The 144,179-nt window shown below is 39.1% G+C and overlaps 1 protein-coding gene across 3 annotated transcripts; it reads right to left on the bottom strand.

The window, feature by feature from the left end:
- Positions 1–75,551: 75,551 nt before the first annotated feature.
- Positions 75,552–138,554, bottom strand: GPCPD1 (glycerophosphocholine phosphodiesterase 1). 3 transcript variants are annotated; one of them, XM_067707539.1, is made up of 20 exons: positions 138,394–138,554; positions 132,728–132,804; positions 129,424–129,520; positions 124,826–124,910; positions 119,009–119,084; positions 117,092–117,133; positions 114,972–115,095; positions 111,187–111,418; positions 108,889–109,051; positions 108,451–108,583; positions 107,630–107,684; positions 103,214–103,306; positions 99,296–99,373; positions 98,557–98,596; positions 96,839–96,900; positions 94,134–94,199; positions 92,620–92,756; positions 92,018–92,153; positions 91,433–91,593; positions 75,552–78,939 (listed from the first exon to the last, which is right to left on the bottom strand). In XM_067707539.1, exons 2-20 carry the CDS (start codon positions 132,774–132,776, stop codon positions 78,750–78,752), a joined length of 2,019 nt encoding a protein of 672 aa, XP_067563640.1. In that variant the 5' UTR covers positions 132,777–132,804; positions 138,394–138,554; the 3' UTR covers positions 75,552–78,749. The 3 variants fall into 3 exon arrangements, with proteins under 3 accessions (XP_067563640.1, XP_067563641.1, XP_067563642.1); XM_067707540.1 differs by lacking the exon at positions 138,394–138,554 and adding an exon at positions 138,206–138,225; XM_067707541.1 differs by lacking the exons at positions 119,009–119,084; positions 124,826–124,910; positions 138,394–138,554 and having other exon boundaries at positions 132,728–132,769.
- Positions 138,555–144,179: the final 5,625 nt, after the last annotated feature.

Here is a 144,179-nt window from a genome sequence, read left to right as displayed (position 1 = left end):
CTGTTCCATTAATCTATATTTCTGTTTTTGTGCCAGTACCATACTGTTTTGTTGACTGTACCTTTGTAGTATAGTCTGAAGCCAGGGATTCTGACTCCTCCAGCTCTGTTTTTTCTTTCTCAAAATTGCCTTGGCTTGGAATTTAATTTTATAATTTAGTTTTCAGGTAACAGAATATTCAGTGGAGCCATGATGAATTCTGAAGAATAATTAATATAGTCAGCAATGTATATAATGACTGTTGGAACTGTGCATTTCCTTATTATGGAGAGAGGGTGAAAATGTCTTCAGATATACAGAAGAAAGCTGTATTTTGTTTGGTGGAAATACACAGTTACATTGTTTTATATAAGTTCTAACATGTGTTGAAGGGTGCATAAGGACACTCAGCAAACAAAAGGGTGGGCAGTTGTCCCTTTCCTTTCTCCTTGTAGGTGAATTTACATTCTAAGGGGCAGAGTCTGCTTTAGACTTAATCTCTCATAGCAAATTTTGAGAAATATGTTCACCATGTTGACTCAGAAAATATTCAAATCATACACAAGCAAAAGTGGGATTCAGGAGTGTAATTTTCTACCAGCTGTCTTGGGAGTGTGGAGGTTGGGTAGGTGGGAAGAACACAAGAGACAGGAAAGAGCAGAGAAGGGAGGTCGAGTCAGAAGAAGCAGAGTCACCAACCGTGATGTTCTTTGTAGAAGCGGGAGTTTTGAGCATTGTGATTGGAAGAGTCACTGTGGCTGTGCTGAGCAAGGAGAGAGTTGAGAAGGGAATGGCTGCAGATATGAAGGGGATCAAGGAAGAAGGGCACTGGCCACACAATACCTCTCCCTGGAACACTCTTCCCACCCCACTTAAAAATCTCATTCTTCCTCCAAAGCTCACATCTCTCCCAGGAAGTCTGCACTGATTTCAGTGGTCTGTGCCAGCCCTCTTCTCTGGACTTCCTACCTGTGTGCTCACTCCTCTCCCCCACTGTGGCCACACTCTGTCTCTGATTAGAGTCAATTATTGTTTCCTTCTCTGGCTCATCCAATGAACCACGAGCTCCTAAAGGAAAGGAACAGAGTCTTACTTTTGCCTTTTATCTTCAATATCTGCCACATAGGAAGCCACACACAGAAGACAGGTCAATTTATACATGTTTTGTTCGTGAATGATTTCAGAGGTGCAGAGTGGGCATTTGATTGTACCTTTGCAGAGTGGTTCTTGGGGATTCCCCAGGTGGGCCCCAGTGATGGAAGTGAAGCTCTTCATGTAGAAGAAGCCCATAAACCTGCCATCCTGCCAACTGAGGAGCTATGGTGCAATATTGGAACCTGTTATGGGGGCCAGGAGATGTGGTCATGCTTTTGAGGCCTCTCTCCCAAACTGCGGCAAGCTGTCTGCTAGAATTTGCAAAGAGTATGATCTTTGTGGGGCTCTCATAGACTGAATTTAAGGAACATGTGTACTCTGAGCCCCATCTTCAAAATCACGCTGTTATGAGACCATTCCTTTTTGCTCTGATAGGGTGTATTTCTCACCTGCACTGTGGTCCAGGACATTCAAGGAACCATCTCCACCAGGTTTCTCTCATTTTGAAGCAGGTCTGATGACCCCAGGTTGGCACGGATATGCAGGGACAGATCACCAGGAAAGTCAAAGGGGAGCCTTTTTTTTTAAGGAAACCTAAGAGCAGGACCCAAACAAGGAGAGAAGCTGGAGGTGGGTGGGCCACAAGTGGAAATGGGGAGAGGATGTGGGATGGCTGGGGCATCCTCAATGCAGCCCCATGCATCGGGCTTCTCTCGGCAGGTCTCATTAGCATGGTTACAGCCAGCCCCACCTGCCACTGACCCACAGTAAGAGAAGCCTGTGATCTGCTTCTGCTGGGCTCAGAAGTATCAGCAGGCACCTGCCCTGAGCCCTACTGAGGAGAGAGAGGGGAGGAAGTTGGAGTTCTTGTTAGAGGAGGTGTGAATGGGTCAAAGAGGTTGGGAGCACCATCTCTCTGAGCCCATCTCCCTGTTGGGCTCAGGTCCTGGCAACCAACCTCTGATTTATCCTCCCCATTCTGTTTTCTTAGCCAATCCCCACTCCACTGGGCAAGGAGTGTGTCACAATGAGACCCTCATGACATCCCTACAGCCCAGCCCCCCATTCCTAACTGTGAAATGCTTCTAGTCACTGCCCCAGAGGGACCCAACCAGTCACAATCCTTTCTTCTAGCTCTTGCCTTGCTCTCACTCCATTCCACCTCCATCTGTCCAGTGTCCGGATATATCAAGTGAGCCAAAGAAAAACGATTGGGGCTCAAAAATGGTGACATTCTCACTTCAAACCATCATGTTGAAGCCCACAAGCCCTTGAACCTGGAGCTCTCAGAGAGTCAGGACACCACCTGGACCAGCTGCTTCCAGGATGATGGACAGCTGAAGAACCCAGCACTAGGGCTGCCCAGAAACACTGGGGGTGGGGTGGAAAATTTACCCTGCCCCCTCTCTTCTGATCCTGCCCCTTGAGTGTCTAGCTGGCAGTTTTCCTTTTCTTTTCTTTTTTTTTCTTTCTCTTTCTTTCTTTCTTTCTTTCTTTCTTCCTTCCTTTCTTTCTTTCTTTCTTCCTTTCTTTCTTTCTTTCTTTCTTTCTTTCTTTCTTTCTTTCTTTCTTTCTTTCTTTCTTTCTTTCTTTCTTTCTTTCTTTCTTTCTTTCTTTCTTTCTTTCTCTTTCTCTCCTTCTCTCTTTCTTTCTTATTTGTTGAAGTATAGTTATTTCACAATGTTATAGAAGTCTCAGGTGTACAACATAGTGACTTACAATTTTTAAAGATTATACTCCATTTACAGTTATTGTAAAATATTGGTTATATTCCCTGTGTTGTACAATATATCCTTGTAGCTTTTTTTTTTTTTGCGGTACGTGGGCCTCTCACTGCTGTGGCCTCTCCTGTTGCAGAGCACAGGCTCCGGACACACAAGCTCAGCAGCCATGGCTCATGGACCCAGCCGCTCCATGGCACAAGGGATCCTCCCGGACCAGGAACGAACCCACGTCCCCTGCATCGGCAGGCAGACTCCCAACCACTGTGCCACCAGGGAAGCCCCTTGTAGCTTATTTTATGTGTAATAGTTTATACCTCTTAATCCCCTATTCTTATGTTGCCCCTCCTCCCATTTTTCTCTCCACTGGTAACCACTAGTTTGTTCTCTATATCTCTGAGTCTGTTTCTTTTTTGTTATATTCCCTAGTTTGTTTTATTTTTTAGATTCCACATATAAATGATATCATACAATATTTGTCTTTGTCTGTCTTTGAAATAAGCATAATGCTCTCTAAGTCCATTCTTGTTGCTGCAAATGGCAATATTTCATTCGTTTTTAGGACTAAGTAGTATTCTTTTGTGTGTGTGTGTGTGTGTATATATATATATATATATATATATATATATATATCTCCCATCTTCTTTATCCATTGATCTGTTGATGGATACTTAGGTTGCTTTTATACCTTGGCAATTGTAAATACTGCTATTATGAACATTGGGGTGTATGTATCTTTTCAAATTAGTGTTTTCAGTTTTTTAAGGATATATATACCCAGGAGTGCAATTGCCAGATCTGTGGTAGTTCTACTTTTAGTTTTTTGAGAAACCTCCATACTGTTTTCCATAGTGGCTGCACCAATTTACATTCCCACCAAAAGTGTACAAGGGTTCCCTTTTCTCCACATCCTCCCCAACATTTGTAATTTGTATTCTTTTTGATCATAGCCCTTCTGACAGGTGTGAGGTGATATTCCACTGTGGTTTTAATTTGCATTTATCTGATGATTAGTGATGTTGAACATCTTTTCATGTACCTGTTGGCCATATGTATGTCTTCTTTGGAAAAATGTCTATTCACGTCTTCTGACCATTTTTAATTGGGTGTTTGCTTTTTTGATGTTGAATTGTATGAAATGTTTATACATTTTGGATATTAACCCCTTAACAGTCATATCATTTGTAAATATTTTTTCCCATTCAGTAGGTTGTCTTTTTGTTTTGTCAATGGTTCCCTTTGCTGTGTAAAAGATTTTGTTTAATTATGTCCCATTTGTTTATTTTTGCTTTTGTTTCCCTTGCCTTAGGAGGCAGATCCAAGAAAATATTGCTATGATTTATTGCAAACAGTGTTCTGCCTATGTTTTCCTCTAGGGGTTTTATTGTCCCATCTTACATTTAGATCTTTAATCCATTTTGAGTTTATATTTGTATATGGTGTTAGAGAATGTTCTAATTTCATTCTTTTACATTTAGCTGTCCAGTTTTTCCAGTGCCACTTGAAGAAACTATCTTTTCTCCATTATATATTTTTGCCTCCTTTGTCATAGATTAATTGACAATAAATTGGGCTTATCAGAGTTCTCTATTCTGTTCCATTGAGATATGTGTCTGTTTTTGTGCCAGTACCATACTATTTTGATTATTGTAGTTTTCTAGTAGAGTCTGAAGTCAGGGAGTGTGATACCTCCAGCTCTGTTCTTCTTAAGACTGTTTTGGAAATTCAAGGTCTTTTGTGTTTCCATACAAATTTTAAAATTATTTGTTCTAGTTCTGTGAAAAATGCTATCAGTATTTTGATAGGAAATTTCATGAAATCTGTAGATTGCTTTTGGTACTATTGTCCTGCCATTTTTTTTTTACATCTTTATTGGAGTATAGTTGCTTTACAATGGTGTGTTAGTTTCTGCTATGTTCTCATAGCTCTACCCTCTTGCATCTGCCTCCCTCCCACCCTCCCTATCTCACCCCTCTAGGCGGTCACAAAGCACCGAGCTGATCTCCCTGTGCTATGCGGCTGCTTCCCACTAGCTATCTATTTTACGTTTGGTAGTGTATATATGTCCATGCCACTCTCTCACTTTGTAACAGCTTACCCTTCCCCCTCCCCATATCCTCAAGTCCATTCTCTAGTAGGTCTGTGTCTTTATTCTGTCTTACCCGTAGGTTCTTCATGATATTTTTTTTCTTAAATTCCATATATATGTGTTAGCATACGGTATTTGTCTTTCTCTTTCTGACTTACTTCACTCCGTATGACAGACTCTAGGTCCATCCATCTCATTACAAATAGCTCAAATTCGTTTCTTTTTATGGCTGAGTAATATTCCATTGTATATATGTGCCACATCTTCTTTATCCATTCATACGATGATGGGCATTTAGGTTGTTCCCATCTCCTGGCTATTGTAAATACAGCTGCAGTGAACATTTTGGTACATGACTCTTTTTGAATTATGGTTTTCTCAGGGTATATGTCCAGTAGTGAGATTACAGGGTCATATGGTAGTTCTATTTGTAGTTTTAAAGGGACCTCCATACTGTTCTCCATAGTGGCTGTACCAATTCACATTCCCACAAGCAATGCAAGAGTGATCCCTTTTCTCCACACTCTCTCCAGCATTTATTGTTTCTACATTTTTTGATGATGGCCATTCTGACTGGTGTGAGATGGTATCTCACTGAAGTTTTGATTTGCTTTTCTCTAATGAATAATGATGTTGAGCATTCTTTCATGTGTTTGTTGGCAGTCTGTATATCTTCTTTGGAGAAATGTCTATTTAGGTCTTCTGCCCAATTTTGGATTGGGTTGTTTGGGTTTTTTTTTATTGAGCTGCATGAGCTGCTTGTAAATTTTGGAGATTAATCCTTTGTCAGTTGCTTCATTTTCAAATATTTTCTCCCATTCTGAGGGCTGTCTTTTGGTCTTGTTTATGGTTTCCTTTGCTGTGCAAAAGCTTTGAAGTTTCATTAGGTCCCATTTGTTTATTTTTGTTTTTATTTCCATTTTTCTATGAGGTGGGTCAAAAAGGATCTTGCTGTGATTTATGTCATAGAGTGTTCTGTATATATGTTTTCCTCTAAGAGTTTGATAGTTGCTGGCCTTACATTTAGGTCTTTAATCCATTTTGAGCTTCTTTTTCTGTATGGTGTTAGACAGTGATCTAATCTCATACTTTTATATGTACCTGTCCAGTTTTCCCAGCACCACTTATTGAAGAGGCTGTCCTTTCTCCACTGTACATTCCTGCCTCCTTTATCAAAGATAAGGTGACCATATGTGCGTGGGTTTATCTCTGGGCTTTCTATCCTCTTCCATTGATCTATCTTTCTGTTTTTGTACCACTACCATACTGTCTTGATTACTGTAGCTTTGTAGTGTAGTCTGAAGTCAGGGAGCCTGATTCCTCCAGCTCTGGTGTTCTTTCTCAAGATTGCTTTGGCTATTCGGGGTCTTTTGTGTTTCCATACAAATTGTGAAATTTTTTGTTCTAGTTCTGTGAAAAATGCCAGGGGTAGTTTGATAGGGATTGCACTGAATCTGTAGATTGCTTTGGGTAGTAGAGTCATTTTCACAATGTTGATTCATCCAATCCAGGAACATGGTATATCTCTCCATCTATTTGTATCATCTTTAATTTCTTTAATCAGTGTCTTATCATTTTTTTCATACAGGACTTTTGTCTCCTTAGGTAGGTTTATTCCTAGATATTTTACTCTTTTTGTTGCAATGGTAAATGGGAGTGTTTTCTTGATTTCACTTTCAGATTTTTCATCCTTAGTGTATAGGAATGCCAGAGATCTCTGTGGATTAATTTTGTATCCTGCCACTTTACCAAATTCATTGATTAGCTCTAATAGTTTTCTGGTAGCATCTTTAGGATTCTCTATGTATACTATCATGTCATCTGCAAAGAGTGACAGCTTTACTCTTCTTTTCTGATTTGGATTCCTTTTATTTCCTTTTCTTCTCTGATTGCTGTGGCTAAAACTTCCAAAACTATGTTGAATAAGAGTGGTGAGAGTGGGCAACCTTGTCTTGTTCCTGATCTTAGTGGAAATGCTTTCAGTTTTTCACCATTGAGGACGATGTTGGCTGTGGGTTTGTTATATATGGCCTTTATTATGTTGAGGAAAGTTCCCTCTATGCCTACTTTCTGGAGGGTTTTTATCATAAATAGGTGTTGAATTTTGTCGAAAGATTTCTCTGCATCTATTGAGATGACCATATGGTTTTTCTCCTTCAATTTGTTAATATGGTGTATCACGTTGATTGATTTGCATATATTGAAGAATCCTTGCTTTCCTGGAATAAACCCCACTTGATCATGGTGTATGATCCTTTTAAATGTGCTGTTGGATTCTGTTTGCTAGTATTATGTTGAGGATTTTTGCATCTATGTTCATCAGTGATATTGGCCTGTAGTTTTCTTTCTTTGTGACATCCTTGTCTGGTTTTGGTATCAAACTCATAGAATGAGTTTGGGAATGTTCCTCTCTCTGCTATATTTTGGAAGAGTGTGAGAAGGATAGGTGTAAGCTCTTCTCTAAATTTTTGATAGAATTCGCCTGTGATGCTGTCTGGTCCTGGACTTTTGTTTGTTGGAAGATTTTAAATCACAGTTTCAATTTCAGTGCTTGTGGTTGGTCTGTTCATATTTTCTATTTCTTTCTGATTCAGTCTTGGTGGGTGGTGCATTTCTAAGAATTTCTCCATTTCTTCCAGGTTGTAAGTTTTATTGGCATAGAGTTGCTTGTAGTAATCTCTCATGATCTTTTGTTCTGCAGTGTTAGTTGTTACTTCTCCATTTTCATTTCTAATTCTATTGATTTGAGTCTTCTCCCTTTTTTTCTTGATGAGTCTGGCTAACAGTTTATCATTTTATTTATCTTCTCAAAGAACCAGCTTTTAGTTTTATTGATATTTGCTATCATTTCCTTCATTTCTTTTTCAATTATTTCTGATCTGATCTTTATGATTTCTTTCCTTCTGCTAACTTTGGGGTCTTTTTGTTCTTCTTTCTCTAATTGCTTTAGGTGCAAGTTTAGGTTGTTTATTCGAGATGTTTCCTGTTTCTTAAGGTAGGATTGTATTGCTATAAAGTTCCCATTTAGAATTGTTTTTGCTGCTTCCCATAGGTTTTGGGTCGTTGTGTCTCCATTGTCATTTATTTCTAGGTATTTTTTAATTTCCTTTTTGATTTCTTCAGTGATCACTTCGTTATTAAGTAGTGTATTGTTTAGCCTCCATGTGTTTGTATTTTTTACAGATCTTTTCCTGTAATTGATATCTAGTCTCATAGTGTTGTGGTTGGAAAAGATAATTGATACAATTTCAATTTTCTTAATTTACCAAGCCTTGATTTATGACCCAAGATATGATCTATCCTGGAGAATGTTCCATGAGCACTTGAGAAAAATGTGTATTCTGTTGTTTTTGGATGGAATGTCCTATAAATATCAATTAAGTCCATCTTGTTTAATGTATCATTTAAAGCTTATGTTTCCTTATTTATTTTCATTTTGGATGATCTGTCCATTGGTGAAAGTGGGGTGTTAAAGTCCCCTACTATGAATGTGTTACTGTTGATTTCCCCTTTTATGGCTGTCAGTATTTGCCTTATGTATTGAGGTGCTCCTATGTTGGGTGCATAAATATTTACAATTCTTATATCTTCTTGGATCGATCCCTTGATCATTATGTAGTGTCCTTCTTTGTCTCTTCTAATAGCCTTTATTTTAAAGTCTATTTTGTCTGATACGAGAATTGCTACTCCAGGTTTCTCTTGGTTTCCATTTGCATGGATTATCTTTTTCAATCCCCTCACTTTCAGTCTGTATGTGTCTCTAGGTCTGAAGTGAGTCTCTTGTCGACAGCATATATATGGGTCTTGTTTTTGTATCCATTCAGCTAATCTGTGTCTTTTGGTGGGAGCATTTAATCCATTTACATTTAAGGTAATTATCGATATGTATGTTCCTATTCCCTTCTTCTTAATTGTTTTGGGTTTGCTATTACAGGTTTTTTTTCTTCTCTTGTGTTTCTTGCCTAGAGAAGATCCTTTAGCATTTGTTGTAAAGCTGGTTTGGTTGTGCTGAACTCTTTCAGCTTTTGCTTGTTTGTAAAGGTTTTAATTTCTCCATCAAATCTGAATGAGATCCTTGCTGGGTAGAGTAATCTTGGTTGTAGGTTTTTCTCCTTCATCACTTTAAATATGTCCTGCCACTCCCTTTTGGCTTACAGAGTTTCTGCTGAAAGATCAGCTGTTAACATTATGGGGATCCCCTTGTGTGTTATTTGTTGTTTTTCCCTTGCTGCTTTTAATATGTTTTCTTTGTATTTAATTTTTGATAGTTTGATAAATATATGTCTTGGAGTGTTTCTCCTTGGATTTATCCTGTATGGGACTCTCTGTGCTTCCTGGACTTGATTAACTATTTCCTTTCCCATATTAGGGATGTTTTCAACTATAATCTCCTCAAATATTTTCTCAGTCCCTTTCTTTTTCTCTTCTTCTTCTGGGACCTCTATAATTCGAATATTGGCGCATTTAATGTTGTCCCAGAGGTCTCTGAGACTGTCCTCAGTTCTTTTCATTCTTTTTTCTTTCGTCTGCTCTGCAGTAGTTATTTCTACTATTTTATATTCCAGGTCACTTATCTGTTCTTCTGCCTCAGTTATTCTGATATTGATCCCTTCTAGAGTATTTTTAATTTCATTTATTATGTTGTTCATCATTGCTTGTTTTATCTTTAGTTCTTTTAGGTCCTTGTTAAATGTTTCTTGCATTTTCTCTATTCTATTTCCAAGATTTTGGATCAACTTTACTATCATTATTCTGAATTCTTTTTCAGGTAGACTGCCTATTTCCTCTTCATTTGTTAGGTCTGGTGGGTTTTTATCTTGTTCCTTCATCTGCTGTGTGTATTTCTGTCTTCTCATTTTGCTTATCTTATTGGATTTGGGTTCTCCTTTTTGCAGGCTGAAGGTTCGTAGTTCCCATTGTTTTGGTGCCTGTCCCCAGTGGCTAAAGTTGATTCAGTGGGTTGTGTAGACTTCCTGGTGGAGGGGACTAGTGCCTGTGTTCTGGTGGATGAGGCTCTACCTTGTCTTTCTGATGGGCAGGTCCATGTCTGGTGGTGTGTTTTGGGGTGTCTGTGGACTTATTATGATTTTAGGCAGTCTCTCTGCTAATGGGTGGGGTTGTGTTGCTGTCTTGCTAGTTGTTTGGTATAGGGTGTCCAGCACTGTAGCCTGCTGGTCGTTGAGTGAAGCTGGGTGCTGTTGTTGAGATGGAGATCTCTGGGAGATTTTTGCCATTTGATATTATGTGGAGCTGGGAGGTCTCTTGTGGACCAGTGTCCTGAAGTTGGCTCTCCCACCTCAGAGGCACAGCACTGACTCCTGGCTGCGGCACCAAGAGCCTTTCATCCACACGGCTCAGAATAAAAGGGAGAAAAAGTAGAAAGAAGGAAAGAAAGAAAGAAAGAAAGAAAGAAAGAAAGAAAGAAAGAAAGAAAGAAAGAAAGAAAGAAAGAAAGAAAGAAAGAAAGAAAGAGAAAGAAAGAAAGAAAGAAAGGGAAAGAAAGAAAGAAAGAAAGAGAAAGAAAGAAAGAAAGAAAGAAAGAAAGGATAAAATAAAATAAAGTAAGGTAAAATAAAATACAGTTATTAAATTAAAAAAATAATTATTAAGAAAAGATTTTTTTAAAAAAGTAAGAAAACAAATACAAAAAAAATTGACGGATAGAACCCTAGTACAAATGGTTAAAGGAAAACTATACAGACAAAAATCTCACACAGAAGCATACATATACACACTCACAAAAAAAGGAAAAGGGGAATAAATAATAAATCTTGCTCTCTAAGTCCACCTCCTTAATTTGGGATGATTCGTTGTCTATTCAGGTATTCCACAGATGCAGGGTACATCAAGTTGATTGTGGAGATTTAATCTGCTGCTTCTGAGGCTGCTGGGAGAGATTTCCCTTTCTCTTTTTTTTTTTTTTTTTTTTTTTTGCGGTTAGCTGGCCTCTCACTGTTGTGGCCTCTCCCATTGCGGAGCACAGGCTCCGGACGCGCAGGATCTGCGGCCATGGCTCACAGGCTCAGCCACTCCGTGGCATGTGGGATCTTCCCGGACCGGGGCACGAACCCATGTCTCCTGCATCGGCAGGTGGACTTTCAACCACTGCACCACCAGGGAAGCCCCCTTTCTCTTCTTTGTTCGCACAGCTCCCGGGGCTCAGCTTTGGATTTGTCCCCGCCTCTGCGTGTAGGTCGCCAGAGGGCGTCTGTTCTTCACTCAGAGAAGACGGAGTTAAAGGAGCCGCTGATTCAGGGGCTCTGGCTCACTCAGGCCGGGGGGAGGGAGGGGTACGGAGGGCGGGGCGAGCCTGCGGCGGCAGAGGCCCGCGTGCGTTGCACCAGCCTGAGGCGCGCCGTGTGTTCTCCTGGGGAAGTTGTCCCTGGATACGGGATGCTGGCAGTGGCGGGCTGCACAGTCTCCCCGGAAGGGAGGTGTGGAGAGTGACCTGTGCTCGCACACAGGCTTCTTGCTGTAGGCTGCAGCAGCCTTAGCGTCTCATGCACGTCTCTGGGGTCCGCGCTGTTAGCCGCGGCTCACGCCCGTCTCTGGAGCTCCTTTAAGAAGCGCTCTTAATCCCCTCTCCTCGCACACCAGGAAACAAAGAGGGAAGAAAAAGTCTCTTGCCTCTTCGGCAGGTCCAGACTTTTTTCCTGTCCTGTCATTTTAAAACACCTTCCAAAGCTGAATGCCTGGGGTTTCCATAGTGATGGAAAACAAGCCTCCATTGCCTGGTCCACCCCTGCCAAGACGCTGGTCACCCTAAATCTTGTCATCAAGAGTGCTAGTCCAGACGTGTAGCTGTTATGTGCAGGGAGGTGGAGAAGTGCAGCCCTAATGTGGGGGCCTGGCCTTGGGAAGGGGAGAGATGTGGCTCTGTGGTTGGTGACTCTCAACCAGGACACTGGGCAGCACTGATTGAGAGAACAGGGTGTTGGGGGGTCTCTTTTCTCCAGCTCCTCTGAGAAGCAGATGCCAAGAACAGACTAAACTTGCAAGGATTTTGATTAGAGGACACAACTGTATGAAAAGAAAATGATATTGGAGCTTCAAAAGTCTAGGAGAGCTGTCAAACCACGATGAGAGTCTCATCACCAACAGGCACAGAAGGGAAGACAGTGGGAGTGCCCCAGCCCCCGGGTCAGTCAAAGGAAAGTTCAGCAGAGCTTTTGGGAGTCTTTGAAACAAAGCCAGTCAACAAAGAATTCTCCTGGCAGGGAGTCGGATTTGGGATCTCCCCACACTCTGGAAGAGAGCTGGCCTGGTGGCGTGGCTTGGTGCAAATCCCAAAAAATGGATTCAGAGCACAGTCAATTCTACTCCAGCAGTGGGAGTTGGGCCACAGGGTCTCAGGTATGGAAACTGGAAACTGCAGAAGAAAGTGAGGCTGAGAGAGCCCAGAGGTTCCTAGGCGTCCAGAGTCCAAAGCTAAGACCAGCCAAGAGAACACCCACTGCAGTTCTGGGAAGTTCCAGTTCTAGGAAGAACTAGAAGACCTTGCTGGTGAGATAGTCTTAAAAGGGAGCAGGCAGGTGGGGCCTGAGCTGAGTGGTAGTCAAGAAAGAGGTTCTTTTCTATTTAATTTTTAAAAAATCAGTTATACATTCACTTGGAACCAACGAATGATGTGTCAAATATCTAAGGGGCTTTGTTTCAGAAAATAGCAACTCTGTACATCTTTCCTTGTATCCAGTCCCCTCAGAAGCCATTTTCTCCACTGTGAGCTGAGCCACGGAAGTCTTCTCCTACGTTGTCTACCTGGAGGGTGGGGGGAAAGCACTGGCTACCCCTTATTCTGTGAACCCTTAGGTCCATGAAGGATTGCTGCATTGGTCATTTGTTGCAACAATTTATTGACAACAGTCTTGACACTTAACACCGTTTTCTGTGTGTATACCTTTTCATAGCAGATTAAGTGAGACTAATTTTCACTTATATTGCTGATTTTCTTTTTTTTTAATTAATTAATTAATTTATGGCTGCATTGGATCTTCGTTGCTGCAAGTAGGCTCCCTCTAGTTGCGGCGAATGGGGTCTACTCTTCATCGTGGTGCACAGGCTTCACATTGCAGTGGCTTCTCTTGTTGCAGAGCACAGACTCTAGGCGTGGGCTTCAGTAGTTGTGGCTTGCAGGCTCTAGAGCACAGGCTCAGCACTTGTGGCGCACAACTACTTAGTTGTGGGCTTAGTTGCTCCGCGGCATGTGGGGTCTTCCTGGACCAGGGCTCGAACCCATGTCCCCTGCATTGGCAGGCAGATTCTTAACCACTGCGTCACCAGAAAATCCTGCTGATTTTCTTAGGAATTGATATTCTTTATGGTAAAACACTGATAAGATACATATCAACTTTGGAAAGTTGGAATGGTTGACTTCCTTTATTTTATTGAAAAGTATGAAATTCTTCTTCCTTTAGAATAAGGAGAAAAAAGGAGGAGGGTCAGATTGTGGTTCTCATTTTTCCACTCTCTGCACGGTCTGACTGTAATTTACATTCTTTCACTCTCTTTGAGTTTTGCCCTGTAGCCATATCACTGTTCTAAGCCGCTGTCTGTTTAGGCTGATACTAGAAGACTTAGAACAGTTTTTCTCACTCTCCAGTATGGGAAAGACCCATATTATTTCTGAATAAGTTTTATTTCATGGTACCTCATTTGTTTCAAATTGAGAAAATAGACTTCTGATACCCAAAAAATCCAATTTAGTAGAAGCACAGATATGTGGGGTTTGCTCTAACTATACTTTTTAATACTATGAAATTTAATAAAAGGGATGGTTTTATACTGAAGCCACTATATTTCAGCTCAAGACATGAAAGAAGCTTGTTATAAGGTCCTGTCACTTGTGAATAATTCTGGAACTTTAATTTTAAGGACAAGAGGTAAAGAAGTGCTAAGAGGCATGGTGAGAGTCTTTCTCTCTGGTTTCCCTCTCTACAGCGCCTGGCTCAGATCAGCTTCTCCTCTCTCCTCAGTACGGTGTAGAGAACATCCCAGACACCCAGCATGTAATTGTGGAATTATTTCAGATGTAAATTAGGGTTGTAGTCATGCTTTGGAAAAACTTATATTTCATTCTTTTGTGACCTTATCTTTTCTAGTCTCAGATTAAAAAAATTATATGTGACTACTGAGAACATTTCCTTTTTTCTGCCTATGCATTATGTCTCTCTTCTTACCTTCTCAGGATGGTTGTGAATCCTTAAGGACAAGAACAAAACATTATCTCTATGTCTCTTCCAGCAGCACGGAGTGTTACACACTGAGTATTTGATGATGGGTCAATGATGATTTATTCTTTATATGTGCATGTATTAAGGTGAAAGAAGCCAATTCTTTATAAGAAGGGAAAATCTCTGTTGCCTACCGGGCAAGTCTGTTGTCTATCTTAATTTATTGTTATACCCATAGCTCAAGGGATGGTATCTTATGGGTGGGAGGTAATAAAATATTTTCTAAATGAATCATAAATGAATGAAAGTTGATATTTCAAATAAACACCAGTAAAAAAAATTGATAATTGCATAAATAAGTCCTAAATGGCCTGTCATCAGAGCTAATAAAATATTTTGAATGTCATTTGCTCTACAAAATAATGAGGATGCTCTGGGCCAGATGAAAGGCCTGTCCATCCACCTAAGGCCCCATAAGAGTAGGAGTAGGTGGTGGCTTGACCACAACTGGAACATTCCGGAAGCTCTGGTGTTGTGAATCCCTTCTTGCCTTGCAACCTTAAAGTTTCATGCCTTTGCCTACTCAGTTATGTCTGAGGGGGTTTCTGACTGTCGCATTGTTGTCATCAGCTGTATGGATTTGAGCTCTATCCTTGTTGATGCTCAACTGGCAGACACTTAAGTACCTGGAAGCTTTGAGCCAGTACTCAGTTGTGGGCCAGGAGTGGCAATATGAAGGCAGCTATCATTCATTGGCAGAGATACAGAATAAGATATTGTCCTTCCCCTTAAAATTAAAATCCCACATCAGAAAGTGAATATTTATTGAGCCTTTTGCCAGTTATCAATATATTGCCTCTCAGTTCCCAATTCACACTTCCATTCCTGCTGTGTGATAGTGGTTGGGATTCATTTCAGCAATTCTCATACAGGAAGCACAACGTTAGGTTTATTAATAGACGGTGCTGGATGAGCATTGCAGGAGGAAGGGACTTCTCATGCTGGTTCTTGCAGTAACTGGTCACTGGTGTGGGTGTGTCCTTCCTTGGGTACAGTCCCTCAGCTCTACCCTATAGAGTTTTCTTTCGTCTTATCATTTATCATAGCTTAATTATTCTCTCTTACCTTATTAAATAAGGGAAGTTTCTATATTAAACTTCCCTTATTTAAATCACTCTGTGGTTTCTGTATGATTGGACCCAGACTGCCATAAACATTTATTATGTGCTTAGCCCCTTTGTAAGTATGTTACAGGCATTTCCTTATTTGTCCCTATAACCCTATGATGTAGGTGGTTCTGTGGGTCTCATTTTTGAATGAGAAAACTGATGTCCATTGACATCTAGTAACTTGATGAAGGATAAAGTGAAAAATGTGAGATGCATATTTGACAGTCAAGTGGACATCTCAAGTAGGCAGTTGGCTCAAGTAGGATCAGGAGGGTAGTCAGGGCTGGAGGTAGAAATCTGGGAGCCATTAGTGTGTAGCTAAGGATCTTAGTCTATGATTCTAAATCTATACATTAACCCAAAGTCTCTTTTATGCCACCATTGAGCAGCCAAGATGGAGGAAGACCCCACTTTATATTTTTAATACTTTTTAAAATATATATCTTCTTAATATTTTAGTGAACTTGATATTATTATGCCAACTTGAACACCATACCAACTGTAAGAGGAATGGTACCTGGATGTTTCCTGGGTGATCAAAATCCAAGCTGGGATGTCCTACATTTTCAACCAGGACAAGAATGAGAACTACTAAAGAATCCTCTTTCTTACTATCACCTCTAATTCCATTTTCTGCACAGATTCTTGGATATAAGTTAGCATAATATTCAGTGCTCAGAGAGCCAGTACGGCCATGTAGGTGGAAGGGACTAAGGGCAGAAGGATTAGTGACCAGATGGAGATTAGGAATCATGATCTTATTGATCAAACTTCTGGCTTCAAGCATCCTTTGCCAACAGCAAGACTTTTAGAGCTGGTTTATACTCTGACTAAAGGCAAGGGAGCCATAGATGGTGTTTGAGCTGGTGAGGGCGCAGTGGAGCTGAGCTGGATATGGGTTGGGTTGGAGGCATGAAACAGGAAGGGAAGGCCACATCACCTCCAGGGAGTGGGAGGTTGCTGAGGGCAGGACTCAGAGCTCACTCACATCTGGAGTTTGGATAATGCCCTCTAAATATTTGCTGATGTGTCTTGGATAGAATAGAATGGGGAAAGAAAAGGATAAGACAAGATGGAATAGAAGTGAACTAAAAATCTAAGGAAGAGGACAACACAGGGCACTTGGGGCACGGGAGTGGAGAGGAATGCAGCAGCCTGTGACAAGTGGTCTGGGGAATGTCAGAGGCAGAAAGCACACAAGTGAATCAGAAACCTCTTCCATTCGCCCCACCCCACCCCAAACAACAGCCAGCCCACAGGTGTGACTCTGTGCCTTGTCACTGAAGATACCAGCCAAGGGCTCTGATCCACCTACTTGTCCATTTTCAAACGGAAATGCTGAACCACAGAATAAGTGGAAGAGGAGCCAAAACTGTAGAACTGAGCACTGAAGATGTTCAAGGATGCAGGAGCTTGCAAGGTATATCCCTCCAAGACGAGGGAGGCATCCTGAGCTGTAAAACAAAACTGCTTCCTTGTAAGATGGGGCATGGGGTACACAGGTCCTGTAGGTACTTCCCTCCACTTGGCACCCAGCAGCAGAGGAGAGAGAGCCCCATGAGGCTCCAGAGACAAGTGATATTTGCGGGAATTAGTTTGTTTGATGGAGAAAAGGGAGTCAGCTTATTCTTGTGAACAGGCCTACAGCTGCCTGTCACTATTAGCAAGGTCTGTTACTCTGGGGTTGGGGGTGTAAAATTAAATGTGGATCTTTCCTGTGAACCAGCAATTCTGTACCTAGATATATAAAGGGTCATTCTCAAATTGCTAAAAGCAATTCTCATATAAATAAATGGTAAGTATATGTCATAATGTTATTTAACCCATTAATGAAGAAAGCAGCATAATTCAAAATTAATTCAACAAGGACACGAGAACTAGTATTTATATAATCTATTGAAAAAGAACTGCTGAAATAAAATTGCTAAATTCTATACCAAATTGATTACTGGCCTACAAGGCAATAATATTTTAATGCTTTGTGTTATTATCTCCTTTATTAAATATTAAAAAAATCAATACACCTAACCAGTTTTCTACAAAGTTCACCTTTAACATTAGAACCCTAATCAACTGCAAAAGTAAGTCAACAAAGTTTCATTCCATGAGAGTCAGATGACCTACGAAGAGGCTTAATTAAATGTCACACAATCATCTTCTTATTTTACTTCAAACTTTTGGATAGTTATGCTAAATAGTCACATAATTCATAGCAATTCTTGCACACCTGCCTTATTTGGACACATTTGGATACATTTGCAAGATTGTTCAAAACAGCATTATCTTCATTAGCAAAATCTAGAAACTACTGAAATGTTAAGAGAGCAATACATCAATGAAAAGGAATAAGTACATCTACATATTCCAATATGGCATAATTCCTCAATGTAATTTTGGCATTATTTGACTTTTTATTATGCAACATGTCTTGCTTTGGCCAATGTGATTAGTGGACATGACACAAACATAAGCTAAAATGACCTTGCATGTTTGGTCTTGTTCTCTTGTGCCACCCAAACAGCTTGCCTTGAGAAGCCATAGATTCAAATAGATCAGAGACATGTGGACCAGCTCTGGACAGAGCCTGGACCCTGAACCCCAGCCCAGCTGAGCCCCCTGACCTCTCAGTTACACAGCCATGAAATAAATTTACTTTGTTCATTGTGGCATCCCATTGGGATTTGAGATGGTTTGTTATGCAGCATTATTGAACAATAACTACCTAAGACAGACATACAGACTAAAATCATTGATATGTAATGTTCTAGGACATGCAAACACAGTTAATGAATTCTGTAAATATACCAAAAAATGTAGCAAAACAACAAAGCAAAGCAAATTATTAATAAACATAAAATTCTAGATAGTGGTTACCCTACATGTGAGGGAGCTATGATGTGTGGGGGCACAGAGGGTCTCAAGGATAATGGTGGTTTCTTTCTTAATCTGAGAGGTGGGCACACAGTTTGACTTATTAGTCACTGTAGCTTACTATATATATTATAAGACCTCTCATATATACTATATATTTCATTTTCCTTCACATGGAAACCACACACAAAACCTTGAAGTACAATGAAGTATATTAGAACCTGAGACACAGCCCACATGAAAGTTTTAAAAAGTTTAGTACAGGTAAACTCAATTCATTCAAATATGAGTTATCACAAAAGGTTGAGCACAAAATTTAATGAGACCTGAAAAAGGAGGACAGGAAAATCATTTTAAAAAAAAATGTTGCCACAATGCAAGAAAATATGACCAAATACTTTCAAATTACAGAGTTTATGAAGCAATTAATACTAAAAGAGGCAAATGTAGAGATACTTGAGACTAGGGAAGAAATATTAGGGGTAAAGGATGAGATGAAAAGAGAGCTGAAGGAGTTTTTTTTTAAATAGGAAAAAATCAAATTACTAACAATATTTTAGTCTAAGAGCAGACAGTTGGGGGAAAAGAGGAAGTTCTTTGTGTGCCATGTAGAGCTATTTGTGTCTTAAAAGCATGGGAATTTGTCACTTGGGTTTTGGAAAATGCTAAAATGCACCTTTCCTACCCCCACCCCATGTCTGAGTCCCCTTGGCACTATCCCTGCAGCAGTGTTTGGGCCCCAATGCCTGGGAGACCCCACACTGATCCAGGTGTCTGCCTTGTTCTCAGACAACCTTCTAGCTCACTGTCTTTCCTCCAGCCAGTCCTAGCTCTGCATGCCCAGGCCACAGGAACATCAGGATTCTCCAAACCATGCCTATATTCTTCTTTCCCAGTATAAACTTGGTTCCCCTGGGCACTGCTGCTCTGCTCCCAAGGTTTGAAGCCCCAGAACTCAGAGCCCCCAGCTCCTGTTCTGACTCCAGTGCCACCACCCTGGGTCTGCCCTGTAACCTCAAGGCTCCATTCTCCCTTGATTCTGTTGCTCATATCTGGACATTCCACATGGACCAGGATGAGAGGGGACATGGCAGTAATGGAAGAGGCAGTAGGTGAGGTTTGTTTACCATCACCATGGAAGCTTCAGTCCATGGGCACTGGGTGGGGCTTAGGTGGCAGGTTAGACAGCCCTCCTCAAGCCCCCTGCTCATCCCAGCTCGCTGGGAGTACTCTTGGACATTAGGAATCCCTGGGGAAAAGCCCCCTGTGTTATTGAGCCCTGGTTTCAAGGGCTTACCGCACTAACTCCATGTGATCTTGAGAAGGCCATCCTCTCTCAGCCCAATTTTTTTTTACCTCTAAAGCATGGGACATTTCCTGACTCCATAGGAAACAGTGGGCAGGTGGGATGGAGTGAGAGACAGGCCCAGGTGGAAGAAACAAGGAACATTGTCGGGATGTTTCACTAGGCGGCACAGAATTAGAGAGCAAGCAGATCCAGGGAGATGTCTGTGGATGAGTCACAGAGGGAGGAATGGGTGCAAAGGTCTCAGTGAGACCCAATCAGAGCAGGAGCTGGCTGTGGCCAGGCAGTCATCAAGAGGAGATAGAAGGCTCATGCCAGACCCTGGGACAAGGCAGAGAGAAGTCTGGGCACAGAGACTCTCTCCAGCCTTTACACTTCTTCTGACACATTTTTTCCCAACACCCTGCAAATATGACTCTGCTGTTGAGTCCACCTGGGGTGACCAGGGTGCTGGGAGGCCTGGGTAGCCAGGGTGAGAACGGCTGATTCAAGAAGATGAGAAGCCATGGGGATGAGTAGGGCAGCAGGCAGCACCTCAGTGTGAAGCTCAACACAGCAGGTCCATGCCCTCTTCAGGGTGTCCTGTTCCCCTGGCCACACCTTGGACCTTGGATGACAACTACTTAGTGACATTCCCTAATCAACAAGACATGGAGAAGAAAGGATGGAAACATCAGTAAGTGAACTAAATGAGGTCTCTCACTCATGGAGAAATATGAGAGGACACGAGAAAATGAGTCTTCAGGGGGAAGTGCCTATAGCTCAGATGTATTTGATCACATTAGAGCCAAAAACACCAAAGCTTCACCTTAAACCTGGAAGACCTCTCATTGGAAAGCTGCAGATGGAGAGGATAAGATTGGGTGGCTTTTGCTCACAGACCTGGGCCAACTTTGGTTGAAGTCTCAGGAGAGCCTACAATGACCATTTTTTTTTCTTTTGGTAAATTCCATAAATGGACAATAATAGCAGGGGATCAACAATGGATTTAGTAGAAGCTCAAAAAAGTCACCACAAAAATACAGAAAGGGGTTAAAATCTTATCAGATTATGAAAAAAAGACAAACCAGTAAGGAACCTTTTGAAAATATCACCATGGCTCATGCAAAAAAGCAAATTCCAGAAAAGAATGGTAGGAGGTGAGCATAAGCTCTCCAGGGAGGTGAGCCACTGGAAAGTAATTACTCTGTAAGACCCTGTGAACAACCAGCAAATGAGCTCCAAAGACAATGGGAATGGAAGAGGACAGAGAATGAAAGTCATGGTCCAGCAAGAGAAATATTTCAAAGACCAAAACCTGTGATAACATCTCCAGGACGATCTGGTCATGAAACCCTTCCAGAGAGGTCCTCAAGCTCAAACTCACCGTTTGGGCCAAAGACAGACACTAGCAAGTTTCCCTGCCCCATCCTGTGCCACCTGCAATGACCTTCTCCCCTTTTAATGAGAGAGATGGGCTTAGAATGTAACTTGGGTTTGAAGGTGGGCGTCACTTCATGTCCAGGTGATTATAACTTGATTACAACTTAAGTGTACGTGAAATACATTCACATATTTTGTTTCGTGTAATTAAAACAAACCTGAACAAGCACACCAATAACATCACCTGGTGATTCTCACTTAGGAAATGGACCCACTGGTTACATCAAAAGTACTCTGACTTGGAGAGTCTGGAGGAATGACACTTGCCCGGCTGGGTGGCTGTTGAAGAAGGTACTTGACCTTTACCTCATTTGACCTCACAAGCTGTACAACTGTGGCCAAGCTCTGAGAAGTCATCCTGCCCCAAGTCCCTCCTGGTAGCAAGGTGCAATGAGGAGTAAAGCTCACCCAAAGCCCCCAGTGCTGCCCAGGGTCTTTGCATGGAGATCAGTAGAGACCCCCCAGCACATCAGTGGAGTCAGTTCTTTTATTATCATCCTTCTGGGGAGGAGAATAAAGGCACAACGAGGTTAGTTAAACTTGCCCAAGGGCACACAGCCAGCGGGTGGCCCAGCCAGCCTTTGAAGTCAGCATCTGATGAGCAGCATCTGGAAAATGCTGGTTCTTCAGACTCCTTGCCCTGCCAGCTCTCTGCCCCACTCTCAGACTGTCCCTGGGCTCACGGCTCAGAGAAGGAGGAGGAGGAGAAGGCTGAGGTCTGAGAGCTCAGAAATGAACCCAGCAGGCCCAGCAGGGGCTGCACCCAAAATCCAGGTTTCTCTGGGTCCAGGCCCTTTCCTGGCGGACATGAAGGCTAAGGCCAGGGTGGCAGCAGAGGGGAGTCCTGCTGGGCAGAAGTTTCCAGGGGAAGCCAGAAGGTGCAGAATTTCCCCAGGGTCAGCCAAACCCAGGTGGGAGGCAGCATCTGGGGTCCCATGGCCTCCCTCAGCGTGGGAGCCTGAACCTGAGGCCCCAGGAGGGGCATGGATCCCCCTTCTGGGAGGAGGGAGCCAGCCATGCAGCCACCTTCAGCTGCCTCAGCATCCAAACTGGTTCAACACCTGTGAATTGGCAAAAGGAGAGTGTGAAAGGCCCGAGGGCTTCCGTGATCCCTACCGAGTCTCTGCTGGTTCCATCCATGGGTCTTTCCCTGCCTTCCTCATTTTCTGTCAAAATGAGAGGCTAAGATGGACAGGGCAGGTAGTGGAGAGAGCAGATCTCAGGACCAGCCCTGTGTTCCCTCCTCTCCCAGGCAGAGTGGCCAGAGTCACTTGCTCAGGCAGGAGTCACCTGGGTCCAGTGTCTGGGACACCCCTCTCTGACGGTCCCTCTTGGAGTCTGACCACTTGATGCGTGCAACACCATTGAGCACCAGCCAGAGCAGAATCAGCAAGAACAAGGTCAGTCTGAGGCCTGCCTGCTGACTGTTACCTTTGCAAATCCTTCCCTGTTTCCTGAGCATTAGGTTTTTCAGACATATGAGGATTCTAAAAAATAATATCACAACCAGCAGGTGAACAAAAGTTTCATTTTGTTTCCATGACTCTGGTCCCCTAAGGGTCAGGAAAGCAGTGACCATATTCCCGTTTTCTAAACTACAGGGCCCAGGCCTAGGTGGGTGGTGGGGAGGCTTGCATCCTATGGCCACCTGGGATGGCAGAAATCAGGTATTTCATGTGGGAAAATGGGTCCCTAGATGGCAGGAGTGGCCTTTCAGCAGATGTGGAGTTGCACCTCTGTCCCAGTCTATGCAGATCTGAGAGGTGCTGGGGGAGGGCACTGGTCCCCTGTCCTCATCCCAGGGGAACACTTCAGCCACTCCAGTGGCCTTCTTCTGCTCTTGGGCTGCAGGGAGGAGAGCAGAGGTGTGCCTGATTGTGGCCACGTCTCGGTGTGTCTGCTATCGGCATGCACGTGTGCACGTTTCTGTGGTTTGTGGGCACAGGCTCAGCAAACCACCTCTTAGCTGAGTGCCCAGCTGACTCTTCTCATCAGCTCAGGAAACCATCCTTGTGGGCCCTTTAAGTTCTGTGGCCCTGGACTGTGCCTACCGTGCCCACTGTCCCAGGGCCCCGCCGGCCTGCCTGTGGCTGTGCTGCCTCCACTCACCTTCTGCCCCAAGACATTCCACACAGCATCTTTCCGCACAGAGGACAGAGGACAGTATCTCCATGTCCAGGGATGGCTCCCACATCACCGCTGAGCGACATGCGTCTGCCCTGCTCACAAGATGCTCTGTGCCTGCTTCCTTCCTTTACATCATCTGCTGACATGTGTGGGGTGCTTCCCAGGGCCTGGTAGTGCTCTAAGCCCATTCCATTGACTAACTCCAGATCCTCGACTCACTCCCACGCAGAAACACTGTCATCGCTCCCACTTTACAGATGAGGAAATGGAAGCACAGAGAGGTGATATGAATTCCCCAGGCCGGGGGTCTCTAATGGGGGAGCTGGTGTTGGAACCCAGCAGTCTAACCTAGAGCTGGTTCCCTTCCCCTCTGTGTGGACCATGGAAGTCATTCCAAGAGCCGGGCCAGCTCATTCAGGCCCTGTTTACCTCAGATAAGTTGGGTGGCTGGGATGAGGGGACAAAGGCATCTAGGCTGCAGATCTTGGCCCCAATGTCACCTTCATCTCCTTCCTGCATTTTCAGACCTAATTCTTAACCTAGAGATTCTGCAACCTGGCCTCTCTGGTCACTGGAGTTCCTGGAGTTGGAAAAACCAACTGGGTCTGTTTTTCTTTCAGTTGAAAGAAACGACCAAAGTGACAGTGTTTTCTATATTATGTGTCTTTCTCTGGCAAAATCAGACCAGAATCGGGTGTCTTGCTGACAGCCAAGAGAGGAGCAGGAAGCAGCCCTGGGTGACCTGCCTGAGGGTCCACCCATCCTCTTACCAGACTCCCGCGGGCTGCCGTGACGCAGTGTCTCCGGTTCTTAGGGAAGAGGCGATGTCCTCCTGGGCACCACACACCAGCCCTGGGGCCCTGAGGGTGTCCCTGCCCTGGGGCAGCCCCTACAGGAGGATGAGGCTTGGCTGCTCAGAACGGGACTGTCCTGAATGCATGTGATCCCCCGAGGGAGGGGCTGTTCCTGGCATTTAAATATGAGGAAACAGAAGAACAAAGAGGTGACATCACTTGCACAGGTTGACCTTGTGGTCATGACAGAACTCAGATGCGGTCCAGGTGTACTCAGGTCCCTGCAGCCCACTCTCCAAGGAGGAAAACAGGATGGACATTTAAGGCTGAATTTGCACTCAGCACCAGTGGTCCCGCCTCATTCAGGCCACGGCTCCTGTGGCACCTTTACCTGTGCCCACCAGGAGGAATCTGGTAAAACCAAAATCAAGGTTCAGACCGTGATCCCCAACAGCAACCACGGTGGGTGCTCTTCTCATTCCCCAGGGGCCAGGCAACCCCCTCTCGACCCCAACAGCTCAGATCCCAGGATCCTGTCCTAATCCCCGTACCCAGAACTCTTCCTCCCACTTCTTCCCAGGTCCCAGGCTGTCCCCAGCCTGCTCTGAAGGAGGCCTGTTCTCCTTCAGGTTACAGGAGGGAGTCCGGCCCTGGGAGACAGCCTGCTCTGGGAGGGGCACTCATCCTGTCCCATCCCTGCTGTGTGCTGTCACCTCTTACCAGGCAGATGGGGACTCTCCTTTCTGGAAGCTCCTCTGCCTGCCCACACACAGCCGGGTGTCTGCCCTTCTCTGGGCCCAGGGCATGCTCCCACTCTGTCCCTGCACTGCCTCACCTTCCACTGCCTCTCTGGCCACAGGAATTCCTCAACTACTCTCCTGACTGAGCCTAGACAAACAAATAGTCCTGACTCACTGAGGAGTCTGATGGAGGCCTTGTCACTTTAACTGATTCTGTCTCTAAGGAACCAAATGCTGGATGATCCTGATTGGCTGAGCCGTGCGGCCCACATGACCAACTGAATTGCCAACTGCTGCCTGTCAGTGTTACCAAGCTGCCTGTCAGATGGATGGACTCTGGGATCCTGGAGGGGCTGACAGACAGACGGACATCAGGCAGGAGAGGGGGCCTGGATGGGGAATGCCTAGGGGTCATCCATAGCCTCTTTGGTCACTTTTCTTTCTTCTTCTCTTTTTTGTATTTTTACAGATTTATTGAGATATAATTCACATACCATATAATCATCCATTTAAAATGTACACTGGTTTTTAGTACATTCACAGAGTTGTGCATCCATCACAATATAATTTTCAAACTTCTTTACCACCCCAAAGAAAAACTGTACCCCTTAGCAGTCATTTCTATTCACCAAGATGCCCCCAGTCCTAAACAACTACTGTCTAGGTAATCTACTGTCTCTATAGATTTGCCAACTTGAACATTTCTTATAAATGAAATCATACATGTGGTCTCTTCTAGATTATCTTCTTTCATTTAGTATGTTTTCAAAGTTTGTTCTTATTGAATCGTGTATCAGAACTTCATTCCTTTATTGCTGAAAAACAGTCCATCTTATGTATAAACCACATTTTATTTATCCATAAATAAATGGATGGGCATTTGACTGTTTCCACCCTTTGTCTATTATGAACAAAGCTGCTATGAGCATTCATGTAAAGTTTATGCCTGGATGTAGGTTTTCATTTCTCTTGAGTATACGCTTAGAAGTGGAATTTCTCGGTCAAAGTGTAACTCTATGTTCAACATTTTGAGGAAACACCCAACAGTTTTATAAAGTGCCTGCACCATTTTAGATTCTCACCAGCAATCTACAAGCATTCCTTTTCCCCCTATCCTGACACTTTCTGTCTGTCTTTTTAGCTATAGCCATCTTAGTAGCGGTATCATTCATCTTAGTGGAGTGGAATCTTATTGTGCTCTCAATTTGCATTTCCCTAGTGACTAACGGTGTTGAGCATCTTTTCATGTGCTTATTGGCTATTGGAGAAATGTCTATCCAAATTTTTTACTCATATTTTAGTTGGGGTTTGGGGTTTTAAAGTCGAGTTGTAAGAGTCATTTATGTATTCTAGATAAATTCTCTTATCAGACATATAATTTGCAAATATTTACTCCCATTTTGTGAGCTGTCTTTTTCACTTTTCACTTTCTCGGTGGTGTCCCTTGAAGCACAAAATTTTTAATTTTGATGAAGTCCATTATTTTTTCTTTAGTCACTTGTGCTTTTAGCATCATAGCTAAGAAATCATAGCCTGATCCAAGGTCACAAAATTTTATTCCTATTTCTTCTTCTAAAAGTTTTATAGTTAAGTCTTTGATTCATTTTGAATTAATTCTTGTATATGGTATGAAAGAGGGGTACAAATTTATATTTTGCTGGTGGCTATCCGGTGGTCCCGGCACCATTTGTTGAAAAGACTATTGTAATAGCAGCCTCCCTATCCTGAACCTGAAGCATGATGGGCCCTTCTCTCCTCCCTCCCTGTCGCCGACCCGCGCACGGTTAAGGCAGGGGCCGCTCGCCTGTCCTCTCCCCACTTGGCCGCACCTGGCCCACCAGACTGGCCCGGCGCCTGCCACCCACCCACTGAAACTCTGCTCTGGGATACCAGCTCCCAGGCCACTTCATGGGTCATGAACTGACCAGTGAAGCCAGGGGCAGGCTGATCCCAGGGAGCCCCCGTGTCAAGATGGTGATCCCAGTAACGCGCGCATCAACTGCCTCCACGTGGCCACCGCGGTTTCCACCGCTTGCGGGCCTTGCTCTACCGCAAGCTGGAGGACTATGTTGCTGGCAGCCTGGTACTTCTTCAGACCTGGCTGCTTTCTGGTGTCGCACCTTTCTACTCAGGGTGTAATAGCAGCGAGGCAGGTGCGAGCTATAGCAGCCCTGCTCAGCCATTGGTCGGTGCCACAGTGGTCCCTCCCCCTCTTGTATATAAAAGGAGCCCAAATTCAGACTGAGGTAAGATGGTTCTTTGAGAGGCTAGTCGGCCATCTTCTTAGTCTGCTAAGCTTCCTGATTAAAAGCATTATTCCTGTTCCAACAGCTCATCTCCTGATTTATTGGCCTGTCCTGTGGCGAACAGAACAAGTTTGGGTGCAGTAACACTATCTGTTCCCTATTGAATTGTTTTGGCATCTTTCTCAAAAACAAATTCACCATAAATATAAAGGTTTACTTCTGGACTCTCAGTTCTGTTCCATTGATCTGTATGTCCAAATAGTAGTGCCACACTGTTTTGATTACTGTAGCTTTACAATAAGTTTTGAAAGCAGGAAGTATGAGTCTTCCAACTTTGTTTTTCTTTCCCGAGGTTGTTTTAGCTATTCTGGATCCCTTGAATTTTCACATGAATTTTAGGATCAGCTTGTCAACTTCTCTGAAGAATCCAGCTGGAGTTTTGATAGGTATTGTGTTGAACCTGTAGATCAATTTGGAGAGTTATATTAATCAGGGTTCACCAGAGAAACAGAATACTATATATATATATATATATATATATATATATATATATATATATATATATATATCAGCAAGAGAGAGAGATTTATTATAACGAATTGGATCACATGATTAGGAGGATGGTGAGTCCAAAATCTGCAGTCTGGGCCAGCAGACTTAAGACCAGGAGAGCCAATCTTCCGGTTCAGTTTGAAGGCCAAGAGCTGATGGTGTATTTCCAGTCTGAAGTCCAGCAGGCAGACTCAGGAAAGCTTTTGTGTCAGTTCCAGTTCAAAGTTTGGCAGGCTGGAGACCCAGGAGGACCAATGATGCAGGTGAAGTCTGAAGGCCATCTGCTCGGCAATCTCTCCAGATTGGTCCCTGTGCCTGGGGGGCACTGCTGTGAAGAGGGAAGTCTCTCTTTACTGTGGGTCTGTGGCACCCAGTAGAGTGGAGAACTCCCACCTCCGTTCAGGGCCAAGACCCCATATTCTGAACTGAGAGACCTGGCCCTGCTGTCTGGGGTGGGCAGGGCCCTGCACCTGTGTGCACACAGGGAGAGAGCACAATGTGTCCATGCCCATGTGTCTCTGGAGGTACACACACATACACATGACACAGCTGATACCGCTGTCTGTTCATGTCCCTAGGGGCCATAGACCCCCACCACCCTCCTTTCTGAAAGCTCCATGGGGCTCTGTCTGACACACTGCCCATGATCATTAATGTGCCAGGAGGGGCAGGTGCTGGGTGTTCTGCTAACAAGCAGGTCCTCTGAAATCACAAACCCCAGAGATTCTCACAAGGCTTCAGGGTGGAGACCCCACAGAAGAGTCCCTCCCATGCTGACTGGCAGTACTGATGAGAAGCTCACTTCCTTGGGTCTCTGGACTGGAATTTAAGGTTAGAACCCTGCTGTAACCACATGGTTGTCATCCTGTCTGCACATGAGGCTCACCTGGGATTTCTCCCAAAGTCACTGCCACCAGGACCTCACTTCCCCAGCTCCAGTGATAATTGTTTTGTGGTGCTGAGTGAATATCAGGAGTTCTAAAGCCCCCCAGATTATTGCAATGAGCAGACATGGTTGAAACCTTCTGCTCCACTTGGCACCTCCCCCATCAGAACACCTGTTGCCACTATGGTCACCAAGTGTCCTGGTTTGCCTGGGGCTGTGGGACATTCCGATGATGTGGGCCTTCCAGGGCTAACACCAGCTCAGGCCTGGGCAAATCAGGATGGCTCATCACTCTAGTTGCGACACACAAATCCCAAGTCTCAGCCTCACCTTCCCCCGAACCAAGGCCTCGCGCTTCCTCCTCCAGTCCAGCAATTTATCCTCATGGGCTCCTAATTGTAATCACAACACTCAAGCCCCCTTTTTTCTTGTAACTCACTTATAGCAATTCCATCAGCTTTCGTATAGACACAGGTCTCTAGGAAGCAGCTATACTCGAGGGCCACAGCTCCAGCCCTTTCCCCAAAGATCTCATCCCACAACCCACTCGCCTGCTACCACCTCCCCACTTGATGTCTCTCAAGAAGCCCAGCCTGGTTCCTTGCACCAAAGTCTAAGGATTCTTCCACCAATCCCCCCATGTATCCTTCTCAATCCCTTACTTCCTTATCAACCACATCCCAATTCCAAATCCCAAGCTCCATTTTTTCCCTAAATCCCCTATAGATGTCCCATCTCTAATCCCAGAGACCCCACTCAAATTGAAGGGATTTTTTCAGTTCATTTACCACATTTCCTGTAGTGACTTCCTTGATTCCCCCTGAAGGCCCACACACTGCTCTCTCACAGGTGCTTGTTTTTCCCTTCACTAGAGCCTGGTTTTCCCTCTCCATCCTTTCAGCTCTTTCACTCATCCCCACCACCCCCTGTACACATACGTGCTCAATGCCTACCATGCACTTAACCACTGCACTCAACCATGAGATACAGCCACAAACGGGGCCCACTGTGCCCTTTCACAGACCTTAAAAAGGCCTATATAGGGACTTCCCTGGAAGTCCAGTGGTTGAGACATTGCCTTACAATGCAGGGGTTGTGGGTTCGATCCCTGGTGGGGGAGCTAAGATCCCACATGCCTCTCGGCCAAAAAACCAAAACATAAAACAGAAGCAATATTGTAACAGATTCAATAAAGACTTAAAAAATGGTCCACATAAAAAAATTGAGGGCTTCCCTGGTGGCGTAGTGGTTGAGAGTCCGCCTGCCGATGCAGGGGACACGGATTCGTGCCCCAGTCCGAGAAGATCCCACGTGCCGCGGAGCGGCTGGGCCCGTGAGCCATGGCCGCTGAGCCTGCGCGTCCGGAGCCTGTGCTCCGCAACGGGAGAGGCCACAATAGTGAGAGGCCCGCATACCGCAAAAAAAAAAAAAAAAAGAAAAAATAATTGAAAAAAAAAGCATATATATATATATATATATATATATATATGTAATATGTACACACACACACACACACACACACTTTACACAACAGATATTTGAGAAGTTGAGTTTGAGATGCTCAATAAACGAAACGGAGATGGTCAGGAGCAGGCCACTGTTCAGGTCGTAGACTAGGGGAATATGCTGGGGAGTGGCCAGTGTAGAGATGGCAACTGAAGCCATGGCAGGGACATGCTTGTTGGGTGGGAGAATAGAAATGGAGGAGAGGAGAAAAACCAGGGCTGATCCTGGAGATATTCCCATATAAATTCATGTAAAAGAGAATTAGTTGTGCCCTCCCAGAACCCCTGATGTCCTGTTTATTAGTCTTGGTCAGTGTGTCTCCTGCCAGGGACTAAGGGGGCTTAGCTTAATGGATCACTCCTCCTCCATCCTCTGAAGGATCATTCTTGAATCCTCCTTTCTGCCAGACCAGGGAGTTGTGCCAGCCACCTCCCGCAATGTCTAAGGCAAAGGTCTGTGGCAAAGGCCTGCCTGGGGTGATGGGGAAAAATGTCTGGAGACAGGACAGACTATGCAATTCACAATCCACAGCACCCCAGGGTCATGTGGAAGCTAGATTTCACCACACCCACAAGCAGGGAACCCCACCTGCTCACTCCTTTACAGTTTCTCCTGGGAGCCCCCAGTGAGGCACATGCTCATAAGTCCTGCACCCAGGCTCTGCTTCCAGGATCCTAAACAAAGACATTGAGGGAATAGAATCCAGTGGTGGAAAAGCCATGTGTTAAGCTGGAGCTTTGGGAATGTGGTGCTGCTGAGGTCTAGGGCAAAGAGGGATCAAGAAGGACAGAGTAGCAGACCCAGGGGTCCTGTCCACAGGTGAAGGGTCAAACGAGGATGGGAGACCTGGTAACGATGGGGATACCAGGTTTGGGATGGAGTGGTGGGTTGTGAGATCAGATAGGATTGGGCTAAAACTGTTCAAAATGTGTCATTGTCATCTCAAGAAATTTGCCTGTGAATGGAAGAGGGAATGAAAAGTGGGTAGAGAGGGATGAAAAAAATCAGATGACCAAAAACTATCAATCCATGGCCAGAAAAGATTTCTAAACAGAGAACGCAGCCCATATGAGACAGAGGGAAATAGAACACTTTCCAGGTTATTATGCAGACTCCTTTTTGATGTTGGGTCTCTTCACAAGCATCCATGTTAATTTTAAGGTTGTACATATTTTAGTGTTTTTATCTTAATAATTCTGATTTATTTTTTATGTATTTATTCAATCACTTAACAAGTATTTACTGAGCACCGACTATGTGTGCCTTACACTCTTCTAGACCCAAAGAACAACTTTGTAAAGGCAGAGGAAACCTCTGTCTCCTGGAACTTACATTTTAAGAGGGAGGGGAAAACAACAATAAGTATATGTAGAGAGTGATATTGGGTGGTGAAAATTGCTGTGACTAAAAACATTTTTTTTAAATAAATAAATTTATTTATTTAGGCTGCATTGGGTCTTTGTTGCTGTATGTGGGCTTTCTCTGGTTGCGGTAAGCGGGAGCTACTCTTTGTTGCGGTGCACAGGCTTCTCATTGCGGTAGCTTCTCTTGTTGCGGAGCATGGGCTCTAGACACGCAGGCTTCAGTAGCTGTGGCACGCTGGCTCAGTAGTTGTGCCCTGCAGGCTCTAGAGTGCAAGCTCAGTAGTTGTGGTGCATGGGCTTATTTGCTCCACAGCATGTGGGATCTTCCTGGACCAGGTCTCAAACCCGTGTCTCCTGCATTGGCAAGCAGATTCTTAAACACTGGCCACCAGGGAAGCCCTGACTAAAAACATTTTGATGGAGGAGGAAGGGGAGACTTATTCTTGTGAACAGCCTTACAGTTACCTGTCACTATCAGCTGGATGAAAGTGAAGGATTAATAGTAACGCAAAAATTAATGTATTTGCTGGGAAGTAGAATAGAGGGAACTCATTCTCTGGAAAAGAGTTTGGAAAAGAGTTTATCCATTGGCTTTATCCAATGAAGCTGAATGTGAACTTTGGCCCTGCAATTCCACTACTAGATAAAACTTTGCGTGTGTGTCCCAGAAGACAGGTAAATCTTGTTCAAAGAAGCAAAACTGAAAACAGTCCAAGTGTACATTAACAGAAGAATGGAGAAATAAATTGTGGTGAAGACATTGCACTGGAATACTTCACAGATGCAAAAATATACAAGGCAATCAGTTGAGAACCATAAAATTCCAGATAGTGGTTTCCAAGATTGTGACTCATGGAGGGTGCATGGGGCCTGCAGAATTAACACAGGGTCTGTTTCCAGAGCTGAGGGATAGCTACATTGGGAAAGCTTCGGTAATTAGTTCCCTTTCTGTTTGTTTTTTCATGTTAGCTACTGCATCTTATGTCTTCAAATAGAGAAAAACAACCACACACAAAAACCTTGGCTTCTAGTAATTTATGAGAACCTAGGCCACAGCACTCAATCCTCCTTTGGATGAACTTCCTGCTAAAAACCAATCTGGGAAAAAAACCTCATTCAAAAATAAGTAAAAAGAAGCTGGGGAGAAATATCAAGAAACTACAAAAAGAAGTGGAAAGAAAAGGCAAAGCAAGGCTTACTGAAACACTCACCAGAAAAACACTGCTTTAGAGCAAAGATACTATGACCCAAAATGTTGGAACAAATGGCAGTATAGCAATTGTGAGATCTAAGTGCTCACACACAGCAGACTGGAGACAGCAGGAGTCCTTGAGCTAGAGCTGACCATGCTGGGGTGTGAGGAGAGGGAGGGAATATAAGAGAGTATCTTTGTGGCTCAGCTCAAACAGGAGAAAATGGCTTTCTAAGGGGGCAGGCAATGGGGACAGTCCAGGGGAGGAAGTGGCTATTTCCTTAAATAAAACCTTTTAGAGGTTATTTGTTCAATCTATGCTGAATGAATAAGTTTGATGTAAAAAATAGAAAATAATAGAAAGGAACCTCTGGGAATTCCCTGAGGTTCAATTTCACTCTGGACAGATGGGGGTGGGATGGGGTAAGATGGAAACAAGAGCTAGAAAAAGGGAAGCTCTGTTGCTGGATTGGTACCTCTGAGAATGGGAGTTGGGCTGGGGCAGGTTGGAAGGCAATTCCCAGAATAAAGTAACTGGGGTAGGGGCAGTGATGTCATGAAGGTCCCATTGTGACACCTACCCACACACCAGGAGGGGAGCTAGGATTGGCCAGGAGGGCATAGAAGGGAATGAAAGACATTTGCCCAACTATCAAACTAGAAATTCATAACAAATAACAAGAAAATCTCCAAAGTACTTGGAAACTAAACCATACATTCTAAATAATCCATGGATCAAAAAGGAAGTCTCAAGGAAAAAAATTTTAAATAGAGTGAAATAATAAAAATGGTAACACAACATATCAAAATTTATGGAGCACAGTTAAAGTTGTGCTAAGAGGGGAATTTATAGCACTAAATGCTTACATTAGAGAAAAGAAAATATCTCAAATCATTTACCTAATCACTCCCTCAAGAACCTGGGAAAAAGCTAGCACAAGGAAGGAAATAATAAAAAACAGAAATCAATGAAATTGCAAACATAAAAATAGAGAAGATCAATGGAGCAAAAAGTTTGCTCTTTGACAAGGTTGGTAAAATTGACAGACCTCTAGCAAGAGTGACAAAGGGAAACAAAGACTACTAATATCTCTCTGATAATAGTTCTTAGAGATTATAATACATAAAAATCTAATACTGCAGTAAAACAGAGGATATCACTGTTACCAAGCTTGTTCTGCTCACCGCATGACAGGCCAATAAATTGGGAGACGAGTTGTTGTGGCAAGGAATAACAACTTTAATCAGAAAGCTAGCAGACCAAGAAGATGGCAGACTAGTGTCTCAAAAAAACCATCTTCCCTCAGTCCAAATTTGGGCTCCTTTTGTATAGAGGAAGGGGAGGAGGAGGGGCCCACTGTGATTCCAACCAATGGCTGAGCAGGACTGTTAATAGTTACTCACTAACAGCTGCTCCCTAATGGTAGCTCACTAATGGTCACTCACTTGGGGGAGGGGTCCACTGCAACCCCAACCACTGGCTGAGGGGAACTGCTACTGGCTGCTTACTAACAGCCATGCAACTGTCCCGCCCCTATTACAATTCCCCACTGTCAATGTCCATTTCACAATCTTGTGGGGAAAGGGGTGATGATCTTTCTGGCTACTTCCTGCTGAGCAGGGGTGAGGAGGGGGTGATTGTGAAATGGAATTGACCAACTTTGTGTTGGGAATATTCCTTAAAATTTTTAGTAAGTAATATAATTCTTTCTTTATCTACAACTATTTGAACCTGATGAAGTTCCTTCTACAATGAAATTTTTATCTCAATACTTATCCTTTTTGAAGAGCAACCTTAACCCTTCTAAGAGTTCACAAACCCATTGCTGTCTAGGCCTCTCAGTGTAATAGAGCAGGGTAGTGAGCAGCCCTTAGCACGTGGCCATCACTGGGTGCCATTACTGGGCAACCCATTACAATGTCTGCCCAAGAGGGACATTGAGTGACAAAGATAGAAGTGAAAAGTTCAGTCATGCAGAGGGGGTCCTCTTGGTAAGTAGGTTTATGATTTTTACAATTAAACCAATCTGAAATTGAGAATGGCTTGTACACCCATAGAAACCCAGCTGGTTGGCCATCTGCATTAAGACCTCTTACAGGATATTGGCACAAGGGAAATTGCCCTGCTCTGGAAGTGGGTCCCAGTCCAAATTGGGTGCCCTGTCAGGTCTTAGATGGTGACACCAAACCAGGCCCCTGTGCCCTGGAGGTTAACACAGAAACTTCTAATTGAGCCCCATAAGTAGGGGAAACAGGAGATGGTGAAAGGAGTGAGTATATTGGTGGCATGAGGGCAGTTGGAACAACTGCCAATGCAGCGTGCTCAGCCAGTGGGAGAGCTGGGTTTGCTGGAGGGGGGTTTAAGTTTTGAAATAACATGTCCTCAGTCTCATTTTCTCCCTCTCCCTCTTGCAGAACAGGTTTTCCCTTTAGACTGCTGTACCATAAGACAACAGCCATCTGACTTCTTTTCCTCCTGATGCAATAGTATAAATGCTTCTACATATTGGAATCTCATTTTAACCTGCTCTTTCACAAAACAATTCTAATTTCAAGATCGTATAATAATTAGGTGAGCCATTCAAGGTCCATCGCTCTCCTGATCCTAACATATATTTGGACCACACACTATTACAATAGAATATCATCTCTTTCTTAGTCACAGGCCCACAGCAATATTTTGTCCACTTGTTTAAGATATGTCCCAAAGGCCTTTCCTTAGGGACATATGGAGTATTTCCCAAATTTATAAGTTCAAAAACAGCAAAACACAAAAAGCACAAGCAAATTCTAGTACAAAAAGCACAGATCCCATCATGAATGAATACAAAACAAAAGCAAATAAACCAGTTCACAAATCAGGTAGAGTCCAACAACGATTCCCCTCTCCAACAGTGTACCCCAATCAAATGCAAAACGAATTGGCTTTTCTCCTAAAGAAAAAGCGAATACCCTAATATATGGAGCCCATTGGCTCCCAAATGTTGATTCCTTGCTCCAACTGCCAAGCGCTGGGGCAGCAGGTGCCACTTCAGGGAATTTTGAAGGGAAAAGCCTCAGGACAAGTGGTCCAGGCAGCTGCTAGGGCCTCACCCCAAAATTCTCCAACCAGGGCAATTGGCCCCAAGAAGCAAGGCTCCTGGCTGTCTTTGCCAAAATTGTTACCAAGCCCAGCCTCACTCTTCTCGCTGCATGACAGCCCAGTAAATTGGCAGACAAGTTGTTGGGGCAAGGAATAATGACTTTAACCAGAAACTTAGCAGATGGAGAAGATGGCAGACTAGTGTCTCAAAAAAACCATCTGTGATAAGGGCAGATCAGGCACAACTTGTAACATCCCCACTCAGCCATTGGTCAGTGTCACAGTGGACCCCTCCCCCAAGTGAGCAACTGTCAACAAGCAATGATTAGTGGTCCTACTAAGCCATTGGTTAGCACTGCAGTGGGTCCCTTCCACTCCCCCTCCTCTGTATAAAAGAAGCCTGAATTCAGACTCGGACAAGATGGTTTGGGGGACAAGAGTGAGCTTGGGCTCAGTAACACATCTTCCCTTCGTCCAAATTCAGCCTCCTTTTATACAGAGGAAGGGGAGGGGAAGGGGCCCACTGTCATTCCAACCAATGGCTGAGAAGGACTGCTAACGTTTGCTCACTAACAGTTGCTCCCTAACGGTTGCTAGCTTGGGGGAGGGGTCCACTGTGACGCTGACAATGGCTTAGCAGTACCACTACTGGTCACTCACTAACAGCCATGCACCTACCCTGCCCCTATTACATCACTACAGACCATGCAGACATCAAAAGATAATAATGGAATACTATAAGCAACTCTACACACATAAATTTAACAACTATTACTACAAAAGCACAAACTACCACAACTCACCCAATTGAAACAGATAATTTGAATAGCCACATAACTATTAAATGCATTGAATTTATAATTAACCTCCTGAAAAAGAAATCTCCAACCCAGATGGTTTCACTGGAGAATTCTAGCAAACATTTAAAGAAGAATTAAATTTAACTCTACAAAGTCTCTTCCAAAATAGAATAAGAGGGGTGAACATTTCCTAACTCATTATAGGAAGCCAGTATCACCCTCATACCAAAGCCAGATAAAGACTGTACAAAAAAAAAAAAGAAAGAAAGAAAGAAAAAAGAAAAAAAGAAAAGGAAAGGAAAACTATGGGCCAATAGTCCTCCTGAATATAGATGCAAAAATTCTTAACAAAATATTGACTAATAGAATTCAGCAAAATATAGGGAGAATTATATATCATGAACAAGTAGGGCTGGTTCCAGGAATGCAAGACTGATTCAATATTTGAAAATCAATTATACAATGTAATCCAACATATCAGCAGGCCAAAAAAAAAAAAATCACATAACTATATCAGAAATTTCCTAGCAAAATAAATGGGTCCTCTTTGTGGATGACATGATGTTATACCTAGAAATTTCCAAATAATCTAAAAAAACAAAAATAAAAAAAATCCTAGAACTAATAAGTGAGTTCAGCATACAAGATCAACCTATGCTATCAACAAATATGTGAGCACTAAATTTGAAAATACAATACCATTTACAATTACTTAAAAAGATATACTTACATGCAAATGTAACATAACTTGTACAAAACTTACATGCTGAAAACTACAAAACACAGATGAAAGAAATCTAAAGAGGTCTAAATAAATGGAGGAACATACTATGTTCATGGATTGAAGACCCAATATGGAAAAGAGATTGATTATCCCAAAATTGGTATACAGGTTTAGCAAATCATATAAAAATCTCAGCAGGACTTTTTTGTAGATTTAGAAAATATTATTGAAAAATTTATAAGGAAAGGCAAAGGAACTATGATAGTTAAAACAATTTGAAAAATAAGAATAAAGGGGAGAAATCAGTCTGATTTCAAGGCTTATTATACAGCTATAATTAAGACTGTGTTGTATTGGCAGAGGAATAAAGATATAGATCAAAGGAACAGAATAGAAAACCCAGAAATAGCCCCACACAAGTATAGTGAATGAATTTTTGACAAAGGTGCAAAAGCAATTCAATAGAGGAAAGACAGCCTTTTTCAAGAAAGGGTGGTAGAACAATTGGGCATCCATAGGCAAAGAATAAACCTTGACCCAATGCTCACACCTTATACAAAAATTAACTTGAAATGGATCATGAACTTTAATGTAAAATGCAAAACTATAAACCTTTCAGGAAGAAAAACAACACAAGAGAAAATGTTTATGATCTAGGGCTAGAAAAGAGTTGTTAAATTTTATACCGAAATCCTGATAAATAAAGGGCAAAATAATAAATTTAACTTCATCATAACTAAAAACTTTTCCTGTGCAAGAAATTCTTTAAAGAGGATGAGCATCTCTAGATAGGGAGAAAATATTTGCAAACTACATATCTGAAAAAAATGACATATCTAGATTATATAAAGAACACTTAAAACTCAATAGTTTGGGACTTCCCTGGTGGTGCAGTGGTTAATAATCCACCTGCCAGTGCAGGGGACACAGGTTTGAGCCCTAGTCTGGGATGATCCCACATGCCGTAGAGCAACTAAGCCCGTGTGCCATAACTACTGAAGCCCATGCACCTAGAGTCTGTGCTCCGCAACAAGAGAAGCCACCTCAATGACAAGCCCATGCACTGCAATGAAGAGTAGACGCCGCTCACTGCAACTAGAGAAAGCCCACATGCAGCATCGAAGACCCAACGCAGCCCCCCCCCCAGAAAAAAAAACTCAATAGCTTGAAAAAAACCCAAACCAATTACAAAATGGGCAGAAGACACACTCACTGAAGGGGCTATACAGATGGCAAATTGACACATAAGAAGATGTTCAACATTATGAAACATTAGGGAAATTCAAGTTAGGACCACAGTGAGATATCACTATATAGTTATCAGAATAGCTAAAATAAAAAATAGTGACAGGAAGAGATCAAGATGGTGCAGTAGGAGGAGGCTGAGCTCACCTATCCATGAACACATCAAGAATACCTCTACATGTGGAACAATTCTCACTGAAAACAAACTGGAGACTGGCAGAAAGACTTCTATAACCAAGGCTCCCACACAGAGTTGGGTAGGAAGGGAGAAGTGATCAGCCAGGACCTGAGTCCCTAGCAGCAGACACAGAAGAGGAGGGGGACTACACAGGCTTGATAATCCTCCCTGGGGAGTCAGTATTTAGAACCACATACTGGGAACCCCAGTCCTGGGGTCCAACACACAGAAGACAAGTCCTCTTCACTGGTTTGAAAACCAGTGGGACTTAGAGGAGGGCTGTAAGAAACCTAGACTTTTCTCATGAAGTTCATGCACGTACTTGCTTACTCCCAAGAAACAGATGAAACTGCCCAGGGCTCTAGCTGGTTTCCTGCCACCACCCCAGTGTGTCCCCAGCCCATGATGAGCATCCTCTCAAGGCACTCTGGCTCCAGCACAGCTCCCTGCTAGGGTGGCTGCCATTGCTGAGGAGAGTACACAGTTCAAGGGGACAAAGCAGGGACTGCATCTGAATGGAGCAAGGGACCATTGCTGGTGCTCACAGAGGTGGTGGAAAGGGAGCTGTCCCAAGTTCTGACTAGAATTCTGGGACCATCCCAATGCACAGTGGGCACACACTCTTGCCCCTTTTGATCCAGCACTGCTCCCCCCTTGGGCAAAGGTGCTATTGCTGGAAGGGGGGGAAAGTGTACACTTAGAGGGAATGGAACTAGCTCAAACATGACCCTCAGGGCTTCTGCTCCAATACCTTGGAAACCACCCCTGCCCCCAATAGGGTGGTGATGCTGCTGAGCAAAGGAGAAGCCCTGGCTCCCACCTGGCTCTGGCTCTAGCTCCTCCTTCTCTAGCCCCACCTCTCACCAAGGTGATAGCTGCCAACACACCCTAGGAGAAGATGCAACCCATGCTCACTTCACATCAAGCTCTCCCACCAAAGCCACTGGGCCCTTGTAGACTACATAGAGACACTCCCACACAAAGACACCCCTTCAAGACCAAAACAGGTAACTGTTTCACCTAATTTTCTAGAGACAGAGAAAGTTAAACAAAATGAGAAGACAGGGGTATTTGTTTCAAATGAAAGAACAAGGAAAAAAACTTGAAAAAACAACTGATGATACAGAGAGAAATAATTTACCAGATAAAGAGTTCAAAGTATTAGTAATAAGAATGCTAACTTAACTTGGGAAAAGAACAGATGAGCACAGTGGAAATTTTAACAAGGAACTAGAAAATATAAAAAGAACCAGTCAGAGCTGAAGAATACAATAACTTAGATGAAAAATACAGTAGAAAGAATTAACAGCAGACTAGATGATACAGAATTCATAAGTGATCTGGAATATAGAATAGTGGAAATAATCTAATCAGAACAGCAAGAAGAAAAACAAATTTAAGAAATGAGAATAGTTTAAGGGACTTCTAGGACAAAATCAAGTGTACTAACATTCACATTATAGGGGGTCCCAGGAAATGAGAGAAAGGGGTCAAAAATCTATTTGATGAAATTATGACTGAAAATTTCCTGAACCTGAAGAAACAGATACCCAGGTACAGTAAGAACAGAGAGTCCAAAACAAGATGAAACTAAGAGACCCACACCAAGACATAACATAATTAAAATAGCAAAAGTTAAAGATAAAGAATTCTAAAGGCAACAAAAGAAAAACAAAGAGTCACATACAATGGAATTCCCATAAGGCTATCAGCTGATTTTTCTATAGAAAATCTGTAGCCAGAAAAGAGTGGCATGATATATTTAAGTGCTGAAAGGGAAAATCATAAATCTAGGATACTCTATCCAGAAAGAATATAATTCAGAATTGAAAGGGAGATATCGAATTCCTCAGGCAAGCTAAAATAGTTTGTCAATATTAAACTGACCCTAAAAGAAGTGTTATAGGGGCTTCTCTAAGTGGAAAAGGCTACAAGAAGTAAGAATTTATAGGAAATGAAAAATCCCACTAGTAAAGGCAACTATATAGTAAAGGCTGTGGATCGACCACTTGAATAAGCTAGTACAAAGACTAAAAGATAAAAATTGTAAAATCAACTATAATTACAATAAACAGTTAAGGGATAAACATGAAGAAGTAAAATATGACATTAAAAACACAAAACATGAAGAAGGGGATTAAAAATGTAGATCTTTTAGAATGTGTTTGAACTTAAATGATTATCAGTTTAAAACAAGTAGGTATAGTCAACATATATGCACCCCATGGTAACTACAAATCAAAAACCTACAATAGATACATAAAAACTAGAGGCAGAGGAACACAAGCATACCACTAAAGAAAGTCATCAAACTACATGGAAAAAATGAAAAGGAGAAGAACTACAAAAACAACCAGAAAACAAGTAGCAAAATGGCAATAAGTACATACCTATCAATAATCCCTTTAAATTTCAATGAACTAAATGCTCCAATCCAAAGACTTAGGGTGGCTGATCAAATTTAAAAGCACAAGACTGAGTACTGGCACAAAAAAAGACACATAGATCAATGGAACAGAATAGAGAGTCCAGAAATAAACCCACACACTTACGGCCAATTAATCTATGACAATGGAAGCAAGAATATACAATGGAGAAAAGACAATCTCTTCAATAAGTGGTGCTGGAAAAACTGGGCAGCAACACGTAAAAGAATGAAATTAGAACATTCTCTAACACCATATACAAAAATAAACTCAAATAGATTAAACACCTAAATGTAAGATCAGAAACCATAAAATTCCTAGAAGAAAACATAGGCAGAACATTCTTTGACATAAATAATAGCAATATATTTTTGGATCTGCCTCCTAAAGCAAGGGAAACAAAAGCAAAAATAAACAAATTGGACCTAATTAGAGTTAAAAGTTTTGCACAGCAAAGGAAATCATTGACAAAACAAAAAGACAACCTACAAAATGGAAGAAAATATTTGCTAATGATATGACCAATAAAGGGTTAATATCGAAAATATACAAACAGCTCATATAATTCAACAACAAAAAACAAACAACCCAATTTTAAAATGATCAGAAGACCTGAATAGACATTTTTCCAAGGAAGATACACATATGGCCAACAGACACATGAAATGATGCTCAACATCACTAATCATTAGAGAAATGAAAATCAAAACCACAAGCTATCACCTCACACCTGTCAGAATTGCTACCATCAAAAAGAACACAAATAACAAATGTTGTCAAGAATGTGTTAAAAAGGGAACCCTTGTACACTGTTGGTGGGAATGTTCATTGGTGCAGTCACTGTGGAAACAGTATGGAGTTTCCTCAAAACACTAAAAGTAGAAGTACAATATGACCCAGAAATTCCACTCCTGGGAACATATTAGAAAAAAACAAAAATGCTAATTTGAAAAGATATATGCACACCAGTGTTCATAACAGCATTATTTACAATTGTCAAGATATAAAAACAATCCAAGTGTCCATCAACAAATTATATGGATAAAGATATACATACACACACACACACACACACACACACACACACTAAATGGAATACTACTCAGTCATAAAAAATAATGAAAATTTGCCATTTGTAACATGGATGGACTTAGAGGGTATTATGCTAAATGAAATAAATTGGAGAAAGACAAATACTATATGATATCACTTATATGTGGAATCTAAAAAATAAAGCAAACTAGTGAATACAAAAATGAAGTAGACTCACAAATGCAGAGAAAAAACTAGAGGTTACCAGTGGGAGAGGGAAGAGGGTAGGGGAAGACAGAGGTAGGGAATTAAGAGGTACAAAATATTATGTAAAAAATAAGCTACAGGGATATACTGTACAACGTAGGAAATACAGCCAATATTTTATAATAACTATAAATGGAGTATAACCTTTAAAAATTGTGAATTACTATGCTGTATACTTGTAACTTATATAATATTGTACATCAATTATATCTCAATAAAAAAAAGACACATCTATATGCTGCTTACAAGAGACTCAGAGGTAAAGACACACACAGATTGAAAGTGAGGGGGATGGGAAAAAAATTTCATGCAAATAAAAATGACAAGAAAGCTAAGGTAGCAATACTCATATCAGACAAAATAGACTTTAAAATACAACAAAAGACAAAGAAGGACATTGTGTAATGATTTAAAGATCAATACAAGAAGAAGATATAACATTCATTAACATATTTGCACCTAATATAGGGACACCTAAATATACAAAGCAAATATTAATAGACATAAAGGGAGAAATTGACAATAATACAATAAAAATAGGGGACTTTAAAACCTCACTAACATCAATGGACAAACCATCCAGATAGAAATGAATAAGGAAAGAGTGGTCTTAAATAACACATCAGACCAGCTGAACTTAATAGATATCTATAGAACATTCCATCAAAAAGTGCAGAATACACATTCTTTTCAAATTCACATGGAATGTTCTCCAGGATAGATCACATGCTAGGCCACAAAACAAGTCTCAATAAATTTAAAGGGATAGAAATTATATCAAGCAGTTTTTCCAACCACAAGGGTATGAAACTGGAAATCAATTACAAGAAGAAAAACGGGGAAAACACAAACAAGTGGAGACTAAGCAACATGCTACTAAAACAGCAACAACAATGGGTCAATGAAGAAATCAGAAAATACCTCGAGACAAGTGAAAATAACAACACAACTTTCCAAAATCTATGGGATGCAGCAAAAGTAATTCTAAGAGGGAAGTTTATAGTGATACAGGCCTACCTCAAGAAACAAGTAAAATCTCAAATAAACAACCTAACCAACTATCTAAAGGAATTAGAAAAAGAAGAACAAAGTCCAAAATCAGCAAAAGGGAGAAAATTAGTAATATAGAGACCAAAAAAAAAAAAAAAAAAGAGAAAATATCAATGAAACAAAGAGCTGTTCTTTTGAAAAGATAGTTTTAGCAAGGTTCATTAAGAAAAAAAAAAGAGAGTACTTGCTTTGGCAACACATATACTAAAATTGGAATGATTTTCCATGTGCATTTGAAAAGAATGTGTATTCTGCTGTTTTGGATGGAATGTTCTGTACATATCTATTAAGTTCAACTGGTCTGATGTGTTATTTAAGACCATTTTGGCCCCTGCACAAGGATGACATGCAAATTCATGAAGCATTCCATATTTTAAAAAAGAAAGAAAAGAAAAAAAAGAGAGAGAGAACACAAATAAACAAAATAAGAAATGAAAGAGGAGAAATTACAACCAACATCACAGGGAAAGAAAAAATCATGGAAGAATACTACTACAATTATATACCAACAAATTGGACAACCTAGAAGAAATGGATAAACTTCTAGAAACATACACTCTTCCAAGACTGAATTGGAAGAAATAGACAATCTGAAGAGACCAATCACTAGTAGTGAAATTGAATTAGTAATAATTAAAAAAAAAAAAAAGCCTGCCAGCAAACAAAAGTCCAGGACTGAAAAGCTTCACAGGGAAAGTTTACCAAACATGTCGAGAAGAGCTAATGTCTATTCTTCTCAAACTATTCCAGAAAATACTGAAGAGGAGGGAACACTCCCAAATACATTCTATGAGGCCACCATTACCCTGATATGAAAATCAAAGACACTACAAAAAAAAAAAAAAGGAAGCTATAGACCAATACCTCTGATAAATATAGATGCAAAAATCCTCAACAAAACATTAGGAAACCAAATTTGGCAATATATTAAAAGGATCATGCACCACAATCAAGTGGGATTTATTCCAGGGATGCAAGAATGGTTTGATATCTGCAGATCAATCAACGTGATCCATCACATTAATAAAAGGAAGGATAAACTCACATGATCGTCTCAACAGATGCATAAAAAGAATTTAAAAAATTCAACATCCATTCATGATAAAAGAAACTCTCATCAAAGTGGTTATAGAGAGAACATATCTCAACATAATGAAGATTATATATGACAAACCCAAGCTGACATCATACTCAATGTGAAAAGGTGAAAGCTTTTCCTTCAAAGTTAGAAACAAGACAAAGATACCCACTTTCACTACTTCTATTTAACATAGAGTTGGAATTCCTAGCCAACAGTTAGACAAGAAGAAATAAAATGCACTCAAACTGGAAGGGAAGAAGTAAAACTGTCACTATTTGCAGATAACACAATAGAAAACCCTAAAGTCTGTAAACTAAAAACTATTAGAACTAATAAATGAATTCAGTAAAGCCATGGGATAAAAGATTAATATACAGAAATCTTTTGCTTTGTTATGCACTAGTAATGAGCTATCAGAAACAGAAAGCAAGAAAACAATTTCATTTAAAATCACAACAAAAAGAATAAAATACCTAGGAACAAACTTAACAAGAGAGGTGAAAAACCTATACTCTGAAAACTATAAAACATTGATGAAGGAAATTGAAGATGATACAAAAAAATGGAAAGATATCCCGTGTTCATGGACTGGAACAATTAATAGTGTTAAAATGACCATACTTCCCAAAGAAATCTACAGATTTAATGTAATCCTTATCAAAATACCCATGACATTTTTCACAGAACTAAAATAAATAATCCTAAAATTTATATGGAACAACAAGAGACCCCAAATAGCCAAAGCAAACTTGAGAAAAAAGAACAAAGCTGGAGGTTCATACTCCCTGACTTCAGACTTTACTACAAAGCTACGGTACCCAAAAGAAATGAGAACTTATGTTCACAGATGTTGATAGCAACTTCATTCATAATAGCCCCAACCTAATAGCACAATCCAGATGTCCTTCAGTGGGTGAATGTCCAGAGAAGTTTGAGGGCAGATACTGCAGAAGTTTAGACTTGGATTGTTTGTGACTTTCCAGAGAACGAGTACATGACTGGGGCAGAGTTAGGGTGTGTGCTGGGAGGCTGGGAAAGAACAATGATGACACACTAGCAGAACTGAATACTTCAGTCTATAATTGGTAAATATTGAACTACATCTCTAAGGCCTTAGGTTTCCCAGATCTGCTTCAGTCCAAAGCACTTAGGAAACAGAGACTCAATAGGGCAGCCTCCTAGGCCTACGGAGGGACATGTGGTTTTCCTTCTTTGGAAGAGATGTGTCTTGTCATCTGTTCTCCTAAATTTAGAACAACCTGTGAATAACTTCATGGGCAAAGTGGCCCACTTTTTGGAACACAATTTTTGTGTGGGGATTTATGGGTGTTAATGTAAGAGGTATGTGTATGTAGTATGCAGTATGCAATGCTCAGAAAGATTAGACCTCACCAAGTGAGCTAACAGCGCCAGAACACATCAGAGAAATGTTCCTCAAAAGACCACTAGATGGCAGCACATGCACACAGCAGTTAATGCTCCTTCACCCAGAGAACTTTGCAATTAAACTGTCCTCTTGTAATACTCCTGCCACCCTGGAAAATCCTGCCCTTGAATAGACATTTCTCCAAAGAAGATATACAGATTGCCAACAAACACATGAAAGTATGCTCAACATCACTAATCATTAGAGAAATGCAAATCAAAATTACAATGAATTATCACCTCACATCAGTTAAAATGGGCAACATCAGAAAATCTACAAACAAATGCTGGAGAGGGTGTGGAGAAAAGAGAACCCTCTTGCACTGTTGGTGGGAATGTAAATTGATACAGTCACTATGGAGATTCCTTAAAAAACTAAAAATAGAATTAACATACGACACAGCAATCCCACAACTGGGCATATACCCTGAGAAAACCATAATTCAAAAAGAGTCATGTACCAAAATGTTCATTGCAGCTCTATTTACAATAGCCAGGAGATGGAAACAACCTAAGTGCCCATCATCAGATGAATGGATAAAGAAGATGTGGCACATATATACAATGGAATATTACTCAGCCATAAAAAGAAACGAAATTGAGTTATTTGTAGTGAGGTGGATGGACTTAGAGTCTGTCATGCAGAGTGAAGTAAGTCAGAAAGAGAAAATCAAATACTGTATGCTAACATGTACATATGGAATCTAAAAAAAAAAAAAAGGTTCTGAAGAACCTAGGGGCAGGACAGGAATAAAGATGCAGATGCAGAGAATGGACTTGAGGACAAGGGGAGTGGGAAGGGTAAGCAGGAATGAAGTGAGAGAGTAGTATTGACATATATATACTACCAAATGTAAAATAGCTAGTGGGAAGCAGCTCCATAACACAGGGAGATCAGCTCGGTGCTTTGTGACCACCTAGAGGGGTGGGATAGGGAGGGTGGGAGGGAGATGCAAGAAGGAGGGGATATAGGGATATATGTATACATTATAGCTGATTCACTTTGTTATACAGCAGAAACTAATACAACATTGTAAAGCACTTATATTCCAATAAAGATGTTAAAAAAAAGGTTTATGATGAAGTATATTTTTATGATAATGTGTTGCAAACATGAAGAATTTCACAGGCTCTGTACGCGCAGGCCCAGCGGCCATGGCCCACGGGCCCAGCCGCTCCGCGGCACGCGGGATCCTCCCGGGCTGGGGCACGAACCCGCATCCCCTGCATCAGCAGGTAGACTCCCAACCACTGCGCCACCAGGGAAGCCCACAAACATGAAGAATTTTGAGGTAGGAACATAGATTCAAAGGATGACAAGAGATCGTGTAGTTAGAATTCTTCACCTTTTGGCGAAAAGTATCTTTCTTGCACCTGAAGCCAGAAAGTAATTATACCAGATAAAAGGTTTTTTTTTTTTTTTTGAAGTATAGTTGATTACAGTTTTGTGTTACTTTCAGGTGTACAGCACAGTGATTCAGTTATACACACATATATATGTATCTATTATTTTTCAGATTATTTTCCCTTATAGGTTATTATAAAATATTGAGCATAGTTCCCTGTGCTATACAGTAGGTCCTTGTTGGTTATCTACTTTATATATAGGAGTGTATATATGTTAATCCCAAATTCCTAGTTTATCCCTTCCTCTCCCCTTTCCCTCTTGGTAATCATAAGTTTGTCTTCTATGTCTCTGGGTCTATTTCTGTTTTGTAAATAAGTTCATTTGTATCTTTTTTTTTTGATTCCACATATAAGTGATATCATATGATGTTTGCCTTTCTCTGACTTACTTCACTTAGTATAATAATCTCTAGGTCCATCCATGTTGCTGCAAATGGAATTATTTCATTGTTTTTTATGGCTGAGTAATATTCCATTATATATATATATATATATATATATATATATATATATATATATATATATATATATATATATATATATATATGCCACATCTTCTTTATCCATTCATCTGAGATGGACATTTAGGTCACTTCCACATCTTGGCTATTGTAAATAGTGCTGCAATGAACACAGGGGTGCATATATCTTTTTGAATTAGAGTTTTGTCAGGATATATGCCCAGGAGTGGTAATGTTGGATCATATGTTAGTTCTATTTTTAGTATTTTTTAAGAAACTAAAAACTGTTCTCCATAGTGGCTATACCAATTTACATCCCACCAACAGTGTAGGAGGGTTCCCTTTGCTCCACACCATGTCCAGCATTTATTGTTTGTAGACACTTGGATGATGGCTATTCTGACCTATGTGAGGTGATACCTCATTGTAGTTTTGATTTACATTTCTCTAATAATTAGTGATGTTGAGCATTTTTTCATGTGCCTGTTGGCCATCTGTATGTCTTCTTTGGAAAAATGTTTATTAGATCTTCGGACCATTTAAGAGGATTTGTTCGATACAGGTATCCCTCTTGGGTTCATGGTTCGAGGCTGGCTGTGCCATACACTATCCCTGCATCTCATAATTGCTACTGTTCATTTATTGAGAATTTAGCTTGATGCTGGGCATGTGCATTATGCATTAAACTTTACTGCAGCTGTCTGGTGTAGCAATTGTTATCCTCATTTTACAGATGGGAAAACTAACTATTAGAGCCACTAAGAATCTTGGTAATGGAACAGAGCTAGTAAAGACTGAGGTGCACCCTTAATCCTATGAACTTCCCAACATTCCCCCAGTACTCCTCCAGGTGGTGCTCATGTCTAAGCTTTTACTGCTTCATGATGGCTGAAGTCTAGGACAAATACTCTAACTGAAGGTGTCTTCTTTCTCTTCCACCAAAAATATCTTGGCAATCCCTATCAAGATACCAATGGCATTTTTTGCAGAACTAGAACAAATAATTCTAAAATTTGCATGGAAATATGAAAGACCCCAAATAGCCAAAATAATCTTGAGAAAGAAGAACAAAGTTGGAGATATCACACTCTTGGATTTCAAACTATACCACAAAGCTACAGTAATCAAAACAGTATGATACTGGCACAAAAACAGACACATAGACCAATGGAACAGAATAAAGAGCCTATAAGTGAATCTGCACTTACATGGTAAATTGATTTATGACAGAAAAGTCAAAAATATACAGTGGGGAAAAGACAGCCTCTTCAATAAATGGTATTGGGAAAACTGGACAGCTACTTGTAAAAGAATCAAACTGGACTACTTTCTCACATCATATACAAAAATAAACTCAAAATGGATTAAGGAATTAAATGTAAGACCTGAAACCATAAAACTCCTTGAAGAAAACATAAGTAGTAATGCTTTCACAATGGTCTTAGCAAATTCTTTTTTTTGATATGTCTCCTCAGGCAAGGGAAACTAAAGCAAAAATAAACAAATGGGACTACATAAGACTGAAAAGCTTTTACATAGCAAAGGAAACTATCAACAAAACAAAAAGGCCACCTACTGAATGGGAGAGGATACTTGCAAATGATATATCTTATAAGGGGTTAATATCCAAAATATACAAAAGACTCATACAACTCAACATCAGAAAACCAAACAATCCAATTAAAAAATGGAAAAAATAAATAAATAAAATAAAAAATGGACAGAAGGGCTTCCCTGGTGGCGCAGTGGTTGAGAGTCCGCCTGCAGATTTGTGCCCCGGTCCAGGAAGACCCCACATGCCATGAAGCGGCTGGGCCCGTGAGCCATGGCCGCTGAGCCTCTGCGTCTGGAGCCTGTGCTCCACAACGGGAGAGTCCACAACAGTTAGAGGCTCGCATACCGCAAAAGAAAAAAAAATAAATTGGACAGAAGATTTGAATACACATTTCTCCAAAGAAGATATGTAGATTGCCGATAGGCACATGAAAAAATGCTCAACATCACTAATCATCAGAGAAATGCAAATCAAAACCACAATGAGATATGATCTCACACCTGTTATAATGGCTATTATCAAACAGACAACAAATAACAAGTGTTGGTGATGATATGGAGGAAAGGTTACCTTCATGCACTGTTGGTGGGAATGTAAACTGGTGCAACTACTGTGGAAAACAGTATGGAACTTCTTAAAAAATTTAAAAATAGAACTACCATACAATCCAGCAATTCCACTCTGGGTATTTTTCTGAAGAAAATGAACACTAATTCAAAATAATATATGCACCCCTATTTTCATTGCAGTATTATTCACAATAGCCAAGATATAGAAAAAACTTAAGTGTCCATCAATAAATGAATGAATAAATCAGAGAAGAAAAAGAAATAAAAGGAATACAAACTGGAAAAGAAAAAGTAAAGCTGTCACTGTTTGCAGATGACATGATACTATACATAGAAAATCCTAGAGATGTCATCAGGAATCTACTAGAGTTAATCAATGAATTTGGTAAAGTTGCAGGATACAAAATTAATGCACAGAAATCTCTTGCATCCCTATACACTAATGATAAAAAATATGAAAGAGAAATTATGGAAACACTCACATTTACCATTGCAATGAAAAGAATAAAATACCTAGGAACAAACCTACCTAGGGAGACAAAAGACCTGTATGCAGAAAACTATAAGACACTGATGAAAGAAATTAAAGATGATACCAACAGATGGAGAGATATACCATATTCTTGGATTGGAAGAATGAATATTGTGAAAATGACTATACTACCCAAAGCAATCTACAGATTCAATGCACCCCTATCAAATTACCAATGGCATTTTTTACGGAACTAGAACAAATCATCTTAAAATTTGTATGGAGACACAGAAGACCCCGAGTAGCCAAAGCAGTCTTGAGGGAAAAAAACGGAGCTGGAGGAATCAGACTCCCTGACTTCAGACTATACTACAAAGCTACAGTAATCAAGACAATATGGTACTGGCACAAAAACAGAAATATAGATCAATGGAACAAGATAGAAAACCCAGAGATAAACCCACGCACCTATGGTCAATTAATCTGACAAAGGAGGCAAAGATATATGATGGAGAAAAGACAGTCTTCTCAGTAAGTGGTGCTGGGAAAACTGGACAGCTACATGTAAAAGAATTAAATTAGAACACTCCCTAACACCAATACAAAAATAAACACAAAATGGATTCAAGGCCTAAATGTAAGACCGGACACTATAAAACTCTTAGAGGAAAACATAGGAAGAGCACTCTTCGACATAAATCACAGCAAGATCTTTTTTGATCCACCTCCTAGAGTAATGGGATTAAAAACAAAAATAAACAAATGGGATCTAATGAAACTTCAAAGCTTTTGCACAGCAAAGGAAACCATAAACAAGACGAAAAGATAACTCTCAGAATGGGAGAAAATATTTGCAAACGAATCAACGGACAAAGGATTAATCTTCAAAATATATAAACAGCTCATGCAGCTCAATATTAAAGAAACAAACAACCCAATTCAAAAATGGGCAGAAAACCTAAATAGACATTTCTCCAAAGAAGACGTACAGATGGCCAAGAAGCACATGAAAAGCTGCTCAACATCACTAATTATTAGAGAAATGCAAATCAAAACTACAATGAGGGGGCATCCCTGGTGGCGCAGTGGTTGAGTGTCTGCCTGCTGATGCAGGGGACGTGGGCTCATGCCCCGGTCCGGGAGGACCCCACATGCCACAGAGCGGCTGCTCCTGTGAGCCATGGCCGTTGAGCCTGCGTGACCGGAGCCTGTGCTCCACAACAGGAGAGGCCACAGCAGTGAGAGGTCCGTGTACCACAAAAAAACAAAACAAACAAACAAAAAAACTACAATGAGGTATCACCTGACACTAGTTAGAATGAGCATCATCAGAAAATCTACAAACAAATGCTGGAGAGGGTGTGGGGAAAAGGGAACCCTCTTGCACTGTTGGTGGGAATGTAAATTGATACAGCCCCTATGGAGAACAGTATGGAGGTTCCTTAAAAAACTAAAAATAGAATTACCATATGATCCAGCAATCCCACTACTGAGCATATACTGAGAGAAAACCATAATTCAAAAAGACACATGCACCCCAATGTTCATTGCAGAACTATTTACAATAGCCAGGTCATGGAAGCAACCTAAATGCCCGACAGACAAATGGATAAAGAAAATGTGGTACATATATACAATGGTATATTACTCAACCATAAAACGGAACGAAATTGAGTCATTTGTTGAGATGTGGATGGATCTAGAGACTGTCATACAGAGTGAAGTAAGTCAGAAAGAGAAAAATAAATATCGTATATTAATGCATGTATTTGGAACCTAGAAAAATGGTACAGATTAACCAGTTTGCAGGGCAGAAGTTGAGATACAGATGTAGAGAACAAACGTATGGACACCAAGGGGGAAAACCGTGGTGGGGTGGGGATGGTGGTGTGCTGAATTGGGCGATTGAGATTGACATGTATACATTGATGTGTATAAAATTGATGACTAATAACCTGCAGTATAAAAACAAACAAACAAACAAACAAAATCAACTAATACTAAACTTTCTTTTTGTATTTGTATGGAAATATGTTAATATAAATGTTTCAGACATTACATGAAATTTCTAAAAATCTTATATGTTCTTGTATAATGTTATAAGTCATAATTCTAGTTATTATTTTAAAATGTATATCTCAGAAACAACTAAATTTCCTTGTCATTTGCATTATTATGAACTTTCATCAAATCTTTAACTGTGGTCATTTTTGTCTTTTGTCATTTTCAGACAGTTCTGGGTATACTCTGATGCTTTTGCAAAAATGTTCCTATAAAAGGGTTTCATCTTCAAGGAATCCATGGAAAAGACTCTGACAAGTACAGGTTTCTGGTAACTGACTATACTGCTGAACTGAATGAATAAGCATTTTCAGAACTGTAATGGAAAACTGATGAATTCATGAAAGTGCTAACAAAAGATCAAGATGAAAAAAAATTAATTACATGGGACTGAGTGAACTGATGAGGATGATTATAATTTTTGTGACTTTCTGTTTGAATAATAATAAAAAACGATGTCTCTCACACACAACACACACACATGCAATGGAATATCACTCAACCATAAAAAGAATGAAATCTTGCCATTGAGACATGGGTGTACCCAGAGGATATTATGCTAAGTGAAATAAGTCAGACAGAGAAAGACAGATATTGTATGATTTCACTTATATGTGGAATATAAAAAAACAAAACAAATGAACAAACATAACAAAACAGAAACAGAGTCATAGATACAGAGAAGAAACAGGTGGTTGCCAGACGGGTGGTGGATGAGAGGATGAGTGAAATGGGTGAGGGAGATTAAGAGGTACAAACTTCCAGTTACAACATAAATGAGCCATAAGGTTGAAATGTATGGAGAATACAGTGAATAATAATGTAATATCTTTTTATGGCAACAGATGGTAACTAAATTATCATGGTGATCATTTTGTAATGTATAGAAATATCAAAACATTGTGTTGTACACCTGAAACTTAACATAGTGTTGTAAGTCAATTATACTTCAAAAAACAAACAAGCAAACTCAAAGTAAAAGAGATCAGATTTGTCCTTACCAGAGGTGGAGGGTGACTGGGTGGGAATTGAATGAAGGCAATCAAAAGGTACAAACTTCCAGTTATAAGATAAGTACTAAGGGTATAATGTACAACATGATTAATATAATTAACATTGCTGTATGTTATATATAAAAGTTGTTAAGAAAGTAAATCCTAAGCGTTCTTGACACAAGGAGAAACGATTTTCTTTCTTTTTCTTTTACTTTGTATCTATATGAGATGATGGATATTCACCAAACTTATTGTGGTATTCATTTCATGGTGTATGTAAGTCAAGTCATTATGACGTACACCTTAAACTTATATAGTACTGTATGTGAATTATATCTCGATAAACCTGGAAGAAGGAAAAAAATATTTTGAAACTAATATGTTCAATCTAATACCAACTGAGTATAGCCTTTAGCTTGGGATAGTGAGAATAGTAACTAGCAACTTAATATCAAGAAAAAGATTCATAAGATTCTTTACATGGTTACTTGTTGGGCTTTTTTTTTCCACATCAATAATTGTAGGACTAAATTACATTGATACCTAAAATGCCATCAGCTGACCAATGACTCGCGGAAGTGACAGATTGCAGGCAAGCATATACAGCTGATTTTGCATGGCACACTTCCAGCCACATGGCTAGTTTGGTGTTGGGCAGGGGGCAGGTGAAATAGTTTGTCATGGATGGTTATATCTTTTTTTAACTTTTTGAAAGTTGGCTTTTCTCAATTCCTATTTATGACCATGGGCGGAGGCGATCAATATATTTGATGCTAAATAGAACTCAAGTAATATAATGGTGAATGGCTGAAAAGACAGGTGGGCAGGCAAGTAGGAGGGAGACAGGTAAAGTCTATTTGAGGCACGTATACCTCATCTACATAGAGAATACCCATGAGGAATCCTGCTTCCCACTGCCATGCCAGGCTTAGCAGTTCACACTCCCCCTCCTGACTCAGGCACCGACTTATTGGGGAAAGGGAAACAAGATTCAATTTGGGATAATGTAAATAGGAAATCAGAAGCCCCTATCATTTTTTTAAATTGAAAATGCTAAATCCATCTAATGCACAGCATTGTGATTAGAGTTAACAACACTGTATTGTACTTGAAAGTTGCTAGGAGACTTGATCTTAAATGTTCTCACTACAAACAAGAAATGATAGTTTTGTGCCATGATGGAGGTGTTAGATAACACTACAGTGGTCATCATATTGCAATCTATAAATGAATCAAATCAACACATTGGGAACCTTAAATATATACAATGTTATATGTCAATTATATCTCAGTTTTTTCCAGTTTTATTGACAAATAATTGACACACGTCACTGTGTAAGTTTAAGGTATACAGCATTTACATATTGATTTACATATATTGTGAAATGAAATGATTACCACACTGGGCTTAGTTAACATTTATCATCTCATATAGACACAATAAAAAGAAAAGAGCAATTTTTGAATGTATAATGTTGTAAGAGATGAAGATTTAATATATCCATCTCTCCTTCCTCATCCTCTCTCTAAAACTTTATTATCCTTTTACTTATATCAATAAGTCGTGTTTGCGTCACTTATATCTCAATTTAAAAAAGAAAGAAAGAAAACGCCAAATCCTATCAGAGCAATTTGGCATGCAGTTTTCCCCTAAAAATTATGTCTCTAATATTTGACATGCACACTTTTTATATATGTGACATATAAGTTATGTAAAGTTATATAAAACCTTCAAATTAACCCTGTAGTTTGGGCATTATCTCTCTTTTATAAAATAGGAAAATGAGGTATCATGTAACTTTCCTAAGTGACATACCTAGGAAAAAATGCATTTAGTTAAGTGGAAGTCTTTTGTGCCTTTATAGGGGCAGTAAAATGTCATACAGGAGAATGGGAGGTTGACTGGACAGGGAACTGCAGACCAGCTGAGTTTTTAGTGGCCATGAATGCAGTGAGGCCAGTTAGAAGTGCTGCTTGCTCTTCTCCAGCCATATCCAGAGGTGTGGGTACAGACACAGACTTGGAGGCAAGGTGGACATAACCAGAGGGGTGTGATGAAGCAAGACAGTGTAGGGGCCTTGAGGGCACAAGGGATTCCAACAATTGACCACCTAATGAAAGCTTGACGAGGCAGGGAGTGAGAGCACGAGAGGAGGTGGGCTACAGTTAAAGAAGATGACTGAGGCATTAGTAGTTCTATTGCGAGGAGGGTACCAGAGGAAGTGAGCAGTGATGAGGGAGTGGGATGCGTGAAATTTCTGAGAGGTGTTAATACTGGACAGGACATGTCTGGGGTGTGACCACGGGAACAAACAACTGAGGAGACAAGATCATTGGTGGAGAGCTGGGAGGCCAATGTACTGGAAATACTATCTACCAAGATATTGATCTTACCAAGGATAATGACTAGGGAGTGTTAGAGAAAGTGACAATGATCCAGGAAGTGAAACTTCAAGGAATAAACTCATCTACCCAGACTTTGGTAGATGATTGTGACCACAAGGCTGGTAGGAAAAACAATCTGTGGTGGGATGGAGGGAGCGTGTTCCAGGAAAGCAGCAAGCAGCTGTGGGACTGTGGCCCATGAGAGGCCAGCAGCCAGGACTGGGACATCCCAGTGGTGACTCATCTCAGGGCTGGGTCATTAGTGAGGCCTGAAGTAGGAACATGGGTGATGCCACCAGAACATTTAGGAAGTCACTGACCCAGACTAAGTTCGTTCCTCTCTCCCTCCTACTGCTCACCCAACTTTGGAGGGAAGTCCAGAGCTTGTCGTGACACCATGGAAGAAGTTGCCTAGACTATGAGGTCAGAACAAAGCCAATGGGTGTTTACAACAAACACTCATTAAATTTCAATGTTGGCTTTGAAAGTCATCTCATCTAAAAAGACAGTTGGTGAAGCATCCCACCTCATGAAAGGGAAAGGGCCCTTTCTACCCCTAAGGCACCTCAACTTTACACTGTTCCGAGGGTCAAGGACCCTCAAACTATAGATGAAATGTGTTTACTCTGTGGCACCTAGCACATATTAAGAACTCAGTAAAGGTTTGTGGAATAAATGGATGAATGGATAAACAATGTCTTCTCAGGGCTTCCCTGGTAGCGCAATTGTTAAGAATCCACCTGCTAATGCAGGCGACACGGGTTTGAGCCCTGGTCCGGGAAGAACCCACATGCCGCGGAGCAATTAAGCCCCTGCACCACAACTACTAAGCCTGCGCTCTAGAACCCATGTGCCACAACTACTGAGCCTGCGTGCTGCAACTACTGAAGCCTGCGTGCCTAGAGCCCATGCTCCGCAACAAGAGAAGCCACCATAATGACAAGCCCGCGCACCACAACGAAGAGTAGTCCCCGTTCGCCGCAACTAGAGAAAGCCCGCATGCAGCAATGAAGACCCAACGCAGCCAAAAATAAATAAATAAATAAAATAAATTTATTTTTTAAAATGTCTTCTTGGTAGAATCAGGAGCTGGAGACAGCCCTCTGGGTACAAGCAGCAGGAAAGTGTCCCTGGATCTTTAAGTTTATCCTAAGGATCTCACCTCCCCATCACCTCCTCCGTGTTTTAGGAGAATCCAAACAGAACTGCTTCCCCCACCCACGTGGCCTCTAACTGCCTGCAGCCTAGACACAGGCTCTCAGGGGTTTCAGACAAAGTAGATGAAGAGAAGCAGTCTGTCAGTCCTTCCCCCGAGGCTGCCTTCCCAGAGCTTGCTTGTTTCTCACAGAGCATCACATGCCCAGTGCTGGGAAGGGATGAAGAAAGAGCCGTGACCTTCATACACTGGGGCAACATCCCTGCTCTGAATGGAGATCTCTCACAGCTACAGAGCACCATCCTCCCTGCTCCCAAGAAGGGAGGTCCTTCATTCTGGGTTACAGAGTCATGGAGTGACTTAGTGGGTCCCAGGCTGACTCTGCAGCTCTCTTGGAGCAGAAGGCAGCTGGGGCACATCACCAGGGTGAAGCACATCACCCCTTCCTGCTCGTCATATCTCCCAGTGTGGTCTCCCAGGGCCACGGCCACATGGTCAGCTCCCCAAAGGCAGTGAAGCCCTTGCCCCCGATTTTAGCCCAGGTCCTCAGCAGGCCCTCGTGAGAAGCAGCAAAAAGGACAAAGTGCCAAGTGACCTTTTTAAATGATGCTGAAAAGACTACTAAAGCAGTTCAGTTATTATTATTCCCAAGATGTACAATTCAGTGGAAATAGGCAAATTACAAGCAATAATATACTGTGTGAGCATACACACTCTTCTGTTCAGAGAAAGGTCTGAAATAGCCTAACCAAATCAGTGCCATTTCTCAGGGATAATGTGAGAAATGGCCTTTACTTTTATTTTGTAGATTTTTGCTTATCTATGTTCTAAATTTCCTTAAAGTTGCAAATCAAAAAGACATTTTTAAGAGGAAAAAGAAAATGAGATTGTATCTCACAGTGTACCTTTCATCCAAAGCTCGGAGGTGTTTTTCTGAGAAGCCTGGAAAAGAGCCAACCCCGCCACTCAGACTTGCCAGGTTCTCTGGGGCCCACTCCAGGCATTCAGGAACCTTAAGGCCCTGGCCTGAGCCCACCTACAGGGGACAGACCTGATGTGTTATACTTTGGTCATTTTTATTTATTTGTCCATGTATCACCTGGGGCCTAGTGAGTGCCAGGCTCTGAACCAAGTGTTGGGGTTAAATTCTGTCCTGGTGAAGAGAAGGGTGCTAGGTATTGAATTGTGTCCCTCCAAATCACATTGAAGCCCTAGCTCTCAATGTGATGGTATTTGGAGATGGGACCTTTGGGAAGTACTTAAATTTAGATGAGGTCATGAGGGTGAGATGTCCGCTATGGGATCAGTGCCCTTATAAGAAGAGGAAGAGAAGCTCATTCTCTCTCCAAGAGCACACACCAAAGAAAGAAAGGCCATGTGAGGACTCAAAGAGAAGGTGGCCATCTGCAAGCCAGGAAGAGAGTCTTCACCAGGAACTGATCATGCTGGCACCCTGATCTTGGAATTCCAGCCTCCAGAACTGTGAGAAATAAATTTCTGTTATTTATGCCACCTCTGTCTGTGGTGTTTTGTCATGTCAGCCCAAGCAGACTAAGACAAAGGGCACATAAATCAGAAGTACAAAGCAATGTGCTAAGTGCTGTAGGTGGGGTGATGACGCCAGAAAGTTCTAGATAAACCCCTGCTCTTTTGCAAGCTGCTCAGTGCCCTGGAGCAGGGACATAGCTGGCCATATGGTGAAGGCAAGGCTGCCCAGAAACTGGGTGCAGATGCAGATGGAAGGGAAGGGAGCTTTTTGTGCAGGGTCCCAGGCTAGCCCAGCACACGTGCATGCTGCTGAACTGCGGGACACATACTATTAGTCTGAGTTTCTTGTCAAGGGGACGAGAGAGTAGAGGAAGCCAAAAGACTTGTCCTTTCCTGGTACGGGGCCAAGCTAGGAAAAGTGCCGTTTATTAGTTTCTCTTCTCTTTGGCATCCTCTCAACCCTCCTCTAAATCCTGTAACTGTTTCCCTGCACTCTTGTCCCCCATACTGTCTTGCTGTATAGAGGGCAGGATAAGACCTACTTGTGCTCCAAAATTATCTGCCTGTCCTCCTAGCCAATCAGAACATCCACTCCCTCAGCACCTGCATCAGAAATTAATCCACACTGAGATGCAAATGACTGATTGGATCAAAATCTTACTAGAGAGTTTCCCAGAAAGAGTATGTAGACAAGTGATTTTTTGAAGTTGGACATTCTTCTTTATTACTAATTCCCCAGAGCTTCTGATATGCTGTCGGTCAGAATTTCCAAAGGTGTGGACTGGGACTGTCTCCCTAACCTTTTACCTAGAGAATGCTTTTTTTGTATAACACCTCTTACATCTTACCTTTGTCTCCAGAATTCCATAGTAGGCACTATAAAAACTTTGTCCCGAAGTTTTTGCATTTTAAAAATAGGTCTATGACTCTAATAAACTGCTGTTGGAATTTCTGACTGTGTAACGAAGAGTAAAGGAACTTTCCTGGCTTGTGTGTGTGTGTAGCAGTCAGATCTATGTGATGATGACTCTGAATTGTCTATCTGACATCCTGCTCAGTTCCAGACCAATATATCCAGCCGCTCTTAGGACTTTCTTCTTGGGTGTACCCAGACACTTCAGACCAGAGAGGCCCAAAGGGGAAATCACTATAGGCCCTCACGTCAGCACATGGCAGGATTATTCACCCAACTGCTCAAGACAGAAACCTAGGAGTCATGATCGACACCGCCCTTCCCCTCACACCATGCAGCCACACCAAGGTCTGCAGGTTCTGTTACTCAGTATCTTCCAGATCTGAACCTCCCCTCCTCCCCCATCACTCCTGCCAGCGCTCATGCTGAAGACCTCATTACTTCTCTCCTGATTGACCAGCAGTCTCTTCTCTGGACAATTGGCGTAATAATGGTATCTGCCTCACTGGGTGGCTGTAAAGAATAAAACACTTAATAAACACAGAGCAACAATCTTCTCACTCCTCGGCTAAATACCCACCCATTCAGTAAATATTACATGTGTGCATTACTTCTGGATCAGTGCTTGGTGCTAATGTTACAGAGTAGATATTTTCTGTTCGCTCAAAGGTCTAAGAGAAGAAACACACAAAAAGGAACTGAGGTAAAGTGTCCCAGGTGATGAAGACACAAAGGAGGAAGCAAGTGGCCAATTCAATCCCAGGGAATTGGGAAAGAGTCCACGGAGGACAGATGGGGACCTAATGGGTCAGAGCCGTTAAGCGATCAATGTCATGGTCTTGTCCATAAAATTCACTTGACGTGGCACACACCTCCTTCAACGAAGCAAGCAAGTCAGACACTGACCTGTCAGCCCCAAGTAGTTCCTGGCTTCTGCCATCTCTACCTCCTCATCTAGACCTTCTCCAGTTCCAACCAGGAGAGTCTGGGGTCCTTGGGGGTCCAAATATGCTATTTGACATTTCTGCTGACTCACTCATGATGGCTTGCTTGCATGTTTGGCAACTTTTTCGTGTACCAATATTTGGCTTGCCTTAATTTGAAGGATGAGAGTAACTTATTCCAAGTGAAATTTGGATTTACTTCTGCAAGGTATCCCAGGGTACGACCAACAAGGAAGTATTTGAAAATCATTTCTCGGTCTGGGTTTTCTTCTGATCATGTGGTAGTGTAAATTCAAACCTGGAAACAGTGTGAGGATAGACCTGTTCTAGGAAGGGGGACCCCTTCCAGGGCCTGAGAGTGGGCTCTTGTCTAACACTCTGAAATGAGTTGTCCGGGGATACACATATGCTGACAAAACAAGAGACTTTATTGGGAAGGGGCACCCGGGAGGAGAGCAGCAGGGGAAGGGAACCCAGGAGGACTGCTCTGCCATGTGGCTCGCAGTCTCAGGTTTTATGGTGGTGGGGTTAGTTTCTGGGTTGTCTCTGGCCAATCACTCTGACTCAGGGTCCTTCTGGTGGTGTGCACATTGCTCAGCCATGATGGATTACAACGAGGAGGATTCTGGGGAGTTGGTAGGACATATGGACTGATGTCCCCTCTCTCCTTTTGACCTTTCCCTAATTCTTCAGGTTGGTGGTAGCTTGTTAGTTCTGTCTTCCTTACCAGGACCTCCTGTTCTAAGATAACTCATGCAAGTGGCTACTATCTTGCCTGGCCAGGGCAGGCGGTTTCAGTCAGTGTTTCCCCTAACAGACCTATGATTTGAAATTTTAGGGAAGACTTTTCTCCCACTTAACCCTGAGCAGAGGCCTGAGAAACACTGACAGTGATTTTCTGGGAGTCATTAATTTTCTAGATCACCCTTTCACCCAAACTGTAGCCTTTTGGCATCCCTGGCATTTGGAGAGTCTCAGTTCCATCCTCCATCTTGCATGGGCCAAAAACATTATGACCTGTCCCTCCCCGGGGTCTTTGAAATCCACTCTCTAGCTTTCTGGAACAGCAGACTCTTCAGGGTAGCCATAATTTCAATTTTGGTTTTGTCTTTTGTGGGGTTTTCTTGCTTTCTAGAGCATTTATTATTTTAAATAAGTTTATGTTTTGTGGTGAGAAGCTGTTTCAGTGTATCTAATCTGCTATATTTCTGGACATGGAAGTTTCCCTCTGATATAGATAGATAGATATATAGATAGATAGATATATAGATAGATAGATAAATGATAGATAGATAGATAGATGATTGATAGATAATAGATAGATAAACCAAACCACACCTTGATCTTGGACTTCTAGCTTCCAGAACTGTGAGAAAATAAATTTCCGTTGTTTAGACTACTGAGTCTATGGTATTTCATTACGGCACCCCTAGCAGATGAATATAGTAGCCATCAGTCAACTTCAACAATTATTAACATTCTACCATTCTTGTTTCATATCATATCACCACCTCCCCAGCTTTCACTTAATTTTTGGCCGGATTGTTACTTTAAAGCAAATCTATGCCATAGTATTATTTTACCTGTAATTGCATCAGTATTTCCAACAGGCAAGAACTTTTTAAACATAGCCACAGTATCCACATGGCTTTTGACTAAGAATTCTAGTTCCAGGAATTTATCCTAGGTACAGTTGCACGCGTGCTCCACTTGGCCTTTGGGAGGGAATAGCGTTCGTGTTGCGGCTTGTTCACAAGATCCCCTCTGTCACTGACCACCTTCTAACAGGCCAGGCTTCTGCTGCTCCCAGGAGCTCGCTATGCCCTCAGCAGCCAGCAGCATAGCTCAGGCTGTCTACTGAAGACCCTTCTTTCACCAAGTCTCCTGCACTGGAGCTGTGCAACCTGTCCCAATCCCATGTGTGTGCAGCGATGGAGCCACTAGTATTCCGCAAGCCTCCCTACTTATCTAGGGGCTGGTTCAGCAGCCCTCCCTACTCTGCCTCAAGGGGAGGAAGTGAGATGCAAGGACCCTGGAATCTCACCTGCTCAATCTCCCTCTCTCTTTTTCCCCCACACATGGCTGGCTTGGAAGTGCTTTCTCTTACTTTCCTTTCTTGTTGGGAAGGGATGTCCCGTGCTTCTTCTTTCCCAGTGTCCTTGACTCACACCTTCTGTAAGGCCACATGGCAGAACAGTTGCCAGGGAAGATCATTTGAGGCAAAGAAAAATATCTGGAAGTATAATTCCAAACTGTTATCCTTGACAAACTTTCGTATGTTTGAATTTTCTGTTGCATGTGAATATTGTTTAAAAAAAGAAAAGACCTCAGAAGAAAAAAGAAAATTCAGGTAAAACTCAAGCTTCTGAATTCATTGTGATGTTGTAGTCTTCTATAGGAAAATTCTGTATCTTAAGCCTACTTATTTGATACTAGCAAATTAATGCATGCTTACTTCTTTTTGATCCAGTTATTTATTGTTTTTATTATTATTTTGTGTATGTGAACCCAGTTTGCCTTAAATCAGTCAAACAAACAAGAACAATTACTTTTCATGTCATCGGGCATCTCTGATATCTGACCAGACTGCTTCATTCCAAAGCAGTGCACTGGGCTAGTAGCAGTCCTTACCACAAGTGACCCGAAATGTGCTGAGCAGAGGCTGGCTCATGTCCACCATTAGTCCTCAGCATGACATGGGATCTGATGTGGCACAGAGCTGGGAAGATGTTTGTGGAATGCTGGTGAAATGCAGCCAGCTCTTTTCTGCTCTACAAAAGACAATGGTACCTGCTAAGCTGCACAGAATCCCCCTTTCCTGGAACTGGCTTCCAGGAAGAGAGACAGCGGCCTCCAGCTAGTTCACTTGGAGCCATTGGGGACAGAGACAGCCCTGATGGGCAGTGCTGAGTGGCCACTCTCTCTAGCAGCAAAGGCAGCAGAGACCACCTCGACTCAGAGATCTGGGTCCCTTTGAGAGAAGCAGGTTTGACTCAGTGACAGCTGGTCAGCTGCCATGATATCTGACATTAATTCGAAGAATAAGGAGGAGGTAAAGTACTAAGAGACAAGAGAGAGACAAAGACAGGACTTCCCTGGTGGTGCAGTGGTTAAGAATCCGCCTGCCAATGCAGGGGCCACGGGTTCAATTCCTGGTCCAGGAAGATCCCACATGCCGTGGAGCAACTAAGCCCATGTTCTAGAACCCGTGAGCCACAACTACTGAGCCCGCATGCTGCAACTACTGAAGCCTGTGTGCTTAGAGCCAGTGCTCCACAACAAGAGAAGCAACTGCAACGAGAAGCCTGTGCACTGCAACAAAGAGTAGCCCCCACTCACCACAACTAGGAAAGCCTGCACACAGCAAAGAAGACCCAAGACAGCCCTAAATAAATAAACTTATTAAAGAGAAAGAGAGAGAGAGAGAGAGAGAGAGAGAGAGAGACAAAGACATCTTTTCCTCCATACTTCTAGAAATACTGGTGTTTTGGTAACTGACATCAACAAAGACTGAAAAAGAATGCATTACCAGGTAGAAGCAGGCAGTCCCAAATTTCTGTCCTTTCCCACTCAATCAACATTTTTGGAAAAGGGATCCCATGACCAGTGTGGCAGGAATAAAGCCTGGCCTGAGCCATTCAGAGGCCCCAAGTGCAGTACTGAGGAGACGGGGAGCCCCTCTCTTAGCTCTCAGAATTTAGGACTTGGGGGATAGACTTCTCCTTAGAGGATCCCTCATAGCCCCCTTTCTCCAAGATGAATTGCTGGCTACTGCTACTGCCAATCCACACTTTGTACTTGTGTGGATTCTCTGCTGTTTCATTGATGTGTGTTTCTATCCTTTCACAGTAACACACAGTCTTGATTCCTGAAACTACATTAAGTTTTGAACTCAGGTAGAGTGATTCCTCCCACTTCATTATTTTTCAAAATTGTTTTTAACTACTCTAGGTCCTTTGCCTTTACATATAAATTTTAGAATAATCGTGTGTATATCTATAAAATGCTTTGCTGGGACTACCATAAGACTTGCATTAAAACTGTGTATCAGTGTGGGGAAAATCAACACGTTTACTAGAATGAGTCTCCCAATCCATAAACCTGGAATACCCCTCCATTTATTTAGATCTTTGTTTCTTGTGTCAGTGTTGAATAGCTTTCAGCATACATGCCCTATATTTTGTTATATTTGTACCTAAGTACTTTTCTTTTTTTAGCAATTGTAAATGGTACTACATTTTAAATTTTGGTGTCCACATGTACATTGCTAGTATACAGAAGTAGTGGTTTTTTTATGTCGATTTAAAATTTTTTTTTGATTTTTGTATGTTAATCCTCTGACCTTGCTGAACTCATTTACTAGTTCTAGTAGTTTGTAGATTCCTTGGGATTTTTCTATGTAGACTATCATGTCATCTGCAAATAGGGACACTTTGATTTCTTCCTTTCCAATCTGTATGCCTTTTCTTTCTTTTTTCCTTTTTTAATCTGTTGCACTGGTTAGAACTTCCAGTACTATGTTGAATAGCACTGGATGGTGGGCATTGTTGTCCTGTTCCCAATCTTGGGGGAAAGCATTCAATCTTTCACCATTAGTATGATTTCAGTTGTATGTTTTTGTAGATATTCTTTATCAGTTTGAAGAAGTTCTCTATTCCTTTTCTTTTGAGAGATTTTATCAAATGGTGTTGAATTGTGTCAAATGCTTTTTTCTGCATCCATTAATATGCTCATGTCATTTTTCTTTCTTTTTTCTTTTTTTTGCTGTGTTGGGTCTTTTTTGCTGCATGCGGGCTTTCTCTAGTTGTGGTGAGCAGGCTACTCTTTGTTGACGTGCAGGGGCTCAGTAGTTGTGGCTCGCAGGCTCTAGAGCAAAGGTTCAGTAGTTGTGGCTCATGGGCTTAGTTGCTCTGTGGCATGTGCGATCTTCCTGGACCAGGAATCAAACCCATGTCCCCTGCATTGGCAGGAGGATTCTTAACCACTGTGCCACCAGGGAAGTCCCGCTCATGTCATTTTTCTAATTTAGCCTGTTAATATGGTGAATTACATTGTTTGATTTTCAAATATTATTTCAGTTTTGAATCCTTAAAACAAATTCCACTTGTTTGTGGTATATAATTCTATTTATATATTGCTGAATTCTATTTGCTAACATTTCAAAAGGATTTTTGTGTCTACATTCATAAGGAATGTTGGTCTGTAGTTTTTTTTCTTTTCTTGCTTTCTGTTTTAACAAAGTACTGTCTTTTTGGTACTCTCTTCATTTGGTTTTGGTTTTGGTATCTGGGTAATAACTAATAACTAGCTTCCAAGAATGAGATGGAAAAACTTCTATTTTCTAGAAGAGATTTTGTAAAGTTTGTCCTAATTCTTATTTGCACATTTGGTAGAACTCTCTGTTTGAGCCTGGAGATTTCTTTTTCAGGTTTTTAAAATTCAATTTCCTTAATAGTTATAGGGCTATTCAATATACATCTCATTTTGGGTGAGTTGTGGTAGTTTGTGTCTTTCAAGAAATTGGCCCTTTTCATCTAAGTTGTCAATTTTATGTGTAGAGTTTTTCGTAGTATTGCCTGATTATCCTTCTGATGTCTGTTAATAGGACCTGTTTTATTCCTGATATTAATAATTTGTCTTATCTCTTTTTTTTTTTTTGCCAGTCTTGCTAGAGGTCTGTCAGTGTTATTGATCTATTAAAATAACTAGCATTCTATATCATTGATTTTTCTCTATTCTTCTTCTGTTTCCAAATTTACTCATTTATACTCATTATTTCCTTTTTTCTGCTTGCTTTGGGCTTATTTTGATCTTTTCTTTCAAGTTTCTTGAGATGCAAGCTTAGGTTATTGATTTGTTTCCTCTTTTCTAACATACACATTTAGGTGCTATAAATTTCCTTCTCAGCCCTGCTTTTGTTGTATCCCACAAATTTTGGAACATCAGCTAGATCCTGTTGGTTGATGTTGTTGAGTTCTTCATATGCTTGCTGTTTTCTGTTTAGTTGTTCTATCAGTTTTTGAGAGGAGATTGCAGTCTCCAACTATGATTGTGTATCTGTTTCAGTTCTAGCAGTTTTTGCTTCACATATTTTGCAACCCTGTTGTTTTTTTGTTTTTTGTGGGTTTTTCTTTTTGCATATACACCATTAAGATTGCTGTTTTCTTGGTGTATTGACCCTTTTATCATTATGTGATGTCTCTCTTTTTTTTTTTTTTTTTTTTTTGCGGTACGTAGGTCTCTCACTGTTGTGGCCTCTCCCGTTGTGGAGCACAGGCTCCGGATGCGCAGGCTCAGCGGCCATGGCTCACAGGCCCAGCCGCTCCGTGGCATGTGGGATCTTCCTGGACCAGGGCACGAACCCGTGTCCCCTGCATCGGCAGGCGGACTCTCAACCACTGCGCCACCAGGGAAGCCCGTGATGTCTCTTGTTGTCTATGGTAACTTTTGCTCTGATGCCTACCTTAGTTGATATTAATAGTTGTTGTACTTGTCTTTGGTTTTTTGCATGGCATATCTTTTTCCGTCCTTTTACTTTCAACCTGCCTTTATCATTACACTTGAGTTTCTTGTCAACAACATATTCACTCTACAAATCTGTCTTTTAACTGGTATGTTTAGTTACATTTAATGTAATTACTGATGTTAAGGCTTAAATGTGCTATTTTATTTTTTGTTTCTTACTTGTTCTGATATTTTTCTTTGCTTTCTTTTCCCCAACATCCTGTGGGTTACTTGATCATTTTTTACAATTGCATTTTTATTTGCTTATAGTATTTTGAGTGTATTTCCTTGTATAGCTTTTTTATTATTACCTTTTATATATACAACTTATCAAAGTGTACTGGTGCCATGATTTTACCAATTTGAGTGTAGAAACATCTCCTCTACATGCTTTTCCCTCTCCCAAATACTTCCCCTATATACACTGAGAACCACATTAGGCAGTGTTATAATTTTTGCCTCAAGCATCAAACATAACTTAGAAGACTCAATAGGATAAAGAAATTCTATTGCATTGGCCTGTGTTTTTGCATTTCATCTTACCATTTTCTCTTTAGAGATCTCCCCCTCAGCTCTTCTTTCAGGGTAGGTCTGATGGCAAGAAATTCTCTTAGTTCTCCTTTATCTGATACCTTGATTTCCCCTTCATTTCTAGGGGATATTATTTCTGCTGGATATTGAATTCTGGTTTGGCAGTACTTTCAACACTTGAAAAATGTCATATCCTTCTAGTCTCCATAGTTTCTGAAGAGAAACATGTTGTTTGAATTGTTTTTCCCCTATAGGTAATGGGCCATTTCTCTCTAGCTGCTTTCAAGATTTTGTCTTTAATTTTCGGAAGCTGACCTACCATGTGTCTTGGTGTGGATTTCATTGGGTTTATTTTGTTTGTGGTTTGCTCAGCTTCTTAAATCTCTAGGTTTACAAGTTAGTTTTCCCCCCAAATTTGGGAAATTTACAGCCATTTTTTCTTCAATCTTTCAGCCCCACCCTATTTTTCCTCTTCTCTGGAACTCTGATGACATGTCAAGATTTTTGTTTTAGTCCCACATGTTCCTGAGGTCATGCTCATTTTTCCCCCCAGTCTACTTTCTCTCTGTTTAGATTAGGTAATTTTTTTTCTATCTACAAGTTCTCTTATTCTTTCCTCTGTCCTCTTCATTCTGCTGTTGAGCCCATTCACTAACTTTTAAAATTTGTTCATTTTCATTCTAAAATTTTTGTGTGGTTCTTCCTTATATCTTCACTTGAGACCATTTTTCACTTGTTTCAAGTATGCTTCTAATTGCTTGTCAAAGCATTTTCTGACAGCTGCTTTAAAATCCTTGTCAGATAATTCTAACACCTATGTCATCTGTGTTGTCTTTTTTCACATGGTTTGAGATCTTCCTGGTTCTTGGTATGACAAGTGATTATTAATTGAAACCTGGACATTTTTGGTATTATAAGACTCTGAATCTTATTTAAGTCTTGTATTTTTAACAGGCTCCCTCTACCACAGCGCTGCCTCATTACTGCCAGGTAGGAGAATGTTCCTGTTGACACCTGGGGACAGGAAGGGCTGGGAGTTCCGGCTTCACCCTAGACCTCCTCTGACACCACCCAGTGGGCAGGGGGAGAGGCACCTTGTTACTGCAGGACGGGGATGAAGTCTAGCCTCCCTGTGCAGTCTCCACTGACACTACAGTGCAGGCAGCTTTGTTACCTCTGTGCAGTGGTGAAAACCCTGATTCTCCATGGGGTCTCCTCTGCTTCCATCCTAGAAAGCAAGGAGGATGGAGTCCAGGCTCCTCACTAGACCTCCTCTGACATCATCCTCGTAGAGGGTTGAGGTGCTAAGTTTAAGCCTGCTTGAGTGGAATCTAGGCTCTCCCCTTAGCCTTAACTTGTGGGGGTGAGGATAGGGTTGCAGTCTTTCCTGAGGTATTTGATTGGAATAGAGCAGTTACTGTCTAATAGATTTCTGCCTTCTTAGGCTGCCTTTTTCCTGGTCCTTTACCTGGAGAGAGCAGGCTTTTGCTGTTTTTTTGTTTTGGTTTGGTTTGGTTTTTGCCTATATCTACTGGTGTTTCCTGGTTGCCAACTTCACCAGTATTGTCTGGGATAGATGAGGCAGATAAGAAAACCCAGGGAACTCACCACATGTTGTTCCTTGAGTCCTGAGGTTCCTAGTTAGTCTGTCTTCTCTTCATCTTTGAGTCTTTTTATGCTTGTTTTGCATATAATTGTTCATAAAATGTTCAGGGGTTTTAGCTGTACTGGCAGGAGGAATATGGGAAGTATGTATATTCCATCTTTCTGGAAGAAGTTCAATTTTTCATTATATACGTTTTAGTCAAAAAATGAAAATACAGTAAGATCCACAATTTTGTTAAAAATAGAACATATCTGCCTAGAAAAAATACCAAATTATAATAATGGTAATATGTGGGTAGTAGACTTCTGGATAATATTTATGTTACTTTTGCTTACCTCTATTTTCCATGTTTAAAATAATGAACATGTGTCACTTTGGAAATAATAAAGTCATGTTCCTACAAGTTGATTTCTACTACTGTCTTCCCTTCATATGATGCACCCCAGGTTATGTTCACTTTTGCAACGGGAGTATGGGTTCCATTCAACTAACACCGAATAGCATTTGAATCCTTATTTTAGTGTGCTTTTTAAAACTCCCGATAAGCTGATACTTAACAGATTTGTGTCCTGGCCCCTACTTTCCAGGTATGGATCCCCTGGGCTCTTTCTGCCCAAGGGAATCAATGGAACCATAGGGGAGAAAAGTTGGTATCTTGGACAAAGGTGTAGGCCCTCTGTGATTGCCACCACTGACAAATGACACTTGTAAGTGGGCTAGTCAGCCCGACAAACATGAGTAACCCCCATCTGCCTGTATGGATACGATGGATACTCTTGAGAGTCAGAGTATTGAGAGAGAGAGAGAGAGATATATCCATATACATATATTTCCCACCCTACAGCAACATGTTCCAGTCTGGGGATCAGTTCTAACAGCCTTTCTTTTGAGACCTGGCTTATCTTCCAAACACATCTGGTTTGTTTTATTCAGATGGAGCTGCAGTACAAATAAAAATTTTTTCAAATAAGCATTTTCAATCAAGATACTAAACATATCCATCACTCCCCCAAATTTCCTCATGCCTTTATAATTCATTCCTCTCTCCCCACTTCACCCCCATTCCTCGGCAAGCACTGATCTGCTATTACTCTAGATTAGTTTTCATTTTCTACAATTTTTTATAAATGAACTCATATGGCATTAAATCCTTTTTTGTCTTGCCTTTTATACTAAGTAAAATTATTGTTGAGATTCTTCTGCACTGTTGTATTGACAGTTTGTTCCTTTTTTTTGTAACCATTCAATTGTTAATGGACATATAGTTTGTTTCCAGTTTGGGACTCTTACAAATGTGCTGCTATGAACACTCACATGCAAGTCTTTATATAGACATTGGCTTTCATTTCTTGTGGGTAAACAATTAGGAGTGGAATGGCTGGTTGTATGGTAGGTGTGTATTTAACTTAAAAACTGAAAACGGCTTACACATAAGGTCAAAATAAAAATAAAGTCATTGTTCATTCTCTTACAGGTCATATGAGATTTTTTTCCATTTCAGCCCAGAGTAGCACACTAACTAAAAAAAAAAAAAAAACAAAAACAAACCACACAAAACTGCTACCTGTTCAGATCCAATAACTTACAACAGGAAACCTTCCTAACTGCCAATACAAACCCTACCTCCAAATCTTTACATCTTTTCTTTTCAGTCTTTAGTAGACTAAAGCAGCCATTTACCGTTGTCACCTTCAGATTAGTAACTCTTCCCAGAGACCTCATACATTCAGCTCATTTCCTATGGATATTAACTAGGTGAGATTATTATGAAGCTATTTCACCTGTTATAAAAAGTATTAAATATTTAAATATGGACATATTGGTAGGCCCCTGACCATTTGAGAAATCTATTTTCTATTTTCAGGAGACTATTACGGGGGAGGGGGGGGAGGGATAAATGAAGAATTTTGGATTACAATATAAACACTACTATATCTAAAATAGATAACCAACAAGTACCTACTGCATAGCACAGGGAACTATACTCAGTATCTTTTCATAACTTATAATGGAAGAGAATCTTAAAAAGTACCATATATATATATATATATATATATATATATATATAAAAAACTGAATCACTTTGCTGTACACCTGAAACTAACACAATATTGTAAATCAACTATATTTCAATGCAAATTAAAAAAAATAATTTAGTTAATTTAAAAAAGAGAGACTGTTACCACCTCTAATTGATGTAGGGGCTGATTTTGGCTTTTATTAGTTCTCAGAAATTAAAGTATCTGAGTTTCCTCACTACCAAAGCAAGAAATTGGATTTAAAAAGTTCTCTATATACATGTAAACAGAGCATTTCTAGGAGCCACCCATAGGGTGTGGCTCTATGATCAGAGGTCCAGGTTCCAGGAGTTGAGGACATGCAGGACCTCAGTCTCTCCAATTGCAACTCTCAAGAAAGTTTCTGACAGCTCAAGAACTAGAGTCAGCCATAGAAAAAATCAGCTATTGGTTGTTACTCATTGGCTAACACAAGTTAGATGATGCTGTCCCCTCTCTAATCATCAGCTGCTAGAGGGGCAACAAAGATTCTCAGTACCAGGGAGAGGTGGGAAGACAGGAAAAGTTAGCATAGAAAGTGACGGGCCATAAGGGAGGAAGGGGTTAGAGATGCTGGGAAGGAAGTTACATACTATAAGTTTCAATAAGCAGGTTTCTGAGGTGAGAGTGGAGTCAAATCCTTTTGGGGGCAGCTGGTTTCTATCTTTGGCACCAGGTAATAAATTTCCTGTGTGCGTGTGGGATCTGCTACCTTAATGGATAGAGTAACACAGATATAATTCCCTGATGGGCACTCAAAAGACAGAAGGCAAGTATATGTGTATAAAGCACTGGGACAAGCTTCTCTGATAAGCCATCAAAGCAACGTCTTGTTGTTTATATCCTGGACTCACAGACACATAAGTATACAAGGCAAGCAACTAGAAAAGAGAAAAAAAAAAATTCTTCTTGGACCAGAAATCAAAACGATGCTGCTGGGTGACTCTAGGGTGGGGTGCAATGTCCCTAGTGTCCTTCCAGGCATTAACTGTCAGGTGCCATGATATACCTGGATCTAGACTGAGGTCTTGGAGCCCCTAAGGGAGGCAGCCACAAGACCAGCAGAGAGACTGGAAGAAGGAAGGAAAGACACAGAAACATGATCTTGCATACCAAAACTCCAAAACGCATGAGGCACGAGGAAACTCAAAGCTAAGAAAAAGCCGATAAAATCAAAATGAGAGTTCATTCCAGAACAGCCGGAAAAGGATAATATAATCAAATAGATTGAAAATGTTCAAAGAGTTAAATGGAAGTTACACTTCCATTTAAAAAAGAACTCTAAATTATTTAATAAAAATGGAAGGGAATGAAATAACATCAGATGGACATAAAGAATCAATTAGAACTCTTGCAAATGAAAAATATGTTTTAATATTTAAAATACAATTAACTGAGTAAGCTGGATATAGTGAAAGGGTGAATGAGTGAATTGGAAGACAACACTGAGGAAATCACCCAAAATGCAACATACACAACTCTCAAATTACATGTATAATAGGCATCTTAAATATTTTTAGCCAAATCACATCTTCAAATCACATCTCTACTAGAAGAAATAAAAGTTGTCAAAGCAGAGCCATTCCAGTTAAAGTGGAGGTGGTAGGACTGATCTATGTCGCTAAATGAGCATTAGGATATAGCTTGGAGACTTTCCTTCTATTGTTCTCTTGGACAACTACTACAATTTTGCATTTTTTAAAATATATATTACCTCAACTAAATAATTAGCATACTGAAAACAGAAGCTAACTTTATTCTACTGCCCAAGCCCTCAACAAATATTTGATTTTGGTTATGAATATGAATATAAGGAAATTCAATGCAAGCAAACTAGTTAGAAACTAAAAAGATTTACACTTTATATAGTGTATACAATATACAGTGCATAGTTCCATTATTATAGAAACATCAGCTCTTAGGAGTACATACTTTTCTTTCCTTTTTTTTTAAATTAAAGTTCTTGGGACTTCCCTGGTGGCACAGCGGTTAAGAATCCACCTGCCAATGCAGGGGACACGAGTTCAAGCCCTGGTCTGGGAATATCCCACATGCCGTGGAGCAACTAAGCCCGTGCACCACAACTACTGAGCCTGCACTCTAGAGCCTGTGAGCCACAACTACTGAAGCCTGCATGCCTAGAGCCCATGCTCTGCAACAAGAGAAGCCACCGCAATGAGAAGCCCACACACACCAACAAAGATGCAACGCAGCCATAAATAAATATAGATAAATAAAATTAAAAAATAAAGTTCTTGTTCCATTTCCATTAAAACAGTATTTGTCTAAGATCAGTTCTATTATTCCATTGTATTTAATATTGAGGTAGATTCAACTCAAGAAGGTATAAATAAATCAAAATTAGGTAGAATTTTTAAAACTAAATTTAAGAGCAGTAATGAACAGGCAATAACTAAAGTAGAAATTGTAACGGCAGTAAAAAACACTTGAAAATATGCACATAGGAGAGTTTATCTAAACTTTCAATGAATAGATGACTCTCACAACATATGAACTGTTTGACAAAATAGAAAACCTGAAGAACTTACTCATTTTATAAGGCTATCCCAAAGGTCTCTTAAACTAGACATAATAGCATAAGAAAACTAAGTCAATCTCATTTATGAGTGTAGATAATAAATCCTAAACAAACTAGCAAATTAGAAGTTCATAAATACATTTATACCAGTTACTGAAAAGTAATCCAAATTCAGAAACTATATTAGCATCATTCACTACATTAAAATTCACAAATAAGAACTAGAATTATATTCTAAATCTTCAAAAACTCACTGGATAAATTCAAAACGTATCCCTTGGGGGTCAAGGGTGGGGGGGGGAAGAGATCCTTTAGCAAACTAAGAAAAGGAACATTTCTTAACTTGATAAAGGTCACCTACTAGAAACTTCAGCAGCCATCATACTTACTTCCTATGATAGGCAGGAAAAAAAACAAGGAGGCCTCCAACTGTTATTAGCTAATGAAACAAGGCAAGATAAAGAGCTGTTACTTAAAATCAGAAAAACACATTTGCAGATCAAATTTATCTATTTAGAAAATCCCAGAGACTTAATACATAACTATTTTGACTAATTGAATTCAGCAAAGTAGCTAGATAAGATAAACAAAAATTAACTGCTAATTATTAGTGAAGAACGTATTTAAGGAAAGTAGTGTTTAAAATAAACTTTAAAAAAGTATACAACACCTAAACAGTATACACCACCTACAGGAGGACATAAAAATTCTGAATGGAAACACACCTGTGCTCTAAATATTTAGATGTCATATTTTTAAATACTAATCCTTCCCTCACATTAATCTAGAAAATCAATCCAACACTGATCAAGATCTCAAGGGGACTTTGTTGGCTTGAAAAGGTGATTCTTGTGTTATTAAACAAAATATGTGAAGTTTTTAAAAATTGAAAAAGGATAAATGGACCACCGACCTATTACATATCATAGTTAAAAGTTGTACTAATCACAAGGAAATAGGAAAATAATGCCACTTACTGAGATACAGAACACTAGAGGAGGTGGGATGGGAGCAGGTTTGGTGAAAGGAGGGAAAAAGAGCTTTGTTGAGGTACATTAAATGTGAGATGCCCATTAGAACTCCAAGTAGAGAAGTGGTGACAGCTGGATATATGAATCTGGAGCTTAGGAGAGGTCTGGGCTGCAGAGAGACACATTTGAAATCATGGGAAGCCATGGAACTTTTACTAGGTTTTAGTTTTCTTTCTGTGAAATTATATAATTTGGCTTTGCAAGTAAGTTTCAGAAGTTCACCCATCCCACCTGTGTTTCTGTTTTCTATCTGAGGAAACAGGTAGACATACGTTTGGATCAATTTAGTAGAGGACTAGACAAATTAATCTCTGTACTTCTTTTATTATTATTCCTGTACTAATATTACTTTCTTCATTATTTGAAAACACATTTCATCTTAATGTCATTTTCCTTTAAAATCACCAATAAAATTTTATCTCCTGCAAGGATGCAAAGTCTCTGACATCCCAAAATCCTTTCCACTGTTGTGATGGCCCCTTGATCCTCTCTGAACACAATACTACTCTGGCCTCTGAATTTACAAAGGCTGTGCCCCAAACTGGCTTCACAACTTCTGACCTCCACCCCATTCTGCAAGGGCTTGAGAGCCTCATGAAGTCTTTGCTCCAATCCATGAGCTCTCCTTCTTACCTCCAACACATACTCCTGTGATGTTAATCATATGCTCTCTTACTTTTTTAAACATTTCACATCCATTTCTCAAACTATATAAACCCGCTGAGATTATATTTCAATAAATTTTCACTCATGAACACCAAATAATGCAGTATTTCTAATATGCATACTTTGCTTTCTACCCCAAAAGCACATGATCCAAACCTAAAACATAAAGGAGTAAATCACTTGTATCCAAATCTAAATTAACAGGACTCCACTGTCAACCTAGAGTACCAAACCAGGAATAATGTGAAAAAACAAAATGCAGTCAAGATGTGGTGAGTCAAGGCACAAAGGACAATGATGCTCCCTCAAGACTCATGAAACAGCGCCCCCCACAGGTCACGCAAGTTCTATCTGAGGCAGTACCTGCTTTACTTAAGGGGCACCGGCTGCAGGATTTAGGTGTACTGCCCTAGAAAGGGACAAGGCCTGAGGGAAAACTGTACCTTATCTGCCACTTATTCCCGTGACTGTCCCCATTCAGCATGGACTAGAAAATTGGTTGTGGTAACCCCTTAACTATGTGACCCCAAGAAACGGGTAGAGTGAGAACTCCATGTGTAAACATGCCAACGTACATGCACATGCAAGCACACACACTCCAGACAACACGGCCACGCACACCATATGAAAACATATGTATATTGTGAAACAATCTGAGTTAAGAAACTAGGATTGTATTCACCACCATTTATTTATCTAGTTCATAACTAAGTATAGAACACTATGGTAGTGCTAGAAATGCAATGAAGTCCTTGCCCTTAAGGGGCTTACAATCTTATTAGGGAAATATAACAGGCACATAAAAAGTGGGACTACAAGAAAGCATATGCTAAAGAATGCCACAAAAATTCAGAAGGCAGCATTGTATAAGAACACGGGTTTAGGAGTCACAAAGCCCAGTTCTAGTCCCAACCCGGTAAGTCAGTTAACTTGTCTGGGTTTAAAACCCAGGCTGAAAATAAAACTGGTAAGATTTAGAGGCTGTCTGTACTTGTTTGCATCATGAGCTGAGGAATGGTTTTTGGAAGAGGTGGCACCTGAGCTGAACGCAGAAGGAAGACAAGGAAAGCGGTGCTGAGGTAGGCCTAAGCATGGGCTTCAGACGGGAGAAGAAAGACGAGTGTCACAAGGAGCAATGGGAGTGAGGTCACGGGTGGCTGTGGCTGCCCTCAGGCACCACTGACACAGCAATGAGCTGTAGTCCTCACATTTACATCCAGGCGGTTACAGTACGTAATTCCGGACAGTGGAATTATCAGAGAACAATGGCAGCATTTTATCAAACATTTCACTCAGTTTCCAGAAAATATAAAATAATTTAACATTATACCTCTACATTTAAAACTGACATCAATAAACTGTTCCAACTGCCAAATGTAAACCAATTCAAACTTTACATTCTTAGTAAACATAACTAAATCTCTTAATTCAAAAAGACATTTGATACAAATTATCCCCACAATTCCAAAGTTTAGTTTCTACTATGTTTCATGCACTGTGGAAATAAAAATTTGTAAGACAAGGTCCCTGCCCCTGAAGTGCCTGCAGCCTGGTGAGACAAACCTCAACTATGTCTACCTAAAGTGTGCTATGATACATGGCATGATCAAGGAATGAACATTGGGCCATGGAGTAGAAAAGGTGGATTCATCCCTTCTTAAGTTTTGGCAAGGGTGCAGCGGAGAGAGGTCAATGAATGGCTTAAGGAGAAATGAGTTTGGCAGGGAGAAAGTATCAAGGAAAAAGAAGGCTTCCAGGCAGAGGTCACATGGCTACAGACAGGAAGTAGTGTAGGAATATGGCGTGGCTAAGGCCTAGCACAGGTACAGTGTAGCTGGAGCAGAGTATACAAGGCAATAGCTAGTGATATGGAAGCCAGGACCTAGTCCTATAAAAACGAGAGCCACTGCTTGCTATGAGTTAATCATCCACTAACCCTGGTGTTTATAAGGTCAGGAAGAGACAGGAAAGAAACTGAGCAGTGAGGTCCTGTCCTTGTCAGAAGCAATGGCTGTAAGCTCTTCTCAGCAAATTACACAGTTCAGGAAACTGACCCCCACATCACTTCCTTTCCTGTTTTTTCATGATCTGCAGGTCTTCAAAATGGAGCTGGAACTGGAAAGGCACAGGGGAGGAGCAAACAAACACGACTTGAAATACACATATGGCTAATCAAGTTACTGTAAGGTAATGGTAATTGTACTGTACCAGGTCTGCAGATCAAGAAAAGTAATTCTTTTTCAGGAGTTTTCTAAAAGTGCCTAATTCACATCAAGTGATGGAAAATCTCTTTCAACATGAGAAAAGTATATAAAACCCCTGCAGAAGACTCCATTTCCTAAACTATTTTCCATTAAATATCAGTGTTACAAACACAATACCATAGGCTTTTAAAGCCTATCTTCACACAATTTAGATCTGACCAAAGCTGCATTGCTTGGCTTAAAAAAATACAAATATATAATCCAAGTTTCAGGTTCTCAGCTACTACCAAATCATGTCAATACATGAATAAACTGCCTAGTGAGGAACATGCAATAAAAGGTATATGCAAATAAGCCATCCTTGCAGAGTAGACACTAAATTCCAATTTCTCATAATAATAATATAGAACCAATGCTATAAAAGTAACACCTTCTTGAAATTTCATTTTATAATGAAGAAAATAAATCTGTGTATTTTATTCAACATTCATTCATAAGTTACAATTATGCCAAAACAATCTGCTTCTAATGAAAGAAACCTTGGTATAATCCTAACAACATGCATATACATTTAATAGAATCTTCTGCATTTCTAAATAAATTACATGCATGATATTCATTAACCAATAAAGAATACGGATATAAGAATTCAGGACATTTATTTTTCTGCACAGAGATTTAACTACCGTACAACACACACACAAAACAAACCCATAAAGCAACGGTGTGTAATAGGTAGTGAGAGACACTTAAGCATATTTAAAATGCCTACAAATAGGCTTTTTTTTTCCTTTTTTTTTTTTTAGGCAACAAATTATTTTTCTGTCCTTGACACCTTCTCACACTCACCTAGCACCACAGATGCAAGGACTTACAGTAAACGTGTACTATCTCATGCTTAAAACAAAAAGCATGCATTCAACAGAATTTATACATTATCATCTACTGTACTAAGTCTTCAATCCATTCTTTTAATACTTTATACATTAAGTTACCCTGCAGCTTTTTGAAATTTTAGTATTTATGCAAAACAACTTTTGAAAGATTTATGAAACAAGTTTTCAAGGATCACCTCTAGGCTATTTACACAGGCATTGGTTTGGTTAAGTGGGGAAATGGCAGCAGCCTCAAGGTTCATACTGAATGAAAATGGTGTGAATGTCAATTCATGTCAAAAATACACAGATGGCACAAAGGTTTGTGCAGTTGGAATCACCAGTGCAAATGCATGCATTTGAGGTACTTATTTTTCCCATGGTCAGGTATAATTATGCATAGTCATGTTCCTTGAGTGCTAAATATTTCAGACCTGATCAAATGAAAAGCTGTAATAAGTGTAAATATGAGATATTTGTATAGTTAATTTCAAAGTGTTATATTTTTAATGAATATTTGTTTAACATTATAACTTACATATTTAGTTTAAAATATTTACCAACCAATAAAGTTTTTCATTGTAAAGAGACTGACTGGTAATTATACCTGGCCAAGTGATTTAAATAGAATACTTGAAATTCTAGCAAGAACTGTAGTGAAATATTAAAATACTTCATTATTGCTTCACTGGACTGAAAACCTAAAAGGCATAGATAAACAATGCTCAGTGATGAAAAGTGAATACCCAGAACAGCAATGCATGCCCCGAATGGTCTCCGTCCAATAAACACTAAGCATTCTCCACATTATCTATGCCATTGGCATCCACATGGATGTCAGGCTCCCCACAAAAAGACGAGGGGACAAAGCGGCTAACAGTGGGACACAAACAGCTCTTAAGCTCTGGCAATTCTTGCTTCAGACGTTCCAACTGCTCCACTTGGAATATATTTGGCTGTTCAGGCATCCAATCATATATCCTGTGATGAAAAAAACACAAAACATAAAATATGGTAATTTTATGGTTTACTTAGGACCTGGCTTAACTTTTTCAGGAGAATTTGCTTACCGAATGCCTAAAACACCTATACTACAGAGTCCTCTTATTTTTTCTTTAAAAGATATAAGCATCAGTTCTATTCAAAAATATTTCTCTTCTCCCAGTCTTTCCAATAATCCAGAATAGCATCACTGCCTTTTGTACCCCTGAAGCAAAAGAGCTGATTATAAATTGACAGAATGTGAAATCTGTAGCTTATTAGTGATTCTTCAAGTATCTTTTCTCCAAGTTAATCAATCAGCAATGCCTCATTTGACGGAAGGAAAGTTACTACACAGTAGAGCTAGAATTCATATCCAGTTCTGACTTCAAAGCACTGAAGATCAAGATGAAAAGGACTGCCCGGGACTTCCGTGGAAGTCCCAGTGGTTAACACTCCGAGCTTCCGGATTGGTTCAAGATGGTGGAGGAGAAGGACGTGCACTCACTCTCTCTTGCGACAGCACCAGAAGTACAACTAACTGCTGAACAATTCTCAACAGGAAGACACTGGAACTCACCAAAAAAGACACCCCAAAGACAAAGGAGAAGCTGCAATGAGATGGTAGGAGGGGCTCAATCACAATGAAATCAAATCCCATAATCGCTGGGTGGGCGACTCACAAACTGAAGAATTACACCACAGAAGTCCACCCACTGGAGTGAAGGTTCTGAGCCCCATGTCAGGCTTCCCAACCTGGGGGTCTGGCAACGAGAGAAGGAATCCCCTGAGAATCAGACTTTGAAGGCCAGCGGGATTTGACTGCAGGACTTTGACGGGACTGGGGAAACAGAGACTCCACTCTTGGAGGGCACACACAAAGTAGTGTGCGCACAAGGACCCAGGGGAAACTAGCAGTGACCTCACAGGAGACTGAATCAGACCCACCTGCTAGAGTTGGGAGGGTGTCCTGCAGAGGCGGGGCGGGTGGCTGTGGCTCACCACGGGGACAGGATACTGGGAGCAGAAGTTCTGGGAAGTACTCATTGGTGTGAGCCCTCACAGAGCCCACAATTAGCCGCACCAAAGAGCCTGTAGGCTCCAGTGCTGGGCGGACTCAGGCCAAAGAACCAACAGAGAGGGAACTCAGCACCACCCATCAGCAAACAAGTGGATTAAAGTTTTACTGAGCTCTGCCCACCAGAGCAAAACCCAGCTCACTAGTCCCTCCCATCAGGAAGCTTGCACAAGCCTCTTAGATAGCCTCACCCACAAGAGGCAGACAGCAGAAGCAAGAAGAACTACAATCCTGCAGCCTGTGGAAGAAAAACCAATATCAAAGAAAGACAGACAAAATGAAAAGGCAGAGGACTATGTCCCAGTTGAAGGAACAAGATAAAACCCCCGAAAAACAATTTAATGAAGTGGAGACAGGCAACTGTCCAGAAAAAGAATTCAGAATGATAGTGAAGGTGATCCAGGACCTTGGAAAAAGAATGCAGGCAAAGATTGAGAAGATGCAAGAAATGTTTAACAAAGACCTAGAAGAATTAAAGAACAAACAAACAGAGATGAATACAGTAACTGAAATGAAAAATACACTAGAAGGAATCAATACCAGAATAACTAAGGCAGAAGAACAGATACGTGACCTAGAAGACAGAAGGGTGAAACTCACTGCCGCAGAACAGAATAAAGAATGAGAAGAAATGAAGACAGCCTAAGAAACCTCTGGTACAACATTAAACGCAACAACATTCTTATTATAGGGGTCCCAAAAGGAGAAGAGAGAGAGAAAGGACCCGAGAAAATATCTGAAGAGATTATAGTCGAAAACTTCCCTAACATGGGAAAGGAAACAGCCTCCCAAGTCCAGGAAGCACAGAGAGTCCCAGGCAGGATAAACCCAAGGAGAAACACGCCAAGACACATAGTAATCAAATTGACAAAATTTAAAAATTTAAAAATTGACAAAAATTAAAGACAAAGAAAAATTATTAAAAGCAACAAGGGAAAACTGACAAATAACATACAAGGGAACTCCCATAAGGTTAACAGCTGATTTCTCAGCAGAAACTCTGGAAGCCAGACGGGAGTGCCACGATATGTTTAAAGTGATAAAAGGGAAGAACCTACAAGCAAGATTACCCAGCAAGGATCTAATTCAGATTTGACAGAGAAATCAAAAGCTTTACAGACAAGCAAAAGCTAAGAGAATTCAGCACCACCAAACCAGCTCTACACAAAGGGTAAAGGAACTTCTCTAAGTGGGAAACATAAGAGAACAAAAGGACCAACAAAAACAAACCCATAACAATTAAGAAAATGGTAATAGGAACATACATATCGATAATTACCTTAAATGTAAATGGATTAAATGCTGCAAGCAAAAGACACAGGCTTGCTGAATAGATAAAAAATACAAGACTATATATATGCTGCCTACAGGAGACCCACTTCAGACCTAGGGACACATACAGACTGAAAGTGAGGGGATGGAAAAAGATATTCCATGCAAATGGAAATCAAAAGAAAGCTGGAGGAGCAATACTCATATCAGATAAAATAGACTTTAAAATAAAGAATGTTACAAGAGACAAGGAAGGACACTACATAATGATCAAGGGATCAATCCAAGATCAATTACAAATATATACGCACCCAACATAGGAGCACCTCAATACATAAGGCAACTGCTAACAGCTATAAAAGAGGAAATCAACAGTAACACAGTAATAGTGGGGGACTTTAACACCTCACTTACACCAATGGATAGATCATCCATTCAGAAAATTAATAAAGAAACACAATAGGCCAGATAGATTTAATTGATATTTATAGGACATTCCATCTGAAAACAGCAGATTACACTTTCATTTCAAGTGCACATGGAACATTCTGAAGGATAGATCACATCTTCGGTCATAAATCACACCTTGGTAAATTTAAGAAAACTGTAATCATATCAAGCATCTTTTCCGACCATAACACTATGAGATTAGAAATTAGAGGGAAAATATGTAAAAGCCATAAACACACAGAGGCTAAATACTAGTAAATAAACAAGAGATCACTGAAGAAATCAAAGAGGAAATCAAAAAATACATACAGACAAATGAAAACAAAAACATGACGATCCAAAACCTATGGGATGCAGCAAAAACAGTTCTAAGAGGGAAGTTTATAGCAATATATCCCACCTCAAGAAACAAGAAAAATCTCAAATAAACATCTAACTTTTTACCTAGAGGAACTAGAGAAAGAAGAACAAACAAAACCCAGTTAGTAGAAGGAAAGAAATCATTAAGATCAGAGCAGAAATAAATGAAATAGAAACAAAACAATAGCAAAGGGCTTCCCTGGTGGTGCAGTGGTTGAGAGTCCACCTGCTGATGCAGGGGACATGGGTTCGTGCTCCGGTCTGGGACGATCCCACATGCCATGGAGCGGCTGGGCTTGTGAGCCATGGCTGCTGAACCTGTGCATCCAGAGCCTGTGCTCAACAGGAGAGGTCACAACAGTGAGAGGCCCGCATATCACAAAAAAAAAAAAAAAAAAGCAAAGATTAATAAAACTAAAATCTGGTTCTTTGAGAAGATAAAACAACCTTGATAAACCTTTAGCCAGACTCATCAAGAGGGAGAGGATTCAAATCAATAAAATTAGAAATGAAAAAGGAGAAGTTACAACGGACACCACAGAAATAAAAAGCATCATGAGACTACTACAAACAACTATATGCCAATAAAACTGACAACCTGGAGGAAATGGACAAATTCTTAGAAAGGTATAACCTTCCAAGACTAAACCAGGAAGAAACAGAAAATATGAACAGACCAATCACAAGTAATGAAATTGAAAGTGTGATTAAAAATCTTCCAAGAAACACAAGTCCAGGACCAGATGGCTTCTATCAAACATTCAGAGAAGAGCTAACACCCATCCTTCTCAAACTCTTCCAAAAACCTGCAGAGGAAGGAACACTCCCAAACTCATTCTATGAGGCCACCATCACCCTGATACCAAAACCAGACAAGGGTATTACAAAAACAGAAAATTACAGACCAATATCACTGATATAGATGCAAAAATCCTCAACAAAATACTAGCAAACAGAATCCAACAAAACATTAAAAGGATCATACACCATGATCAAGTGGGATTTATCCCAGGGATGCAAGGATTCTTCAATATATGCAAATCAATGTGACACACCATATTAACTAATTGAAGGAGAAAAGCCATATGATCATCTCAATAGATGCAGGAAAAGCTTTTGCAAAATTCAACACCCATTTATAATAAAAACTCCAGAAAGTGAGCATAGAGGGAACCTACCTCAACATAATAAAGACCATATATGACAAACCCATAGCAAACATCATTCTCAATGGTGAAAAACTGAAAGCATCTCCTCTAAGATCAGGAACAAGACAAGGATGTCCACTCTTGCTACTTTTATTCAACATAGTTTTGGAATTCCTAGCCATGGCAATCAGAGAAGAAAACGAAATAAAAGGAATCCAAATCGGAAAAGAGAAGTAAAACTGTCACTGTTTGCAGATGACATGATACTACACACAGAAAATCCTAAAGATGTCACCAGAAAACTATCAGGGCTAATCAATGAGTTTGTTAAAGTAGCAGGATACAAAATTAATGTACAGAAATCTCTTGTACTCCTATACACTAATGATGAAAAAATCAGAAAGAAATTAAGGGAACAATCCCATTCACCACTGCAACAAAAAGAATAAAATACCTAGGAATAAATCTACCTAAGGAGGCAAAAGACTTATACTCACAGAACTATATGACAGTGATGAAAGAAATCAAAGACAACACAAACAGATGGTAAGATATACCATGTTCTTGGATTGGAAGAATCAATATTGTCAAAATGACTATAGTACCCAAAGAAATCCACGGATTCAGTACAATCCCTATCAAATTACCAGTGACATTTTCTACAGAACTAGAACAAAAAATCTTAAAATCTGTATGGAGACACAAAAGACCCCGAATAGCCAAAGCAATCTTGAGGGGAAAAAATGGAGCTGGAGGAATCAGACTCCCTGACTTCAGACTATACTACAAAGCTACAGTAATCAAGACAATATGGTACTGGCACAAAAACAGAAATACAGATAAATGGAACAGGACAGAAAGCCCAGAGATAAACCCACACACCTATGGTCAACTAATCTATGACAAAGGAGGCAAGGATATACAATGGAGAAAAGACACAGTGTCTTCAATAAGTGGTGCTGGGAAAACTGGACAGCTGAATGTAAAAGAATGAAATTAGAACACTCCCTAACACCCTACACAAAAATAAACTCAAAAAGGAATAAAGACGTAAATGTAAGGCCAGACACTATCAAACTCTTAAAGGAAAACATAGGCAGAACACTCTATGACATAAATCACAGCAAGACCCTTTTTGACCCACCTCCTAGAGAAATGGAAATAAAAACAAAATAAATAAATGGGACTTAATGAAACTTCAAAGCTTTTGCACAGCAAAGGAAACAAGAAACAAAACAAAGAAACAACCCTCAGAATGGGAGAAAATATTTGCAAATGAAGCAACTGATAAAGGATTAATCTCCAAGATTTACAAGCAGCTCATGCAGCTCAATATCAAAAAAACAAACAACCCAATCCAAAAATGGGCAGAAGACCTAAACAGACATTTCTCCAAAGAAGACATACAGATTGCCAACAAACACATGAAAGGATGTGCAACGTGACTAATAATTAGAGAAATGCAAATCAAAACTACAATGCTGTATCACCTCACACCAGTCAGAATGGTCATCAAAAAATCTACGAACAATAAATGCTGGAGAGGGTGTGGAAGAAAGGGAACCCTCTTGCACTGTTGGTGGGAATGTAAATTGATACAGCCACTATGGAGAACAGTATGGTGGTGCCTTAAAAAAACTAAAAATAGAACTATCATATGACCCAGCAATCCCACTACTGGGCATATACCCAGAGAAAACCATAATTAAAAAAAAAACATGCACCCCAATGTTCACTGCAGCTCTATTTACAATAGCCAGGACATAGAAACAACCTAAGTGTCCATCGACAGATGAATGGGTAAAGAAAATGTGGCACATATATACAATGGAATATTACTCAGAGATAAAAAGGAACGAAATTGGGTCATTTGTAGAGACGTGGATGGACCTTGAGACTGTCATACAGTGTGAAGTTAAGTCAGAAAGAGAAAAACAAATATCCTATATTAATGCATATATGTGAAATCTAGAAAAATGGTACAGATGAACCTGTTTTCAGGGCAGAAATAGAGACACAGATGTAGAGAACAAACGTATGGACACCAAGGGGTAAAGCAGGGTGGAGGGGGGTGAATTGGTAGATTGGGATTTACATATATTCACTAATATGTATAAAATAGATAATAAGGAAATAAATAAATAAAATACCCACCCCCGCAAAAAAAAAGACTCCAAGCTTCCACTGCAGTGGGCACGGGTTTCATCCTTGGTTGGGCAACTAAGACCCTGCACGCCATGCGGTGCCGCCAAAAAAATAATAATGAAATAAAGTAAAATAAAATAAAGGACTTCTCACCAGTGTGAAAATTATCCTAAAGCTATGCAGTACTGGCAGGTGTACCTAGAGTTGAGAGTCCAGAAAAAGCCCCAAGTGACAATGGCAGCACTAGCATTGCCTATCAGCAGAGAAAGGAAGGTCTTTCATGCTTTAAGTGTGAAAGCCAGACAATTTATGTGAGGAACTAACTCTTTATGACCTCACAGTAGGGAATAATTTCTTAAACAAGATTTTTAAAGTATTGATTCTATTAAGTATTTGACTATTCTAATATAAAGACTTTCTGTTAAAGACATACATAAGAGAATGAAAAGTTACCTCTGGGTCAAGGTATCAGACGGAACAAAAGCATCTAAGTTCACCCCCTATATTGTGTTAAAAATAAAATAAAGGTATTAAAAGAAAATTCACTGAACATGAGAAGAACCAAAGAGACAGTACAACAGAATTTTGGAAGCTAGAAAACAGATGGATTAAGTAATAACAAAGTGTTTCAGTTAGCAGAATGGATAGGTCAAACCACAAGCCAGTAGTTGAAAAAATGAAAAGGGTGAGTTAAAAGCAGCCCCAAACTTCTGTAAATCTTGGGGGGGAAGGAAGGGGCTCAAAGAGGGACAATGAGATGAAGGCTTGAGCAGCAGCAAGTGGTTCCCTTCCTCTTACTCCCTGCTGTGGAGGCTGCTCTTACCCCACTTGGTTGAGGTTTATTTCCAGAATTAAACAGGAAATCTGGAATGGAGGACAAGACCAGGTTAGAGAGTTTGGGGCATTTTATAAAATGGCCATCAGCATCAGGGATATTAGAGATGGTACAAATACAACACATGCTAAATACAGACATGCCCTCCTTCCCCCATCTCTCTTCCCACACTTGACTCCAAGAAACCAGACCTGTATCCTCTAAGAATATATTATAGCGTCTTCTACGAGGAATCTGACTAGTCAAAAAGCAAAGTTTTTTAATCTACTGACAGATGTATGACCAAACAGGTCACCCAGATCACCCCATAGTAAAACCCCATAAGCCCTATTCACATGCTCAGAGCTTCCAACAAGCTTTTTAGATCTTAATTCCTTATCCTAAGAAGCAGCCAAGAATTTCTAAGTATCTGAGGAAAGCTTCTAACAGGTAAGGTAGTAAGCAAAAGAAAATTTTTTTTAAAAAAGTTCCTTAATGCCTTCAAATAGTACTTTCATCAAATGAGAACAGGATTTTTTAACTATATATAGAAAAAAGAGAATCCAGAGAAAAAAGGACAGTTCTTGAAAATTAAAAACACAATAGCAGATATGAAAAACTCAATAGCATGAGTGGAAGATAAGGTTGAGGAAATCTTTGAAAGTGGAAAAGACAAAGATAGAAAATATGAGAAAAGATAAAGAACTTTAAGTCTCGTCCAGGAGTGTATAATATACAACAAAAGGATTCTATAAAGAAAAAAAAAACAAACTCAGAAAAATGGAAGAAATAAAAATCAAAGAAATAATTCACTATTCCACATCTTCAAGGACATGTATCAATAGACTAAAAGGGCTACCAAGTGTCCAGCACGATGGGTAAAACCAGACCCACAAGACCATCTCTATGAAAGTTTAGAACACTGGTGATGAGAAGAATCTCCAAACTTCCAGAGAAGAAACAAAGAAATCACATGTGAGGGAGTAGGAATCAACATGGTTTCACATTCCTTAACAGCACAATGGAATTGTGAAGAGGATGGAGAAATGCTTTTAAAAGTCTAAAGGAAAATGATTTCTAACATGGAATTTTATGCCTGGCCACAATACTTCCAGACACACAAGACCTCAAAAACATTTACTTTCCATCCTTTCTCAAGAAGATACTGAAGGATGTGTTCCATAAAAATGACAGTAAAGTAAAAGAAAAAGATTTGGACTACAGGACACAGAAGGTCTGACACAAGAACTGTAGCTCAGCATGGCAGCTGTGCCCAAAGAAGTCAAACAATATGTACTGGAGGAGCCTGCATGGGTGGGCAGGTATGCTCAGGGCTATCACTCCAGGAGAGCCCCTGCCCACCCTACCAGCTTTGAAACCTACAGACAGAGTGCCCTGAGCCATTTAACATGTGTTGATTCAGTGTCCACTCTACCTGACAGGTTTATTATGGGTGGCCTACTCCTGAGAACTGGTAGGAGGCTCCAATGAGCATTGAACAGCCCACTCCATGTACCCATATTCCTGCTGTACTTCCAATGCCTGACCCACGGACGGATGTCTTGTCATGCTGAGCTAGAGACCTAGTGGGTCACAAAATCAGTTCAGAAAGTTAAGAAAAGCATTGAAATAGGTGTGAGCCAGTGGCACAATCATTTAAAAAGCACACACATATAAATAAAATATTCAAGGGGCATTATCTTTTTAATTTAGTTTCAGGTACACACTTGTAGATATACATATCTATGTGTGCACTGGGCTGCAACGTGAAATGCATTTCTAACTGATTTTGGGGTCAAAAGGTTTAAGTCACTGCCCTAAAGAAACTTATACACGTACCATAGGACAGCTGGTCAACGATGTTTACAGCAAACACTGTAATAGCAAAAACCTGAAAAAAAAAAAAAAGGGCTTCCCTGGTGGCGCAGTGGTTGAGAGTCCACCTGCCGATGCAGGGGACACGGGTTCGTGCCCTAGTCCAGGAAGATTCTACATGCTGAGGAGTGGCTGGGCCCGTGAGCCATGGCTGCTGAGCCTGCGCATCGGGAGCCTGTGCTCCACAACAGGAGAGGCCACAACAGTCAGAGGGCAGCATACCGCAAAACAAAAACAAACAAACAAACAAACACCTGGCAACCACCTCAGTGTTCTCCAATAGTAGAATAAATTGTGGTAGAATCATACAGCCAGGAAGATGAATAAAGTACAGCTAAACGTAACAAATGGATTGATTTTAAGAATATAACAAGTAGGAAAAGAGTACAAATAAAGCTTAAAGCCATGAAAAACTAAATGTTATATTGTTTAGCGATAGATATAAGAATTTAAAAACTTTTAAAAGAGAGTAATTGCTTGCTTGTCAGTTATATCTATGGGAGGAGGTAGGGGCATAGAATTAGAGAGGAGAACACAGGGGAGTTCAAATCTAATAATAATGTTCTTTAAATGTGGGTGTCTGTTACTGAATTTTTAAAAATAATTTGAGCAGACACAGTATAGAAAGAGGAAACATTGCTCAATTTACTCTACGAGGCAAGTATTATCCTCATGCCAAAATTAGACAACAACCATTTGATAAAGGTAAATTAAAGGCCACCTTACTCATTACTACAAATGCAGAAATTCCAAATATCAGCAAATCAAGCATAGCAGCTTATAATATATCACAAAACCATGATTAAATGCAAAATCTGTGTTAATGCCTTTGTAAAAGAGAACAAATTGGTTTTTGATAAACTAAAACACATCACAATGCTCCCACATGTAAAATGAAACAAAGGTTCTTCTGAATCACTATCATTCAAACCTTCTATAGGTCTAAATTTGGTAATGAAAAAGTAATAGCATAAGCACCTTAAGTACCAAGAAATAGTTCCAAAAAATATTAGGGCACAGGAATTCAGCTAGAGACAATGGAAGGGATAGGTGTAAGGGACTGCTAGTTTGTTTTTTTAAATTTTTTTTTTGGCTGCACCTCACGGCTTGTGGGATCTTAGCTTCCCAACCAGGGACTGAACCCGGGCCCTCAGCAGTGAAAGCACAGAGTCCTAACCACAGACCGCCAGGGAATTCCCAGGACTGTTGGTTTTTACTGTTAGTCTTGTAGAACTATTTGAAGTATATACACACACACACAACACACACATAAGTGTGGCTGATTATATATACATATGTAGTTCTTTGACTAAAATTGAAAAAAGAAGAAAAAACTTCCAAGGATAATAAAGACTGACTTGACTCTAACACAGTCCACCTCTCCTCTCATCAGGTCTGAACAGAAGGCCAGTGCTGGGCTGCCTCCTCAACATCCTCCACACCCTCAACACAGTCCTGCCCTGGTGCCTGCTTGCACCTCTGCCTAAAACGCAAATCCTGTCAAAGCTGATTTAACCCCCCCACCCCACCCCACCCCTGCCCAAATCCAACTCAATCCTTCCTCTTTAAAATTATTCTTGTTGACCCTGAGCCAGGAAGAACTCACTTTCTTTAGGGCCTTTTGTATCACATAGTATCTTCCTGTTCTCCCTGCAAGGTCAGTGTTTGGCTACAACCAAGTAAGGCCCTTTAGTGAAGGATCTAACTAAAATTTGTATACCCTACAACTGCCATACCTGGTATAATCTCACAATATACTTTTCTTGCCTGAAAATATTTGCAATCATCCCTTCCTCCTCCTCCAAGAAAGAAATATTCTCCCAAAATTTGCTAAATAAAGCACTTCCATCAAATTGTAATTTAAAAATTTTAATTTTCCTTTAATAAGTTGGAAACGTCTATTAAAAAGAGCTATGAATCATGCCACTTAAAGCAGTATTAACCAAACACTTTAAAAGGCAGGCATTATCCGGGTGGCAGTTTTAAAACCAGACTAATTCAGACAAAAAAGTTGGGGTGGGGAAAAGCTTTATTAAGAAAGTGATATAACTTTATAGAACAAACAGTAATATAAACTAAATCCAACGACTGTATTTTTTAAAGCAGGCCTGGTAACAATTTCATCACTTACTCTTTGTATGATGCTGCTCAAGCATTAGCAAGCCCATTAATCCCCTCAGCAGGACAAATGACATTCCCTCTAACCCAAAATTTCTTTACGCTGAGCAACCTTTTCATCTCTCTGAGATCTCAGACTTACATCCTAAACACCCAGGGAGTTTATTTAAAAAGAAAAGATTAGTTCAACAAATATTTTGAGCTTCTACATCTAACCTCTGGTGATACAGCAGTGCACAAAACAGGCAAAGTCTTGCCCTCATGGAGCTTCTGTTTGTGGGGGTGTGTTGGGGGTGGGATGGGAAAGGAGGTTGGGGAGAAAATAAGTAAAATATAGTATGTATATGGATATATCACGTGGTGGTAAATGTATGGAGAAAAGTCAGGAAGTGCACTGTGAGTAGAGGTTTTGATTTGAATTAGGATATTCGGGGAAGGCCCTACTAAGAAGGTGACATTTTAGTCTTTCCTGACATCTTTATCAGAAGAGAAACAGCAGGAGGCCAATTGGGGGGGGGCGGGGATCATCTCACGTAGGGCCTTGTAAGGATGTGGGATTTTACACTAGGAGACACAGAATAGGGGGGAAGGTTAAGCAGTAACATGATCTGACTTCAGTTTTCAGTCCTGCCCGCCCCCATAATGGACAGCAGGGTGTATGAGTGGACGCAGTCCCAGTAAGCAGGTTACTTTCATAATCCACCTGAGAAACGATGTGGCTTAGTGGAGAGTGACAACAGTAAAGGATTCAGGATATATTTCGAAGACAGAATCAACATGATTCTGATTTTGTCTGATTGGATTTGGGTATGAGATAAAGAACACAATCATGAAAGACTCCAGGGATCTGGCCTCAGAAACTGGAAAGAAAGTTGTCATTTATACTGAAATCAGGAAGTCTATAGGAAGAATAGGCGTTGATAGATGGATATAAAAGTTTAGAGGTCAGGGGAAAGGCTTGAGTTGGGGATATACAAAAGTAGGAAAAGGCACAGAACTGGATGAGATCACCAAGAAAGTTGGTGTAGATAGAGAAGAGGTCTAGGGCGGCCACCTTCACCCGCAAGATGACTCAATACATCTGGGTTAGGGCCCAGTCATCTGAATTTTTAAACAAGCTTCCCAAGTGACTGTGGTATAACTTCAAAATTTGAAAAATTCCACTGACAAATGTTAAGATATTTCTACTTTTTTTCTAACAATCCATTAAAATTTTTCATGAAAAACAAATACCTATCATAAATTAGACCATTAACTCCAAATTCCTTTAATTTCTTTCTGTTTTCAGGATCATTGGTATCATCACCCCAGCAGAATATGACCAGTCCCTTAGCTTTTGCCTCTTGAATATAGGATGGGTTTCTGAGAAGGTCTTCAGTATGTGCATTTATCCCCTAAAAGAAGAAAGATAAGTTACTCATGAAAGAGAAACTTATTATATGTATAAAATACATAACTAATAAGAACCTGCTGCAAAGCAGAATGGACAGGGAAAGAAAACGTTAGAATTTTTTCTTCCAATTTATGCGATCAAACAAGTTTACAATCTAACCGTTTTAGATGATTCATAAAACCCACTCAGAAAACTAAACTACAAAACTTACTTAACCTAGGTCTGCAAGAAAATCTTTGTTGGTGGTGATCATTTAACTGCTTTTCAGTCTGAGATTTAATATCCTCATTTTAAGTAGAGCTACCTGCTCATTATACATAGGTCAAAACTAACCAAGTAGATGTTAAATTAATATATAACTTTATTTACTAGTGCTCTAAAACATTTTTAAAAAACAAATATTAAAATATTCAACCACAGCTTACCAGTAGATTTTCAAACTGTGCAAAGCTCATTGCAATGGGGGTTGTCCGAGATCTGAGGTCCATGAGTTCAGGGTAAATATCAGATTTCCCCTGAGTCAAAAATAATATGGGATATTTGTTCTGCTTTTGCCGAACCCTGAAAAAGACAGTTTAAAAAATACTTTTCATTGGGGAGATAACCATAACATATTGTTTTGAAATTTTAGAAAATACTAAAAATATAAAGAAACAAAATTTTAAAAGCATACTCATTACTGAGATATAACCACCATTAATGTGTATTGCCTTTTAGTCAAAAAAAGAAAAATTTAAATTATTCTATACAAGAGTTAAAATATTCTCAGAAATGGGCAAAAAGAAATCCCTTGAGGGCTTACAATTTGGTAAGGAGGATATTATACATCTGTAAAATGAAACACAAGGCATGAGGTGCTATAACCCAGCGGGTGTGGAGGCCATCCCAGTAGAGAATATATACAATGGGACTGAGAAGACAAATCAAGGGTGAAGTCTGGGAACTTCCCCACCTCCAACTACAATCTCTGTGCCCTTAGTCCTAGCTACAGTCTAAGCATATAGGAGAAAAAAACTGAATTACTCACATTGTGCAAATATCTGCATCAAATGAAGAAAATACTATTCTCCTCTTCCCAGAATTTTCTAAGACAGTTTTTAAAATTATATCCAAAAACAGATTCATGTCAAAATATGTTGATAAGTTACCATCCCATATTCCATCCTATATAGAAGAATAGGAAAACAAGTCATTAAATACCTTAGAATCACAGTGCTAGGAAAAATTCTCGAGAACATTTAGTCCAACTCTTATTTTACAGATGAGAAAGCAAAGGCCTGTGTGAATTATTACCATAATCAGGTATAGAGACACTTATATACAAAGCAATTATAACATCAAAAGACTTTTGCTTTAATAAGGTTAACAAAATAAAAACTAAAACTCTGGAAATTTGAAATCTACCATGACTTTAAAATATTTTTATGCAATCTTCATAAACTATAAGTGGACAAAAAGACTCCACTTCGTTTGCTAACTCACTACCCCAAAAACCCTGGTAATTAAGAATTACCAGTTAAAAATCTCATTCTTTGAGTCTTAGGCATATCAAGTGCCCTCAATAAATAATAAAAATAATTTTCTAATTATAGCTAAGATACCAAGAGCCCTATTGATATTCAAATATTAAAAATTTTAAGTATTAGTCATTACAATAATTCTAAAAGTTCTGAAAACTAAAAATCACCTACTAGAAAAAGCATGGTTGTGCACTTCCATGTTATATGTTAGCCAGGACCGGCTTATCATAAATAGCTACATAGAAGACATGCTTTAAGGGCAGGTATAGATTATTCTGACCAGAACAAATACCAGGACTGCCCAATCATGATGCCTGGATTAACTACTTCCAATGTCCCCCCACCCCAATCAGCCCTCTTACCATGCAGCCTTATCCATTTACACATATCCCCATCTGATACATCCAAGTTGTTTTCCTCGACTAAAAGACTGTTAAGTTTCAGGAAGGCAAGGCTTTATTCTGTTTTCTTCACTACGTAAGCACAGAACTCAGAAAATGCCTGGCGCATAGCAGCTTTTCAATAATTATTGAACAAAAGAATGACTAAATTTCAGAGTGATTTAAAACATGTCTGCAGAAATTTCTTTTCCTGATTAATTATTACTAGCTACTGCCACTTAACAGAAAACTGCTTAGGCACTTATTTAAGGTATATATTGAGACGGGGGTTAAAAAAAAAAAACCAAAAAACTAATCAGAGTTATAAAGTTCTGACTGGCCACAGTTCTCACTGTTCACTTTATAAGTGTGCCCAGAAACCATCCATATTAATGTGCACATGAGACACATGTAAATTAGAATTTCTACTATAATACATTCATCACTACTTTTAAGAACTTAAATATTAGTGTAAGTGTAAGATATACTTTACTTCAAAGTTCCAACAAGCACTGTGCTTGCTGGAAGAAGCCACAATTTCAGTTTCATTTATTCCATTAAAACAAAGAGACAGGAATGAATGCATTTTAAGAAACGGGGGAGGGAGGAACGAAGAATGTGCCACATGGAAAATGACTTACCCTTTGTTGGCAGATCCATTTTATTTCTATGTTAAACCCTACATCTTCTGGCAAAGACTCTAAAACCTAGAGTTGTGTTTGTTGGTGGTAAATTTTGTTTCATTTTTGGTGAGATGAATGGTAGAATAAGAAGGAAAAAAGAAAAATGGATTAATTACAAAAAGCAAACTATAAGAAAACATATCACTAGTAAGGATAAAGTGTTTTGTGCCTTCAGCAAAAACCACTATCTTTTCTTATACTCAAACTGACAACCTGGTTGATGATTAAGTTGAATAAGAAAGTCAAAAGAAATTAAATAGCAAAGGCAGTAGTCTTTAGCAATATCTGTGATAATCGATCACTACTAACCGCAAAGATGATCCTGACCTAAAATCCTTTTCACCATCACTACTGAACAGCTAAAGTGAGCAGTAATAAGATAGGCAGCCTCATGAATTTAAAAAGACATTTGTCATGTTTTCTGAATTGCATTCAGGTATGTCAGTCTACTTTACTAAGATATGGTTATATGAAAAACCATGATTTCTAGCTTGCTGTGAAGGTGGTGATGCTTAACACCACAGTGATAACCTCCTGGAAAGATGTTAACTCCAAATTAAAGAGGCTCATAAATAAATAAGTCTATATCTATATAAATTAACAAATAATATAGTGTCAATATATCTAAATTATCTAGAAATTTTGGACTTCCCTGGTGGCACAGTGGTTAAGAATCTGCCTGCCAATGCTGGGGACACGGGTTCAAGTCCTGGTCTGGGAAGATCTCACATGCCACGGAGCAACTAAGCCTATGCGCCACAACTACTGAGCCTGCGTTTTAGAGCCCGTGAGCCACAACTGAGGCCCACACGCCTAGAGCCTGTGGTCTGCAACAAGAGAAGCCACTGCAATGAGAAGCCCGCGCATTGCAATGAAGAGTAGCCCCCGCTCGCCGGAACTAGAGAAAGCCCACGCACAGCAACGAAGACCCAATGCAGCCAAAAATAAATAAAATAAATTTATTAAAAAATAAAAACTAAATTATCTACACACTTTGCAATAACACCACTTGGGCAGCATAACTAGAAAATCCAATCTAAAATATGAAGCTTGGGGCTTCCCTGGTGGCGCAGTGGTTGAGAGTCCGCCTGCCGATGCAGGGGACAAGGGTTCGGTTCGTGCCCCGGTCTGGGAAGATCCCACATGCCGCGGAGCGGCTGGGCCCGTGAACCATGGCCGCTGAGCCTGCGCGTCCGGAGCCTGTGCTCCACAACGGGAGAGGCCACAACAGTGAGAGGCCCGCGTACCGCAAAAAAAAAAATGAAGCTTGGTTATTAACTTACAATCAGCTGGTTTAGTCAGTATTTCAAAGTGTAGAAATCCTTAACATGTATAATATATATGGTATTTAATTTTATAATAGCAAATAAAAGAATGCTAACAGAGTAAGAACACAGCCTGGGACTCTGGTGACCTGGGATCTAGCCCCTGCTGCATGAAAAGTACAGTACCTAAAACAGGTTGTACTCAATCTCCTATGGGGCTTTTTGACTTTCTCCGAATTTCTCCGATACGTTTAGCCTTTTTTAGTTAACATACCTTCCACAATTTTACTGGACTAATGCAAAATCAGAAAAATAAGGACAATAGTGTATATTAGTGTTGAGATTGGTATACATCAAATTTGCAGGATTCCCCTTTATACTAAGATTGCGTTTGGCCTTTCTTTGGATTCAAACTTTCTGATTAAATTATAGTGATGGCAAAGTGAATGAATAAATGTGTGTTTATTTGGCTAAATGAAAGTTGTCAAACCTTTGATAAACAATTTTTTTAAAGCCTGTTTTTCTGTTCTATGAAATCACAAGTCTAGAAATCATGGAATTTCTAAGAACCAAACTATTTCAGAATTTTGGACTAGAAGGAATAACTTAGCTGGGCTTCATAAATATCTGAAAATTTATACAAATCATGCTCTAAATTCACTAACACAATGTCTATTTTAGGGGCTCTCTTGTAGCATCCTTTTTGGAGGGTGAATAATCATGATAAACTGAAATTACCTATTTTTGCCTAAGAAGTCTATTGTACCTGACACATCACCAGAAAAAGACAGTGGAGAAGAGAAAAAATTAGGAAATGGAGCCAGCAAGAAAATGAGACTCAGCATGGCCAAAGAAAGTATCTGGTATTCGCGCAGGCTTGCCTGACGCTGTCAAAGGAATTCCTCTATGAATTGGGTCTAGTTTTTAAATGTTCATGCCAGTTTTTGTTACACATTTTCAGAGTGAATACTTGAAATCTGTATTTCATTTTAAGTAACCAGGGTACTTATTTTCTTTGGTTGGGGAATTTCTCTCTAAAAGCTAAGGACCAGCCTTACATATTGTAAAAATGTCTCTCCCATCGTCACACTCCCCAACCCCTTTTCTGTGCCCTTTCCTTCCTGTTTATATACAGAAATATGTGAATTTCCTATTCTTACCAAATTAACCCAATGAGGTAGGAATTTTATTCATTTGAGCAAATAAGTTTCTCAAAAAAAAAAAAAGGCACCATAGGCACACTTCACAAGAATGTATCTTCTCTAAAAAGCATCAAACATGTTTACATTAATGTTGTCTTTTACACAGCCTTTTTAGTGCCCATTTAAAAGACCATAATAAATTATTCAGATATAACAGAATAATGATAGCCTGCCCTAGTTTTCCTAAGGAACTTACCATCTTAAGAGAAGGAAATGGCTGATTTTCAGAAAAGGAATTTTCCTCCTCAACCACAGATTCTGAAAATTTAAATTACAAAAACTCAGTAGATAAATGCCATTTTATCACTAAGACCTTTTCCTAAATTCTGAAGGCAAAAAAAAAAAAAGATGTAGTTATGAGATCCTTTCATATATAGTATTTTTGAAGGCTCCTGTATTTATTAATTTTAACCATTAAAACCCCCATTTTCAAAATAAGCATCCTTTATGAAGACTGGTTTACAACATTTAGTAGGAACATCACAGTTTATGACCTCAACAGTGATTATTTTCTTATAAAAACTGTAATATAATTTTAAGAAAGGAGTCACAAGCAGTGATTTGGTATTTCTCAGTGAAATTAAGGGCTGTGTAATCTTGCTAATACTTCTACTTGAGATATCAAGTTCGAAATTAAGAGAATCTATAGGTAGCATTACCATTTAATCCAAAATTGATTATGTCTCAAGGCGCACAAGAATTTTTTTCCAAAAGAGAAAAATTTTTATATCAAGATTAAAAAGAAAAATCACCCAGGAACAAACAAAAAGCAAAACAAAAATTACAACAAAAATAACCAACCCTAGTGCATTACAAATTCAAAAACTAAATCATGTAAAAATTTCCAGTCAAATAAATTAAAGGTAAAATTGATTTTACTACTAATAGTTATGAACTATTTACAAGCTTGTAAAGTCATATTTACGCTCTGAGAATAATCTTTGGAGTCTTTGGCACCTCACTAATTTCTTCATAAAGGCATTCCAACTATCCTGTTATCCTAAATGCAGATTAACATCTAATGAGTACCTACTATAACCAGAGTACTGTAAATGTTTCAGGGAATATAAAAACATTTCCCCCACCCTTGAGAGGTTTACATCCTGGAGGAAGAGAAAGGACATACAGAAAAATAAAGGGTTAAAGAAAGGACACACCAAGGCTAAAATGAATGTCACAGACTACTAAATTCTGTGGAAGTAGAAAGTAAAGTGGAATTACAAAGGGATTTTGTGGGTAGGACAAGCTTTGAGGAAACAGGCACAGAGTGGTTAAATAAAGTAACCGAGGTCACAGTTGGTAAATGCTAGAGCTGGTTTCAAATTCCTGGCTCTGGAGCCAGATTCTATACTTGATACATTCTGTACTTTGTAATGCTTAAGAATGTGTGGAAAGAGGGACCTCCCTGGTGACACAGTGGCTAAGACTCCGTGCTCCCAATGCAGGGGGCCCGGGTTCGATCCCTGGTCAGGGAACTAGATCCCACATGCATGCTGCAACTAAGAGTTCGCATGCCACACTAAGGAGCCTGTGTGCCACAACTAAGGAGCCCACCTGCCACAACTTAGGAGCCCACATGCCACAACTAAGAGGCCGGCGAGCTGCAACTAAGGAGCCCACCAGCTGCAACTAAGACCCAAATTAATTAATTAAATAAAAAAGAATGGATAGGTACAAAATTATAAAGAATTTTTGATCATCAAGCTAAGAAAATTCATAAAAGTGAAAAATCATGCTTACTATACATGACATGTATGCATTTGGCAATTAATACATATAAAGCCTTCATGTCTATAAAATTACATTTATATAACCCAGTATTATATTAAAGTCACCAAGAGTAAGTTAAAATGGATAAGGAAATTCATGATGCTAATTATGAAATGAAAACAGTGTTTTCACATTGGTACATACCTTTCAGTTCTTTAGATTTTAGTGCAGTCACATGAGTGAGCTAGAAAACACACACACACACAAAATGTAATCAGAAAAAAAGGCCTTAGTTTATGAAGATATGGTTAATAGAACTATAACTTGAAAAGCTAGCAAGTTAGGAGAAATTATAAAATGTAGAATCATCAGTTTAATAAGAATAAGCACTTACCACTGTACATATTTTATATTTACATACATATGCATAAGACCATGATCAAATACCCAAGTAGGGGAGAATATAAAAATTATTAGGTTAGGAAACTGTTTATACTCAATCAACCAATAATTTAGGTATCTAATGAGAATAAGAAGAGGGATCATGTAAAATTACATAGTAAAATACAGGAGGATTTTAGATAGTAGCATAGCTATAAAAATCAACAATAGCATAGAAGGCTAAGTATAAAATAAAAAAGAGCTAAAGCAGACCAGAGACAACCTAAGATTATGGCTAGCCCCTATGGCCTATAAAGACTTATAGCCCATCTCCTTCAAAAAAGCAAAAAAAAAGATGGGGTCCATAGAAACTGTTAAAAGAAGACAGATGGATGAGCACGAATCCATTCTTCCTAACAGAACAGAAAACCAAAGCACAGACTCAGTACATGCTGTATGTATCTAGTCATCCCCATGCACAAAGAGAACATTACTATATACAAACAAGTACAAATAGTCCTAAAACTAAAAGATAATTTACGTTTTACATTATTATTACTACCTTTAACAACTGGAGTTGGTCAAAGGTTAATTCTTTTACTGGAATTTCAAATAATTCAACTGGATCAGCATCAAATTTCTAAAAGAGAAAATTGGGCCCCACGTTATTACTGAATGTTTACTCTAAACTGGCCTAATATCTCAATTTACTGATGAGAATAACAGCTTGGTGGCCTCAGTGAGCCCATGCAGGGGAGCCCTTGCTACCGAACACCACCTCCCAGCTTAAATTCTGGCTTTTGTTTTTAATGTAGGTGGGAGTGCCTGGAAGAAAACAGCTGGGAAGAAGCTGTAGCACTAAAGACACACTGAGAACCAAGCCACAAGTCAGTCATTTCCCCTATTTCCTGTCATGCTGTATACATTTTATTTGACACATATCCATGCTACAGGACTAGGAAATCAACAGGCATGCAGGATCTAAGGATTAGTTTCTATCAGTAAGTTTCTAAACCTTTTAAACTGAAGTTTGGTTAAAAACAGCCACAGAAATCAACTGTCATGAAAAAATCGTCTGGTTAGCTGTAAGTAGTAATATTTAATAGGAACCCTAATCTATTATAAATGCTTTTCCAAGGAGCAAATCTGTTTTATTAGATTTTAATATCATATCAAATGTCACACTGTTTAGGCACTTCTATCTTAAGAAAATAAGTTAATGTACCACCAATAAATCATCAATCCAACAAATATATTAAAATCCGTTACATTTATATTCATTCATGTATATATAGTATGATGCTATATATGTATAAATTTCTTCTGGAAGGACACGCAAGAAACTATTAAGAGAAAGGAGTACCACCAAGGAAAATAAAGGAAGATTTACTTTTCATTTCATAATCTTCTGAACTACTTATAATTTTATAAATGAACATAAATTGGTTTTTTAAGGAAAATACCAACTTAAAAATTAATACTAAAAATATATATAATTTATTGCTTTCATTCTGCAATTAACTGAACCAGGTTCAACTTAAGAGCAGGACGAATTCTGGTGAAAACTGGGGATCAGTTATACTCTTCAATTAGCCCTCATGGATTTTTAGAAATTACAGCTAGAGTCATTAATCTCAATCTTGGTTAGTGAGTTCCTTCACCACTCCATTCCTTCTCATTTCGCTTTGCATTAACATTTCCCCACAGCAAAAAAAACCTGCCCCAATTCTATTAAGTAATTCTACTTCTGTCATCTAAATAGGTGCACCTCGGAAATTCCCGGGAGGTCCAGTGGTTAGGACTCAGTGCTCTCCACTGCCAAAGGCCCAGGCTGAATCCCTGGTCAGGGAACTAAGATCCCACAAGCCACGCAGCGTGGCCCCCCAAAAATAAATAAATTTAAACAAATAAATAAATAAATTTAAACAAACAAATAGGTGCATCACCTTCCTTCCTTCTCCTAATACCCTTTCACAGAAAGGGAAGGGTCTTTTTCTATAAATGATAATAATCCAAACTGATACGACTGTTTAGAATCCACTAGCAGGCAGAGCTAGGTGCCTTGTCATAGGTGCCTTGCATACTACACCAATGCAGTGTCTGATACATGTTAGCAAATCAAACTTTATTTATCTTGAAGTATACTTAAGTTACAATATTGTGTTACTTTCAGGTGTACAGAAAAGTGATTGTTATACTTTTATATATGTGTGTATACATATATAAGTAATTATGTATCTATTCTTTTTCAGATTCTTTTCCATTACAGGTTATAAGATATTGAATATTGTTCCCTATGCTGTACAATAGGACCTTGTTTATCTATTTTATATATAGTAGTTTGTATCTGCTAATTCCAAACTCTTGATTTATACCTCAGCCACCCCTTTTCCCCTTTGGTAACCATAACTTTGTTTTCTAAGTCTGTTTTTGTTTTGTAAATAAGTTCATTTGTGTCATATTTTAGATTATACATGTAAGTGATATCATATGGTATTTGTCTTTATTTTTCTAACTTACTTCAATTAGTATGATAATCTCTAGGTCCATTCATGTCACTATAAATGGCATTATTTTATTCTTTTTATGGCTGAGTAGTATTCCATTGTATGTGTGCATATCTTTACACATTCATCTGTATCCATTCATCTGTCAATGGACATTTAGCCATGTCTTGGCTATTGTGAAGAGTGCTGCAATGAACACTGGGGTGCATGTATTTTTTCGAACTATAGTTTTCTCCAGACATCCCAGGATTGGGATTGCAGGATCATATAGTAACTTAATTTTTTAGTTTTTTGAGGAACCTCCATACTGGCTGCACCAATTTACTTCCCACCAACAGTGTAGGAAGGATCCCTTTTCTCCATACCCTCTCCAGCATTTATTATTTTTAGACTTTTTGATGATGGCCATTCTGATTGGTGTGAGGTGATAACCTCATTGCAGTTTTGATTTGCATTTCTCTAACAATTAGAGATACTGAGCATCTTTTCATGTGCCTGTTGGCCATCTGTATGTCTTCTTTGGAGAAATGTCTATTTAGTTCTGCCCACTTTTTGATCGGGATGGTTTTTTTTTGATATTAAGCTGTATGAGCTCTTTGTATATTTTGGAAATTAATCCCTTGTCAGTAGCATCATTTGCAAATATTTTCTCCTAGTCAGTAGGTTGTCTTTTTGTTTTGTTTATGGTTTCCTTTGCTGTGCAAGAGCTTTAAAGTTTAATTAGGTCCCGTTTGTTTATTTTTGTTTTTATTTCCATTAGTCTAGGATACAGATCCAAAAAAATATTGCTGCAATTTATGTCAAACATTCTGCCTATGTTTTCCTCTAAGAGTTTTATAGTATCTGGTCTTACATTTAGGTCTTTAATCCAATTTCAGTTTATTCTTATATATGGTGTTAGAGAATGTTCTAATTCATTCTTCCACACGCAGCTGTCAAGTTTTCCCAGTCTTAACTTTAGATCAACACAACGGAAAATGATACCCAACACAGTTTTAAAGAAAATGCCAAAGAAAAGGGTTTTTAAAGGACCCTCCTAGTTTAAGTCCCTGAGAAATCACTTGGTTAACTTGTATACTGAAGTCCAGATGCTATATAATTATTACAATTATTTCCGTACAATAGTAATTATAATTTTAAAGAAATTATATGCTTTTTAAATCTCCTTCTGGACTTTCTCCTCTATCATGCCCTCTTTTCCATTCTCACTGTCTCTACTCCAGTTCTGGCTTGTCTTAAGGTTTGGCCCACATTTCCACTCCCCTTGTCTCTAGCCTCTGTCCTCTTAAGTTGTCCTTACATCAGGTATCAAAATATTCATCTGAAAGTTTACTTCTAAAACATTTCCCTACTTGGTTCAAAAGTCTTTCAAAAGAAGTCCCTAGCTCCTAAGTCTAAACCCCTGAGGCTCTCCACTATCTGGCTCCGAAGCACTTCTCCAATTTTATTTTTCACTGTGGCTCTTACCACTAGTCAAATCATATAAGCTTATTAACTTGAGAAAAAGCTTGAAGCAAAAAGAGAAAGGAGCCTGAAAACAAACACTCTGATAGCTTCCTTTCCTGCCTCAACAGAGGGACAGTGGCAGAATGATACAGAAACCACGTGTAATATCCTTTTTGTTAAATAGCATTAAAAAAAGAAAATTCAGCCATACAGAGAAAATACTCTAGAAAATTAATTCCTGACTCCTCCCTCTCTCTTGATGTTGTAGGAAGGAGCTTGAGAGAGGAAAGAACTGGCAGTAATTCCCTAAGAAAATGAACTAACCAACTCTATTAAATAAATAATTAAATATATAGTCATCCATCAGTATCTGCAGGGGATTGGTTCCAGGACTCTTCACAGATACCAAAATCTACAGATGCTCATGTCCCTTATATAAAATGGCATAGTATGTGTATACAAAACTTCCTAGTTTTAAAACCTACTGTCTAACTGTAAGAGTTTAAAATAAAGGAATTTCTACATACCTTTTTCATAGTCAAACAACAGGTCAGATCATGATACACTACAGGCACAAAATCTTTTGAAAGATGTACATCAAATTCTACAAAGGCTGCACCCTGACAGAAATAGAAGAAACAAGTATTTGAAAAATATTATCTGGCCCACGATACATCTAAAACTATAAGAACATGAGAAATTTATTGTTCACCATAAAATTACAGACTTGTACACACAAAACTTCTTCATGAATCATTTAATGCTATACTTCAAGCTTTTCTAAAAGGTAATTTCTTCTTTTAAAACAATTATAATTTCTTTTTTGCAATAGCACACCAATTTTTTCCTGGCAAAAAAATGGGTTCTGATCCTACTCGAACACACCCCGGGGCCCTTCTGTGGCAGTGGACAGCCTCCACCAGTGTCACCTCTGCTATTGCTATTAGCAGAAATGGCGCCTGGAGCATGGCTACCTCGCACCTCATTGCCCCTACACACCTCAGATGGACAGGGGAACCTCAACGGTGAGGTGGGAACAAGAATAAGCTTCAGTCTCTTAGCTCTGCTCCTTGGTGCACTTGAGCAGTACACTTTACAACCTTTCTTAATAAAACCTCAATAATCAGATTAAAGAGGAAACTGTAACTTCTGCTGAAAAGAAAGAGAAAGCAGAAATGGGCAACAAGAATGATGCATATGCCAAATTTCCTAATAGAAGCCTAAACAGAAGAAAGGTGGACACAAATTAGACTTAAGTCAGATCCATCATGACATATGAATTAATCCAAATAAAGGCTGAGAACATAAACTGACATACAAATTTGTGCATTCACTAAAAGAAAGCCAGCTGGGATCAAAGAATACAAGGTTTGAGGATTCTGTAATGTGTCTATGGCCCAGACAAGTGCTGTATAAGAATGGATGGACACGTTTCCATCCCTTACCCTAGCTTTAGGTCAAGGAAGATGCTCAACTTTTCAGTACATATGGATCAGAGACTAGAACAAAAGGAGCCTACTTCCTCAATGACTTCTGAAGCAGGAAATAAGCTTAGCTCCTTCTATTGTCAACAAGACAATGACACAAATCATTTTTACCAAAGAGAACAAACCCTATGTCCCCTAAATAGTTACAATGATTAAAAGAAATTATAGCTTTCCAGTTTAAAAGTTTAATTTTACATGATCACCATCCTTTAGAAAGATAAATTTACTAAGAGGTAAAACTTGATCTCAAAATTCATGTGTAAGGGACTTCCCTGGCAATCCAGTAGTTAAGACTCCACGCTTCCATTGCAGGGGTGCAGGTTCGATCCCTGGTCAGGGAACTAATCCCGCATGCCGTGCAGTGCAGCCAAAAATTTTAAAAAAAAGAAAAAATTCATGTGTGAGCAAGCTTTAAGAAATAAGCCAATAATAACCAAAATCTCTTCAAAGATGTCTTTAACATTAAAATCAAACCAGATTTTCATAACTAACATAAGAGCCATAAAAGTACAAAGGGTTTCGACAGAAGAAAAGGGCTTAATGAAATCCTCTCTCAAAAAGCAGAGACCCTAGGGCTTCCCTGGTGGTGCAGTGGTTGAGAGTCCGCCTGCCGATGCAGGGGACACGGGTTCGTGCCCCGGTCTGGGAAGATCCCACATGCCACGGAGCGGCTAGGCCCGTGAGCCATGGCCGCTGGGCCTGCACGTCCGGAGCCTGTGCTCCACAACGGGAGAGGCCACAACAGTGAGAGGTCCACATACCGCAAACAAAACAAAAAAGCACAGACCCTAAAAATTCTTTATCAGGGATCTTCATGTGTTGACAGCTAATAAAACCACGCTTAGATTACTTAGCTACAGTGAACTAAAACTCGTTCCAAATAATGACCTACAGCACAACATACTCACAGATTTAATATTCTTTCAATACAAAAACAGAACTATCCACTATTAACATTTTTAAATATCAAAATAATTATGATAATCAATCTAATATGTCATGAAATATAAAATGCATCATTATTTTATATACCACTAAGAGGGAGAAAAAACAATGCCAATCAAACCATGACAAGCTAAAACAGCTGTAAAACTATCCCAATTTTAGAGATATTAAAATATGAAAAAAGTATGTCTTAGAACAGATGTTTGCTCATATAAGTGATAAAGTTAAACATATGACAAATCAAATTTATTTGGTGAACTATTTTAAAAAAGGCTAAGTTTAAGGCATGTGGAGGACACTGGGAAAAAAAAACAAAATAAAATGAGATGTTCCTCCATTTTTCCCTTAGTTTAACTTGAGAACATGAGGCTTAACTTGAGGTACAGTGGAATGTGGGGGGAAATAAAGCAGGTTCTTGATTAAAAATGTCAAGTTTCAGGTGCTGAAAAAACTAAAAGCTGAAAAAAGAAAAAAGGACTATCTCTGAATAATTACATAAAAGAAGTTAAGAAATTCAACATAATCAAGTTGGTATACAGGATGCAAACTGACAGACTTCAAAAAGTGTTACATAAAATCACTATCAGGGCTTTCCTGGTGGTGCAGTGGTTGAGGGTCCGCCTGCTGATGCAGGGGACACGCGTTTGTGCCCCAGTCCAGGAAGATCCCACATGCCGCAGAGCGGCTGGGCCCATGAGCCATGGCCGCTGAGCCTGCGTGTCCGGAGCCTGTGCTCCGCAACGGGAAAGGCCGCAACAGTGAGAGGCCCGCATACCACAAAAAAAAAAAAAAATCACTATCAAATCCTTCTGTAAACATTATTTCCAAAGTGAGTATCTAAATAAGCATAGTAATTCAATTGATGAAATGCAGTGCTTAATGCGGAATGTTTTTCATGCCTCAAACACTTAAAATGTTATCTCAAAAAAAAAGGATGCTTAAAAAACAAACAAATGGGACAGAATTAAACTTAAAAGCTTTTGCACAGCAAAGCAAACCATCAATGAAACGAAAAGACAACCTACTGAATGGGAGAAAATATTTGCACGTGATTATGACTCATAAGGAGTTAATATCCAACATATATAAAAAGCTTATGCAACTCAACATCAAAAAAACAAACCACCCAAGTAAAAAACTGGCAGAAGAAATGAACTGACATTTTTCCAAAGAGGAAATGCAGATGGCCAACAGGCACATGAAAAGATGCTCAGGGACTTCCCTGGTGACGCAGTGGATAAGACTCTGTGCTCCCAATGATGGGGGCCCAGGTTCGATCCCTGGTCAGAGAACTAGATCCCAAATGCATGCCACAACTAAGAGTTCGCATGCCACAACTAAGGAGCCTGCCTACTGCAACTAAGACCTGGTGCAACCAAATAAATACATAAATATTTTTTTTTAAAAAAAGATGCTCAGCATCACTAATCATTAGGGAAATGCAAATCAAAACTACAATGAGTTATCACCTCACAACTGTCAGAATGGCTATCATCAAAAAGAACACAAATACAAATGTTGGAAAGGATGTAAAGAAAAGGGAGCCCTCCTACACTGTTGATGGGAATGTAAACTGGTGTAGCCACTGTGGCAAACAGTATGGAGGTTTTTCAAAAAATTAAAAACAGAACTACTATATGATCCGGCAATTCCACTCCAGAGTATACAAAGAAAACAAAAACACTAATTCGAAAAGGCATATGCACTCCAATGTTCACAGCACATTAGTTACAACTGCCAAGATATGGGAGCAACCTAAGTGAATGGATAAAGAAGGTGTGTGTGTGTGTGTGTGTGTGTGTGTGTACACATACACACACACACACACACACAATGGAATACTGCTCAACCACAGAAAAAGGGTGACATTTTGCCATTTGTAATAACATGGATGGACTTGGAGGGTATTATGCTAAGTGAAATAAGTCAGAGAAAGACAAATACTGTATGACATCACTTAGGTGGAATCTAAAGAACATAACAACGAGTGAATATAACAAAAAAGAAACAGACTCACAGATATAGAGAACAAATTAGTGGTTACCAGTGGGGAGAGGGAAGGTGGAAGGAGGGGCAATAAAGGGGTAGGGGGTTAAGTGGTACAAACAATGAGGTTTAAAATAAGCTACAAGGATATATTGTACAACATGGGGAATACAGCAAATATTTTATAATAACTATAAATGGAGAATAATCTTTAAAACTTGTGAATTACTATATTGTATAGCTGTAATTTATATAATATACATCAACTATACTTCAAATTAATTAATTAATTTTTTTAAGAGGATGCTTAGGATTCCATTAACTTCAATCTTCACCATGAATCTAAATAAAAATGCCTAGAAATACTTTACCTTCACTTAGAAATATATTCAGAAAAAGCATAAATATTCTCCCTTTTAACCTATTAAGGCAGACTGAAGGAAGCTCTCCAGGCCTACATTTCTCTACTTTTCTACCTTTGGACCATCAGTCCAAAGTTGTTTAAAGAAAGAGAGATTCACTTACATGACTAGCAGCATTTCTTAAAGAAGCAATAGTATTTTCCTGAACTTTAGCAAGCCTGCAAGAAAAGAAATATATAGAAATATAGTTATCATTACTATAGAAAAAAAAAATTTAGTAAAGAAGTCAACTACATTTTAAACAATGGACATAGTACTTATTCTCTATTTTGAGGCTAACTTTGCCATCCCCAAAATAAGACTGTGACCATGACTTAGTTGGTGTGTGCATTCATTCCATAAATCAAGCTCTAACAATTTTAGGTATTTACAAGCTGAATACAGATATATCCTATACCACCCCATACCTCCCCAAGTGAGGTGACCAGTTAAGGAAAACAATCCTTTGCAATGGGCATGAAGTAGTGGAGAAACTTGCTCCCTGCATTGAAGCCTCAGGTGACTTGATACTGGCAGACCAGGGAAGGGTGGAAAAAGGCAGACACACCAACAGGGTGAAAGAACGGAAACTGTACTGAGAACTGGTGAGGAAACTAAGACCCTGAGAGAACAACATGCTGAAAGTCAGGACCACAACACAGACACACTGATATCATCAGGCTGACTGCATCAAGCTCTCCCCTCCTGGCTTTCTAGTTTTAATGTCTCTCTCATCAATTCAGCAGAATACTAAAAAGACTGACCAGAATCTTACAAGAGAGTTAGTCTCTAATTAATTTGAACTGGAAACCCCAATTACCAAATTACATTTAAATCCCAGGGTAATAATTAAAAGGATCGTTTGACCTTTTAGTTGGTCAAACCTATTTAACCTTATCAAGCATGAGCTACCAAATGCTAGTACTACTCAAATATTCAACCTACTGAGCAGTTGTTGTAGAATTTCCTGCACCTCGATGTCCAACATCCAATGGTATTCTTGGCTTCCAATACTTGGAAAATGAAGATTTCATGTCACAATTGTATCCTGGTAACGGCTTAATAATTATATAGTCAACTTTCATATGAAAAAAGGGGGAAGGGAAATAAAGACAATTAAAAAGGCTATGATGAGCTCAATTACACTTAAAAACCACTCAAAACAGCTTTATCAATCGATCAAATAGAAAGAAATCAAGTCAAAACGCATTCAAATTAAAGCTTCCAGAAAATTAGATATGTCTTTATTGTTACTGTATTTGTTAATATTCTAAAAGCAATTTATTAATTCTTTACCATTCTCAAAAGCTCAATTTGAAACTAATTGAAATCCTAACTTAATCTGCTTATTTGTAAAGGGTCACCCTGCTTCTCCAGGCTTACCTCTCACTTTGCCTATTGTTTTTCTGGAATTTCTGCTCATGATGGGAAGAGTAAGGATTCCAGCACTCTTCCCACTCTCTGCAATGGTGGATGATAAGAGGCACGCTGTACCCACATGTCCAGGAAGAGTGTCGCCCTGAACTATGTGTTCACTGAGATCTTCCTGAAAAATGAGGTTAAGAATAACCCAAATTCTTATACTTCAATATTTTCCATTTAAAGATCAAAAGACATCCTTTAAAATCAACTCAGAATCTATGGAGGAAGATCAGTATGAAACACAACCAAATTTATATTCAGGTACTTTAGATAGCTTTGTTGTAATGAGTAACACATTTTCTTTTAGTATATAAAGATATTTAGTATATAGTATATTTAAGATTTTATGTGTTACTTTATTGATCAAAACTGTTGATTTGCACTTCTGATACTCTAACATGTATTAGGCGAATATAAAGCTCAGACTGAAAGTTTCTAAGTACTTTTACATTCCAAGACTAAGATATACCTGTGGTGACTTTTAATGTATATTTTATTCTTTAAAAATGCATCTACACAGATGACACAGAGGGATAGGACACCAAATACTCAACTTTGAGATTATACAGCATATTTCATCCACCTAGTCTATGAATAAATTTGTATTTCCAAAACTGCTAACCAAATGAAAGGGAAGTTAGGCTGCTCGAGAGATTATTAAGAGGTAGGTACTAAAAGAACAAGGAAATGTTCAACCAAAACCTCATATTTTTAGAATAAAAGTCTCCCAGATCTTATTAATTAGGCAAGATCTAATTATAAGGTTATAACTTTATTATAAGTGTTACTTACTGGATTCTAATCCATCCTGAATTTTGCTTTTTTAAGAAACAGTGGCTAGGTGCTACTGTTGGGTAAGGAATATTCCCTACTCTCAAAAAGCTAAACTCTAATCTAGTGGAAATGAGAGTGGAAACACCAAAGAGCCAGGACCTTAGGGGAGGACCCAGTGTTATTCGTGAGGAGCAGCTGAACAGCCCATAAGCAGAGAGCTCTAGTGTAAAGTGGCACAAGCAGCTCTGGAAAGTTGGCAGCACAGACTCTGAATAACCTGGCACAATTTTCATAGCAACTATTTTTTCTTACATATTTATACTATCAAGTAAAGTTGCAAAAATGGGTCCACTGTTACAATGAATTCTTATAAAATGCTTCAATAAACCACAGACTTCAGTCATAAAGGACTCAATCATGCTAGTTACATCAGTTTGCCACCAAAAGTTACACAGCCTGCACTTCTCTCTATCCTTGGAAGCTCCTCTGGATACAATTCATTTATATTTAGAATAGACACAGACATCAAGACATCTGGTCTTGATTTAAAACATCAATTCTGAATTCTGCAGCCTGTGGAATGAAACCCCATTCACAGAAAGATAGACAAAATGAAAAGGCAGAGGACTACGTACCAGATGAAGGAACAAGATAAAACCCCAGAAAAACAACTAAATGAAGTGGAGAAAGGCAACCTTCCAGAAAAAGAATTCAAAATAATGATAGTGAAGATGATCCAGGACCTCAGAAAAAGAATGGAGGCAAAGATCGAGAGGATGCAAGAAATGTTTAATAAAGACCTAGAAGAATTAAAGAGCAAACACCTAGAAGATTAAAGAACAAACAAACAGAGATGAACAATACAATAACTGAAATGAAAAATACACTAGAAGGAATCAATAGCAGAATAACTGAGGCAGAAGAACGGATAAGTGACCTGGAAGACAGAATGGTGGAATTCACTGCCACGGAATAAAATAAAGAAAAAAGAATGAAAAGAAATGAAGACAGCCCAGGAGTCCTCTGGGACAACATTAAATGCACCACCATTCACATTATAGGGGTCCCAGAAAGGTAAGAGAAAGAAAGGACCCGAGAAAATATCTGAAGAGATTACAGTGTAAAACTTCCCTAACATGGGAGAGTAAATAGCCATCCAAGTCCAGGAAGCACAGAGAGTCCCAGGCAGGATGAACCCAAGGAGAAACATGCCGAGACACATAGTAATCAAATTGACAAAAATTAAAGACAAAGAAAAATTATTGAAAACATCAATTCTGAAGTTTTCAATTATAATTTTAATAGTACCTGAATCTGTCAACTCTTGTGTTTTTAAAATCTGCTAACATGTATAGAGGAGTAACATCTAAAAAGTTGTATGAATCATGCATTTATACAAATTAACCTATGATAAAAATCAAAGCATATGTAAAAATAAGCTCTTGTCTGCGTTGTCTCTCACCCCTCTCAGTGAAATATACTCACCTCAAAAAAATCAAATATTAGTTCCAGGTTATCTGGTTCCATTGTCTGTATACTATACTCTGTCCAACGATCAGGCTGTAAGCCATACCCACACTCCGGCTGTGAATGCCTGCACTTGAACTCATTGTCGCTTATTAAGGATATCTCCAGACTATTGGACATTTTGTGAAGAACAGTGGGAGATACCCTATCATCGTCATCTTCCTCCAGACCCTCTAGTGTCAACTTTACCCTACGTAAAAGGAAAAAATAATGAAATGCAAAAAGTGAGAAAGAAGGAAAATCCATATAAATGTTACCAAAACATTAAATTTAAAAATGCTCCTTGTATATGCTAAACCCTCAAATAAAAATATTACGCAGACTACACATACTACAGGTTAAGGCATTAGTTATACTTTATAAAATAGTGATTTTTTTATCTCCACACATTTCTGCAAAGTATTAAAATGAGATAAATGCTCATTATGCCTAAGGCTGTTTTCATTAATTCTTTAGGTTTTTTAAAATGAATCTAAAAGGGCATTTACTATTATCCATTTATAATTGGCTATCTCAATTTCTTATGAGAAGTTTCACAAATATATATATAAAACAAGTACAAATTTGAACCATATTCTGTTAGTGTGCATTAAAAGACTGTTAGAGTTCGTAGTTGTAAATTTTTAAATTTCCTCTTTCTTCTCACCACAGTGAGTCCACGTACTTTGTGAACAGTACATCATTAAAGAAAACTATTGTATTAAATATATATATTTGCATGTATTCATGGTTTTTATGTATGTATATTTATAGGTATGTACCTTTTTAATGAAACAAATGAATAAAAAAATAAACCAAGAGTCTAAAACTCTTACAGACTCCACAGCAATGAAAACAAAATACAAGTTACCCAAGCTATTGGGTCACAAAGACTAGTTTACTCCCAATGAGAAGCGATTAGTTGCACACAGCACTTGTAATGCCAAACAGTCAACTCAATTCTAGAATATTTCTTGCACCAACTGGAATGTACATAGATTAAACAACTTTAATACCAGTGATGTAGAAGCAACGTTATTGTACAGAATACAGCTGCGCTAGGAAAACTTTTCATTCTAGATTTAAATGAGATCCACTTAATAATACAAGTAACAGAACTGTATTAGTGAGGCCTGCTCTCTCCGAATGACGCTGCTGCCTTCAACCACCGTGCAGACTTGCCTCATAGGCACACACTCTGAAACCTTCCAGAGGGGATATGAACACAGGTTATTCAATTAGTAATAAGGTTCCGTAATCATACTGTAAAACCAAAAGCAGCACCACTTTAATAATCCAAACAAAAATGATCATCTCTTCTCTCCAAACTTTTAGGAACAGTTCTGAACAACTGATTTTGTTGGTCAGCCTGAAGGAACAAACATTCTCTACCAGGACATATGAAAAGCGACCACAAGTGGATAGTAATGAACAAGCAAGGAAGAAATGGAAGATTAAAAATGGCTATTCCAGGGACTTCCCTGGTGGTCCAGTGGTTAAGATTCCATGCTCCCAAAACAGTGGGCAGGGGTTCGATCCCTGGTCAGGCAACTAGAATCCCGCGTGCCATAGCCCCCCCCCCAAAAAAGGCTAACCTACAAATAGCAATGTGCATCTATGCCCCCCCAAAAAAATCAAGTTTAAAGGGATCTATGAAAGAATTTAGTTCTAAATGAACTAAACATTAAAGGTTTTACTCAAATAGCTATATAAATGTTATAGTCTACCATAAGTAACATTGCTTTCCAAGTTCTGGTGGAATCAAGCGAAAGAGAAACTTGTGTTGTTGAAAATGTGGTGGTAATGAGATAAAACATCATCTAGTGTTTTATTTAAAATTTAAATGCTGTTGCTAAGTTTTTAAAAGTCCTGATAAACCTGCAGATAAATTTATTTTCTAGCCACTGAAGGCTTAACCTATTGATAATAGAATTTTGGGGGAAAAAGATGGTCAAAACAACATTGGTTTCTAGCTATGCACAATTATTTCAGTAGGAATCAGTCACTTAATTTGTAGAGCCCAACTAAGTATGGTTATAAAAATCTTCCAGTTTAAGCTTAAGCAATACAATAATATAATCAATCACTATATAAACAAGAACAGTACAGGACTCAGGATGCATGTACAATGCAATCAGAACCCCATTAATTATCTATTAATTTTTTTTTTTTTTTTTTTTGGCCACACCGCAGCATGCAGGATCTTAGTTTCCCAACCAAGGATCGAACCTGTTCTCCCTGCAGTGGAAGCACAGAGTCCTAACCACTGGACTGCCAGGGAATTCCCTCTATTAATTTCTTATAGTCAAAGAAAAAATAAATCCTAATAAGCCCAACCAACCAAGGCTTTATCTTCTACTGCTACCTTTATTTCAAGGTCTTATGCTAATAAAACACTTTACAGCGGTTAACACAATTTATTTGCTTCTTTTAACATGTAAATAAAATATTCAGTTATTTATGACTAACTGGTTAGAGAATCTCTGTGATCAAATGGATCTTGCAGATCAGCCACGTGGTCCAATTACCTAGGTTTTTCAGAAGCAAAGCAGAGGCCTAGAAAAGCTAATGAACAGAGGCAAGGTACACCCAACACTCTTTACTCACAGAATAGCCAATGGAAAGGGCTGTGAAGTGTTACCCACCCTTTCCCTTATGTATTTTATTACTGGTATAGGTAAGTACTATAATATTTTCAGCAGTTATTGTAAAACATTTATGGATTTACAAACTGCAACATCATTATCAATTTTATTCTGAAGATAATAAGTATTACTATTAATTACTTCAGTTACTGAAAATGGCCCTTTCAACCCAGCCCTGACATTTTGTCAGAAAAAGCTGCATAACGTATCAAGACTTAGAACTCTCAGTCCCAAAGTTATAAAAATTCAAATGATAGGGCTGCCTCTGTCGTTGAGAAATCAGTTCACTCAAAGATATAACATGGTAGGGCTTCCCTGGTGGCACAGTGGTTGAGAGTCCGCCTGCCGATGCAGGGGACACGGGTTCATGCCCCGGTCCAGGAAGATCCCACATGCCGCGGAGCGGCTGGGCCCGTGAGCCATGGCTGCTGAGCCTGCGCGTCCTGAGCCTGTGCTCCACAACGGGAGAGGTCACAACAGTGAGAGGCCCGTGTACCACCAAAAAAAAAACACAAAAAAGCCCCACATATACATGGTGACATTACAGAAAAATTAAGTTACTTACTATTCTGTTATTTATACAAAGCTTGACACCTAAATCTTCTTAAATTAAGATTAAAATTAAACTAACCTGGAACTGCTATGGTAACTATGACCTTCTTAACGGAAAAGTTTCTCGTTTTCAAGCCACCGGAAAATTTAGGACACTGAAGTATATTTCCAACAATCATTTTTCTCTGTTCATGCCATTCTCCCTTCATTTAGCTCAAAATCATTTCGTTATGTCAATTTTAAAACAAAATATTTATTGCTACACTAAGAAATTTTAAATGGTAGAAACTACAAAGATAGTAAGCCTAGAAATCACTTATCTAAGTAAAAACAAAATTTTCTTGTTTCCAATTTGGAGATTAAGACTAACATAAGTACATTTAACTGTAGCAATCTTCAGGCAGGGAAGCAGTTCACTCTCACAAGACACCGCATTTATTAGAAAATGTGACATTATCTGTGTTTATTTTCTTAGTTTATACACATAAAGGCTATAACCAGATGGATCAGAAATCTACACCATTAGTGAAAATAAATAGGCTAAGTAACAAATACACATGGTCATACCTAAATCTAGATTTTTTTAATTTTTTCTTGGTTATTGAGACAGGAGGTTTCTCAGAATAATGCAAACGTAATCTGATTTCAGTCTGACACGTCAGCCATCCAGAATCCAGAGTCTCAACACCATCTGGCAAAGTAAATATGAAGAACAGTAATTAATATACATATTTTTAAAGCCAATCCAATAAGTACAATATATATTGACAATTCTAGTTCACATTCCGTTTAATATACTCAGGTTATCTATCACTGGTATTTCTCTCCAAAGCAAATATATAAGTAGTCTTACTTGTCATTGAAAAAGAACTTTTATATCAAGTAGGAGGGAAAAGTTAAATGAACATTAACAACTAGCCAAACTTTAGCACTAAAGTAAATTAAAATACTCTTGTTGAATATATTATTGAAGTAATACAAATCTATCTCAGAAAGAATACATATTGCCAAGATGGCTTCTCACCTAGCATTTGTTCCACTGGCAGTGGATCACTACTACACTTCCAAAGTTTCACATGAAATATTCAGCTGAAACTAGTTATTCCACTAGTGCTGGCAGCGTAGATATGAGGTGGTAATAACAAAACAAATGTATTCTCTGTTTACATATTCTGCCATAGATAAACTGCATGATTGTGATAACACTGTTAGCACTGTTTAACTTGAAGTTTCTTACTAACAAAGGTAATAACATTTTCATAAATACCAGGGAGCTGACAACTGTTTTGGACCTAAGTTCTTCATCAAGAGAACTTCAAAAAAAAAAATCAAGAAGCTTTTCTCCTTAGGTATGATTTCATAACTATCAAATTTCATACATGAAGAGAAACCACTACCATCTCTTAATTTTAAACTGTTTTCAGAAATGGACAGAGTTGGAGAAATGGCTTTCTATCCTGAAGGCCAACTAACGCTGAACTTAGGAAGATGAAGACAACAGCAACAGATGACGAAAGAAATGCCATCCGTTTATAACCATGCATAGTAACTAACATATAATAGAAGGATATAATGTCATCATTACAGTTGAAGAAATGAGAAAACAACTTCTCCATTAAAAAAGCTCTCCAAAACATGTAGCATAAATTTTGTGTAGTCTCTAAAACACTAAATAAAACTATTCGAGTATGTTAGACTACCTTATGATGTGATATAAATAATCCCAAACAAAATCAAGAAAAATAAGTTAAATTCCTGCCCAAATACTGCAAAAGCATGTACATTTCTAAAGTGGATAAACATATGTACTTAGTAAAACCACAACCAAAACATTCAGGCCCTATTCCTTCCTGTACTCAACAGGAATGCAAACTGGTTATGAGCAATTATCTCTGGTTCACAGTCAATGCAAGCACACATTCTGTCCACCCCCTTTACACCTTTTGACTCCTACAGTATAGTATCTAAAATGAAAATGCAGTTTAGCATGATAATGCTGATACACTGTGAGAATTCCAGTCATTGAAGAAAAAACTTGAATCCTTAGGATAAAGTATTTACTGATGCAGAAAGTATATGAATGCATATTCCACTGTAAATTAATTGTTTAAATACTCAGCCATAATTACTAGAACATTCTGCTACTTAATCTTGATTTTACTATAAATGCACATACAAACACAAAATGCACAAACATAGCTTATGAGTAACATTTCACACTTTAAATGTTGAGAACAATTAACATCATTTTCAAACATAGTAGTGTTAAGTGATGATATAGTAACAGTTAAGTACAATACTTTTAAATTGATTATATTAATTCATATACCTAAAGTCAACAGCCAAATAAAAACTAAAAAATAAATAAAATTTTAAAGCATAAGAAGTATACTGGAGGGAATTCCCTGGCAGTCCAGCGGTTAGGACTCTGCTTCCACTGCAGGGGGTGTGGGTTCAATCCTCCTGGTTCGGGAACTAAGATCCCACAAGTCACGTGGCATGGCCCAAAATAATAATAATAATACTGGAAACTATTATTTAACAGAATGCATTTGTTTTTTGGATCTAGTCTTCTAGTCTCTATTTGCAATATCATACTGTCATATTTCCCTGTGCTGTTTCTAATGAAATGTAAGGTAACATCTCAACCATGTGAATAAAAATTTTCAAAACTCAGTTTCACTTACTGTGGATTCCAAATTGTCCATCGTCAATAATAATTTCACTTTCTAAAATTGAAGGAAAATAGAAAATCTAGTTAAAATTCATGATGTATATACAGAATGAACAATTGAGAAATTACCTACCTTAAGGATTTTTTAAAAAATTAATTTAGAATTTAAAAGCAGCCCAAAGTGAATAAGCATATTTATTGTAGCCCTCAATAAAGAAATCCCTTTTAAGGAGGCTATCAAACAATAATGGTTCTTATATTCATGGTGATTATTCACAATGTTGTAAGGAAGAGAAAGAAAACTCCTCAGAGAGGTGCTCTAGAGGCACTGGGACAAATGTTTATACCAACCAATGCATGAGACTGACAAGTTGCTGGACAACAATATCTCCTGGTTGATTTTTCAAACCAAAGGTCTTGGCACAATTAAAATGCTTATTCTTACGTAGTGCGTATTCTGAACTTACCTAAAATATAATGCTCCTCAAACCCCAACTATTCTCTATAGCCAACTAAAAGCTTTTTAAACAGCATAAACTTACCTGTATATATAGAGCTATGAGGAATTACCAAAAAGTAAGTGTTTGCACATTGCCTCCTAACAGAAATTTCAACTAAATGAGAAAAGCTGTTAAGCCCCACCCTCTGAGTAAAATACTAATTATCTTCCCTGCTATTTCCTTTCCCAGTTTACTTTAAACATAAACCTGAATTTGTTAAAATAAGTGTGACAGTTCCCAATAAAGATTCTCTGGTATATTTCACACAGTTCTTAAGTTCAGAAGTTTTATTTTCCAAAAGTATAAAATACATTTATTAAAAAGACCAGAAACAAAATCATCCTACTTTCTCAAAATAAGAAAATATATTTAACTGCAAGATGCTTCAAAATGCAATTTTTTAAATATTCAATTCCTAATAATTTCCAACCTCAGTATGGCACTCTTTTAATTCTAAAGTACACTACATAAAAATTCTAAATATACTATCAAAAATGTATTACAAAAATGTATATACAAAAAGAAAATCCAATAAAGAGGATGGAATGAGATAGCTGTTTAAACAAGATGTGTCCTTGCTATATACAGGGTAAAGCAGAATCTCTCACTACTTTCTAATCTAAGCTAGTAAATAACAAGCCATTTATTCTTTAAATTCTAATTTTCTCTGGAAACTAAAACAGAGTTTTCAGCACTAAGTCAATTTATAGATGAAACCAAGTAGGTAATTTAATGTATGTGAAAAGAACTTCAAATTTTAATCTCAGTATGGAAAAGGAAATTCAAAAATACTTGTATGAAGAGAAATGCCATTTTTAGGCACAAGAAAACTAAATAACGTTTAAACAAACAAACAAACAAAAATTATCTGAATAGCAACTTTAACATAGCCAGCAGGGTATTGGGGGAAAATGTCTGCTACAACCAAGAAATCTCAATTCATTCATACAAGTTTATTCAAGTATTTACTAGTTTAAAAAACACACACAAATAGAATAACTTATTCTATTACTATTCAAAGTTAAAAATGTAAGAATCATTGTTTTGGATTAATTCTTTCCTCAAATGTTCTAAGTTCTCTGAGCAAGTAATATCAAAGCCACGGATGGATGCTCAGTTAAAAAAAATGCTATTTTATAAACTTTTGTAACTACTCCAAATATAAATATATATTCCACCATAAACCCATCTAATTCAAGAAATTAAAAATAACTAGGCAAACATTTCTAATAAAGTTTAAGAAGAAAGGCAATTAAGAACTGTTTAGTTTTGAAAGTAAGACCCATGATATGCTCAGTGAAACTTGTAGTACTGACAATGCATTGACCTTAAACTTTAAAATAAATATTTATTAAATCCCACTAAGCCATTGTGCAGCATATTAGTAACTTTATGCATATGCCTCAAACAGATGCAGTTAATGCCCATACCTAAAGGGGTTATTGATCGTGGTTGTAGATGAGTCTCCCACGTGTGAACTATGACTTGACATGGACCACCGATAGTCTGCAATTTAAAAGTTAAACGTCTGCAATAATTTCTTGTATCTTATTTTCTACCCATGATGCCATTAGATGTTTGTGGCCTAAGTCTTATACTAATTATGAAACCAAGAGATTCATCTTGTTAATATCAATATTATATGCGAAAAATCAGGAATGTACCAGGTCAAAAAACATGATGAATGCTGGAAGAAAATGAGGGTGAGGCAGTAAACAAAAATAAGATGAACTGGCAAATAAAACCATTTAAAACCCATTCTTAAATCTGCCTACAATACTCAGTTTTAATCTTTAACTGATACTCTGTCGTAAGTTAAAGTTAACAGCAAATATACTTTATGTTTGGTATGTCGGAAGTCAATGAAGTATTACTGGAAGACTGAAGTAACTCCTCAAGTGTTCGGAAAAAGCCTAAACTCTCTGATAGTAGAAATACTGAGAACAAATACTTCAAGATCAATTATCACAAGTTACTCAAGGAACTAGAGGGCATAATTAAGTCCTTCATTACATATATTTAACTAGTAAGTAGGTAACAGGAAGAATATCAGATTCTCGTATTTTAGTAACCAGTGTTTCTAAGGAGCACAGGAAGCCCTTTCCTTTAGGAAAGGACACATGCATGGGTAAATCTGAAGAACAAGTTTGATTAAAGGGGAATGAACATCCAGTTTTACTCTTACTGCCTTAAAGTTTATAAATTCATACAGTGTGAAAAATTTTAATACTGTCTTCTGTTATCAAATTCTCTTACTAAAAAAGAAAATAAAGCTTTATGTATTGTTGATAATGTCTACAGCAATTTAAACGCAAGAATGAACTACCACAAGGATTCTCTTGTGTGTTCCTAAAGTACTGAAGTATATGAAGTGTTTCCTAATTTTTCTTGAAGTATTTAAAACAAAACAAAAAACCCTACACTTGTCTAATTAAACTTATGTGCCAAAATACAATCCTTAAATACATATTTTAAAAGAAAATTTTCAAACTATATCCTTACAAGGTATTTTTTTTCTTCTGAAGAAGAAATTTAGTAAAATACAGAGAAGCAAAAAGAGACAAAAATCACCCATTATCACACTACTTAGGGATAATCACTATCAATATTTTCACTTATCTTTAAACCCTTGTCTAGGCACATATATACTCTTAAGTCTGGAACATATAAGCTTCTCTCTTTATTACATCTGTAGATGACATTAAATACTCTTCTATAACATTTTATAGGATTTCAATATTGATTTTATTTAATAACAAATGAGCCAAATGATAACAAATAAGTATGTAACAAATTAGGCAAGAGATAATTCTGTCATTTAAAATAACCAGAGGTTAAAATCTTTTTTTAAAACTTGCAAACTTTTGAAGATTGAAAACTAAAATTGCATTAGATATACATTCAATTCCTTAATCCTGGGATAATACAGGAACTCATTTTCTCTAGCTGAATACATCCTTGTTATAAGGGTTCACTTGTGAATTGATAATAAACTGTGTAGACATTTTTAAAAATGTAAATGTGAAAGTACTAATCTTAAAATATGGTGAATTACGCTAAAAAAACAAGAAACATCTGATCCTGCATCTGCTAGACGTTTTTTACTATAACTTTTTGCTGTCACTTTTTTGAATTTGTTTTCACACATCAAACTTTCTAACCCTCAAAAGATACAAATGTATATAATAAAAATAGGAATGTTTCTTAGCAATAATGGGCAACCAGAAATAACTAATCTATTCCCTTCTTCCACCCCTCCCATGTCCCCTGCACTCCCCTCAAAAAAAAAAAAAAATCCTCTTTGCTACAAAAGTGGTGTAGATCCATATTCTTATAAAAGTTACTAATCAAATGTGACTTGAAAGGGTGCCATGAACATAATAGTAAATATCAGCAGGGATTAAAAGTGGGTAGAAGAAAGGAGAGACTTTGTTTTTGTTTTAAGTTTTTGTTTTAATTCAGGTATCAGGGGAATTTCACAAAAAGTGTTGATTACAGTATCTATACTTAATCATGTAAGAATAGCCCTGTGGATTAAACACTTGAGAGGGAACATATTTTAGCAGTAATTTTTAAAACTCCACTCCTGTTCACAAACCCAGTAACCATAGCATAAAGCTAACTAGGCTTGAACAGAATGGAGTCTTGAGGAGCAGTCCAAAGGGTCAATTCAACAGATGGCTTATAATTGTGTCTACTGGCGTTCACACTACAAATTCATGGTTGGTACATAAAATGTGATAATATTGACAAATGAACCAAGTTTTAAAACACACTGAATTTCCAAAATTGTTGTGACTACTTTATTAAACTTTAGTAGGTAATCTTAAATTTTAGCTTACCAATGTTCTTTAAAACAAAAAAAAAACCTTAACACCTGAGCATTGGGAAATTAAAGATCTTAGCAATGATTCCAAAACATGCAATCCTTTTTAATATGCTAAATGCAGTAAGTCATTCTTCAAGATCTTAGGCAAAAAACAAGAGTTCCGTTCTGTAAGACTGCCACAATTTTAAGCACTTTGGAGACAAAAGTAACAATATCAGTCCAAGACAGTACTCCACTAACAGGACTGGTAGAGTTATTTCACATTTTAGCATGTATTAAATCAGAAGATTGCTGGAATGTTTCTCATACAAAAAACCTGTTTCTACAAAAAAGTCATAATGACTGCTTTCTTAAACAGTTATTGATTGACATCACTCAGCTATATCAAGCACTGAGAAAAAGAAACAAGATTATATAAGAGGTAGACTGGGGTTTTTGTTTTTAACAGACCACCAAGCAAAACTATCACTATCATGGAATATCACTGCTTTCAAATATCATAAAAACTGTTAAGCGTAAACTGTAAAAATTTCACTGTTTCCTTTCTACGATTTTGAAAAAAATGGAAAAAAAATGCCCATGTGAAAGGGGCTCTGAATTTTTAATCTATGTCAGAGGCCAGAACCAGTTAGTTAAAAATCACTATTTTTAACAAGACCAGGAAGAAAAACGGTCACTTAGGAGTGAGTAAAGCAAAGAAGGCTAGGCCGACATACATCTCTCAGATGGTTCAAATTCATAGTTAACAGCTGAGGGTATTTAGCATGCAGAAGAATTTTATTAAGAAACCACTGTACAAAATGACAACCTGGGCTATTACGAAAATAAACAATTGTCTGCCTACCAGATGACTGATTCTTTTGTTAAAGGATTTAAATAAAAATCAAGGGACGTTAAGAACAAGGTAAAAGAATTTGTAATGAATCTAATTATGAGTGAATGTTAACACCTGTAAAAATTAAAAGCAGATGTTACTGAAAAATAAGCTATTTCACTGAAATGAATGAAAAATTTCAAAGACAATATAATTAAAAAGTGGCTAACATCTCAGTATGAGACAACAATCCCTAATTCCAGCCACAAATAAAAAGGGGTGAACATGGATTAAAAAATGTTTAAATTACACATTAATTCAAAAATTATCTTTGGTGAAGATATGAAATTAATGGGTTATCTGCAGACTCACAGCAATGTTTCCATTCCAGGAATATCTACTACTTTTGTTTGCTATGTTTAAATAAGATAATATTTGTCACCTGTAAAAAATTATTTTAGAATTTAATATATTAACACCTGATTCTAATTCTACAAAGCATAAGAAGATACAGCTGTGAGAAATTAAAGAGAAAAAGGACTTCAAGAGTCTTTAACTTCTAAACTAAAAGGAATATGCCAGAAAGAGCAAATTACGGAAGAGAAATTATGAATGGTAAAATTTTATTCATAGAAAAATTTTAGCAATGGAAGGGATGTAAGAAATCTATAGTTCAAACCCTTCATTTTATAGATGAGTAAGCTGAATTCTGAAGGTCAAGTGACAAGATCACAAGATTTTTAGCTTAGGTTCTACAACTGCTTGGATAACCTAAAACTTTTGACCCAGTAAAATTAACCTTATTACCCATTTCAGTTTTTCAATGCTTTCATAATCATTTTGCTTTCCAATCATTCTTTATATTCATAAAATATATACTCCAATAATTTACATCATTTCACGATTTAAGATTCCTTGCACATTAGTTCTATCATTTGACAATGCACAATTGAGACAAAGTTTCTAATTCTATTAAAAATTATGATTCATTTAAAAAGCGCCACCAACTTTAAAAAGAAGTGTCACTTTAAGCTGGCATGTGGGAAAAAAAAACCTCTAGCCATATGCATGGGATTTTATGTGGCTATTTACTCTATTCCATGAAAAACATACTTACCATGGCAGCCCCTGCATCACACGGTACATGTGTACACGATACAGAGCACCTACTTAAAGAAACACACTCACCAACACATACTGTAAACTTTTGCAAGTATTACAAGGGGAAAAACTTGTTTCTTACTGTAAGCAGACTTCGTGCCAATTTTTTGGAAAAGGCATTTTGGAAGGATTTGCTGCTTTTGGTTACATTTTCAATGAAAAGAGAAAATACTGTAGGTTGGCTTAATTTGACCTGTGTTGACAACAGTCTTACTTTAGGAAACTACGCCCAAAGGACTCATGATTTTTCTTGTCCAAATGCCCCCGTAAGTAAAATTTAGTTAATTTCACATACCAGGATCCTCAAATATGCTTTCAAACTCACAAGTGCTATGATCTACATAACTCTGCACAAATGTTCACTTTATACTAAAGAACTTTGCCACAATGTACAACCCCTATGCCAAATAAATGATCTTTTCCTTAGTCATTAAAGTGAGACTATTGTCAAGATAAGCCAACATAATGATCAACTATAATGTAATTTAATTTTAATTACTGAGTATATTCACAATATATTCTTGGAATAAGAAACGTAATAGGTGCAAAAGACAGCTGAAGTGGGTTTGTCAGTTTTTCTCTTTTATATAATGGTGGCTAAGAGACTGAGGTAACAGTGGCTGCTTGCAATTTTTTTTTTTTACATGTAACAAGTATTCAAGGACCCCAAAGGGAAATAAATTTTTAAAAAGATCTAATCCATGTTTGCTTCCTAGACTCCTGCCTAAGCCCTTGTTCACATGCAGCCCAAAGTGTGCTCAAAGGTAAAAATCTGAAGGAAAATAATCCTTTCAGCAAATAAGTATCTTTAAAATAAAGAATCAACTTTTCTAAATATGAAAATGTTCCCAAAATAATAAATAAATCATTGTGAGCAAGCAGATTTAGATCTAACTGATATTCCAAAGGTCTTCAGAAAAGATCCTGGTCTATCAACACTATCACTGAAAAAAAATCTAAAAGGAATGACTTCAGTTTTGATAGGAGTTAATGCAGCCACTAAGAGATGGCTGCGTTGAAATAATTTTTTCGAAGTTACTCACTTAAAGTTGGCTATATACACTTCTAAATATATCTTTACCACAGATGAATTAAAAAAATGAAACAAAAAGAAAAACCCTTACTACTGGTTACTAACTAGTTTACAAAAGTTATAGAAAATGCACACCTATCAAGAACACTTATCATTAAAACCAATTTCATGATAAGAATATTGCAGAACATACTTACTATTAGTCTTTTAAAAATTCCATTGCACACACTATTTGCCTCTGAAGAGGCTACTTCCTTTCTTTTTGGTACTAAAATATTATTAAGCTAGAGTTATTTTTTCCTTATTTGATCTAAACAAACTCATTTTACTTTTAATGTTTCCAAACTTAAGTTAGTTGCTTTTGAAAGAAGTCTTCTAAAGAAACTGGAAACTAGATAAAGAAAACATACCTTTGGTTCTAAAAAGCACCCTTTGAAGTAGCGGTACTGAACTGATACTCCTCTACTAAGTACAATGGTTGCTTTCCATAACATGCTGTGAGAAAAAAGAATTAAAGTAGCAGCATCAGTATCAAACTAAAATTCATAAAGTCTTCATTAATTCATAAAACCCCTCAAGTAAGGTCTGTGATCAATACCATTTATTTATTCCTACACAAAATTTTACTCCAGGCCTAATCTGAACCAGGTACTGGGAACACAGTGATGAATAAGGCAGAAAGAGCTCCATCTTCAAGGAGATTGCTTGTTTATGTGGATAGACAAATATATACGCAAACAGCATACATAGGAAGGGCTAGCTGACCTTTCTGAGCTGACAAGAAGTTTTGGAGGGAGATCTCAACAAGAACGAACTGTCTGAGCTGAGACCTAAATGATGAGCCATACAAAGAAGCAGGAGTAGTAGTATTCCAAACAGAAAAGGCAAGCAGTGCAGACCTCTGAATCTCCTCTCACTTTCCACTTAGCTAGGGATGTTACATGGCTGCTAAGAGGCTTTGAGGCCAAGGTCACAAACTTAAATGCCTGTTCCCAACTGTCCCTTATTCTGTCCTGCCCAGCCTCTGGCTATTTCCCTAGCCAAGCAATCAGTGTCTGTATCTTACTTGTACTTGTATCTTACTCAACATCTTCCTCTGAACTATGTCATTCTACATATTCTAATGCTAATTCTAAAGCTTAGACTCAACAGTGAAAGAATTCACTACAATTCATGATTATAACTGATTTTTAGCTTCAAATCATAGGCCAATGTTATTCAAAGTGTGGTCCCAGGACCATCAGTATCAACTGGGAGCTTGTTAGAAATGCAAAATCTCAGGCCAGGGCTTCCCTGGTTGCGCAGCGGTTAAGAATCCACCTACCAATGCAGGGGACACGGGTTTGAGCCCTGGTCCGGGAAGTCTCACATGCCGCAAAACAACTAAGCCCATGTGCCACAACTACTGAGCCTGCATGCCACAACTACTGAAGCTCACGCACCTAGAGCCCATGCTCCACAACAAGAGAAGCCACTGCAGTAAGAAGCCTGCGCACCACAATGAAGAGTAGCTCCCGCGCAACGCAACTAAAGAAAGCCTGCATGCAGCAACGAAAACCTAATACAGCCAAACAAACAAAAAAAATCTCACGCCACATCTAGACCTATTGAATTTGAAACTCTGGGGGAGGGCCCAAGCACTCTGTAATTTAACAAGTGTCCAGGTGACTCTGATGATGAACACAAGTTTGAGAGCTCATGTCATAGACCATTACCCAAACATTAATTCAGCATGAATAGTTCAGTGACTAAATGGCAGCTCCAAATATTCTTCCATGATACCAGATGGCTAGCACTGCTCCCCACCTGGCTCTGCCAAGACAGACTTAGGGCATTATCCTCACTCTTACTCAATTCTGGTTTCTAACAAAATATCCACAACCAGCTGTCACCCCTGGTCCTAGCTTCAACAATCAGATTAACCTGGTAATAATAAAATACATATGCCCTGGCTCCACCCTGGGAAACTCTGGTTTCATAGGTCTGGGGTGGAGCTTTGTCTTGTGGAGTTTGATAAACTGGACATATGTGATTGGTTGAGAAACACTGCTGCACAACAAGGACAGCCTAAATGCTCGGAACATGTGCCCTTCTACTTCTCCCTGATAAGCCTCAGAATCCTTTTCAACACAGGGCTCCAGGCAGATTCTACCAACTCTGAGATGAAATTTATTTCCCATCTCTGCTACCCAAAAAGAAAAAGGCAAATTTCCAGTATTATTTCACCCATAAAACCAGCCAGAGTATGTGAAACTAGCCCCAGATGTGCACAGTAGAATTAGTGGGAAGCTTTAAAAATGTGCTGGGGCCCCTCTCTCGTGCACTATTTATCAATCTTACAGGAGCAGGGTCTCAGCATTTTTTTAAAAGCCCCCTTTTAAAGTGCTTTAAACCAGTTAAAGTGCTTTTTAAATCATTTTTTAAAGTGATTCCAATGTGCTCCCCTGGTTAAGAACCACCAAATGAAAAGATCAGATGGTGAGAGCAATAAAATGAGTCTTTTTACTTTACTTCCCTAAGCAAATATAGCAAAGTTATAAATGAACCAGAGGGACTTCCCTGGTGGAACAGTGGTTAAGAATCTGCCTGCCAATGCAGGGGACACGGGTTCGATCCCTGGTCCGGGAAGATCCCACGTGCCACGGAGCAACTAAGCCTGTGCGCCACAATTACTGAGCCTGTGCTCTAGAGCCCGTGAGCCACAACTGCTGAGCCCATGGGCCTACAGCCCACCCTCCACAACAAGAGAAGCCACCGCACCACAACAAAGAGTAGCCCCGGCTCAGCGCAACTAGAGAGAAAGCCCGAGTGTAGCAACAAAGACCCAACACAGTCATGAATGAATGAATGAATGAATAAATAAATAAAATTACTTAAAAAAAAATGTACCAGAACTGTTCAGTGACATCAAGAATGAACGTAACCTGATGAAACTGAAGAAAAACCAGGAAAGAGGGGCAGTGAGAAGGTTTAGTGCACCTGTCTAATTTTGAATTGCCCTAATATCCTCCCCACAAAAATACCATGAAATCTCCAAGAAGGGCAAATAAAATCATAAGTGACCCACATTTTCTGCATTATTAGGAAATAACACCACAACCTTCAAATTGTTTGTAAGAAAAAAATTCCAACAGAGCTCTTGTCACCACAAACCTGTAGGTACAGAGAGACTTAAGAGACTGAAAAGGAGGAACAGAGGACTTAAATGCAGAGTACACTGAAATCCCAAAGAAACACAGTTCTAAAACACAAGACTGGGGAATTTCCTGGTGGTCCAGTGGTTAGGACTCTGAGTTTTCACTGCAGCGGGAAGGGTTCAATCCCTGGTCCGGGAACTAAGATCCAGCATGCTGTCAAAAACAAACCAACCAACCAAAAACCCCCAAGAGACTGTTGTTTACAGGCAAACAGATTTGTTTACTTTTGTATCATCTTGTATCAACTACTTATATCAACTGTGTCATCTACTTCCTTTCTCTTTGTGAAGCACTGTTTATCTGCCATATATGAATCAATTATACTTCATTGTACAGCGATGTCAAAATGGCTGCTTCCTTAAAATTAAGAAGTTAACTGTTCTCATTCTGTTCACATCACTTTGACCAGGTTGGCTAGAATGGACTTAAGACAGGTAACAGGGCAGCTCAAGAGTTCAGAGCAGAGGTAAACAAGTTTAGAAAGACATGAGGTTTCACTTCAGACATGAGTGACTAATCCACAAATCAAGGAAAAAATAGGCACTAGAAGAGAATAAACATCTCGTTTTTCTGTGATCCCAATATCATTTGTCAACAGAACTTAACTTATAAAAACAGAAGAGAATTGGCTGAGAAAATGTGTCACACTAATGACAAATAGAGAAACAGGTATTCTATGTATGCTTTTTGTTTTCTTTTCCTGAGCTTACATTATGGTATTGTTTTACTTTCCTTGTTACTTCCCTCTGCTTTGCCATCAGTGCTCCTCAAACTGTCTGCTGTGAAGGACCAGTTTCTGTTTACTTGTGTTACTCTACTTGTCCCATGACCAATACTTCTGGTCTATGATGTACCCAGTTCGATGAGATAAGTCCATGACATGCATGGGTATCCCAGCAATGTCAAACTGTCATAAACATTTCTAAATGCTTGCTCTCAATCTTTGTATTTCTCACATCGTGCACTGATAAAAAAATGTTTTTTGTCTAGCACTGAGTCCACAGGCCACATTTTTAGTAGCACTGCTTAACAATCATCTAATCTGATGTTTCTCCCTGGGGGCACTGCATGTATTTGTATACTATTTAGAATCTCCTCATCTTTCCTTTACCCCCACGCATACATCCTGACAATCCATAACACTTCAAAATATCCATACAGAGAAGGACCACCTTTGTTGACAACACTGATTCTATCCTAACCCCTTTACCATGCAGATAAAGGAACCAAGGCTTAGAGATGTGAGATCTGCCCAAGATCACAGCTAACTGCGGAACTGAAACTGGCACCCAGATCCTCCTTTCCCCACTCCAATGCACCAACACACCCATGCTAAGTTTAGTGCTGTATTTAATGTCAGTAGTAAACTTATTTCATTACATTAGCTAAAATTTCTAAGGATGTGTTCCACCCTCTGCTACTTTTAAAAGAATATATGTCTCAAGAAAATTATTTCATAAGCTAAAGCAAAAATTAGATCTTTTATCAAGAAGAGTACTGAGAAGCAAAAAAATGCCTTAATTTTTTTAAAATAAGAAATAACAATATAAGCCTGTTTAGAAATATGGTATTAAGCATCAAAAGAACCAGCCAACAGCCAAGAGTTGAAAATGACTTTTTGCGAGGTGGAAATTGAGAAACAGAGGAACTTGTTTTTTCACAGCAAACTCTGTAAAATGACTTCACTCTTTATACATATGTGATAAGTTTGATAAAAATTAAAAGAAAAATACACCAAGGTATCTTAGAAACCCCCAAGTTTATAATCTGAATGTCACAATTATTCAGTATTATGACATGCCCATGCTTACCTTTCACCTGTCTCGTTCTCTGGAAGAAGAGCCACAGCATTTTGAGGATTCCAGTTTCCCAAAGCATCAGAGCTTCCACATATTGCAAAAACCTCTCCTAAAGAAACATAATGAGTTATAGTGGGTTAAGTAGGAACATCTCATTTTAGTTTTAGGAAACTGCACTAATTTAATGGGATGCAGAGTCCCTTTCAGTGGAGATGGAAGAGCTTCAGTGGAGAAATGGGTTTGGACCCAGGTGCCACTCACACTAGCACCTACGTTATTAACCTGACCCACCTCTATAGAACCAAAGGCAGAGAAAAGGAAGAATGTACAGGGACAGACTTTTCTTCATTTTTCAACTACTTACTGAGCCAATAATGAGTACCAAGACAAAGTGATCAAATGGCAGTCCTTGCCTTCAAGGCAGCTTCCAATTTAAAGGAGCATATAAGTATCCTACAGAACCAGTACCTGATATTTTCCAGGAACTCAAACAGTAGCTACCAAGAAGCTAAAGATCAAGAAAATTATCAATGGGATATGAGCAATGTAACAACAACAAACAAAGAAAAAAAAGTCCCCAGAACAAAGACTAGTGAAAAACTAGACAAAAATCTCGTATTCCTTACTAAAATAAAGACTATCACACTTCATCTGAACACTTGTCATCAACACACAAACCAACATATAGTCATCACCTATATTTGCTAAATTCCATATATTTAGCAAAAGTCTACAACTTCTTGAATATAAGTATGCAGATATCTTTAACTTATATATCAACACATTCTGAATTACTATAATTAAAATCCATAAAGAAAAAAACAAGGAACTGAGCCCAAGTGAACAAACTTCAGGACAAACTCCTCCACACTCTGAGAGTAGCTTGGTTTCCAAGCTCTGGGCACTACTATAGTAAGACTAGAGTTCTAATTGGCTTTAGCCACCTGCATGGCATTTTATATGCTTGGACTGTCTAAAACCTAACTAAAATCCCAAATGTGGTAGTCATTCAGGAGTTTTCAGGGTTCTAAACACATGTCTGTAAAAGCATAAGGTGGTTATGTATAAAGATTTCATGTTAAAATACTCACCAATCCTTTAAAGTAACCAGATTTTTTTTGCAATTAACTTAGGTTATCACTACCTCTTCGCATTAAAAAAAAAAAAAAAGATAAACACTTGCTAAATACAAGGCACAAATATTTATTCTCAAGATCATATATGTTGCTCTGCATATGTACAGCATATGCAGTGGCTCCTAGCTCAAAATACAGATTACCATCAAATCACTGATTCAGGCCGGTTATACTTCCTTTGTAAAGGAGAGTCTCATTAACCTTCCTCATGGAGTCAGTTATTTCTTATCCCCATACAAAACAGCAGCTACTCTCTGCTCTGGAAAGAACATGTATCCCACATGGAAAAAGTGAAACTTGGACAATCTGTGGTTACTTTCCTTCTATATAAGTGCTCCTGCATTTTACCAATTCCCTCCTGCAATGTTACTCTGTCTTTCTGCTGATTGCCTTTGAATATGGTTTCTATGAGGAAAAACGGGAAACTTTTTACCAGAACAGACCTATTTCTTTAATTGGATTTCATTTATTGAAGATTATAAAGACCTGAATGCTAACTAAAGGAATCTGCAAACAGCACCCCCACATATTCTTTTTACTTGTTCCCTCTTACTTCACTTCTCTCTGCAGTCTTTCCACTTTCAGCAGAGAACACTTCCTCCTTGCTTTGGGGAGGAAATCAAGGTGACATGAGATCTGGGGGGGAGGTGAAAATCCACCCCAACATCCCCTCCCTGTCCCTCTACCTCCCTTCCTTCCCACCTACATTCACATCTGCCACTAGTCCTTGAGAAGGAGTTCCACCATGTCAAGCTGACCCTTCTGTGGCTAATTCTGTGGTCACCACATTTGCCTGATGTGGCCAGCTCCTTCTAGCTTAAACTGCCTATGCACAAAAGTATGATATAGGTCTGCAGTCTTCTCTCCACAGAAGAGGTTACACACAGGACAAGAGGTGAGTACTAGACATAAGGGAGCAACCCCATCAACTGACTAGCAATCTTCAATCTGCAGAATCTTGCCTAGAGGTGGAGCTGTACAAAATCATCTTGGCTAAGAATCTGAACTTGGACAAACACACACCGTCAGGTGCTGTGATGGATGCTGTATCAAAGATGCCTGACATACAGAATTAATCATTCATTCATTGTTCGAACACATACTTACCCCTGCTCTGAGCCAGGCACTGTGCTAGGTACAGGAATTCAGCATGAATAAGATAAAGTCACATTTTTTTTCATAGAGCTTACAATCTGTCCACAAGAAAAATTACTCATATGACTCCATAAAACTCATAAGAGGTACTACAAAAAAGAACCTTGAATTTCACAGGGACCTTAACCTAGTTGAATACGGGAAGCTGGGATAAGGAGAGTTAGGGGGGTGGCGGGTGGGGGCACAGATCTAAACAAAGGAAACAATCTGAGAAAGCCCCAAAGGAGGAAAGGAATGCAAAAGATTTGAGGAACTGGCCAGCATAGCCAGAGTGTATTAAACAAGGAATTTTTAACCCAGGCGTGATACTGTTTGTTTTTTTTGTTTGTTTGTTTTTTGGGCCGCACTGTGCGGCACGTGGGATCTTCGTTCCCCAACCAGGGATCGAACCCGTGTCCCCTGCAGCAGAAGGGAGGAGTCTTAACCAGGTAAGTAGCAAGGTGTGATACTGTTTTGACATGTTACCTTACACTAAAATTATTTCACACTGCTTCAGTAGACAGTTAAAAAATACAATAAAGCTTAAAAAAATAGATGTACAAGTAAGGAACAAATTTACCTTCACCAAATATTTCACCAACTCCTCAACACTAGAAAAATTTCCTTCATTTTCATGACTTAAAAATCATAGCTCAGAGAATTCCCTGGCGGTCCAGTGGTTAGGACTCCACGCTCGCACTGCCGAGGGCCCAGGTTCAATCCCTAGTCTGGGAACTAAGATACCACAAGCTGCGGAGTACAGCCAAAAAACAAACAAACAAACAAATTACGGTTCAATTATCTGTCCTGTTCAAAATTCACAGCTTTCCTGGAAAACATGAGACTAAGACACTTACTATTTGGGAAGTTTTTTTTCTTGAATTTGTTATGCTCCGAGCACATTTCTGTTATCAGGCATGTCCTAAAGATACTTTCATCTAATAATTAGGCTCACTCTAGTAACAACTCTATATTTAAGGTAATCCAGATAAGAAAAACACTCATTTATTTTTTTTTAAATGTTTAAAAGTAAAGTTTTACAATACCTGGTAAAAGAGCTCCTCTTATTTCAAAGGTAACCTGAGAAGGTGTCATTCTGATGGATTTATTTTAGGACGTTGTGCTAGAAAGAAAAAGATGTCATTTATAGTACATGAATATCAGCTCTAGATAGCTACCACCAAGAAACAAGTTAAAACACACAAAAACAAAAATGAATCTCAACTGTGAGCAAAAGATTTCAGATACCTTATATATAGAATTATTTAGGAAGCATCTAGCAAGTTTTAGGACCTAGTGTTACAAACCTATTCTGTAAGAATGTATGGACCAGAAAAATCTGCAAAACAAGTGTGTCCAAACTTTTTTTAAGAATTCAAGATTATCTTGTCATATACCTTCTCCTCTAATAAGCAGCTGTTCTGAACTCAACCTATCTTTCCTGACCAGGCTCATGTTTATAGTGTAGGGAAACACACACAACCAACAACTAGAGACAAAAAAACTTGGCTCAAGAGAGCATTTCTACTTTAATTAAGAAGGTTCCAATTTTAATAACAAGAAAACAACCAAAGAACTTAAGTACCACCCACTGAAACAAACTAGTTAAGTTCTGAAACAAGTTTGAGAACCTGCTTCTAAGTGACCTAACAAATGGCTTAAAAAATACAATAACAAAAACCCCTTCCCCCTCACAAATCACTCTTTTCAAGTTTCTCTTTATTAACCACAGGCCCATCATTACTGTAGTTCTGCAGACGTGAATTTAGAGTCTCAACTCTGCAATCTATTGGGTTGGCCAAAAAGTTCGTTCGTTTTAAGTAGACATTTTTTTAATATATTTATTTTTGGCTGCATTGGGTCTTCATTGCTGCGGGCGAGCTTTCTCTAGTTGCTGGGAGCGGGGGCTACTCTTCGCTGCAGTGTGCAGGCTTCTCACTGTGGTGGCTTCTCTTGTTGCGAAGCACGGGCTCTAGGCGTGCGGGTTTCAGTAGTTGTGGCTCAGAGGCTCTAGAGCGCAGGCTCAGTAGTTGTAGCACACAGGCTTAGTTGCTCTGCGGCATGTAGGATCTTCCCGGACCAGGGCTCGAACCCATGTCCCCCGCATTGGCAGGCGGATTCTTAACCACTGCGCCAGCAGGAAGTCTGCCATTTTTCATTTTCACCAAGAACTTTATTGAACAACATATTCATTAACCGAATGAATTTTTGGCCAAGTCAACATTACCAAATCCTGTAGATTTTAATTGATCTTATATACATGCCTTTCTTTCTAAGTTTAAACTTCATTAAAAACCCTAAGTCTCCTACTTATATTTTGGCTTCTCGATCGCTTCCCAACAATACATTTTATGTCAATTAGAATATCCCTCACATCCCTGGCTTGGAATCACTTCCATTACTTATAGAAATCTAAATCCCGAAGTCTTTGATGTCCTTTATTCCTTATCCACATTTTCTCTCCAGCTTACTTTTCATTTCTTCACCGTTTTTCCCAGCCTAACCAACCTATTCACCTTATTATCCCTTAATTTAAGTACTTAAGAAAAGACTGGAAATTTAAAATTGTTTTTAGTTTTATTTATTTATTTTTGGCCACAGCACGCGGGAACTTAGTTCTCCGACCAGGGATGGAACCCCATGCCCCCTGCAGTGGAAGCACGGAGTCCTAACCACTAGACCACCAGGGAAGTCCCAAGATAGGAAATTTTTTAAAAAAATTAATGTACATCAATTCTCATGCAGTTTATAGAATTTAAATATAGAAAGAATACATACTCCACACAAGGTCACATCATATTGTACATAACTACTCCAACACCTCCAAAAAAACTTTCATACCCCCAATCCATCAATGTTCCTAAAATAATTCCAATGATGTCTTTACATCATTTCCTTTAATTTACCAACTGAAATTGCTTATCTTCATTTACACATTATTTTATTCAAAAAAAATCCTCAAGTACCTTTCCTAGCTATTCTTTCTTCCATTTTCGCTATGTTCCCCTCCCTGTGAACACATGCACAACTCTGCAATGGTCATTTAATGAACACTAATACCCACAGTTAACCACGCTTCCAAGTCAAGGCAGATAGATCGATAGCAGCAGTTGCCACTGGAGGCAATTTTGTCCTCTAAAGGACATTTGGCAATGTCAGGAGACATTTTTGGTTGCCACAACTGTGGGTGATGCTCCTGGCATCTAGTGGGTAGAAGCCAGGAGTGATGCTCAACACCGTACAATGCACAGAACAGCTCTCCACAAATAATTGTCCAGCTCCAAATATCAAGAGGGCTGAGGATGAGGAATCTCTAATATCTAACCACAGGGGGGCTGCAACGAGGATCATAGTTTATAGCCAATGTTAGCTATAAACTATGCATCATCCCACCTACATCAATTACAAAGTGTAAATACAGTATATATACTAAGCAAGAACACCAGTCAATGTGGTTTCATGTCACTTGGCTAAAGAATTCCGTATCTGGCGACTCTACCATTTCAGTTAGAAAACCCAAGATTCCACACTGGAGGAAAAAACACCTGTCCTTGATACCTTAATCTACTTTCTGTGTCTAAGAGTAAACATGATCTATTTAAAGCATATACATCCAGTTGTAGCATGGCCAAAGAATGTTCCAAATCTAAAATTAGCTCTAGATTGTTACCTCACCTTTTACCTATTTAACCCAAATATCTTAATAGTTGTCTTTTAATATGACATCTGATATGAATCTGAGCATAACCCTAAGATAATAAGACTATTTCCTTTCCTAATAAATAAAATGATTCATTGAAGCACTGCAATCTTACATTTATCTATATCTTACATTTAATTTATCTGTATCAATCATATCAAGAAGAAACCTTAAGGCTAGCAAAAGCTTGGTTTTTTAAGTTACTGAATTAATTTTGAGACATAGCAAAAAGCCCTATCATCCAGCAAATTGCTTAATAAACCACCACCATCTCAACATATAACCTGTACTTTCACCCAGTGTTTACTGCCACAGTTACTAAGAACAATCTCATCTACATAATTAAAAGCTGGTGTTCAGTTATTTGTTGATCAATTTTAAGTAACTATTTTAACCAATTTTAGGGAAATCAGATGTAATTATTCCTATGTATTAAAATCAACACCTAGTACAAAATTATCTCTAAATTTCTACTGTGTTAAATGTGAAACATGTAAATTTAATGAAAAGGAAATCAACTGATTAAAATTGAGCTTCTCATTCTTAAGGTTGCTTGTAAAAGTGGCTATAGTAACTTGACTGGAACCAGCTGCAGTATCGAGTATTTACTACACCAAAGCTACATACACAAGCACAAAATTACCGCCCCCCCCCAACCTCCCCAGTCGTCAACAAAGCATCATCTCCAACTTGGATTGCCTTAAGTCATATAATCTGGTTAATTTCCATTCCCCCCATTGCCCAAATTTAATACCGTACCAAATAAGAGCCTGCAGAGCTGCTCCTACAGCAGTTTACTTGATCGTGGACAGAGGCCAAAATTCTGGTGCAGAATTGAAGCGTACAATTTTGGCACCCTGCTACCACCAAAGTAAAATACTGTTCTGTTGTGGAACGAAAAATTTATACAACCAACACTTCCTCTTCTTCCAAACAAGCAAAGAAAATCTCAACTTGGACAGGGGAGGTCTTCTAGATATACATACAACAAGAATAAGATGAAAAATGCTAGTCATTTTTACATACATGAGCTGACTGCATATGTAATTTAACCAATTCACCTATAACCTCACGTACAGACTTTCTGAGATAGGTTTTTGGTTTGGTCTGGTTCTTAAACATAACCTCCACTTTGTGCTTTTTGAAGATAAGCATTAAACAGCATTCTCATCTGGGACTTTGAATAGCATTTTACACTACTTTAACTTTTTTAAGGACTCACATAATTTGCAAAATGACATTGTAATTTACATTTAAAAAATATTTCAGAGTTTACACTACCTGAAATAAGTTTTACTCGATTCTTTTTGTCAAGTAAACTATCCCAACACATTCCTTTACTGGTTTGCCAGCTTGGGGAACAAAAGGGAGATTTAAGCAAACAAAGGTACAGGAACATTTACTTTAGAGCTAAACTGAAGTCACAGATATTTTCAGCTAAAATGTGTTTTTTTCTAGCCAAAAAAATTCCACTGTTTTCCTTCAAATACTTTTTCAAAGAAAAAAGCTGTTTCCAATTCTCCTTGCTCTTTCCTAGGCTCCAACAGCCTGACTGACTATAGGAAAACAATATATGAAATGCCTGTATTTTCCTGAGTTAATTCCTGCTCATCCTGTTGGAGGATCATTATGACCCCACTATTCCGACCCCAGTATATTTTGAGCCAGTATTTTAATCAAATGTACACAGACATGAATGGATTTTTATTAAGAAAGCAGTTCTGGAGATTTCATTAAGCCGGTTAATTCTTTAATCACCTTTCTAAACAATGTCATAAAACTATTCCAAATTTTTTCCATTTCATCTTGATATTATTTTCATATGCATTTCGTTTATTTTTCCTGGTTAAGTTATACACAAAGATTTGATTCATCAACTTACTTTTTGTACATATCAAATTTTACTCACTCTGACACTGAGATTTCCTTTGTGGTCATTATTGGAGTCCAACTTTCCTAATCTTATTTTGTCTAGAATACTGGTTCTCCCTAATGAAGTTGAGAACCACTGAACCACCGTGTAGTTTTACCTGTTTGTTTTATCTTGTGTTATTTGTATCCAGAATGTTAGGAGTTGGAAAAAGGACTGATAATTTGTATTTATTTCTTAGCTAAGTCACAACTGTCAGAAACGTAGCAAGACACACAAGGGGGTAGGGGGGGGAGTAGTGGATAGGAACTGGGCAGAAATAGGAAGGGCTAAAGAAGAGTATGAAGAAAACATCAAGTCCAAACATCCTGCTTCGTTCTATCAGTTCCTCTATGTGTTACAGACTAGGCAGCTACCTCAATGGTGAAAGATTTCTCTACAATTCGTGGCTGAATTCACGCCTAATTTCCTTCTAACCGGGCAGTGGGATAAGAGGGGGCCGACGAAGCACCTAACTGATGAAGGCTTTCTCCCAGAAGTCATCAAGGCAATTTGAAGAGCTTTGGAAAAAGAAGAGCTTTATAAGAAGGGGAAACTGTCTTAAAATTGTATCAAGGGCACTGATGACTGTTCCTGGAACCTTTTCCTAAGAGACTAAGGCACTTCGGTTTCTTGGAATAACTGAATTATACAAGCACACCCTAGACTACTTGGTTAGGCAATTTCAGAAAATAAGCAGTTGTCAAAACACTATGAATTACTTATGGATAAAGCCAGAGAGTGGTGGTGAGCGAGACTTGTTTCTTTTAATACTCATGGTGGTCCTACGGTTTATGCATTCTCGTATATCGAAAACGCTGCAAAATTTTTGGAGGGGAACGAAGCACCAGCAGCCCAGCGGAATCGCGGCAGCAAAGAATAAATACAATAAACATGTGTCACCCACCGACTTACCGGGGCGAACGTCCAGGCCGCTGTTTCCCCGACGGGCAGAGCCCGCCCGGGCTGGGGAACCCTGCCCATGCCTCGCCCCCCGCTCCGCCCGCGTCCCCCAGCCGGGTCGCCCTGACAACTCAGCCGCCACGTGAGCGGCCACCACGGCCCTCGCACCGCGCGCCCGGCCCCCCGACCTCCCGCCTCACCTGCCGGGTCCGCGGGTCCGCGCCGCCACCGACGCCGCGCCCGAGAGGCAGTGCCGCGGGCCGAGGTGCCGGGCGCCCGCTGTCCGCGCCTCGCCAGCGCTCCCCCAGGCGGCCAACCGCGGCGCTCAGCGGCAGGAAGCGGCTCCGCTCAAACCGGTTTCAGCTGCTCCAGACCAAACCGCCAGGCCACTCCGCGGGGCGGGGCCGGAGAAGTGGCGGGGCGGGGACTGACGTCACGCCCGGCGCCGTTGGGCCAATGGGCGGCCGCGTGCGGGGGGCGGGCCCGCGCGTTCCTGGAAAGGGCCTGCGTCCGAGGCCGAGGGCGGCCGGGCCTCCCCGCGATACCCGGCGCTGGGTTTTTCTCTTGGCCGGGAGTCGTCGCAGAGACCTGGCCTGAGTTCATAGATGCCTACCTTGGTCCCCTAAGCCGTCTTAGGACAACCTAGTTTGGAAGGTGGAGCTGCGATCCTGAACTGCGTTTTTTTCCCATTGGAAAACGAGGGAAATTAACAGGCCTGACGTTCTGTGGAAACTTTCTTTCGTTACAAAATAACAAGCACACTTGGATCAAATCTTTAGCGTTAAGAAGGAGAATTAGGTGACCTAAGATGGTTGAGAGTTTATACCTCTGCTAAGCAAAGTATGGTGTTCGGACCGGCAGTATCACCTGAAGGCTATCAGAATTTGCTCTCTCAGGACCCTCTCAGACCTGTCTATTGGAATTGCGTTTAACAAGATCCCCAGGTTATTTGTACGTAAAGTTTGAAGGAAGCTTTCTGGAAGCTAGAAAGAACCTCTCTGCAAAAGTTGTAGTCATTTATTTTCTGGGAAAAAAATTGGCCCTACCAAGTAAAAAAAAAAAAAAGGCAAGAGTTGTTCTCTCCTTTGACGGTTCCAAAAAAATTAATCAGCATTTGCTACTCACCCAAATTAAACTGTTACTTTCCAGCATCAAGGTTAACTGCTGGTTCACCCGTAATAGAAGATTGTTATCAGATTTCATTTAAATCGAGTGAGATACTAAAAATTTAAAAAGAGATGTTGAAGGACTCTAAGAGATAGCTCGAGCAGCAAGTTGTGGTCCTATTGAAAAGGCATTTGAGTTAGATAAGCTCTAGCTTTTAGACAGCTTCTAGTTTTATAAATCGGATCATTCATGACGGAATTTGATATTTGAGCTTGGATTAGATCCCAGAGCATGTCTGTTATCCATTCAGTTAATAAATAATTACTAAGTGCCTGCTTTGTGCGAGGCACAGAATGCAATGGTTTCTTGATGGCACTCGTTTTAATCCCAAATTTCTTAAGGAATTAAAAATTCCTCCCAGGGCTTCCCTGGTGGCCAGTGGTTGAGAGTCCGCCTGCCGATGCAGGGGACACGGGTTCGTGCCCCGGTCCGGGAAGATCCCACATGCCGCGGAGCGGCTGGGCTCGTGAGCCATGGCCACTGAGCTTGCGCGTCCGGAACCTGTGCTCCGCAACGGGAGAGGCCACAACAGTGAGAGACCCGCGTACCACAAAAAAAAAAAAAAAAAAAAGAAAGAAAAATTCCTCCCAATTTTGTACTATAAAGTCTGCTGTTGTACATTTCATAAGAGCTTGGAGTTGATTTCATTCCTCTGCTGTTAGTCACACTTCAGTGATGAATTTCTTTCACATGAGTTTGCTTCTTTTAAATGTTTATAGTAGATCTTTATTTTCCTATAATCACCATTTAATCAAGCTATTATTTGCCTAATGTTTATAGTCCAAGTTGATGATCTAATCCATGCTCCTTCCCCAAATCCTATTGAAATAGCAGGAGAATTACACATATTTGAAAGTTGCTATCAGAGGGCCAGAAACTGAGGAATTTCTAGAAGATATAAAATAAGCCAGCAGCATTGGATAATTGAAAAAATGAGAACAGAGAAACCTGGACCCATGCAGGGGAAGAAGGGACTCCTGGAGCTGCCACTTTACACAGCCTTGCTTAAAAACTCTTTAATAATGCAATATATTTTAGATTATATCATGTATACCCTGTTTGGTTGAGATATTGGAGTAAAATATAAACAATAAATTCCTTCTTCCTACCTCTGTGGAATGTCATAACTATTCCGAGAAATGTTTAATGATATTAAATTGGATCTTACCTCATTTAAAAATATTTTACATTATCTTATTTGATTAAATAATGAAACATGTTATCTCATTTGTCTAAAATCAGCTGCATGATCTCACTTTATACCTTCATTTTTTAAAGGTGGTAGTGGCATTGGTGGAAAAACCTCTAAACTTAGGTCCCAGACTTGAACGTAAATCCTACCCCTCACTATCTGTGATTAAATATAAGTCTTTGGAAAAATTTTTACCACTATTGACGAATTTTGAGGCTTTATTCTGGAGAAAACTCTATTAAGCCCATTTACTTTCTTACTTAAATTTTCTAGAAGGTAGAGTTAAGTTGTTGCTAGTTCCATTTTTATTTTATTGAAATTATTTTTATTGGGTTCAGTTTTTGTTTTTGGGGGTTTTTTTGCGGTACACGGGCCTCTCAATGTTGTGGCCTCTCCCGTTGCGGAGCACAGGCTCCGGACGCACTGGCTCAGCGGCCATGGCTCACGGGCCCAGCCTCTGCGCGGCACGTGGGATCTTTCCGGACCGGGGCACGAACCCATGTCCCATGCATCGGCAGGCAGACTCTGAACCACTGCGCCACCAGGGAGGCCCTGGGTTCAGTTTTTTTCATATAAATTTTACTGCAAAAAAAATGCTTTATGTTGGTATCATTTTCTTTTTTGTTTTTAACCAGCTATAGCTTCTACCATTGTGAGTTTACGTTTGTGGCCCTTATTTTACCAAGTCTAGTTTTGCAAGCCTATATTTTTGTCACAAAGTATTGGTTCCTCCAACAATATTTACATTAAAGCACATTTTACTTTGGTGATTTTAAACAGCTTTGTTTTGTGCTGAGCCTTCTCCCAGAAATACTCATTATGACTTGGATAAAAGACTGATCATTTCATTTGTACTTATCTCTTGATCAACCCATGAAAATATTATGAGTATTCTCCTGAGATACTTCACAATTGCTGTACTGTCAGAATCTTTTTACAGACTCAAAAGGCTATCAATTTTGTGTTTCATTCACCTCACCGGTGGCCCTGTTCCTCAAAGGTAAGGTCCATGCCTTTCATTCCCTCTACATGAGTCCATGAGCAATTCCCAAGTTATAGGAGGTGCCACTTATTCATCATATAAGTGACACAATTGTTATAGTTCATTTTTGCTGTTAATTTTTCTTTCATATGAGATCAACCTACATGGAGGAAACCAAGGAAATTGCTGATTTCCAAAGAAATTTAAGTGCTGCAAATGTGAACCTTTAAACCAATTTCAAATTGGCTGCAGCTTTTGTGGTGTATACATTCCAAGCTCTCAACTGTACCATTAGATCAAAATGTCTGTAGTGGGAAAGATTCAAATGGGAAGCTCAAAATGCCTTCTTTGACCTGTTTTTTCATCAATGAAGTGGAAATTTAAGTACCATAGGTTATTTCAAATGAAGTTTGAGAAGGCACCCAGCACACAGTACACAGTACCTGCTGCTACCTAATGCCTGTGTCCCTCCTAGACTTTCTCTGTGCCTCTATTCTATGAAAGAACTACCAATTTCATCAAACCTAAAAAGTTGATTTGTAAGACAATACTAAGAATCAAAAAGTGCTGCCCTTTAAACTATGCCAAAATACTTATATTTTATAATGTTTCATTTTACTTACTGAAAGTGTTCTTTTATACTTTTTTTTTTTTTTTTTGCCTTTGACTGCTTTCACATTGCAACAGGATAGTTGGGTACTGTCCTGTCAACAAAGACCTTGGCCCACAGCCACTACCTGGCTCTTTTATACCTATTTAGACATAAATTTTATTACATATTATTCTTGTGCATATATACGAGAAGGAAAATATAAGTGAAATAAATGGTTTAGGTATTTTTCAAACTTCTTCACATTTATAGTTCAACCATAAATAATATTGTAATGCCCTTGTTTTCTAAACAATATTATCCAATAACATTAGTGACACAACATTTTTCTAAGTGCCCAGATATTATCTCTAGGACATAAACCACTGATAGCCATTGGGCAAGTTTTGATGCCATTGTTATTTTTGATCCTAAGAGAAGTTATCAACAAAGGTCTACAGATAATAGCCTGGACACCTACTCCATCTACAAATGGTATTCAGGGAAAACAACCGCATTCAAGTGTGTCTAAGGCATGACAACAATGTCAGGGCTGCTGCCTGGCCATCAGTGATTTGAGAGGTTATATTTTAAAAAGGGGATGGTAGAATGGATGAAATAAGGTAATGTCCACCCTAACTCACAGAATTGTGGCAATTAAGCTAATTGTTTAGATAGATACTATTATTTACCCATTAGCTTTCCTTATCCATATTTTATTGTTTTTTTTTTGTTTTTTTGTGGTACGCGGGCCTCTCACTGTTGTGGCCTCTCCTGTTGCGGAGCACAGGCTCTGGACGTGCAGGCTCAGCAGCCATGGCTCACAGGCGCAGCCGCTCCGCGGCATGTGGGATCTTCCCGGACCGGGGCACGAACCCGTGTCCCCTGCATCGGCAGGCGGACTCTCAACCACTGCACCACCAGGGAAGCCCTCCTTATCCATATTTTAAATGTATGTAATCAAAAAGGGAGAGCTTCAAAAAATCTTTTTTAATTTAATGGAAGAATCATCTAGAAAGATTTGTCAATTACTACATAGAGTCTCCTCCACAAAAAGGGACAGTAGAATAACCATTTTTTCATGAATGACTGGGAAAGTCTTTCATTCGATTTTGACTAAATTAACTTTTCATCCATAAATAAGTCATCTGTGGGCCAGCAACCCCATTCAAGGATTAGTTCAAATTTTCATGTTTAGCTACTGTAGTATGCTACAGAAACATCCTGAGTAGTGAAGTACTGTTTGTAAATGACTAGCATATTGCTAAAACTGGATATAATGAAGCAATCTCTAAAGAAAAATTACCATGTGTAACATAATTGTAATTCTGGAAGTCCTCTGTCCTATGGAATCTTCAGGAGTTAATACCTTGTAAAGCTCAGTAGCAAAAGTTATATCATATTGAAACCACAAAACTCCTAGAAGAAAATAGGCAGTACCTCTGACATACGTCTTAGCAATATTTTTTTGATCTATCTCCTCAGTCAAGGGAAACAAAAGCAAGAATAAGCAAACAGGACTACATCAAACTAAAGAGTTTTTGCACAGTGAAGGAAACTATCAACAAAACAAAAAGGCCACCTACTGACTGGAAGAAGATATTTGTAAATGATATATCTGATAAGGGGTTAATATCTGAAATACTTAAAGAACTCATACTACTCAACATCAAAACAAAACAAATAAACAAACAACCTGATTAAATAGCGGGAAGAGGACATGACTAGACATTTTTCCAAAGAAGACATACAGATGGCCAACAGACACATGAAAAGATGTTCAACATCACTAATCATCAGGGAAATGCAAAACCACAGTGAAATAGTGCATCACACCTGTCAGAATGGCTATTATCAAAAAGACAAGCGATAAGTCTTGGCTAGGATATGGAAAAAGGGAAACCATTGTGCACTATTGGTGGGAATGTAAATTAGTGGAAAACAGTATGGAGGTTTCTCAAAAATTAAAAATAGAACTACCATATGATCCAGCAATTCCACTTCTAGGTATTTACCTGAAGAAAACAAAAAATACTAATTCAAAAAGATACATGCA

The sequence above is a fragment of the Pseudorca crassidens genome, chromosome 15 (genome assembly GCF_039906515.1).
Source record: "Pseudorca crassidens isolate mPseCra1 chromosome 15, mPseCra1.hap1, whole genome shotgun sequence".
Lineage (NCBI taxonomy): Eukaryota > Metazoa > Chordata > Mammalia > Artiodactyla > Delphinidae > Pseudorca > Pseudorca crassidens.
The sequence above is the reverse complement of the archived record's forward strand: the minus strand, read 5'-3'. Positions and strand labels throughout refer to the sequence as shown.

Bases quoted from the DNA above. Each gene is read 5' to 3' on its own strand.
- GPCPD1 (XM_067707539.1), bottom strand. From the start codon at position 132,776: ATGACACCTTCTCAGGTTACCTTTGAAATAAGAGGAGCTCTTTTACCA. The intron at 119,085-124,825 runs GTATGTTTTCTT...TTTAAATTGCAG, and splicing joins GGTGCTTTTTAGAACCAAAG to ACTATCGGTGGTCCATGTCA. The intron at 115,096-117,091 runs GTAAGTGAAACT...TTACTTTGCCAG, and splicing joins TGGACAATTTGGAATCCACA to ATGGTGTTGAGACTCTGGAT.